The sequence below is a fragment of the Durio zibethinus genome, chromosome 20 (assembly GCF_047325235.1).
Source record: "Durio zibethinus cultivar Kanyao isolate XHJ-2024 chromosome 20, ASM4732523v1, whole genome shotgun sequence".
Classification (NCBI taxonomy): Eukaryota; Viridiplantae; Streptophyta; class Magnoliopsida; order Malvales; family Malvaceae; genus Durio; species Durio zibethinus.
Genome location: NC_143181.1, coordinates 1,777,776 through 1,883,781, shown reverse-complemented (window position 1 = coordinate 1,883,781; position 106,006 = coordinate 1,777,776). Strand labels below are relative to the sequence as shown.

Here is a 106,006-nt window from a genome sequence, read left to right as displayed (position 1 = left end):
GAGGTCAAGTGGGCACCAAACTCTAATCATTTTCTTCTATACTCGATGGAAATGGCCCAGGAGGAAAGGGTTGAAACATCTTTTTCTCGAGAAAATAAAGTGAGCAGTCAGAGTTGATTTTTTTTGTTTTTGGGCTTCCAAAATAAGCAGTGGTAGAGATCTTGAAATCTATCGAGCTTGTGGATGTGAAATTTTGGTAAGAAAAGCAGAAGGAAATGATGGTCGTTAGGTGAAATGGTGCAGAGGACAGCACTCATTTGAAAGGAACATGAAAAACGTCTTGCATTGTTGAAGAGTTGCCATTAAGCAGGCCATCACCCTCTTGGACCTCGATTTGTTTGTATTAGCCCATGTCTCTTTTGTCAGATTGAAGCCCATTTCTCTTTAACCCTGAAAGTCGGTAAAGTGCATGGCATATGGTCCATGACCATATAGAGAACAAAGTCCAAAACCCAACATGTGAATCACAGATTACATATTCTAACATATAAAGAATCATTTTTTTTAGTTGGCAAACAATGATTCTTTTTATGTCAATTGCTTATTCTGACATATAAATAAGTTTTTTTTATTTGGCAAACAATGATTTGTAATTTCGAAATTATTTTTATTTTATGTTTTAAAAATAATCATCATATAAATCAATTAAATTAAATTTAGAATTATTTATTAAATCAATATCCTTATCCTTATCATTGAAAAATGTGAAGTAAGAAATTGAATTTGAAATTACAAAAAATTCCATTGTTCGTAGAAATTTTAGTAATTTTTCACAACCTCCCTTTTCACAAGAAAAGAGTGGACCAGTTTACAGGATCGTTTGAGAAGGACCTAACCCAAGGCCTGGCCTAAAAAACTGGGATTTCAGGTCTTCAACCCCACCTACACATGGGCCTCATAGAAAGCCAGTTAGCTCATCTCACTCTATATATATATATACACAACAACTTAAGGCTTCTATTAAATAGATCGTTGGGCCATACAGCCATAGCCTTTTCTTTGCTGTACAACTAAAGTAATGTTAAAACTTTAAACTACCATGCATGTGGATCTTGCTTCTTGCATTCGATAACGTTTGAAAATAACTGGTCTGGTCATTCGATACTTGAAAGGAAATTCTCATTCAAATATCAAAGCCCCCGGCAATCCACATTATTATGTAATCAAAATTTTCTTCCGTGTTGTATAATTTTATTAGTACTAGAAAAACTCCACTAGTTGCTTTGCACGGGCGTTAAAGGAACGCCTCCTCTTCATGCTTGAAGGTGGAGAAACGATCCAAGTTCGGCAAGCCATTGGGATAAAATGCCTGGCGGAGTTTACTATATTTTTCCATATCAAAGCTGTGGGACTTCATGAGTTTCTTTTGTTTAGCTTTGAAACGGCGTTGAAAGTAGCCTTCAAAGGAGGGTTCTATGGAGGTCCTGAGGAAAAACCCGTAGGCCAAGGCGAAGTGAAGGGAGGTGACAAAGAAGCATATGGGCTCCATCACATCCCAACTCAGTTCCCAAAACGTAAGCCTCATGAATCCGAGTGTTTGGACCACAAGGAACCCCAGCCCACAATAAAGCTCACCACGAACCAGAGCCTTGGCCTTTTTGTCTATTCGAGCCTTTTGTTCCTCCATTTCTTCCAGCTCTCTTCTTCTTGGGTCATTTGGGAGTGCCATCGATTCAGAAATTATGGTCTCCATTGATTTAGCCATCTGTCGGAATATAAAAATCAATCAATACCCTTATCATGTCTTAATCATTCATGAACATTACGGCGATGGCCGGTGAGAAATTTTATACCTGTTCCGGGCGAAGGAAAACGACGTTCCCTAAAACGATGACGTTTCCTGACTGATCCAGCATTTTGGCGAAATCTAAAGCTTGAGCTTCATTTCCACATCCTTCAAGGCAGACTTGAGCAAACTCGTAATAAGAAATCGAACTCTTTGGAATCTCTCTTATCTTTGCTTTAAGCTTCTCGAATTGAGAAACCATCAACAGCTTCCTCGCATCTTCAACCGAAATCTTAGCCAAAGATTCGCCGGTAGTGAAATCCGTCGGCGGAGGTGGAGTAATTCCTCCCAACCGAAGGCGATCTCCGGAAACGTTAATGCCTCGGAGCTTTTCTCTCAGTTTTTCCCCGACAGGCACGGAGAAAATCTCCGAGAATCTCGGATACGTCTGTTCGGAAGCCCTCCGGTGGAAGAACCGTCGAAAGAATTCTCTCTCCCCGGAATCGGGCGAGGTCGCGTACTCTCGCCGGGGTATGTTGTGGAGTAAGATCGGAGAGTTTCCAGCCGTGATCAGCGGCAGTGTAACTGATCTGTAACCGCTCAACGGACAGCTCGTGAGCGTTTTCCGAAGCGCCATTTGACGAGGGAACAGAGAGTTCTAAACAACAGAGGATTCTGGGATTGTTGCGTTGAATGGGGCTGGTGGGGGAGGATCTATATTTATAGGAGGGTCTAGATGATACAACAATGTTCCCGAGCTACTCATTTGATAAAATTTGAATATAATTTAATTATTGCTGAGTCTAAATTTTGTTTGAGTAGTTTGATTTATTACTCCAGCTAAATTTAAATATTTGAATAATTTTTAAAGTTAATTAAATTTTTTAAACTTAATATATTTTTATTATTTTAGTTAAAAATTAATATTTTACTTATATATATATTTACATATATAAATTTGAATTGAAACTTAAATTTAAATATATAATCGAATTTAAAATTAAATATAAAAATTAAATTTATTTTTATTAAACAAATTTAATTAAATAAATTAAAAAAAATTAATTTTTATATCGAATTAAATTTGATAAATTCGAGTCAAATTTTAATAATAAATTTCAAATCAAGATTTCAAAATTTTTACTGTATTAACTTGATTAGACGAGATTATTATGTTAATTTATAATGTCCACAGTTTGAGGGGTGTTAACGACGGAATCAAGACCAAATTTGCTGTTATTTCTCAATTAGTACTGCTATAATTTTTTTTTCCAATTTTATTTACTTTCTTTAATAATAATATGTAATTTATGTTTTAGGGTCACTGTTTAAGATTCAATCAATATAATTTCATTTTAATGTATTCGAACATTTGATTAAATGATAAATTTACATAATTTCTGCTTCAAGAACGAGCTGTAATTAGATTTATCCCCCCCCCCCCCAAAAAAAAAAATTACTTTGATATCAATCACTATGGTGTATTTAAACATTTGGTTAACAGAAAATATATGGAATTTCTGAGTTTGAATAAAAATAAAATAAAATGTTACTTTGATTGTTAATAAAAATTAATACTTCATTTCTTTCTCTAATTATTTGGGTGTCTATTTGTGGTGAATGGAAAAAAAAAAAAAAAAGGAATAATAATTCATATTAACCTGGGCCTCATTCCTTCGCATGCCCTGCTGTTAGAGAGCTTGTGTTTTTCTCAATCCAACTTGTTGCTTAATGCCAAAGAGCATGTCTCTGGCAAAGAACATCGACAGTTTGGCTTTGGGTTTTCAACAATTACAGCTACCAAACGCAAATTTAATTGGTTTATATTGTGATGCACGTGCATATCTCCTTTAAAGACCGTTCACACCCATATTTGGATGATTTTCCCGGCTATTTTTCTGTCCCTTATGCTTGCGTGATTACTTCACATTTTCTTTGAGCAAAACTTTTTTTTTTTAATTATAAACATATTAAATATCATTTTTTAAAAATAATTATATTAATAAATTAAAATTTTAATTTGATGAATTTAATAAATTAATTCAATGAATGCTTATTTTTTTTCCTTTACGCAACTCTCTTTTTCTTAGCAACGGCTAATCAAGGCTATATTATTTGTGGCTTATGCATTGCATGCTCAAGGTTCAATTGCAAAGATATATGCTTTTCAAAAAGTTTTTTTTTTTTTTTCTTTTTCAAAAGCCTCTTAAAGGTAAAGCGGAAATACTTGTCTAAGATCTAAACTATTACTACTATGAATTAAGGATAAATGGTTTCAACCAAAAAAAATGAAAGATTATGGTAAAAAATAATAATAAATTAATACACAATTATTTTCAATATTTTACCGACATATTACATAAGTTTGGATCCCAAGATTTCAAATCAACTTAATATGTTAGTTCAAACGAAATAATCATAATGTCTTTCCATATTATATTTTGAAAGAAAAAATTTATTTTACTTTTTGGACACTAAAATATCGCTAACAAATACTAAAATAAACTAGAACTGGATTGCTTTTACATAAAAATTGACATGGGGGGCGGGTAGGGATGTGGAGATTCTTAATTCAAGTGGGTTAAAGATTCCTAGCCATGCCAGGGAGGTAGGGACGATTTCTAGCTACAGGAGATGATAGGCAAAACATCAGAAAGAATCCATGAAAGAATGAAAGAAATTCACCCTAGCTACGATCCTTTTTTAAGTCACTGAATAAGAATTAAAGAATTGATCAAATTGCGGTTGGAATCACAAATGCAGTCATGCTGTTGGATTTCCATCTGAGATATTCTTGGACACTAGTGGCGGTGGGAAGTCTACTATCCCATTTTCACACATGCAATGCGCATATCACCCTCACCTTTTTCCCTTTTTTTTTTTTTTTTCCTGGGCAAAATTTAACAGTATAAATAAACTCTTTTTCTTTGCAGTAAGTCAATTTTGGGTTTGAAACACTATCACGTTTTGTCTACGTATCTTGGCTGCCTTTGTGCCCTACACTAAAACAGACAGCATCCCATGTTAGAATTGTGGGCTAAATATCGGCTTGCAATCCGCAGCAACCATTGTGGGAACTTCCCAAAGTTGGGGGGTCTCTGTTACCTAGTGGAAATCCGCCACGGTACTGCACCATTTCCTCCATCGGCCACCATTAATGCTTACCATTTAATCATGCAACTAATTAATTTCCTTACTTGCTAAGAGTTAAATATATTAAAAAAGTGATCTGATTTGAACAAGCTATCCATTTTACAAGCTAAAATGATACTACCTCAAAGATACAATTCATCCGTCAAAAGCAAAAAAAAAAACACAAAAATTTTAAATTTAAATTCCTATGCAGAGTGATGTGGTAAATCTTTCTTTGGTCCAGGTAAGGTTATGTTATGTTTTGTTTGATGGAAAGTGACCTTAGACTAATCAATGACGGCATTTTTTGTGACAAAACAAACCCCTTCTTTTTTTTTTGCTACAAGAGCCACTCACTCAACCCCTAGTCCTTGAATTACGGTGTATTGGAACAATGACGCAATAACAAGAGGGAAGGCACTTGTCCAATCAATCATGCATTTCTTTCCAGATAAGAATTGCACCGTCCTTTGCTACTTGAGCATGTCTTTGTCAAATCAGAGATCCCATGGAATGTGGTTAGGCAAGAGGATCACCTGCAATTATTCATTATATTTATGAAAGCAGGTGGAGAGAAAGAGAAGATGCCCCTACCCGAAATTAAGAGTGGATTCCACTGAATTGGACGATGACATCATCTTGAGTGCCAATTGCTACATGTAGAAATAAACTCATCTGAATTGCTAGATGCCATCATATCATCTACTTCTTTGCATAATGCAGACCGCCTTCCTGAGTTATTAGTCAATTCAGCTTGTTGTATGATGGATTAGAACATTTTGATGTCTCAGGCACCGAAATTACCATTGAATATTATGTGCTTTCAAGCCACACTATCCCCTTTCGAGGCATAAAGAGGAAAGCATTGCTTTTAAGAAAAATTTGTTAATTAGAAAGCAATTGCATTATGAGCTTTTGTTTTGCTAGGCTTAGAAAGCATAGTAATCAGACTTTAATCACTGTCACATTGCGGGCAATGGGATCCCAACTTGATTGTAAATTGACAGGACTGAACAAAGCGGTATATGACATAGATTTAGGTCAATTGTCGCACTCAAAGAACCAGCTTCTGATTCTGAAGGAAGGCTCGCATGCTTCTTAGTAGAAATAAATGATATTTACGCATGAATTGGGATAATCTTTTGATTCTTCCAACAATGGGTTGATAAAGGGAACCGGCGTATCAGTAAAGATGGCCTCAAATCTGCCCCATAATTACCTACTATAGTTGAATTTATAGCAATGGATTCTCTCTCTCTCATTTTGATTTTGGGTGTCATTTCTTTGATAACAGAAAGTGACTTGAGTGAGATCACATATTCCTACATGTAGCTTTGACATTTTTTGTAGGCCGGTCGAATCCTTTCTTTAATCCAACTGGTAGCTTAAATATGCAGCTCCCATTGGCATATCGGATTTGGCGAATTAAGCCACCAAGGCTTTTCTTTTTCCCGTTATATTGTGCATACTTAAACTTACATATTAATATGATCAAACAAACCTCAATTAAAGATATTAACAAATTAATCAACATATAAGTGTAGAAAAGTTAACATGAAGTAGGTGAATTCTACCAAATAAAGACAGTGATTTCAATATAATTAAATTTGTTAACAATCACGTAATTTGTTAATAAAATGTTATACTCTTATTTATTTTGTTCAATCAGTTCAATATCTGACAATTTCATATACCAGAAAAATATAATCAAAGCATTTGTCTTAACACAAGGTTATATAATTCACCTCATTTCGCTCATGTTGTTTTAATTTGTAAAGGAATGTGCACAATTCGCTCATTACAGTTGTGTGAATGCTGTTGGGGATACGTTTACCTTTTGCATCTGAACCAGTCACCCGCTTATTCTTGTGCTGGTGTTTGAGGACAGCTTCCATTTGTCTGATTGATGAATCTTTATTTCTTGTAAAATTCCTTTCAACTTTTTAGGCGAATACAATGCTTAATATATATATCATCATTTGTTTCATATTTTCAGGAAGAGGAAGATATACTTGACCTATCTGATGACTTGAAAAGGGAATTGATTCATGTATCCTTTTCGTGTGGATATGCTTACATCATGAAGAATTTCCAACCAAAATGTTATAGGATAATCTTGGTTGCCATGTGGGAATGAAAGCTTTTTCAATTACTGTATAATTAGATTCTAAAAACTGCCTACTTTCCAGCTGAAATACAATAGTTAATTACCTTGCACAATTGGGTTGGTCCTTTCCTTTGTTTTTTTTTTTCCATGTAAATCAATTTCAGGTCCATAACCAACATATATTACTTTTCTTCTGTTTTCCTTCTCAAGGACTGAAAAAAAATCTATGGAGCAAACTATGGTTTATTCCGTTACTTGACTTCGAGATGAATATCGATACAAATACATATCTAACATAGGTATATTCAATTTTTTTTAAATTTGTTCATATGTTTGGAGAATCATACTTTCAGATTCATATGCGTTGAATATCTGTTAAGCATGAGTATTTAAAAAAAAAAGAAATCATAACAACATTAGTTCATTCATTATTGGCTAGGCAAAAACTATGAAAATTCGTAGAAGCAAGGAAATCGTAGATGTTGATGGAACTTGCAATGATCAACATAAATCATATTACTCGTAATGGACAACTTTCTTATTCAAAAAGCCTTCTAAATTGCTTCATGACGTGAGGGAAAGCATTAGCCAACACAGCAAAATTGCAAAAACGGAGTAGTTTTTAAATAGGACTCTAATGTTCATTCGCTGATTGATGCCATTTTTAGATAATGCAACACTTTCTAATATATAATTGACTTTTATTTCCATCTACCAGCATTAAAGAAAAGCTCACTTTATTAAAAAAAAATCGTTGCCTGAATGTAATACTCACGTAATTTCTGTTGATTGCAACCTGACCTTGAACTCTTTTGCTTTATACTCCTTGAAATTATTAACCAATGCTGTTGTTGTTGAATATAATAAGGGAAAATGGATACAGATCTTTTGACCAAATGACCTTCTGCCATTAATCTGAAAACAACAGTTTTTAATTTAAGATTACTGGGTGATTTGTTAATAGAGTGTCAAATTCTTAATTTCGGGTTCAAATTCTCACAATTTAAAGTAAAAAAAAAAAATTCCTACAATTGTGGGATCTGAGAATGAATCTTTGATTAAAAGAGGCTGAATCTTCTCTCTGTCTTTGAAGGAAATTGCATCACAAATTCAATAATGGGAAAACTTTTCCAAAATACGGACAATGAAGACGAAAATGGCAAGTGAGGGTGGCACAAGACAAGACCTTCCCAGTGCTAGCTGATTGTCGAGATGTTGTTGAGATGAAAATGATGATTATGGGTTTGAAATTATTGTCGAGATGGAAGCTAAAGAAAATGCAACGTTTCGTTTGTGGGGGCTTTTGATTCATGGTTCAAAAGAAAAAAAAAGGGAAAAGAGCCTGAAACGATCATAAAAAACTATAATATAATAAATTAGATCTAATAATTCGTACTGTCATATCTTATAAAATATTATATTTATATTAAGTTTTATAAGTAAATAATGTGTCATATCAACACAAAATATAAAATATAATTTTTTTGATTTTATTAAATTTATTTATAATTTTTTAAAAATTTTAAATCATATTATTTTTATATCATTTATTTGTATTATTTTTATATCATATTATCGTATCGTGTTTCAAACTTATGACAAACAATAAAAAAACTTTTTTTTTTTTTTGTTTGATGATGCTTTAAGGCTTCTAGCTTTTGCTTTGCCATCCATGTGTAATGCAAAGTAATCAGGCATATGATTTGATCCATGAAAATTTTGAAATATTTTAGAGTTTAATATGCGTCCATATAAATTATAAGGGGAACCTATTTAAATTGAAGCATGATATTTTATACAAAGTTCATTGTATTTAATTAGACCCGACTTACTTTTTTGTTTTACAAAAGTCATCTATCTTGTGAAAAGAGAAAAAATTATAAATCATGAAATTTGAATTTCAAATTTATTTTGTATCACATTGATTGTTCCATATATGACTTGCTTTTCCTTATCATGCTAGTTAGTCCATTTTGTGTCTTTCTTGGGCATATTGATTCACACTTGGGCTGCTCAATCCACTGAAATATTGCTTGTCGATAAAAAAATAATAATAATAAAAAAATCTTCATTTACATTTCAGTCTGTGAAGATAAACAACGAAAGCAGGTAAAAGAAAAGAGACCATTTGTGTAAAATGGGTACTAACTTCAAGTGTGAGAAATGAGCCTAGCGGTGGTTGAGTGGGCACATTATAAATTTTTGGTGAAGGGCGGTGTTTCAAGTACAAAAATTTAAGCTGATGCGATAAAAATAGCAGGGCACATGGGGCCATTTCATGACTTTGAATCTAGCTAGCAGTAGTAGTTTTCTTTAGAACTTAAAAAACAGTAAAAATGGTTTAAATTGCTAACAATGCACAAATTCACCAACCAACTTAGTTCCAATGACTGAATTTCTTTCCCATCAATTGCTGGTGGGGCACTCAAATTCACCTGCATGATTACCCTTTTATTGGGCTTGTTTTGGTTAAGAATCAACAGCGAAAACCTTTGCCTTTTTTAGCAACATTGGGTTTGGAGTGTTGTTGGATTGGAGATAGTTAACTAGGGAAAACAAGGGTCCATTTGAGTGCCTTATTTGGCCTAATAAAGCCTATTAAATTTATTGTATTCCTAGCTGCAATGAACCATAAAAAGAAGCATATAATTGAGGACTATGAAGAGTCTAGAGCAAACCTTTCATTTCTTAGCTAAATGATAGAAGATAAATTGGGTTGATTTATATAATTATTTTTAAGTAAACACCGTTTATATAATATTTTTTAATATTATTATTTAATAATTTTAAATTTAATATTTGTAATTTTTTATTTTATTGGTTTTAAAAATAATAATAATAAAATAATTGAAACTTGAATGGTTCAAGTGGTTTCTTTGACAAGTGGCTAATGCGAAATTTCTATGAAAGTTTCGTCGAAGAACATAACTTGGTTTTTGTTTGCTTAATCGTCTTTTCTGGTTTTTTTTTTTTTGAGAGTCGAGGACGGTTAAAATAAAATGGACAGAAGATGGGTCCCAAATTGATACTGATATCTTACCTATTAGGACATCCTAGGACTGTATGGAACAACGAATGTGACGGATCTTTGCAAAGCTTAAATGGAAACAAAACAAAACATGGTGCATGGTGAAAGGAGGGAACTGATATCTTCTTCACCCACCTCTTAGGAGTTGGATAGCAACCTCTCTGTAAAGTAATGGAAATTTTACGAAACATTAAATCAGACTTTCTTCTATGTCTGGCCACTTTGTATTAAGCATGTGACTTCAATAATTCCATGAAAAATGTAGATACAATTAAAATCTTGCATCTTTTCTTCCTTTTTTTACTACATAAAAAAAAAAACTAATCGAATTAAGCTCCAAGTTCCTGTTCTTTCCGTTTCTAGTTTCTGCAATCAAGGTCCTGTTTTTCTTCCATTTTACACTATTTTCTCTCATATCTACTCAATTTTGGCAGATATTGATCAGCTTAATTCCCAACTCGAGATTTATATACAATAAAAAATAAGGGGTAGACAGGAAGAAATAAGGATATATATACATTTTAAGGAATCCACTTCCCACAAGTCAGCAATACATTCAAGCAAAGCTTAGAAAGGAAGCCACAAGGACTTCATACAGGTCTTGGAACCAAGTTTTGGATTATATCTACATAACTGCTCTAGCAAAAAGGAAGAACCTCTATAGCTTGGAAGTAAATATTAACCTACTTAACAGGGGGACCAGAACGATAAACAAGCCACGAATACATATGTTACAGATATCACTACCGAGGGAAGAGGACATTAGGATAACCAGTATCTGTTAGCGTTGCGAACCAAACACGAAAGCCTTCTGATAATTCTTCTCCAGGTCATTTGCAAACGGTCTTCAATCTCTTTGCAGCCTGAACAAATCCCACAATGACCTGCAGCTCATCCATTTGCTGTACCAACAGAAGGCATTTTTATCATGGAATCAGAACTTGTACAGAAACCATCAAATCTCATTCTTATTCAAAAGGATGAGAAAACCTATATCGCAATTGACTTAAGAACTAGAAACTTCTTATCATATCTAAGCTACAATTTATTTCCTTTTGAACTTTCAACAGAAAGTTCTTTTTACCAGTTAAAATAAAGTTGGTACTCAACCTTCAGTTAAAGGTGTTAGTTTCACAGCTCAAGGAGAGAATGCAATCAGGTGCACAGTTGAATGGAAGAAGAAGAAGAAGAAAGAAAAAATCAAGCAGAAGCTGTGAGCAATTGAATAAGTTACCTGTGACATGAAATGCCTCTGAACAACATCAACTAGTTGCTCTTTCGATGGATTGGGGAAGGCATCCACCTAGCAACAGCAAAAGCAATTACATTTAAACTTTCTTTTCTTTTGTTATAAATGTGCTACAGGTGATGCCGATAATTCAATTTAATGTTTCTCCATGAAAGACTTACGAGATTGAAGTGTCGCCAATATCTCCATAAAGCAGCCATCTCTAGTTTGCTGAGGTCAACTTTCTACAAGGGAGATATTATGCAAAAACAAAACCCTAATTAGGCAAAGAATAGATAGCTGACATAATTTTCCAATACCTTATTATTATGGCAACAGATCAAAAAGTAATTATATATAAAACCAAATATATCATAAAAATTAATTTACCATGGACCCACGGGGTGTGGAAATAGACCCCTTAGATTGTGAGTCACAAGAAAGAGACTTGCTCATAGTCTTGTGAGAAGACCCGGTCGATTTATGTGTTCTATGCCTCGATCTCTGGGACTTTTGAGTGTCATCAGATGCTGGAAATTGAGAGATAAAACAAACAGGATTAGAAAAAAAAGTGTGGTGGGACCAATAAAAAGATAAAGAAATTGAGACATTGGAGCTTTTAGAAATAGTGAAAGTTAAAGGTGAAGACACAATGGATCCTATGTACCAACTTCAACTACTTTTCATTAAAAGAAAAAATTATCATCCAAAATCATAATATCAAAAGCATTAAGTATGAGTAATAGTTAATAACAACACTAAGTGTTATTAGAGATGAAAAGCCATTAAGGATTATACCACTCCCCTTCCCAGACATAAAGGTCATACACACGACAAAGCATATGAGCAGCACAACATTTGATAGTGCCCCAAAGTCAGCACAAGTAAAAGAAATATCTTTTTTAATAGTGAAAATTTGAAAAAAATTCACATATATGAATGAAATTATGAAAATAGCATACAAACAAAGACAATTTAGACTCAAATAATGAACCCATTCTTGAATATTGTTTTTGGCTTTAAACAGCTTTACAGTTCAACCTGGAAACTAAAATATGGGGGCAGATAAAATTTTTGGAAAAAAGAAATAAAAAAAAAAAACTCACCCATGTCTGAACCATTCCACTGCATGTTTTCGAATTCAAGATCATCTTCTTCTTCATTACCAGTAGGAGCTTCAATCACGCTGAGGGCATTTCTCTGTAGCTTTACTTCTATGCCATTGGTAAGAACCTGTGGTTTTATTAATTAGACAAACAAATATCGCTATCAGCTACAAGGTAAATGGCTAATCCACTAATACTCTCCAAGAAGTGGATCCAGATGGAGACAATTTTCCAAATTTTTGGCACGAAAGAATATGAGGGGAAGAAAGATGAAAACAAATTAAATTAAACCCAAGTTTTGGGAAAGTATCAAGCCAAAATATATTAGAAAATTACAGGATTCTGATAAAACAATCTGTTAGAATTAACATTGTCAATTTGTCCTTCAATCCACTAGCTCATATTAAATCGAGGACACACATGTCTACAACACATATAACTCAAGGGGAAATCAGAAATCTATGAATTTGTCAAAACAAGTCAGCAATAATAAGGAAAAAGCAGCAAACTGCAGGAAAAAAATCCAGCTCCTTCTTTTCAGCTAATCAACAGTTAAAGAGTCGCACTTGAATCCAAGCATGATAATCATTTATAGCAAGCCATGAATTAATCGCATATTAAATCATGCGATCCACTAATCAAAGTTACAAAAATTGGAAAAACAAAGAACAAAAAAGAAAGGGGGCGAGATTTTCTTAAAAACCAAGGAAGCAGCGTCAAGTGAAGAAATGATTGAAGTTTTGAATAGCTGATGAACAGCCAAAAATCTCCAGAGATTGATATCTAAGCAGAAACAACATCAAAATTCAGAAAATAAGATATGGGTTTGTTATTGAGAAACACTCCAAAATCAATTACAACAAGATCCCAAGAAAACCCAATCATGCAATGGAAAAAGTAATCTCAGTATAAACATAAAATCCCTCAGAAATCTTATTTTTTTAAAAATGAATATAGCAATGCTTTCAAACACTAAGGTCAAGTACAAATTAAAAAAAAAAACTAAATAAATCTCAAAAAATCAAAATTCAATGTAAAAATGCCAGGATAGCATCATACATTAGCTAAAACACTTCAAAGTGCCAGATCCATAGACAGACACTTACATGCAATCAAAACCCACATCCAAAACCTCAAATTTGCAAGTTGTGACGAATAAAAAACCAATTATTTTTATTAGATAGAATGATAAGTATCTAAATTCAAGCAAATTTAGACAAGAAAAAGCCAAATTTGCAGTTTTATTCAAAATAAATCTTAGAAAACATGACATGCAATTGTATTGCAGAGAAAAAGATTCAATGCAAAATCACCCAAAAAAAAAAAGGAATATAACGGAAAACATTTAATCTTAAAAAACCTCAAATTGAATCTACATTACCTTGAAAAATCAAATTTGAATTCACTAAAACTTTAAGAAAATACCCACATTATAAACCAAAAACTAAGAGCATCTAATTTCCAGACAAAATCCCAAAAACCCATTTCCACCAAAACTTAAAAAAAACATCCAAAGAAGTACCAGCCAATGCCACCCGCCAAGTCCAACAGCCTTCTTGACTACGCCTTGAAGACCAACGAGCACCGATTTAGTACGGTTATTCCCAGTGACAACCACCTTAGTATGACGTGGCAGCACCGAGAGCTCCTCTTCACTACTGTCTCCATAGCTCTGTAACTGCGAGAAACCACCGCCATTGACGGAACTCTCCATTGCCTCCAACATAGTTTCACCAACAAAAAGAATTTCCTACTCAGTCAGTCAATCAGGTAGGTCAAACTCGGTGGAAATTCAGAGCCTCAACAATCAAAATTGCATTGGATCGGAAGATCATGCATTGGTGAATGCGTATATGGGATTTTCGTAAGCAAAAGAGAGAGAAATTAAGAAGAAATATGGGAATTTTGTGGAGAGAAAAAACACAGTTTAGAGAGAGAAAGATAAAAAAAACAGAGAGAGAAAATAAAAACAGAGTGTTTTTTTCGTAGTGAGAGAAAGATGAGAGTGACTGGGTTTTCTTTATTGGCTGATGTCCCTGTGAATCCCGACGACCCGAAATGGACCAATTAGAGAATGCCACGTAGGCATATGAGAGTTTTCTCGTTAATCATGCGCTACAGCTTATAGAGAGGGGGAGAGAAAAATAAATAAATAAATAACGCTTGCTTTGCGGTATGATTCGAATACCACTAGCGGTTTTTTTCCCCTCTTTTTTGTGCACTAAGGAGCGGTTTTGTTTTCGGGGCTGACCGTTTGACTAGCGGAGAAATGGAGTATTTGGGTATATGAAATGACAATATTGCCCTTCCTTCACATTTAAAATATTAGCCATAAAAAACACGAAATTAAAAAAAAAATGGAATTATGTTGAATTTTATTTTTCTAATTTTTTGGGGTTTGGACAGAAATGCTAACACTTTTGGACTAATTGGACTTTAATGATATTTAAAGAATTTTAAGACGACTTAGGTAATAATTAAATAATAAAACATTAAAAAAAGACTCTGGGTTGGAAGTACGAGATAGCCGTAGAACATATCCATCGAGGTAAGAGGGCTAAAACTCTAGCTTTAAGTAATCGCCTTTTGTTTTTACCATTTTGTTTAATTATTATATATTATTATTGTGTGCAACTCAAGTAAACAACTATTGTTTTTAATATAATAAGAAGGAAATTTTTTAATAAAAAGTAACTAGAGTATTATTAAATTTAGTCTAAAAAAGAAATATATATTTTTCTTTCATTTTTTGTATAAAATATTTCTTTTTTTCTTTCCATTTCTATCTCATTTTTATCAACAAAAAAAAAAAATTTGTCCACCTTTTTTCTTTCATCCCTTTCCTTCATATATTTTTGTTACACAATGTAATAATATTAGTATTCTAACTATTGTTAAAAAAAAATTACTATTGTGAATATAAAGGCAAAAAATATATGAATATTTTTATATAATAGTGAATGATAAATTTTAAAAAAGTAGCAATCATGGTTTATTTATATTTTTTTACATAATACATAATATTTTAGATTTTTAAAATTTAATTCGAATTTGAATGATTATTTTTTAAATTAATTTAATTTCAATCGAAATTTATGGGTTTTATTCAATTCGATTCATCGATTTTTAAAATTTTTTATATTTTATTTTAATAAAATTTTAATATATTTAAATAAATTATTATATAATAATTATTTTATTTTATAAAAACTTAAAATATATATTCAATTCGATTCGATTTTTTTAATTTTTCATATCTCGATTTAAAATTTGATCTAAATTTAATATATATATTTAATATCTAAATTTGAACAAAATCGAATAAAAAAAATTAATTCAAACAAAATCAAATCCAACAATTTTAAATCGATTTTTTTTTCTCATCCTTACGAGTGATACTATTCTTAAGGTAATTAATAAAATATTATTTTTGTTAAGAAGAAACAACTCATATGTAATAATAATCATATGTTGAAATGTTATTTTATAAGTAAGAATCAATCATTTCCTATCGAGATAATTATTTTCAAAAATAAAATCATAATAATAAACTCTTGAACTTTTATGACTTAGAGCGAATAACATCTTATAACAATCTAATTCAGTCATCCTTACATCAATATTGTTGACACATTGTATAATTTTTTTTTAATCTAAAGATTTTAAACAGAATACCTAAAAAAAAAAAGCTTTTTGCATAATAATGTTTGTGTAGCAACATGAAATTCAGTTTAAGTAAACATAGAGTCGGTTAGTTTAGTAATTTCATAAGAAAAAAAAAATCCAAATACACGACGAGAGAAAAGTAACGGAGGCTGAAACGTAACGGAAAGAAGAAATTCATAAGCGGGACCCACTTGGCGGGGGTCGCGCTACCTGCCGTCGGTGTTGTCTTATCCAACATGGGATACCTCCTCTCCTTACTTCACTTCCGTAAGTGAAAAAATAAAAAATCTAAAAAAAGCCCCTTTTTCTTTATCCTATTCCCACCCGATTTTCCCGCCACAACGGATCCATCACATCCGTTGATTCAATACAAAAATTGCCACTCCCGTCGGATATTTTCGGCGTCAATCTAACCGTCCGATTAAAATTATTGTCAAAGAAAATAAATAAATAAAGAGGACAAGTCCACACTAACATGTGTAATGATCACAAAGTTGAAAGAAGAGTGGACCTTTTGGGACACCTCGCCAAACCCCAAAAAAAAAAGAAAAGCAAAAAATTGGGAACAAGACAAAGAAAAAAAAAAGACTGCAATTAAATAATTAATTAATCAAAGCCGTTGATTTTTTGATCAGGATAAGATGTATGGTTTGGTCAGATTGTGATCATCGTAGGCATTGGAGCACTGAATTAAGATTAAAAAGATATGAGTGCTCTAATAATGGATGTAATCAGACAATAATATTTTTCTTTTGACTCATGGCTCAGGGCTTTTGCCGAGGACTTTGTTTTCTTGCTAAACATAGATAAATGGTCTTTTGTCTTTATTTTCGGCGACGATATACTTTATATCCGAGAGTTAGGATATTAATCAGCTTTTCTCTTTTTTAAGTAAGAAGCTTCTATAAAAATAAAAATATTATTCAATAAAAATAATTACATAAATTAATTGAATTAAATTGATTGAAAATGGTTTGAAAATTTCATATACATTTATTTATTATAAAAAAGATGGTGTTACGGGTTGAATTTAAAATTTTTATTATAGTGTATCATTGATTTACATGGGATCCATTCTTTGAATTAGGGTGTCTAAAAATTAAAAAAAAAATTATATACTTCCAATTTTTTATATTTTTTTGTTAATAAAATTAATAAATTCATTGATAATTTTTTATATATGTTATAAGTTAATACAAAAAAATTATGACCTGCCACTATCAATTTATGATAATATTTGTAAAAATTTATGTGTAAACCTTATGCATCATACAAATTTACAAGTGAAAGTCTTAGATTTTTTTTATATATATATACTTTGGTTTATCAAGATTTGATTATTAAATTAAAATTTTAATATTTTATTAACAGATCATGTGATTATTAAAACAAACATAAATTATTATGATTAATCATGAGATAGAATATGTTATTTCACATTAACTACGATAAAAATTTAAATTAATACATGTTTTTTTCATAATGATTTTAAAATTATTTCAATAAAAGGAATAAAAAAAATTTTTCTTTCAAATTGGTGAATGTTCTTAACCCATGGTTTTTTTTTTTATTTGTTTAAACATTTCGTTTCTTAATAAAAATACCAAAATGAAAATTTGATTAAAGAGTAAAGACTAACCCAACCACATAGCATTTGAGATCAAAATAAGTGTATAAATGTAGTAGACAACAATGTATATGCAGCTAAAACAAAAAAAAGGATAGCTTGTACAATGTACGGGAAGCGAAACAGCTAGCGAAGGATCAAAATTTTGGAAAAGTAAGGGTTTGGGAGTTGGGACAAAGGCGAGGGGGGGGGGGGGGGGGGAGGCAAATGCAAATGGGAAATGGACGCGAGAGCACCTGATAAGGCATGATATCAAAAGCAGACGAGACATTGGGGCTCCACCCACGTAACTGCTTTCCTGCTCACTTCCTTCTTGGTAACATGTTTTGCCCAAGCTTTTCCCGTCTTGACTGCCATGTGAAACCCCCCATGAAGTTGTCAATCAATGTCATTCGTCACTATTCACCACTCTTTATTAATTTCACATTTTTCTTTTTTCTCAAACATCTCTTTTCTATCCATGCTACATTTTCCCTCAGTTCCAACGTTTATATTTGCCGACGTTTAATTTCTTACATGAAACTCCTAGGAAAAAGTTACTAAAATTTGGTGTTTTAATTTTTTTATATTACTAAATGTTAAAGTAGTATTATTTCATATTTTATGAATATTTAATTTTTTATAATTTTATATTTAAATTAAGTTATTTTATTTACTGTCAATTAATTTTAAATTTAATATTTAACATAATATCAAATACAATATTTTCTTCCATCCATCTATACATAATAGGAGTTTGTTAAAATTATTTTTTTTCGCACCTAATAAATATTTAATAATTAATTTGTTAATATTTTTTTAATCTCTACCTATAATCTTATAGTTAGTAAAGTTTTTTTATTTTTATCTACACATGATAAGAATCTATTAAAGTAATATTATCTCATATCTAATAAATATTTAATTTTTTATAATCTTATAATCTTATATTTAAGCCTGTATGTGATATGAGTTTGATAAAGTGATATTATCTTATAATTAATAAATATTTAATATTTAAATTTTTATAATTTTATAATCTCATATTCAAATTAAACCATTTTACTTATTATTGATTAATTTAGAATTAAATACTTAATACCAAATCTATGAATTTTGTCAAATATTAATATGTTTTTGTTTTTAGAAATAAAAGGATTGAGACTCAAAACTATTTAGCATATTTAGCCCATCGAGAAAAGATCTCAACAAAATTAGATAGACTAACAGACAGGGCAGAAGAAGGTGATGACATATGCTTTTATTGGTGATTTGTGTAGTATAACATATTAAAATTTATATGTTTATATTATATTTTATATAAAAATTATATGTTACGATTTATATTGATATAAAAAATAAAATATAAATTTTTTATTTTGTTAAATTTATATATAATTATTATTATAATTTTAAATTATATTATTTTTATATTATATTTTAATATCATATTTATATCATATTATCATATCATATTTTAAATGACCTTACTTAGCTTTCACTTTTCCACTAGTAAAAGGCAAATATGAAGGAAGGTAATTCATGCAATATCCATGTAGACGATGCTACATAGTTTACCGGTTACTACCACCAGGTTGTTTTCCAAGACTGAATAAAAAAACCCAAGCAAAATCCGCACTATCTAGCTAAGGCTTTTTCTGATTTCCCTTTCTTATTGTCATAATAAAATAGAAAAAATTCACAAGGATTGCTTTTTTTTTTTTTTTTGGCAAAAGATATTCTAAGCAGTGCGCAGGGGCCACTAATACGAAGAGAAATCATAAATCGTGCATATGGACCAGGGTATGCTCCTTATTATACATACAATCACCATTGCTAGCACCCTCGTTGAATTATTGCTTTTTTTCCCCTTTTTCATTAGTTATTTTCTTAAAAAAAGTTACTTAGAAAAAAAAATATCGCAACTGAATTAAATCCAGACTTAAAAAAAAAATATTTTTTATTAGTATAGGATTTCATAATTTGACTTATAAAGATTCCTACATCTCTTTTACTCCAAAATCCAAATGTAATCAACATATTTAGATTATGCTTAATTCATGGAATGGGAGAGATTAATGTTGGAAAAGGGACAAATATTTTTATGTTCTTAAGAATTCCGCAAATCTTTGCTAGAAAGGAATTTAAGTAGACATGTGGGTAGAGGGATAAATTAGGTGAATAGTCATGTCTAGTTTTCCAAGTTTTATAATTGATGGTAGGCTGAGGTTAGTTAGGGTTATTTAGGATATGCTTTAATGTAGTGATCCTTACTTTGTAGATAAAGATTTTAATGTGGTCGTTGGTTTACTTATCCAGCCCCATCAGTTTTGGTAGCTACCCGAAACCCATTTTAGCATTTGATTGAATTACGAGGATTCATTCGCTTAAATAAAAAAATAAAATAAAATATATCACTTACTAACTTAATATAAATAATTACAAAACATAAATTTAATATAATTTTATTAAGTGATCAATGACAAAACTCGAATCTAATATTTTTTTATCAAATAAAATAAATTTAATCGATTAAATTAATTACTTATTATCACATTAAAAAAATATATATTTTGCGTATCAGAGACACATATTTTAACGCATACAACACTTTGATTGGTTTAGGTTATTTCTCCAGGCTTGCCTGCTGGGCCTTTGGAAAAAAAAAGTAGTCCATAGATGACGGCTCCATTATTCTGTTTTGATTCTCTGCATCTCTTACCTAATAATATGAGGCACTCTGAGCAGGGCATTTTGGACTCCCTGCAGCCCTTTAACCTTGAACAATCTCTGTAGCTGAACCCAAATTTAAACTGCTCAACACCAGCTAACCCAATTGGGGAAGAAAGTGATCAAAATAACCTGCCCCGAACTTGGATCCACTCATTTGCATTTTGGCTTAGATTTATCATCTTTGAACAAAAATTTCATTCATTTGTATAAGCCCTGACCTTGTAGGTGCTGATACATAACAGTTAATCTACAACAACATATGATATAATTAATCTACCAAATATGATGACAGATGATACAATTTTACTATCTTACAAATGCCTTATGTGAGAACTATCTAAAATGGCAACTTCTTTAGAACTTTTTTCATTCCACCAAGTGCGCTCGCTTCCTTCCACCTGCTGCTGCCGTGTAGCTCTTGGATGATGTGGACTATTTATGAGCTGATGATGATGATGATGATGATAATGGACCTTCACCCATTTGATCCCCTTTGACATGCTATGCAACCTAGTGGTTAAGATCTCTACTCCCTGCTGAAAGAGTCACAGAGTCAGCAGTTTTGAGGAATGTATCACGACCAGAGTTGCTTCCCTCAACACTAACTACAGATCGTGATAATAAATCAAAGATCAAAACTTTTGCATATCCCATGGGAAAAATTCATCATAGCAATTGATTAAGGCTTAAGTCAAGGAGGAAATGGGAGAAATACTGGTTTGACCTTGATAAATTATGCACGCACACATGCATTAACTTTATACACAGCAGACAAGCAAGAGCTATTATCATGCATAGACATTCCCAGAAGTAAAAGACAAAACAATATCTAAAATGGCAAGCCACGATAGTAGCTATTGTCTATGGTTTCTTCTATTAAAATATGTGTATGGATTGGTCTTGGAGGGTTAAATTTCAATCACGCTAAAGAACTAGTAGACTAGGCTTTAGTTAACATTAGATGCATCATTCCTTAAAATGGCCTTACATCTTTCATGATTTTGCCACATATTCAGAAACTTCTCTTTTAATGATGTTTCATCCCATTGGGATATTGAGAAAAGTTTTCATTTATCTTATATTCAACTGTATGAGAAAACTTGATTGTGGGTCAGAAAATATGAAAGTTTTAAGCGGTTCAGTTATTCAGGCTGGTTCTAGAGAAATATATAAATTCACAAACAGTTTCAGATGCAAGAACAAGTAACTTCGATTTTTAGGAATCGGAACATATGATATGGTGCGGAAAGAAGATGGAAACCAAGGAGCCTCTACAAAGTAAGAAAGTTGACATACCTAAAGTGGTTGGAACCATAAACACCTAGTCTGATTTGTTGGATGCAGAGACATTAAGCTTTTTACATGCATCATTCTGTTCTGAAATTGGGTCCTCAAGGTCTTGCAAGAGAGCAATTGAATCAAAACATTCATTTGATGAAGTGCTCCCGGCGCTTGAATTTCTTGAACTTGAAGAAGATGCTGGGTTATCCAGATCCCGCAATTCCAGAAAGTCACCTCCTGAGAAAATATCGATTTCAGCGAGGTTCTCTCCCTGATGCTCCAGAACTGGAAGTCTCTCTGTCTCATCATGCCTGTTCACCTACAAATAATGGCTATACCTCAAATACACAAACAGAACAACACCCAAATTTAATGATTTAAAAAATGACAGATAACAAAAACTCACCCTCGTTAGATTCTCTCCTGATGCACCTTTTCTTATTGAATTGCCCATGGCTTTTCTAGATCTAGTTGCGTAGTGGATCTTAGCTATCTTACAAGAAATCCTGACACTCAAAACAAACTCATCTGTTTGATTTCCAAATTCTAATAGTCATAGAAAATAGCAATGATAAATGTAACCATGTTTTGTCCAAACAAGAGATTTAGTACTATAATTTTAAGCATGTAACTAAAGGCAAGAATTTGACTAATGGTATAATTTTAGTGAGAACCAGAATCTGATAGCACGTGTACCGGTCATCAAACAAAAATTACAGTTGCAAACTCGATTGGGAAATCCAAATCTTTAACATCAAGCATCATGATCCAATTTTACACTAAAAAATCAATAAAATTCCAGCATGTATGTAAGCCTATAAAATTTTGTTAGTCATTCCTGATGAGAAATTATGATTGTTTGCCGTATTTGGATAGACAAGCTTAATTACATCAACCAAGTAGTTACAAACTTACAGTAAAGCAAATGTGAGGAAAACTTTAACATAAGTGATGTCTTGTCAGCATGGAAACAAAACAACACCACTCCTAGAAGAACAAAGAAAGAAAGAAAGAAACGAAAACAGTAACATACTTCACCCATATAGAGCATGACGATTAACTTGTTTGACATCAAATTCATTTCCATCAAAGAGAAACATAGACAAAAAGTTAAAGACAATCCCGTTTCTTATCAACCAATCAGTCGTTTACATAAACAAAAAAAAAAAAAAAAACCCAAACAACAGAGACAGAAATACAAGATGTTATAAACCCACAGTTGCCATCAACGAAATAAAACAAATAGTTGAATGAAAAATGACGAACAAAAAGAGGAATTTTATAAGTTTCTAACCTTGAAACGATAGGAGGAACACAGTGACTCGGTGAGTCAGTTTGTTAATTTGCTCAATCCACAAAGTCGAAAGAGCAGGGGAGTTATATGTGAGAGGTTCACCTCCAACCACAAAAATAACCAGGGTTGCGCGCCCACAGTTAACAATGGAACTTTGAGTCCAAGATATGACGTGGCACTCTGTTATTGGCTGAGCTCATGTAATCGGGTGGTAGCAGAGGGACATTATTGTTAAAGATAGTTAATTTGGGCCGGCAAAGAAGCTTCCTTGTTCCGTTTAGACTCTCAAATCAAATTAAAAATATGGCCTTGACATTTGTTTTGAGTCTTTTGACTTCGTCAATTCCAAATTCATTAGGATTTGGCAACTTTGATTCGTGGTTTTACTAACATGCAATAAAAGCAACTTACATGATCACAGGATTGAGAAAAAAAAAATGACAAATAGAAAATTAATTTATAGTTATAGTGTTCGCTTTTCAAAATTTTTTTTGTTCAGTTCGAATTATATTTTAATATTAAATATATATTGTATTTAAATTGAATATTAAATAAAAAATAAAACTTTAAAATTTTGAATTAAATTAAATTATGTACTTTTTAAATTTTTATAAATTAAAATAATTATTTTATATTTAAATTTATTTAAATATATTTAAAAATATATATAAAAATATAAAAATAATAAAAATTACAAATTAAAAACTATTGAATTAAACAAATCTATAAAATTTAATTTGATTCAAATTAAATTGTATAAAAATTCAAATTGAATTTGAACCATAATTTAAAAATTAAAATTTTATGCATTATTTAAAAAAAATTTATTTGAATTCCATTCGATGTTATCATTTAAGCTTCAAAACTTTTTAAATGGTATACAATTTTATTTTTCAAAAAAATATTTTTTTAAATTCAAGAATAAAATACTAGTCCTAAATTATTTATCTTTATGGTTCTGTTTTAAAATATAAAATTTTACTTATTATATTTTACCTATTTCATACCATGGCAAATCTTTAATTTTTTTTATTATAAAAAAGACACTAATTTTAAAATTAAAAAATTTATATATGTTAAAATTTAAATCATGCAGAATATTTGAACATTTTATTTGACTCTACTATAAATGTTTATCCGCTGAATTACTCTTTAGCTAAATGCATTTGTGTTCAAATTTAGGAGATTACTTTTCAAAATACTTAATAAATTTATACAGTTTCTTTGATAAATCATACACATCATACTTATAATCTCCACCGTCCATCATATTGGAAAGCTCTGATCTTTAGTCAAAATGTTGACCGCGTAGTTCAACTATTATGTCTGGTGTTCTAGATGAACACACTGGATATTTTGAACCGTCGTCCTCTTAATTTCTTAAATTTTTAGTTAGAAATCCAGACCGAAACAAATATGTCATTGTTAAATATAACATTAAATAATTAATTAATTAAATTAAAATTTAATTAAATTCACGTACAACGAATTTTAAACTTAAGGTTTTAAGGTTGTAGATTTTTTTTATTAATAAATTAAGGTCTCGTTGATAATATTATTTAAAGTTTTAAAAATAATTATATAAGTAATATATACAAGTTTGAATTCAACAAATATTATATTATTTCATATCATATTTATTTATAAACAATATATATATTATTTTGATAAATTTTTTTATTACTTTTCATCTTTTAATTGATTTTATATTAAATTAAAAATTTGGTTTGTTTTGTATATATTTTAATTGTTTAATTAATTATAATATTGATATAAATTTTTTTATAGTGTGATCACGTTATTTTATTGTTATACTTTTTTTTCAATTCTTTATTTTTAAATATTAAAATAACATAATAACATGATAAAAATATTGTTTCTTCGTTCACATGTAACATCGATTAAAATCCATATAAACTCAAAAAATTAAAGTGAAAATGATTAAAATTAAATCAAATTTAATTTGATTTTTTTTAGATATTATATAAAATTATAAATTTTTAAAAATTGATTTAAATTCGAATAGATCATTCATATGATCCGATTAAAATTAAATTTTATTAATTCGATTTATTAATTTTAATTTATTAATTTTTATATATTATTTTAATATAAAATTTTAATATATTAAATATATTATAATATAAATTTATTATTTTATATTATAAAATTTTAAAAAATATATAAAAATTAATAAAAATATATAAATTTTATTTGATTAAATTTTGTTTTATTTTTTATATTTTAGATCTAAAATCTAATTTGATATACATTTAATATTTGAATTTAATTTGAATCAATTAAAAAATAGATTGAAATTAAATCAAATATTATAATTTTAAATTAATTTTTGACTTAAAAAATTTTTTTACCTCTACGAAAAAGGATGATTTTATTAGTTATTTTAGATAAATTTTACTAATAAATTTAATTATCACAATTTGTCGTCTAAAAAGAGGCTGTGAAAGTGAGGGAGCAACGAGTCCATGATGTTATAAACTGATCAGATGATCTGTCTGATACGCTCATATCCAAAGGGTACCACACCCTCCAACGGCGTGGTCCCACCATCTTCTTCTTTCATGTTAAGATCATTTGGTCATTACTCGTAACATACTTGGAACTTTCACGCGCCACCTCTTTTCTCCCGTCTCCCCACGTTTCCTCGTCATCACCCGTTCACAGCGCTAATCCAACGCTCTCAATTGCTCTATGACTTTTATTTGGAAAACGAGCTTTGGTGTACTCGTCTGCACTGTATAATTTCCATAAAACGAAAGCAGGGAGGGTGTTTCTTTTCTTTTCTTTTCTTTATCATCGTTTGGGTCTCAAAAAGAGAGCGACGGATTCTTTCGTTTCTAACATTTTCTTTTTCTAGCGAAGGAAACGCGTATTCCTCGTGAGCCTCATCTACACCACTGTTGGTAGAGTCGGAGAGATGACGTCAGATGGGGCGACATCGATACCGGCGCCAAGGAGGAAGCCGTCGTGGAGGGAGAGAGAGAATAACAGGAGGAGAGAGAGGAGGAGAAGAGCTATTGCTGCTAAGATATATACTGGGCTTAGAGCTCAAGGAAATTACAACTTGCCCAAGCACTGTGATAACAATGAGGTTCTCAAAGCTCTTTGTGCCGAGGCTGGTTGGGTCGTTGAAGAAGATGGCACCACTTATCGAAAGGTATCTGATTTACCCTTCTCTTCTTCTTTTCTGTTCTTACAGAATGGTAGATCTATATAAAAGAAGCTGTAATTTTTTTTACTTCTCTGCCCATTTTTGTGCCAATTTAGCTGGATCTAGTTCCCATCTTGATTTTAGTTTGGTTTTTCTCTCTGGGTTTTTTTTTTTTTTTTTTTATCTGTTCAATTTCTGTTTGATTTGGCTTTCGTTCACTTGCTTGAAATATTGGGTAAAAAAGCGAGTCATTGTTCTGGAACTAGCAGTTGCTAATTAGACAATTATTAGTTGATCTGTGTTGGAACTGAAACTTCAATTAAATGACTGAAGTGAAACATTGATGAATAATTTTTCTTGATTAGCTGGTATTTATGGTCTTTCTTTTTTCTCTATTTCCTGTATGATCCTATTGAGTCTTGACTAACAAAACATACCCTTTTGATAATTTTTGGTTTTTAATTGAATTTGTTGTTCAGGGATGTCAGCCACCTCCAATTGATATACCTGGCAGTTCAGCTAAAATTACCCCATTTTCTTCCCAAAATCCGAGTCCATTATCTTCTGCATTTCCAAGTCCAATTCCTTCCTGTCAAGTCAGTCCTTCCTCCTCTTCCTACCCTAGTCCCACTAGGCTGGATGCTAATAACCCGTCGAGTCTCCTTCCGTTCCTTCAAAGTGCCATTCCTTCATCTCTGCCGCCACTCAGAATCTCAAACAGTGCCCCTGTGACACCACCACTTTCATCTCCAACCTCAAGAAACCCTAAGCCAATTCCCAACTGGGAGGCCATTGCAAAAGAGTCCATGGCCTCTTTTAACTACCCATTTTATGCTGTTTCTGCCCCAGCTAGTCCAACGCACCGTCATTTTCATGCCCCTGCTACAATACCTGAGTGCGATGAATCTGATACGTCCACGGTGGAATCTGGTCAATTGATAAGCTTTCAAAAGTTTGCACCTTCTACATCTCAAATGCCGACTTCTCCAACATTTAATCTGGTGAAACCTTTGCCTCTTCAAAATTTGCCCAATGATTTGATCAAAGAGAAAGGGCGAGGTGCAGAGTTTCAGTTTGAGAGTGGACAGGTTAAGCCATGGGAAGGAGAGAAGATTCATGAAGTAGGATTGGATGATCTGGAGCTCACGCTTGGAAGTGGCAAGGCGCGGTGTTAAACTGAGGCTATTCATTGAATGATGTTGTGAAAGTATGCTAAAACAGAAGAAAAAGTTGCTTTGCCATTCCTGGTTCTCACAGCCAGGCATTGGATAGCATTCTCAGTTCTGTTGTTTCATCTACATGGTGAAAAGTGGACATCTTAAACTAAAGGTGGGAGGAGTTACATTTTTATCTGCAATTGTTCTTTTTCTTTTTCTTCTTTTTCCAGTTAGTTGATGCTCACATTCCCTGGTTGAATTGTTAGGGATTTGGGTTGTTTTTACAAGCATTACTTTGTAGATACTATGGGATATTTCTGGTTGTGATATGAGTTGTTTGATCTTTCCTTTAGGCTATGTAGGCTTGGGTAAAACCTCACAGAATTAAATTATTTTGAGTGGTTTGTACTGTTAATGGATGTATCATGTTGGGAAGCAAAAAAAAATTTTTTTTTAATATTCAGTGTTGAGGTTTCATTCACTTACGTTTGCAAATCACCCTACAATCAAAAGTTAATCCTAAATAATCCGATAATAATAATAATAATACACATTCTCATAAAACTTTCAACAAAAAATGGAAGAAAATGTGTACTGCAGAGCTGTACTGCATAACCAGTCTCCACTGTGTGACTGGAGTGGTCTGCTCTTATCCATATCTCTTTTGTTAATGGAGCCTCTAACTTTCCAATATGTTTCCATTCGGGGCTTGGGCCATCACCTATGTAACTTTCTGTCATCATAGCATCCTTTATCCAATTATCTTGTAAGTTATGATGATTGCAACCTTATCACTTCTCAGAATTTACATAACCAGATATAATTCGATTCAATCGTTCACAAGATAATGACACAAGATTAGTGGCACTGAAATAACTCAACCTCAATGCATATCTATAACGATCGAATTTTATTACAATAACCGATTGATGAGAACGGCATATTTAAGGTAATGTTACAAAAGCTACACAAAGACTTATCAAGATGACACAAAGCATGTTTAAGAACACACATAGGTTTTCACGGGGAGCATTAGCATTTAGTAAAGGCAGCATCCGAAAGAATACTTTAATTGTACAAAGACTTACTCTCTGTTTAGGTAGATGATACAGAGGAGGATGAAAAAAGATTCTACATTACCATACGGCGAGAGGAAATTTTGACCCAATATTTGGGAACAAATTGCCTTCATGCTCCTGCTACAATCTTCTCATTACAAATATCTATGTGATTAGTCAAGAAAATGGTGTGTGGCTGAGGCATTCACTAGTAAGATAAGCATGTGTTCTCCAAATCTTTAGTTAGCCTTTCTGTTTCCTCAATCTTTGGTTTTATATCCTTTTTGACATTGGCATTGCATTCTTGGTATCTGAAGCAAGTTACAAGATGATCATTAACAATCCCTGCCACTTGCATGAATGAATAAACGACAGTAGGTCCCACACAACGGAATCCTCTCTGCATCATATCTTTGCTCATGAGTTCAGCTTTTGGGGTCTTAACTGGTGCTTGACGGGCATATCGGAACCCATTTCTTAATGGTTTGTGGTTAACAAATCCCCAGCAATAGCTGCTGAAAGAACCAAATTCCCGCTGAACCTGCAAATTTCAACAAACCATAGGGCTTTATGCTTTAGCATACAACGATAACTTGTGTTTCCATCACAATTGATTAAGCTGCTATAGTCGACTTGATGCCTTTTTTAGTTTGTTTTGCGTGAGAAGGGAAGGAGGGGAGGAAAGTTTGCAGACTCAACAAATTAGCAGTATCACCAGTTAAAATTGTCAATGCTTTCTATTATATGAGACATGAAACTACCCTCTAAGAGTAACATGTTTTTTTATTTTGTGCATCTGTTACAGATGCAAGACTTATATCAAACAACTGTCTAGGAGGTATGAAGTCAAAACATTCAAATGCTTTGAATTGCTTTGTCGAGTCTACACTATTGGCTATGGCATGCACCTAAAAAAGGAAGGATGAAAGACTTGATGCTATGACCTAATAGATTGCTATTTCCCCTCGTTTTCCCTGGTCAGATAACCAGATAATTACCTTAAGCATCTGTTTAGCATTCTCCAGTATCGCACGGAGCTTCGGCTCAGAAAGCAATAGGCTACCATCAACTTTCAATGAAAGCATCTTCTTCTCAGTATATTGTGCAATTGATGATGGATCGAAATTGTCAAAAAGCTTCCTGCAAAAAATAATCCAACAATAAACAAAACACTGATCAAATGCATTCTTCTTCTCTACTATTTCTTGAAGCTTTGAAAATAAATGAATAAACAAAGAGAAGAAAAAAATAAAGAGAGGAAAATCAGAGAATCCAGGTAGTATCTTATTCATGTACTAGTTCAGACTGTTCAGTTCTCATGGAGACTAGAGACAAAGATACCTGAATATGCATCTCTTATTAAGAATTGTTGGCCAGCTGAGTTCAGCTAAGGCTTGTGAAAAGACCAGCAGCTCAAACAGCTTCCTGTCATCACGAACTGGAACACCCCACTCTTCGTCATGGAAAGAAGTATAAAGAGGGTCTGCACAGATAATGAATTAGTAAATTTCAATGTTATTACAAGACAAGATCAAAGACAGGCCAATGGTACAACGAAGTGAGAATGAAACACATATGCACCTCCTGTTATTTGTTGTAAGCTTCAAAAACCATAGAAAAGTTAATGGAATCACAATCTGTAGTATTACATAGAGCAAAAATTAATAGTATAATGGCATCAAACGTAATAGAAAATGCTACAACATAGTTCTGTTAAAACTCATTGATAATTTGAAACTCAGGAAGTCTAGGCATGTCAAATCAGATGGTTAAGATTCTTGTGTACATTTTTGGTATGTTGCTGTCAGCCTGTGATGAAAAATATTAATGGCATTAAAATGGTAAAAGCCTTACTAGTTACTAATAAATCATAGCATTTCAGATCAAAATCTAAGTAACCATGCCTTATTCAACCATATGGGTGGCACTGCTGACGCTACTGCACTATTCCAACACGCTTTAACCCACATTTGGTTCGGTAATCAATCAGTAGCATTATCCTATGACCATTCCAAGCCTTCAACTCTGTCTAAAAACAGACAAAGGCTTGCATCCCGTTTCTTAATCTAATTCATCCTTCTCGGAGATCTGTACATCATCACTAAACAAAGCTGGCCTTTCAAGGGTAAAAACAGACTAAGCCTCCATCCAACAATGTGACATTCATTTAATAACAAAAGCTCAACGTGGGGCAATTTTCCCAACACGGCAAGTTTGTTGGCACCGCCAACTAGAAACAACAAGATTAATATCACAAAAAATTAATGAAAACTATAGCAAAACAAAAAAATATCACTGAATTTCCAGACATTTACTTCACTTTGGTGTCATTGTCAAAGCACTACGTCATCACTCATGTCATAAAAGCGTTAAACTTTTCCAGCAGAGATGACTTGAATAAACCTTAAATGGTTAAACCCCCAACGCCATCATCATTTATTAGGCACCGCCAAGTTCCTATATCTAACAAGCTCGCAAATTGAGATATAAATGATATCTCGATACTTGTAAGTTATTCGAGTTAAACTTGAATAAAATTTAAATTCAATTTAATCATTTACAAGTTTTGTATCTTGATTTATGAAATGAGTTCGAGCATTTTAATATTCGATTTGATTAGTCAAATTTTTATATTTTAATATATTTTTATTATTTTAATTAAAAATTATTATTTTATCCTTTATATATATATATCTTCAAATTCAAATATATAATTAAATTTAAAATACGAGTTATTTTTATTAGATGAATTTAATTAAATAAATTTAAATAATTCAATTTTTATCTCAATTTAAATTTGAGATTAAAAATTAAAACTTATCGAACTCGAACTAAATTTCGAGCTTGAATTGAAACTTTTCATTATATCAACTTCAGCTCGATTACACTAACGCAATTATATTCAACAAAAAAATTTAACTGCCTCAGTAAAATCACATTTTTTATCTCAAAGACAACAAAAAAATAGTAATTTATAGTTTTTCTTTTTTTTTTTAAAATAATAACTTACCAGAAAATGGAGTGATCCAATCACATCGTTTTAACCGTTCCGATATTACCGGAGAAATTTCCGTGACAACCTTGTCAGCTGTTGGAGCCACCTTGGCTTTGACTGGCTTCACTCCGTTTCGCTTAACGGTTTTCCCAGAGCTTACCGTTTTGAGGGAGGCATTGCTTGAAGAAGAATCAGAGGAAAAGGAACTGTCGGCTGAGACATTGCTATGTACAACGGACTGTGGGCTCTGGGAGACTGGAATTTTCGGTCTTCGTGGATTTTTTAGAGCTTCAATTTTCCTCGTTGACTCGCCCGAAACCCTAACTCTGTTCCCTGTCGGACCGAGAATCGCTCGCTGTTCCATCACCGATTTTGGCGATGACTTATGCTTCGTAGCCACGGACATTGCTTCGAAAAGTGAGAAACCTTCAAATGTGCGCTGTTTTTGGGCCGGATTTAAGCTCCACAAACATTCAACTTAGAATTTATATAGCAAATAATGGAAACTTCACCATTTTTTAAATGGTAAGAGAGGTAATTACAGAGCTTTTGGAGGGTAAAAGGGTCAAGAGAGTGTGAACAGAGCTTAGGTTTTTGAGAGTAGAGGAGGAGCGGAGGAGGTGTTGGAGAAGAGCAGAGGAAACATTAAACGACTGAAAAAAAACAGAGCGGCTCTGGAAGGTTTTTAAAGACGGATACCTGTAAATGGGTAAGGTACCGGTTTTAACCGGCGATGTTGCCGCGTGTCGGTTAACTTTAACCGTTTTGGTTTTGAAAGCGATTGCATTTTATGTTGTAACTGCCAAATTTGCCCTGCCTTGCGTCGCTTAAGTTGACTGCCAAAGCTTTGTCTTTCTTCTATCAGTTTTTGGCAAAAGCATGCACACAATTTTTGTCTTCGAATATATATAACCACAGTAGAGTAAATCATTGCTTTTTTATATTTTTTTACGGCTAATCATGTAAATTATCTTGTAATCAGCTCGAATCATCACTATTAGATTATGAATAGTGTGAAATTATCATATTTGTCAAGTCCCATATTAATCTTCATTTGAATAAGAAAGAAGATTAATTTTGATAAAATTAAAAATAATAATAATAATTACTGTAACAGTAATTAAAAAATTTATTGTAGTTATAATTTAAAATAATTTTAATAAAAAATAAATTTTATTAAAGTTGATTTTTTATTTAACCACTGCATTATCTATGTGATGGAATCCAAAGCCAAACTACATGATTGAAACTTGAAAGATATGGCATACGGCATCCCAACATTTTTTTTTTTTTTGGGGATTATTAATAGGATTCAAATTCAAACCATTAATCGTGAATCGATTTCAACATTCTTATTTCACTGTTTAATAAAAGCCAAAAAGTTGAGTGAATTGATTAGCGAAAAGGGTCAAAATGATATTTGAAGATAAGCAAATTGGAGGAGACAACTGGGAGGCGGCGGTTGAAGAGAAAGAGCAAAAAAAAAAAAAAAAAAGGTTAGGCTAAGGGGTAGCATTCAGTTCGTAACGTAAAATGGGTGGTGGTGTTGGCAAGTAATATAGCTTTGCAGGGAAGTTCCTTTCCTTTCCTTACCGTTGAGAGAAAGAATCCAAAGTCTCCACCACCAGCAAAAGAAAAAAAAGGTGACTTTGGTGGGTAACTAACGGCTATATGACATGGTCCATCTGCGGCATTGCTTTTCTGGATTGGGCTTTAAAGCCCATATTTAAACCAGAGTCCAGACCCGACTCCATTTGGATCATGACCCAGATTGAAATATGACTCTGGTCTGATGTATGGCCCAAAACATTGTTCAGACTTGGGTCTTCGGGTTGCTCGTTGCGGGGGTTTGGCCGGCGCGCATAGTGATAATAGCTGTCAAGTAGCCGTTACGTTGCTGATATTGACAGTTGACTTTCTCCAACTCCAAAAGCATTTACACGATGTCGTTTTGATGCCGACGAAAGAAGAATTGTCTTTTTCCTCCATTGACGCTTGCCTTCCAGTTCCATGTTCTCCTTCTTCTTGCCTTCTCTCTCTGAACCGCAATGGCTGCGAAAGCTTCAACCGTCTCTCCATCGCAAACCCTAAACGCCCCAACGCAATGAAAGCCCAAATAAAAAGACTTCCTGAACCATCTCGAAGCTTACCTCGCTTAGCGAGACGGCGTCTACAAGCCCGCAAAATCTTTCGTTACGCTACCAAGTACCAAGATCATATTAGTCGAAAGGTTCAACTAAGTAGCCGTCTCAAGAGCTTCGAGTCAAGCGTCGGACTGAGTCGGAAAGCATTTCGACTCGGGAAATTCGTTCAGCACATCAACGCTTTGAGAAATTAACTCCAATTTGGATGTTTAAGCAAGAGATTTCACCACAATTATGGCCTAGGGTGGCGAGGGTTTGAACTATTTCATTGAACGGTTTATTTGGTTGGCTAAATCAGGATTAATCAACGCTAGACATTCCCGCAATTTACAAAAGATAAGTGCTTGGGCTGAGTTTCTTGGGTACATCGGAAGTATAAGCCATAAGTTTAGGTTTAAAGATGATATAATGAGGATGAGGCGTGTTTGGAATTGAGAGGAGTTGGTGTAAGGAAGAAGATGAAAGGAAGAGGAAATTGAGAGAAAAGAAATTGATGAAGCAAACTTTCAGTTGTTCAAGATTTGGCTGATGTGTTAATGGCATTGGCTGATAGTCAAGACGGTAAAGGAAACTTTGACATAAGTTAAATTCCATCTCGTTTGTTATCATGCATGAATGTTTGGAGTGACGCGAGTGTTAGAACCAGGGCTGTTTTTGAGGCATTCTATTTGTAGACTCAATTCTCCAGCCTGAGCCCAAGGTTTACTCAAGATTGGGCTTTGAGAAGATGACCACCACAATGGGCCACCGAAGCCCACCATTTTACAACACGTGTCGAAATTTCATCGGCTTTAGACTAGGATTATCCAATAGCTGCATAAGCCCAGAAGGCGGCTCCCATATATTCTCGAACCTAATTGTCGGAATAAAATCAAACGGTCAACATCATCGGCATTCATCAAACGCCTGTTGGCCGTTGCATCTTTGTCTCACCCAACTCGAATTCTCTTCTTAATAATAATATTATTATTTTCTTTTCATTTAGTTTATTTTTAAAATTTCCAGATTCCCTGTAGTAAACCTGGCATTCACAGGTTGGAACGTAGTAGAGAAGATGACGCTTTTACCAGATCTAGCAAAGGCCCTCCTTTCCATTCATAAACTATCCCTTCCTCCGCCAAACGTTTCTAAACAAATCCGAATTGCCTATCCAATCCAATAATCACCTTAGTGTTTTTTTTTTTTAACAAATCATTAGATTTCCAGAAGCAACAACATGGAGCCCGAGCTCAAGGACCTCAATACGAAACCACCCAAGACCCATCAACCCGACCCCACCCACGATGATGTCTCCACCAAAGACGACCGTCCCCTCCTCAAACCCGACTCCTCATCCGCCGACAACATCCAGGAGCTCGAGAAGAAATTAGCTGCCTTTGTTCGTAACGACGTGTACGGTTCCATGGGAAGAGGCAAGCTCCCACTGACGGAGAAACTCCAGCTGGGCATTGCCCTCGTCACGCTACTTCCTCTACGCATCGTTTTGGGGATGACTTTTGTGCTTGCATATTACCTGATTTGTAGAATTTGTACGCTATTCTCGGCCCCGAATCAGGAGGAGGAGGATCAGGAGGATTATGCACACTTGGGCGGGTGGAGGCGAGCCGTGATTGTCCAGTCCGGCCGGTTCCTCTCTAGGTCATTGCTTTTTCTTGTAGGGTTTTATTGGATTAAAGAAACTCATAAGCATTCAGCAAATACCCAAGAGAACTCAAAAACTGAGGTATGCCAAACCCCAACCTTTTTTTTCCCTTTAAACTTTACTTATTGAGCATTATTTCATCGTCCAAAGCTGGTAGCTTTAAAGAGAATTGATACGACTTTAATTAATGGACATTAATCTGAAAAGTAATTCTTGATCAGCATTTTTCTGAATTTTGTATTTTTGGACGTTTGGGTTTTCTACAGGCGATCAATCAATCAGAAGAGCATGAAAGACCTGGGGCAATCGTGTCTAATCACGTGTCATATTTAGATATCTTATATCATATGTCCTCTTCCTTTCCAAGCTTTGTTGCCAAGGTCTGTTAACTTAACCACTCTTCTAGTTTTGATTATGGTACAAAAGGTAAAACTTTTTCTGGTTTAAATGACATGTTTCTGGTTTGGTTTTGTCAATTGGAACCCTTGGATTTTATTGCTGAAGAGATCAGTGGCTAAAATTCCTTTAGTTGGTCTCATCAGGTTAGTTTATTTTAACCTCCTAAATTTCTCCCGTGGTTTGATGCAAAACAATGTTCAATTTGGTTGTCATTATTGAATTGTTGTTTCTTATCGAATTGATTACTTCTTTTCTTCTTGCCTTTCAAGCTTGATATATAGTTGTGGTAAAAGTTTCGTATTTTACTTAACATCTAAGATCTTAATCTACTAGCTTCGTAGCTATGTTGCTGCAATGTCTAGCGTGACCCGTTTATAGCTGAATACAAATCTTTATTCTTAGAAAATGTTTTGCATGCAGGCAGGTGTTTTTGATGCTTATATATTTATTTTGTTCTGTATCCTACCACTTCAATCTTTTCTCAATGTTGTATATTGTGTTCCTTGTATAAATAAAAAGGTTGAGTTGGAGTCATTAATGATAGTTGGCTTGTTTCTTACAGCAAATGCCTTGGTTGTGTCTATGTCCAGCGGGAGTCAAAATCATCAGACTTCAAAGGTGTTGCAGGTAGAAAAACTGTTGATGTCAAACATGTTCTTTTCCACTTACTACTATTGATCAAAAGTACAATACATAAATGGTCTCTCTTTCAGGTGTTGTGACTGACAGAGTTCGTGAAGCTCATCAAAATAAAGCTGCTCCAATGATGATGCTCTTTCCAGGTTAATCATCTTTTTGATATACTATATACATGTATCACATGGTTTAATTATGGTGCATGCTGCACCCAAATACTGTATGGGTGTGTATGTATCTCTATAGCTGATGTTTCATAGCACAGCCTAAGTTTCTGTTTTTCCTATGCCTATAAATTCCCAATTAGTAATAGTTGTTTGATTCATATTCATCTTGACAACAGAAGGCACAACAACAAATGGGGATTTTCTCCTCCCATTCAAGACTGGTGCATTTTTGGCAAGAGCACCTGTGGTGCCTGTTATATTAAGGTACCCATACCAAAGATTTAGTCCAGCCTGGGATTCAATATCCGGGGTGAGTAATTCTTAAGCAATTCAAGATGGATGTGCAAATTTTGATAACAAATCTTATTTATTTCTTAATTAATTAATTGTTTAATACCTGCAACTCATTACTGGATATAGAAAAGTTAACGCATATAAGAGGCTTTGGTTTGTTTCTGTTTGTTATGAGGTGGTGCTCACATTATTAGGTGTTTTTAGTTTGGATCATTTGTGCAATAAAGTTGATATTGGATCTGGGAATTCTTTGTTAGTTACACTGATATTCTAATGATGGTTTTGTTGTTTGCTTAGTACATTTATATTAAATCTGACAAAAATTAAAGTAAGCAGTGCTTGTGATTTTTCTTGGGTTTATTGGAGAGTTTTACAGAAGAACTGCTAATGAGTGAAGCTAATAACGTAGTTAGATAAATCATAATGAAAAAAATTGGAAAAATGTCAATAGGATGGATGATTATTTGGATAATATATATGATTTATTTGTCCCTGCAACAAAACTTTGAACTTGTTGTGAATAATTTTTTATGGTGAGTATATTAGTTGTATGACATTTTTTTTCCTGCTGCTGTTGATGTTCTGTATTATATTTTGTAGGTGCGTCATGTTGTTTTTCTTCTATGTCAATTTGTAAATTACATGGAGGTTAAATGGTTACCTGTCTACTACCCATCACAGCAAGAGAAGGATGATCCAAAACTATATGCTAATAATGTCCGAAGATTGATGGCCAGTGAGGTATGCATATACTATCAACTTGTCGTATTGAAAGATATGTCTCTTACCAATTCCCATCACTGCTAAACTACAGACTTTCAAGAAAATGTGCTATCCTAATCAGATACTATATTCTGATTGTTCTAGAATTCTGAAGCACTGGCTTAAAGCACCATCATATTTGTCTTGTGCCAAGTAGTCACCGATATGCAGAAGAAAAACAATCTAGTCTTATAGGAATGTGTCAGTATTACTTGAATCGTCATTCATGTTAATGCGAGTTTTACTTGCTGTTTGTGTTTTCGTCTGCAGGGTAATCTGATACAGTCGGATATTGGACTGCCTGAGAAGCGGATATATCATGCTGCTCTCAATGGTAATAATAGCCTGTCTAGTGTTTTGCATCAGAAAGACGATTGATAATTTCTTGGCCTTGCTCCCAAATGATATCTAGTCTCTGTTGAGTTTCTTAGTTTGCACCAGTATTTCATGAACGCACAGACAAACCAAAGGGGTGGTTTCTCTTTCCCCATTTAACTCAAAACAACGCCACGTGCAGTTATATTGTGAACTTCTTTATTCATGGAAAGTGTGGCCACTAGCTACAGATTTAAATCTGCTTATGGAACTGATTTAGTCAGATCATCTGCTATTAAGAGACTCCTGGGCTTGTTTGTCTTAAAATACATAACAATAAGTTGACTATTAAGTGCCCTTGAAAACTTGTATATAGAACCATGCATCTGTAAATCTGAAGTGTCTCTTTCGTGTTCCTGCAGGTTTGTTTTGCCAAAGCTAATTTGGATTCGCCTTCTGTATATTCATTGTATGATTCTATTAGTTATGGAAAAAAACTTTAAAATTATATATAAAAAAAATTCACAAGCAGAGCAAGAGATTTTATTGTCATCAGTTGAAAATATTTCACCCAAAAGCAGGCCTTGATGTCTATTCATTCGGTGGAGGAAGCATGGTATTTTACTATTTAAATGCCATTTGCCACATTAGTGTTAGAGACATGACAGCATACTCCACAAACAAGAAAACACCAAAAGAAATCTTCAATCATTAAGCTTTGTGGAAGCTTAGCTTGGCCGCTGAACGTTCATTGAAATGCCAACCGACCAGTCGTCTCACCTTTCCTTCCATAAAACATTGTTTGATTTTTTTGATTCCCATGGTGGCAGGCAACCTCTTAAGGGTGATTGTATAAGTAATGAAGACTTCTGCCGCATTGACACTGAAGATAGGCAACTGAAGGCGCACCTCAGCCTCCTCTTCTCACTATCATATGGTTGATAATTGGGATCATGCCGCACGACAGAAGTCTTAAGGGCTTCAGGAAGAATGCAGTTGCACATTGAACCTAACACAAAGAAAAGATGAGATAAGTTATTGTAATTATTGTAACCTAACACAAGCATGTGACATTGGAAAATGCTTGTGCAAGTGATATGGTAAACAACAACAACAACAACCATTACGATCTTGCTAGTGGTGGGATGTTTGTATAAATACCTATTCTAGCCAGCCGATTTACCCATTTAGGAATGCGTTTCCCAGTCAGCTTGTGACAAATATCCTCGCAGAAATGGTTGCAATTCTTGACGATCAAGTGATACGTGTCTCCACTATACCTTGCCGAATTCCGCTCCATGAATTCCCTTACTTGGATAGGGTCCAGTGATGTGGTCCCAATGAATGTCGATTTCCTGAACTTGAAGCCCGGGCACTGTCGTGGTTCAACCTCAAAAACACCACTGGTTGGGTAATCGTGAGCTCCAAATGCATATTCCACACCATGAACTGTAGAGTGGGTTCAGTTAGCAATAGCAGTATAACAAGCACAGAATTGTCAGGTCCATATTTTGCATATTCAGTGTAAACGCATTGCTTGATATTATGAATTCAGTAAAAGGTTATTCTCCCTTCCTCCTTAACAACTGCTGCTTATAATGAGGACTACTGCCTATCATTCCAACCATTATATTTCCAATTCGATTAATCAGTTCACACTGGACACAAACTAGACAAGGGACAAATGAGAATCAAAACCTTTTCTAGATGCAAATTAAAAACAAAGTGAACAAAAGGGCAAAAGCATACACTAAAAGTATGATCAAGCCTACCTTCCACCCCAGAATGAAAGATGCCAAGGCCTGCCCAGTAAAAATAGCCATTCATGGGTGTTAGGTCATATACATTGAGGTACACTGGTGCACAGCCTGGATTGAAACTAGTTGGCTTCACCTTTGGAAAAAAACAACGAGAGGCTGATTTGTTTTTCAAAAACCGTGGCACCACAGATTTCCTTTTCTTCTTTGATTCAAAATCCATATTTCTTCAGTAAGACCTGACTTCAATTAATGCTTACAGAACCTGGGATAAATTAGCAAACATTAGCTATCAATTTAAAGGAAGTAAATTATTTCATAACCATGATAGTGGGAAAACCAAGAGAACAATGGGCACTGAAAAAGTAGAAGAAGAAGGAGAGTAGTTAGTTAGACACCAAAAGTTTCTAAAAAACATAACTACAGATTATAGCAATTACAATCTTTCAGTTGGCATTTAAACTCTCATATTCAAAGATTGCAAAAGATAGTCTAGTTATAGCACATAACATCTTTAAAGGGTATTTTCACCTAAGACAACTCATTGGGTGGAGATATCATAATATATAATGGAGGTTTCAACTCTTAGCATATAAAAAGCAGCATATCTAGCGTTATGAACTAACATTTAAGATATCCCTTTCATCTATCGAAATTTGAAATCCCTCATTCAACAACAACTATCAAGGATCAGAGCTCGTCCAAAGTGTTGATGAAAGTTCAATGGTTCAAGGTTATCCTCTAAAAGTCCAGAGGAATGAATTTTGCTAGACAAAGAAGGAAGGCATAAAAGTCAAATACAAGGAGAAGCAACCTGCTTTAATCATACTTGTATACACGTTAGAAACTATCTTTATCATCAATGGTACTAAAATAATTAGTATACATTATACAAATTTAAAAGATAATAATGAAGATTGACAACCGAGAGAGAGAAAAAGGTAAGGGTCAACTCAAAGCTTCGACAATCCTTAATTCCAACCACGTGGAGTTGGACAAAACCAAACTGAAAAAAAAAAACAAAGTTAAACAATAACAAAATACAGAATATAAAACTCCAATCCTAGCTGATTAACCCTGCATTTTATAACAAACTACAGAAATATCAGAGTTTCCTTTCAAAATTCTCTTTTTATATTCATGGGGATAGAAATCATGATGAATAGTTAACTCACAAAGAAGAGAAAAATGAAGAAAAGATTAATAAGAAAAAAAAAAAAGAAACCCAAAACAGCATAATCCAAACTTACCATGGAAAAAAATTTAAGGTAAATTTTAATGAGAACAAAAATAGTAACTTTTGGAGTAAGTTCACCCATCAAGTCCTGCATTTTCCAAATTCATTTCCTGTTGGAACTAGAGAATTATAGTGGAAAAAAAAAAGCAATCGTTATTGGTATGGTACTCCATGAAAAAAGAAAAAAAAGCATGAGAATCACTTCAGATCTAGTAGAAATTGTCCATAGCCAGAAAAAAGAAAGAAAACAAAACAACGACAATGTAATAGATCAGACAGGATTAAAACCTTAATTTTAGCCAAGGATCCAACCAAAAAGAAACATTAGCAAAGAAAAATTGGAAAAGAGAGAGAGCCTACAGATTCAGGGAAGAAGGCCATTTATAAGCGCCCAAAGAAAAGCAAGCGCCATTACAACATCGAAGCCTAGCCAGCTGGCATTGACCGAAACTATTCGTGTTTTTATGGTGGCCAACGGAGGAAAACCAAAAGAAGAAGATGATACTTTATAAAAGAGATTAAAAATATGCTTAAGCCGCCATTCTTGAAAACTGGAAGCTCTAAGCATAAAGAAGAAGAAGAACAGGCAAAGCCATATTCTTTCTTTTTCTCTCTGCTTTTTTTTTATTCTTTTCTCGGTCACTCTTTTTATTCTCTCTCAATCTCCAAATTTATTTTTCACTTCACTGCGCAATCACGGCCACCCTTTCTTTCGGATATACCAATGTTTTTTTCACTTTTTTTTTCCTGATTCTACCAAAGAAAATAAATTTTTTTAATAATAAAAAATTAATAATTATTTAAGTTTATAATATTTTATTATAATTAATCAAATTTTGATATTTTTCTTATAAATTAGTTAAAATTTTAAATCTTTATTTTCGCTTAATTTAATTTTTATACATTTATTTGTACTTAATTAAGTCTTTAATTAGACAAAAATAATTAATTAATTTTTAATAAAAATTTAATTAATAAAAATAAATATTTAAAATTTTAATTAATTAAAAAAATAAAAATTTAAATAATTATTAAATTTTAATTCAAAATTTTCTTTTACCCTTTTATCTTTTTTATATTTTTATACATCTACTCTATCAAATAAAATACTTTTATTTCCCCTCATTATGGAAAACATTTTATCTACATTTTATCTTATCATTGTCAAATATAGGAGTGTAATCTAGTCGATATAATAAAAAGCTCGAACTTGAGTTTGACTTTTAATTCGTGGTTCAATACTTAATTCAAATTTGATTGAGTTTTATTTTTTTAATTTAAACTTGATTCGTGATCGAAATAAAATTACTCGAGCGCGCTCGATTAAGCTCAATTAATATATAAAAATAAATTTGATTCATATACTCGACAAGAGTTCGATTATTTATGTTTGAGCTCGAACTCGAATTTAAGATATTTTATTAATTAAAATAATAAAAATATATTTAAATATAAAAATTCGATTAGACTAATGAGCAACTTGAATCGGGTATAAAAATATTCGAATTTGACTCGATCAATAAGTTAAACTATTCGAACTCGAGTTCGACTTGATAATAATCGAATTGGATTTGAATTTTATTCAAATCAAATCAAAATAATTTATAAATATTAATGTATTATTTATATTCTTAATCAAATATATAATAATTTTTTTTATAAAAAATAATATTTTTTCTTATTAATTTTTTGAGCGCAAATATATGTTTTTAAGAGCTTAAGTACAAATAACTCAAATTCTAATAGATTGAAAAAAAAAATATATATATATATATATATATTTGGTTATTACAATAAGCACAAGATAATGAGGGAGGGAAAAGAGAGGTGTGGATGTGAAGGGGATGGCAGAGTCGTGCAAAAGAGGACAAACTTTTCATAAGAGACATAGGAAAACGACAAGTGTGTCATAGTCAAAAATCAAAGTTGCAGAGAGTGAGCGACTGAGATATGTCTGATCTCTTCACGCATCGTTGCAGCAGGCTTTGCTCACATAAAGCCAATATGAATCTTATCTGCTCGACCCTCTCCGTTTCATCTCATCAGACTGAATTTTTCCAAATTTCAAAATTCGATGGCCAATTACTATTACTATAGCAGTTGATAAAAGAGAACCCCTGCTGTCGAACTTTGTCATCATTGTAAAATGGTTGTAAAAACTACACTTTTTTGCCTGGCTATATGCCAGAAAGACAGGTAAATCAAAGATGAAGAATTGACTAACCTTGCTTGACCTTTATATTCTTTTTAGGCGACAACGTTCAAACAACAAAGGCCAATTTCACTTTTTTTCTGTGCTGAACTGCTAAACCAATATGTCCAAGGGAGGTAAAATGCGTTAAGCCTTATCCGTCAATCATGTGGCATGGCTCAAATGATTGCTGGATTTTGAATTCAAAAAGAAATTCCGACCAACAAACAAGTTGGTGAAAAGAAGTTCAGTCAAACCAGATTTTTCTCCCTCAATGAAAAAATAACTGATTATCTCCCTCTTTTTGCTTACTCTTTGAGTGCAACATTAAACAACTTGGTGGAAAATTTGGACTTTGTCAAACTCAATCTTCAGGGTATATTCCAAATATAGTCGTGAGAAAAGAGCAATGTTTCTATCTGTTACATTACATATTTACACAACATATAAAGAATCAAAATGGTGTCTGAAAACAGCATGAATTGATTATCCTGTGCATTCTCTTTATGCTGAGGATGCAATTTTGCATCCTTTTGTCGACCAATTAAACAAGCATTGCAGTCGAGCATACAGTAAATCACACCGAACCAAGTGAGTTAAAATGAGTCCATGCATCCTGAAATTGCAAGAGGGTAATTAGACATTGTATTGTCTCGCTACTCTAGGCGTAGCAGTATGAGCATGCTGAACCTAATTTGTCTTGCAACTGAAAAGTGTCAAAACAAAAGCACTTGGTAATAATATTAGACATGTCATGCTTTGATGAGTTGCAGCTATGGTTTCTTCGAGCTGAATAATAAGGCTGACAAATCAAGAGCCTAAAAAATTGACAATGCTATTGTCCTAATAAGAAGAAACGCTGGTAGGCTAAGCAGATTGTAGGCAAACAACAGGTCATCCCATGTGTATGAAATTTCAGCTTATGAAGTCCATTGGAATCTGTCTGGGAGTGTTTGTCTAGTTGTCTAAACTTGGTGATTGTTTGAAGTACAATAATTGATCATATCAAACAGATTTGGTAGGCCAGCACCAGCACTAGTTATTTCTAAGCTTTTAGGTTATTTCTACTTCTATTGTCAAAAAGAACTAGTTATCGATGAAAAATTTCATTGAGAATACACATATAAAAGACTATTCAATAAGAGTTATAGAAATAACTTCTCTATCGGATCAAAACAACACCATTGGAAGAAAAGATGTACTAATACATATCAATAAGAGAATAAATGTTTACACAAAATTATACATTACCTGCAGAATATCGAAGACTTTTTCTGCAATGTATTTTTGATCCGAGGCAGCACCCTTCTGCTTTAGCTTATCTGGATGTAGACACAGTAGAGCTTTTTGGTATGATCTTTTCACAGCTGGTCCTTCAATTATGTCAACAAGAGGCACTGGCTTCCAACCACTATCAGGCCAAAGAACCTGTGTACACAACCAATATGGGACTGACAAATTCAAAATAAAATGTATAGTTTTCGTCCAATGTGGCTGCCTAAAGCTTCCTTTAACATTATAGGGCATTGCCCTTTATGGGAAACCATGATCCTTGAAATGTTAAAATACAGATCCATGAAAAGAGGAATATTTTCTTTGGTGCCCCAGAGAGTTGGGGAGTAATTCAGTGAAAGTATATAATCACTGGCCTTGGAGATGGCTTTACTTAAGAAAGATAATGATTGAAGTTGAATCATTATATCTGCTTACATATTGTAAGGTTGACAACAGTGAGCGGATATTTCCTTGTTTTCCATTTGACCATTGCCGTATTTTAGCATCAATGGCCTGCATTAAATGAGGTAGCCAGCCGAAAAATGTGAAGCAACATGTGTGTTTGTGCATATGGTTATAGCTGTATTTATTGTACTCTTTGTTACCTGTATTTCTTCAGGATCAATGCCAAATTGTAGCAACATTTTCTCTTCTGGCGTTAGGTCTTCTATCTGTTCATAAGCCAAAGTGGACCAGCTCATTAGGGTTCAGCCAAAATTATATCTTCCCTACTAACAAGTAACAAAAAAATCAACATGCCTGTTACATTGATATATACAAATTTTCAATTTAAAATCTCAGATTCTTAATATCCCTGAAAGTATATGTAGACTCATTATTATGATACAAACAGATATCCATTCACTTTGCATATGTGAATCATTCTACAGGAAATGTATGACTTCAGTTTTCAAAATGGATAAATCACATACCAAAAAGTTGTCCTCAAATGAGTCTGCTGGATCTTCAAGAATAGTCTTGGAGCCATCAGAAACTGATACCAACAGAGTAAGCGGATAATTAGTATTGACCATTAGAAAAAATTACGGTGTACTAATTGTAAGAAAGATCAAATAATGTAAAAATAAAAAAATAAAGTATTTGTTATACATTTAATACTTCTATTTTTCGTTAATTATTTAGAAACAAATAGTAGAAGAACAGATAAACTAACCAGAATCCTTTACTGAGCTATTAGTATTCTTGTCAGATGCACCATTAGACATATGATTGGCAACAGGAACATCTGAAGATGATTTCTTTGTTTGCATTTCAGGCATGTGAATGTTCTTATCCCTTTCAGTCATACTAATAATACTTGGTTCATTCTCTGGCTTGACAGTCTGCCCTTCCTTCCGTCTAGAGCTATGTCTCTCAGTGACAGTGTCCGCTTTAGGCTTTGATGAAGCATCCTGGTTGAAAATTTTAATGAATTCTTTGACCTTTCCTTTAACTTTGCCTTTTCCATTTTCCCACGAGTTCCTAGGGGAACCTTTTACACTTGTTGTACTGGCTTCCACATTGTTCGATGTAGCCCTATTCTTCACATCATGTTTCTTAATGTTTTTACCATCTAGAATTTCATAAAACTTCTTGGCACGCTTTTCAGAAATGTCTTTTGTTCGTCCAGCATTTCTAGTCATCTTATCATTGGCTGCATATATACAATAGAAGAAAACAGTGTAAGAAACTGTACATCACCAAGCACCAAAACATATCAATTGTTCATAGGGTAATGGAAAAAGCACTTTTACCTTCTGCATCATCGCTGTCATCATTGAAAAGCAAATTCAAAAGTTTCGGCTTAGGCTTCTGAGTTTCTTTAGCAACTGTAGACACTTCTTTCTCTCGTTTATCACACAAATCTTTCTGAGAAAGGGTATAACGAGTTTTTTCTTCTCCTCCTGAACCGTGCGAGACAGTGTTATTAGGAACATTCTTTTCAGTACTTTTAAGCCTGCTTATGATTTCTGTCTCAGACTTGGGAATGCTGTCTTCGTCAATAATTTGACCTTTTACTCCATCTTCATTTATTGAATCAATAAGAGAGCCATGTTCATTCTTGTCATGTTCTGCTCTAAAAGATTTAGAATTTGATGACATTCTATCAGTAGAGATGAAACTATTCTGCAATTTTGATTTTGGTTCTGTTGCTATATTTTCACATGCTATCCATCCATTACCACTTGAGCACCTCTGCAGCTTATCCTTTTCTTTGAGTCTATCACTTCTCCTCAGAGGAATGGCTAACGGCACACCTCCTTTGTTTGCCCATTTGTATATTGAGAAGTGAAAGTGGCTGCCATTTTTCAAAGTTTCTGAACTACTTGAATCTTCTTCTGGATTGCCTTTTGTTTCAGTTTCATCATTCTTGGTCAAGTTTGTTGACTCCTCAGTACCCGTAGATAACTCCTGAGATAAAGCACTAATGCCATACGATGATTGAAAGTCATTTCTCACTTCCTCTTTATCTTGATTTGCTTGGCCTGAGACTCTAGATAGAGGAGAATGTGCATAATGACTTGAACCATTTGAAAAGCCATCCTTGCTTTTAGATGTGCTACAAGTAGGGGAGCCAAATGTGGGGAGGTCCATTCCTTTGTTCAATTTGGCAGGAAGGCTGGGAAAGTTAAAGGCAGCAAAAGTAAGCTATTGACAGAAACAGGGAATCAAATTCACCTCAAACTTAATAACTAAACAAATAAACTTAACAATCCTTCAATAAAGAACATGAATTACAATAATTCAGAGATAATATGAGCTACTAAATTTTCATTTGACATAGAACATGTGTCAGAATGCATAGATGCAACCGAAAACATGGAAGATGCTAAAGCATCAGAAACTAGAAGATTAAACATAACTAAGAAACAAGAAAAACAATGTACAAGAACCAACAAAAAGATTTCTTTTCTTGATCTCTAACTGGTATAAGTACAGCATGTGGGTGAGAAGTGATTATGGCATTTTCTGAACTGTAATTATCACCTTTTGGATGTATTGTCCAATAATATAACAAAATGAAGGCCAAAGAAAGTGAAAGCAGAACCTGAATTGAGCAGGAAATGAACTCCCAAAAGGTTCAGCCTTTGGTGGCAAAGGCCCAGCCGGACTTAATAACTGCGAATCTGCTGCAAAAGGGTCCCTCATCTCATACCTCCTTGGAGAAGATCTCAAAGACTCATTCCCTCCAAAAATATCGTCAAAGAAATCATTTCTAGAGTATCTTCTCCGGCTCATCCCCTCTTCACCGAATACGGGCTTTTCGCTTAAACCAGACCATGGATTTCGTGATGCAACAACCGTTTCATCACTTCTTCGGAAGGCGGATGATGAATCCGTGTTTTCGCCAAAACTGTATCGTGCCTCTTGAATTGATGACCTCCTTGGCGGACCCCCAAAGACATCGTTGAAGTCTATATCGGAGTTTCTATCTGGAGTTTTGGGAGCAGAACTTGAATCCATCGATGTCTTTTGGGGACTATAGCCTGAAAGCGTGCTTTCTCTCTGTGAAAATCTCTGCATCTTCAATGTTGAACAAAAAAAAAAAAGAAAAATTGGCGGGAAATATGATAAGGGTTTTAAACTGTCACTGGGTTACAATAATTAATTGAATCAAATTCCAGAGAGAACTGAACATGTTTTCTGTTGATGAAGCAGAGGAAGTTTCATGAGAAAGTACAAGAAAGGAGAACAAGACAAGGTGGGGTTAAATGCTAGAGAGGTTTATCAAAGATTTGAAGCCACAAAAAGGTCAAGTGATTGTCTATTTGTCAATGGATAAGACATAACAGTAGAGAAATGCCAGAAAACCAAGGGTGGGGTGTTAAGTCTATTTTGTCATTCAGTGAACAATTTTCAAAAATTCTCTTGGCGACCGTTATTCAAGATTTTTTTGTGATGCAAGATTAATTCTGAGTTCCTTTTCCGCAAAGACAAATCAGACCCACAGCCTGTTATCATGATTTTCCACTTCTAGCCCTCAGATCTGCCTGATTTTTCTTTCCCCTTCAAGAAGAAGGAAAATAATGGCGATTAAACAGGAAAGTTTCTCCAAGTTCCAATCCGAAATCATCTTAAAATGTTTGTTTCCAGTTTACGTCTGCATCAGAGTGGGAAAAAGGGACCATCCAGGTATGCTTTGGTGGATAATTGATGCCTGGATGGTAAAGGGATCGAAGGAAAGAAAATTGACCGGACAAGATCTATTTGCCACTAATTTTGGGGTTCTGCTTGTTGCATCATTCCAGGGCCTACCTCGAATGCAGCAAAATTGCCTCCAAATTCAGATTCAATTGGCAAGAATGCAATTACAGTATATTTAGAATTAAGATAACAGGTTCTAAGTAGCTTGACTGGTAGCTTCAGAAATTTATAATTACGATAACATCAGAAACGTGTTGCCCACGTTTCCTCCCACCATGTTTCATTTACAGAATTAAAGAGAGAAGTGCACGATAATATTGCAAGGAGATTCTGTTACTAAATGAAATTTGGTGGAAATAAAAACTTGAATGGTATTTACGAGATTTATCCATGCTACTTTGTTACAATTGGCAGCCCCATGGTGTCTTCTGTTGGTAATTGTGATGTTTCACTCCGGAATCTCATGCTCCCACGTCTCAAACCTTAAGATGGAATGGATGTCTTTAGCCATTGAGACAGATTCACTGGTGCTCCAAAACACCAGTTGATTATGTCTCTTTTTGAAATGACAGGCTGATAACAAACAAGCGACCTTATCAGGATCCCCTATTCATTTATACCCTTGTTACCTTTACCGTATCTTTGCAATTTCTCAGTAAATTTCCACGATAGAAAGCCAATTTATAGGAGGGATAGTCACACAAAGTAGGATGGAGACAGTGCTGCAAAGCTTTTATCATGAAAAACAACAAAAACCTTGATAAGATTTGTTATTATGCATAATACAGAACAAGCGTATTAAATGAAGTGCTTGTAAAATTTGACGAAATGTTACAGCAGAAATACAAAGCAAATATCAAAGGAAAGGAAGAGAAAAGAAAGAAATTCGGCACTTTTCTCAGAAGGAAATATCAGAATAACCTACCCGTATCAAGTGAATTTTGCAACAAGTGAACCAGTGAGCCCATCCATGGTTCAACGTGAGATCCTCAGCAGTGCTACTCCTACTAATCAGAACCATCTGGGAAAGGGTCCACTGCTTCGTACTTTCCATTAACATAGAAATCTTCAACTGCTTTCATTCTTCGAAGTTTATCTGGGTGGTAATTTATATGAATAATTACAGGCTTTAACTTCTTCAGTTTAACATCTTTGCTTACTGTTCATAAACATGTAGAAATCCATTGCTCTCTCGGCAGCATGGAGCCCATCATACCCAGGTTGTGAAGGGAAATAGAGTACCTCATTTAAAACAGCTTGGTCCCATGAGTTTGTTGCCGAGCCAACCGATCAGCCACACGGTCCAAAAGATCAATCGAAGGAATTGTAGGCCGTATATAAAAGAAACCAGAGTTGTGAAACCTTATTCTCATTATATAACGTGCCCAACCCATTGCAGGTTCATCAAAGCCATCGTTATATCCGTAAGCAGTCGTATTATTGTGACCGTCAGTCAGGGACTCTACATCAGAATCACGATGAAGATGGTTGAATGGGTCTCTGAGAGAACACTGTAACCCAGTTGCCAAAACTCCCTTAAAATACGGAACTTCAGTCCAAAGATCAGTCGGCTTCTGGTTTATAACATTCAGTAATTACTTGCAAGTTCAATGGCCATGGCTCTTTCCCACCCACAGAACACAACTGGAACAGAGAGAAACCCTTTTTTTTTTGGCGACAAGAACATTTCATTTCATGAACTAATGAAAATGCCAACAATAATATTGACAATGTTGAATGTGGTTTGAACGTTGAAAGCATCATCTCGCTCAAGAATTCTTTTGATAAAGGAATGTGACAAAAACAATTAGTTAAAAAATACATAGAAAACATAGAGGCAGTTCGTTGCTAATTATAGAACAAGGAATCCTCCTAAGGCCAACTGATCAACATAAAGGGATTGCTTCCTGATAACAAAATTGGATGGTGGCAACGGCAAATCAATAACTTCGCTACAAACACCTGTTCTCCTGCATAACTAAGAAGTAAGAGATATTAGCATCTTTCAAGTAAAGATGAATTCATTAGCCTAGGGGCCTATAAGATGAGCAAAGGATATCATGAAATGATCATGCAACAATGATCATGAGCAAAGACTATTTATCACATCTCAGTTTAATGGTTATGTATCAATGCAGTTTAGTACAAGTGGATTGGGAAGGGCATTTTTGTTTTCAGAAAGCAAAAGGCTAGGCAGAGTTAACATAGTAACTTTTTTACGAATACCAACCAAACGGAGTCACTCTCAATGTTCATTTTGATGTATGTCAAACGAGAAGGTAACTGCCCAAAATTCAACTCTTATTCCTTGAAACCCGAGATTACAGTTCAAAAAGTGAGTTTAGTTAGGTAAATAAAAGAAAATGAAATCCAGAAATTTGGTAGGAATGGTAAAGTCGTGTGTATTTGGAAAGAACAGCACGCAAACCAGGAGTTTTTCCAGCCAAAAGAAAGAAAACATGGCTTTTTAGAATTAACTCTCAGAGGTAATATAAATGAACCTCATTCATTCCTCTCTATTTACTTATTTTTAGTTCCTTGCATGGGGATAAAACAAATTAAGAGCAAATGCAATATATATATATATATATATATATATAGAGAGAGAGAGAGAGAGAGAGAGATACTTCCTCGGAGCTAGTTATATATGACACAACAACAGTGATGTCATCAAGCTTTCCACCATAATAACGGAGCCCAGCATTTTGAGCGGCAGTTGAGAAAGGTGTTTGTCGGTTTCTACCCTGTGCTCGTTGCTGTGCCAATGCTGCTATCTTCTGAGCAGTCACTAGAGGCCCCAAACCAGCCCTGACCGCGTGAACCACCACTGCAGTAATTTCATTATTGTACAAGTTATCAAACAGTCCATCTGTGCCAGCAATGACAACATCTCCCAGAGCAACAGGAACTGAAAAGACCGGATTTGGGCAGAAGATTTAGATCATTTAGATATCTCATAATCAATCAAGTAAACTAAAGCCTCACATATTATAAACAAGCAGGATATTTCTTGTTTAAGACAGCAAGGGGGTATGTGAAAGATGTGACAGGAATCAAAACATGTAAACCAATGCTTTGGTTGACCGATCAGTTATCAAGAAATATAAAAGGGTATCTTCTCCCATTTAAATATTTAAGTTATTGACAGAAGGAAATAATCACCAGAAACAACCATCTAACATGTCAGGGCCACCTAAGCAATAGACATCTTTTTCAAAAGATTACACAATCAAAATATTATTCATAAAATCAAAATAAGAGACCTTTTCCAGGAATAAGCACAAGAGGAACATGTGTAACTACCTGACCAGAGCTAGGTAAATCACCAGTACTTCCACTCTCAAGTTGGTATGGGAAGTTAAAATCATGCTGCTGAACAGGGGATCTAAATATAGAGCATCCATCTCGAACCACCATAAAACCACTGTCCCCCAAGTTTATAGCATCAAGACCCTGCAGCAAAAACCTGAAAAGTTAATATAATATCCAGCAAGTAACTTCATCCAGTCATCCCAGAAGAAGGTAATTTGTGCAATTTTGGTCCAAGAGAAATGTAGATTAATACACAAAAGCCTCAATTCTGAGCTCTGAACATTCATCATTTCAGGTTCTACCAAGCTACCACAGGTCACTGATGCATATTTTTACCCTTTATTAAGGTCATATGCTAGGAAAAACTTCTAGGCATTGCTCATTCAGGTCATCCTCCACATAAAGGATGAAAATCCCTTATAAATTCATTTGGACAAAGGCATCCAATTGCAAGTTGTTAATTCATCAGTTCATGTTATGAGCAGAAAGCAGTATTTTGGTTTAGATGAGAGGGCTTGTGTTCAAAATAATTATTTCAGGAAAAAGCTACTCGTGTTGGAATTATAACACCAAACATGATAGGCAAGCCTAGAACAGAAATGGCTTACTTGGTCTGTGAGTGCTATGATGCATGCTGTTGAGGAACCTTTAGCTTTTGTGCTAGAGTGAGCTTTCTCTAAGGCTCTTGCTGGGTCAATTGAACGCTTGGGCTCCTCACGGATAGCAGATACAGAGTTAGACATGAGTTCCGTAGAATACTGACCAGCATCAACACCCAGATCTACCCAACCACCAACTCCATCTGCTACACCTATTACTTGTTCATCCACACATAAGAAATGAGCATCCTCTCCTCCAGTATCTACTTTGTCAGGATGGGGAAGATAGCATAATCCTGAAAGCAGCTTCAGAGTTTTGCGAGCAGCAATCCTCCTGTCATGATTATTGAGCATGGCATAAATATAAATTGCATACAATATTGTAATGATTTAGTAAAATGAAAATTGAAACTGCACAGATAACATACTCCTCTGATGACACAGAAAAATTGGCAACCTGTTCCTCACATCCAGAATTATCGAAGGAAACATCAGAGGCAGTCCCAGCTGATAAACAAGAAGGCAACAAACTATGGAAAGCCCTTGCATCTGACGCCAACAAAGGGTTAAAGTTGCACCATCTTTTTCCAGCACTATACATGTAATATCCATAAATTGGAGAATTGCTAGGCTTCTCATGGTTTTTCAAACTCATTCTAGCTTTTATGCAGTTACTCAAACTTCTATTGCCATAAAAGATGTCAGCACTACACGTTGACGATGAAAGGTGCTCATGCTGTAACTTTATTGTATCAACAAGATATCCACCAATTACAACTCTAGAACCAGAAGCAGCCATGGGTTTACCCTGAAATTTGCTCACTGATGGAGATATTTGACTGGAGTCAGCTAGTGCACAATCAATATGATATCCACAAACCTGGAAAGCAGTGCCCGAAACAGATGGAACAGAAATAGTTCGATAAAATGCTCCAACAACAGAAATGTTCCTTCTTCGGTTGGCTAAGAGAGAATCTGATCTTGCAGCCAAAAAAGTCGCTGTTTGCAAAAGTCCTTGCAAATCCGCAAGCCTCGAAAATCTTAAAGAATGAAAAAACCTATAATTGCCAAACCCTAGCTTCCCTGTTCCAATCAGAACTTCTATCGAATCTTGAAGCCCACATTCTGTTCTCCGGATTCCATTTTGAACTGCACTCCTCAGTCTCCAAAAATAACTAGATGGCATCTTATCTTCTTAACCAAAGCAATTTTGCTTCGAACCGACTATTACAGAGAACACAAAAGTCACTACCATATGCAGAAGAAAATCTCATAACGTTTTAACACATCTAAACCTTAGATTACTGCTGTCCCTTCGAAAAATTGCAGGAATTAAGAAACCTGGAAAGAAAAAAAAAAGTTTGCAGATACCAATTTAACAAACCAACAAAATAAACAAAGAAACAAATAGACAAAAAACAATATCTCAAACGATAATAATACTATAAATATCAAGAATATTCAATTAAAGAAAACAGAGGGAAATACAACTAGTAAAGTTAACCTAAGTTTAATATCAATTAAAAATCAATTTGTAATCGAAATCCGCCAAATAAAGGAATCAAAATCTACCCAGCTACACTATAATTAATCTCAAATTCATTCAGAAAAAAAGAACGGCAAAATCAACAAGGCAGGAAACTTCACCTTTAGAGAGCCATCAAAACCAAAAATATCGAATCGAAAACCCTAATCGCCAAAGTTCTGGAAAAACTAGAAATGAACCAATCGGTTTAGAAAGAACCGCCAGAAACCGGTTCTTCTGTCTAGTTGTCTTTATGAAACCTTAAAGAGCTCAGTAAACGCAAATGAGACCCTAAAATAATTAAAGGGAGGGAAAGTAACAATTAAAGCCGCTAAAGCTCTCTCCTTTTACTTCAATGCATTCGATGAGTGTATAACTGTCTTTACGAATCTTTATGTTCTTGTAGTTGGAATCTTCCAAATTGATTGGAGAATCGGAAACGCAATTGCAAAGTACAGATATTAGATTTTAGGTTTTTGGCCCAAGGTTTTCTTGTTTTGCGAAATTACCCTTGTCCTTGCTTGGATTACTCTACTACAGTACTCCTAGTCTACTACTAGTATTTTAATTTTTAGACATTAATAGCCAAGTCCTTCGAGTTATTTTATTATATAATTAAGTCCTTTTGACTTTTCCATCTGCTTACTTTTTTTTTTTTATTAAATTTTTGCCAATCTATCGGTTTATTATAAAAAAATTAATGAATTATTTCTCAATTTAATATAACTAAAGAAAATCTTAATCAAAATTGCTTGTTCCATTATACATAGTAGAAACGTGTGGTGATAATTAAGTTATAATTTAATTTAATGAAAAAAATCTTGAATTCAAAATTTCACCCATTTTTTTAATTAAATTGTTAAAAAATTAGTTTTGTACGTAAAATTTTTGTTATACGAGAAATTTAAAATAAATTTATTATATACAATTTTTTTTATATATTTTTACAAAAAATTATTTTTATGATTCGAATTCGTAATCATCAAATCACATGAAAAAATAATTTTATCAATTACCGTAAGACTTCTCTCCTTAAAGGCGGAAAAATGCAAACACAAAGTTTTAACCAGCGCATTAATACTAGTATGATTATACTCTTTTGACTTAAATCATTATTAAAAAAAAAATTTATATCATCAAAGTGTTTAAAATCTTTTACTATATATATATATATATATATATCTAACCATTTGTTTCTTTTATATATCGGTAACAAAAAGTGTTTCTTCCTTGCTTTTAATGTTCTAAATGTGATGAAAACTACTAGAAATTTTATCTTTTACGCCATACATGATTAACAAGCAAAACTATTTTACATGGATGAAGAGCCCTTACAAGAGTTTTCATAACAAAAGCATCATATGGTTGTCCCTGTTAAAAGATTATTTTGCAGGTGTTTGCCCCGTACAAATGGTGTCAGTTCGAGTTATGATTGATTATCAAAATTAAAAACTTATGCATTAAAGAGGGCACAGATTAGAGAACCATTTAAGATTGAAAACTTGAGCCGAATAAAATCTTATGCAGACGGGCTTAGCTGCTGATAAATCACTGAGGCCCAATCAAAAGCTACAAAAATACGAGTGCCATACAGATGAAAAAAATTTATATGAAATTTGACAAGTGATATTTGTTAAGATTTTTACTAAAAATAAATAAATTAAAATATTAAATCACATAGATCAAACATATAAAATTTTAAAAAAATTTAATAAATTTTGATATATTTATTAAATAAATATTTTTTATAAAAATATTGATAAAATTTTAATCGTTGAATAAGTATCAATTAAATTTTAATTATAAATAATATTTTTAATAATTTTTTACATATTATTAATTTTCAGAATAAATTTTATCAATTTATCAATTCAGATTTTTTTTCAAAAACTTTTGTTTGCTTATTTTAATAAAAACTTTCATAAATTCTACGTAAATTTTATCCCCATAAAAAAAAAGGTGGGAATTTGACTTACCTTAAACCATTTCCATACTAAAGGCATAGTTTGTAATCCTGCTATGAAAGGCCCATTCTTCACCGTTCAACCCAACAAGTCCCTGTCCAAAGAGCATTCTGGACATGGGGTTAAACCCGATCTTATCAAAATGACCCGCCTGTGTTCGTGGCAACCTCCTTGATCATATACGAATCGGAAATTCCCAACCTCGGTTTTGACCCGAATCGGAAACTTTTTCGATAATGATCAACCGTTGCAGAGCTTGGAGCTTTGTTTTAGTTAGTATTTTGCTGGTAAAAATTACGTTCCTGTTGCATGAATAACTTGCAGCATGCAATTAATTGATCAGGTCAGGTGAGCTGATCCAACTTTTTAAAGTATTTTGGATAATTGAAAGAGGGAGGGATCGAATAAGGATTTTAGTTAAATTAATTTGTGCAATTATTTTTAAAAAATAATATCCAATAAATTGTTTATTCAATTTCAACATATACAATCCTTCTTTTATCTTAAAATTATCTTCTTCTTTTTTTAATTATTCAGCATTCATCTACAACAATGGTGGTTCCTGGTTTAAGGCAAAAAATGGGGTTTGCCACTGGAATTTCTACTTCACAATTGAGCTGCCAAGAAATGGGTCTGAAATGGGTACAAACTCATGAACCTGATGAAGTAAAGTACTTAATTTTTTTTTTTTAATGGAAGTGCATGATATTGAATAACGAAATGTGACATCAATCCCACGCAAGAACATCGAATCAGCGACCACACTGCTTGGCAAAAGCAAAACACATGACATGTCCGAAACGAAGCCGTATCATTTTCGATTGTCAAAGTGTAAATCAAGCATGAAGCTTGCGAAACATGAAACATCCATTTTTTTTTCTTTCATATTTAGAGTGGACCCGATCGAGTTCCTTCTCGCTGCACATTTGGCTTGAAAGCCAGGCAAAAACCCCACCATCCATAAAAACTCAAGGGCCCAGCCACTGTGTCTTGCCAACTCACCTTATTAAATCGGGTTCGACAGATCAGAAATCTGAACTCCAAGGGCTCCTTATCCTGTTTACAATTGACTCGCCGACCCCCCTTAGTTTGACCATCGGTTCACTTATAGTTTATCACAATGGCATATATGCACCGTCATCTTCCACTCAAAAAGTCATTTTCAAACTTAAATTGGGTTTTAACTGAAGTTGGCAAATTGTTTTAAGTGTTTTATGTTCAGTCAATTTTTGGTAAACTGAACCCTGTCTGGGCGGTCAGGTTGGAACTTGGAAGTGAAACAACAATCAAGGGAAACAAAAAAAAAGAAATAACTGTAAATAGTAGCATCATATTTTTTGCTACATATGCTATATGCTAACTACAGTAGTTCCTGTACAACCTTTTCCCTGAGTGATATCTCCGAGATTTTTAAATAATTAAACTTTACATCAAAGGGAAACTAACTTTAAAAGGCAGTACCAACAAAAGTAAAGCCAAAACTAATGTCTAACACTAATATCCTTCTCTCAGTTCTAAGCACTAGGGTCGAAAAATAGACGAAAATGATTGGAAAAACAAATGGGGTAACCTTTATTTTTTTGTCAATTCCTTTGCCTTTAAAGCATGGCTGGGCTGTTGGATTTTCTCTCAGGTGCACCTTCCGATGTTTCTCTAGGCGAACTCCCTTCCGCTCCAACATCGAAGGTACCTCCAAAGGAAGTGAGCAAAGTAGACAGTCCATTTGAGGAAGCTCCACCATCATCCATGCCAAGGCCAAGAAGATCGAGCGTAGTAGGCTTGTTTCCAAACATCGAGGATGAGCCAATCATGGGATTAGTCAAGCCGGAACTACCATTTGAGGGAAGGCCAAGGCCAAGACCAGCTGTCCCCCAATTGCTCTCTGATTTAACATTAGGTTCTTGATCAGCAGCGGAAGTTGATGATACTGCCAAGCCTAGACCACGGAGAAGGGAAGGGTTTGATGCCGCAACACCCATTTGGGCAGCCTTTTGTAGCAATGCAGTAGCAGACATGGCTGGTTGCGGAGACGGAGAATAATGGCAATGGTCATGTTCAGGTCCAGTGAAGATAAAGGAGCCATTGTTGGAGAGGTAGAGAGGAGAGGAAAGAGAGAGGGATGTGCGCTCTAAGGGTGCCGTTGATTGAAGGATAGAAGATGGTGCTGGTATTTTGGCTGGTTGGGAGTTTGGCGCAAATATGCTAGCGAAAACATTGCTGTTTGAAGTAGAGATACTAGTTGCTGCTAGAGTTGGTGATGAAAGTCCCCTTGGATTTTCTGTACGCATATATACAGTAAAAAAATAAAATGAGAAGCCATTGAAGAGAACTTGCAAAAAGGAGGATATAGAGAAAATACAATGATGATGAGGATATAGAGAAAGCTTTTCATTATGGCCTTCTCTTGAAAGCTTTGAAAAGTAAAAGACAAGGCAATTATGGCTTCCTTTCTTGCTCTCAGCTCAACTCTTTTCCCTTTTCGATCATTGAGCTTACTTATTGACACTGTAACCGTCTTGCTCGTGAACCCAAAACGAAACTGAACATCTCTCTCTCTCTCTCTCTCTCTCGTCACCTACCACACTTGTTAGGTTCTCTTAAGCCTAAATATCCAAACGAGAAAGGACATGAAGAAGAGACAAAACAGAGCCATTAAAAACCAGAACTTCATTTGAATGGAAGATCATCTTTCTTCACCCATAATAGAAAAACAAAAACAATTATTAAAGAAATAAGCTCAACTTTGACCTATCTAAATAAACAAAAACAAAAATAGTGACAAACCCTGTATAAAAGTACACAATATAAAAAGACACATAAAAATTTTACCTGTACTATGGATTGACAAACGCGGTGAAACTATACTAGTAGTAGACGGTGTTAAAGGCTGCGGTGGTGGCGACGTTGCAGCAGCTCCTCCTCCAACCACATTTTTCCCATTCCCTTTTGTATTAACAATCGCTAGCGTTTGAGCCCTCGCGCTTTCTGCGATGCGTCTTTCCTCAGCTAACGCATCGCAGAAAGCTCTATGCGTCCTAAAACTATCCCTCCTTCAAGAAGACATCATCATCGACAGTCAAAACCAGAACCACAAAAACGCAACGTAAAAGGTGAAAGGGAAACGGATGAGTTTGGCTTATACCTAGAAAAGATGGTGCCACAATCGCATTTATATTCCCGGGTGCCGCATATCTTAATGTGGGCCTTCCAATCGGACTGAACAGCGTATCTTTTAGAGCACCGCTCGCATTTCCATTTCTTTTCCCCGTGTTTTCTGCAAAAGTGTTTCTTGATACCGGTAAGATCACCGAGGGCTCGAGCTGGGTTGTGGTGAACGCAACTTGGCTCAGGGCACACGTAGACTCGCTTTCGAATTTCTTTGCTGGTTCTTTGCCGTAACTTCCATGGTAAGTTATGGCCCCGTCGGTGAAGTTGAAGGTTTTGATCGCGTTGAAAGCCTTTGTTGCAGATCTCACAAACGAACCGGTTGGTGGCTAATAGGGTTTTTGGAGATAAAGCTATTACCTCAGCATCTGGATCTGAATGAATCAAAAAGAAAATTAAAAAACAAAAAAAGATGATTCTTTTTTCAACATTGCGAGACAAAAAGAAAGACAACCTGGAGATTAAAATTATTGAGATTAAAAAATGGTGGACTTTGACTGTTCTTATAATTCACCTGGCATCCCAGGAAGATTTCTTTTCTTCTTCAGTGGTCCTCCTCCTGTTGGTTGAGTGCCTTGAATCTGATTACCCGAAGAAGACGCACTTGCTTCTCCAGAAGCTGTAGAAACCGTCATTGGTGACCAATTCTCAAGCTCCACCAGGCTTTATTTACTTTAAAACCCTATCAAAGACAAACAAAAAAGTTCTTGTTTTTGTTGCCAGTTCTTTTTCAGCTCAAAGAAACAAAAACCCAATTTTAGTTGGAAAATACCAAGCTTGGATACAAAAATTCACCGCAAATGATGGTTTGAAATTCAAAGGTTATGATTGTTTTCAGTTTTCAAGGAAAAATAATGGAAACTTGCAAGAAAAAGGCAACGTATTTTTATGCCTAAATGAAAGCCCCGATTCAACTAAGTCGTCGAGTCATGACCGTAAGAGCACGGTGAGGCCCCATATGGCGGCTTCATGTCCATAATACAGAGAGAGAAAACACTGAAATACAGAGACATTGAAGAGAGAATTGAATGAAGTGGAAAAAAAAAAATTAAAACTAACTAAAAACTAGTTCAAGCGGCGCCTGCTTTAACCATGGTTAAGCTTTTGGAAACTATGGAATATTTAACCATGGTTAGGACGTCAGCTCCCCTTCAACTCCACGTCTCAACTCTTCTGGTTGCGTTTCCAAATATGACCGTCCACGTGTTACCTTTCCCGCTTGCTGACATTTGTCGGGAGACGTCGGGTTTAGGCGGTGCTGTCGATTTGTCGTTTAGTTAAAAAAAAAAAAAACCCTATTCCTCACATTTTTTTGAAACCTTTTCAGACATCAAAAGTCAATTATACCCCTGCCAAATTTCACCTTCCTCAGAGACGACACTTTGCTCAACGTGTGTTTTGCCCAACTGACTAATAATGATTACGATAAGAGTATATTATATTATATTTTTTTTTCTTCGATTTTGAGAAAAGGAAAAAAAACCGAATATTTGTCTTTGTTAAGGAATCAAGCTAAAAGATCACGTGTTTTGTTTCTAGATGGACGAAGAGTGCAATTGATTATTATAAAATTAAAAATTATTATTATTATTATTTAAAAATTTTATAAGAATTTTATATTAAATAAATTTTATTAAAATTAATATTTAACTTAATTAGTAATATGATAAATTTAATTATTTCATATTAAAAATATGTTCTGTTAAAAAGTATAAAAGAGATATTTGATCGTAAAATTATAGATTTTCAAAGAAAATGTGATTTTTAAAGAAGTATGATATTTGAAAATTTTTTTAATTTTAAAATATTTTATATTTATATTCACTTATTTAATTGAGAAAATTCATGTATATTAATTATTAAATAATTATCATAATATCTTTTACATATATGATGATAATTTATTAATTTTTATTAATAATAAATACCCAAATGATAAATTATGTCTTCAATAACAAAAGAAAATAAATATTTTTATGATTATTATTTTTATTTATAAAATATCATCAATAAAAAAAATTAGAGATTATTATCTTCAATATTTTTAAAAAATAAAAAAATTTATTGAAGATGTTTTTAAATAAAAAATATTTTAAATAATCATTTTTATTTTTTAAAAGATATTAATTAAGATGATTTTATATAAAAAAAGTTTTAAATAATATCTTTTTAAAAAAATTATGATATTGTTTAAGATATTTTTTATTCAAAAATACTTTAAATAGTTCCATTTAAAAAATAAATAAATTATTTAATACATTTTTTATCCAAAAATATTTTAAATATTTTTTATTAAAAAATATCAAAAAATTATTTAAAGTGTTTTTTTTTTCAAAAATTCGATGAAATCTAAAACCCTGAAATGGCTATCAGGGTGGCAAGTTTGTTAAGTACGATTGAAATTTTTTTCACTTTCTATGGAACAAATAATAATAATAAAAAAAAAAAGAAGTCTTTGCTTGTCTCTATTGTAGCCCGTATGTTACAGGATTTTGGTGATGACAAATGTCCTTGAAGCCCTCATGTTCTTCCAAGGCAAAGTCCTTGAATTTTGATTCTTCTGCAAATTTTCAGGGCTTTGATTCCCTGTTTCATGAATTATCACGCTTCATGATGTTTCAGATTCAACATCAGCATACTACCTCATTCCTAAATGATTAGGCCCATTAGGCCAACGTTCTTCTTTTAATATCACAGTTAATGTATTTCCAGATTTTTTTCCAGTTATAATTTTCTTCTACTGCTTTTAAAATTATACATTCTTATATTATTTTGGTCTATTGAAGATTTAAATTGAAATAAATTTTGTATTTTCAATGCTAACGATTAAAATATATTAATAAATCACTATATTATAGTTTATCTGATAATATTTTTTAACAACATAAAAAATTGAAGAGAAATTTCATGTTTGGTGCCAAATGAAGAAACTTTGTTCAACATATTGATAAAGGCCAAGTAAAATTTGTCTTTACGTGGAAAAAGGCCACCGACTTCTGCAAAAGTTGAGATTCAATTGGAGCAGCAAGAATGGCAACATTCTTTTAAAGCGTTGAAATGAGTTGAGTTTGAGTGAGCCAGCGCTGGGCCGCTGGCTTCCACAGCCATTCATATCGCAGACACTTGGTCAAGGCTGGTCCCTCATATCATGGATATGGACGGCCTAGATTTAAACATCCATTTGTTAATTTCTTGTTTTATTTTGTTTTTTTTTATTATTATTATTGAAAATGTTATTTAATTCATTGTCTTCTAAAGTAGTAGGGCCATGTATTAGTAGCCATAATCCTCAAATTATTGAACCAAGGATAATGATTTCATAGGGCTTTGAAGTTGCACGTCCAACCAAAGCAAAGTATGAACACAAAAGTGGGGTTTGCCAATTATAATTTCTTTGAAAACATTAGTGCGTTACCTTTTTTAATATCAACTAAAAAATATGAAGCAAAGTATGAAGTTGCATGCAACTTTTTTTTTTTTTTTACGTACTTGACGAATAGGCATTTTAGGGTGTATGCTGGTTTGGATAGGCTAGAAAAAAAAGAGATTTGTAAGAGTTGAGACAAATTGAGCGTGTATTTGGATTTTATTATATTTTTGATGTAATATGATTAAATTTATCGTATTATCAATTGAATTAAAATATTAATTTCAATAAAATTCATTAATCATAAAATTTTTAATAATTTTAATAATTATTTTTAATTTCATCATTTATTCAATAGAGCTAAATATTTCAAATGTGGAGCCATGCTTTGCATTAATGGATAAGATTTTTTTTTTTCATTTTTGCCTTTTCTTTACTTTTAATTAATATGTTATGTATCAACACCATGTAGTCTGAAATCCTCTGTTATTCTTAATTTGATGAAAAACCCTGGTTGGCTGTTGGCTTTCCCTGTCTTTCAAATAAATTAAAATTAAATGAAATCCCATTGCATTCTTTTGATATTGTCCTCTCAATCTCTGCCCCTGTAAGCTATATCGAGCTTGGAATAGTAAATGAGGGGAAAGGTAAATGAAGACAAAGAAAAATCAAAAAGCTTTGGTTGCAAAAGAGGAAGGAGGGGGGGAATTCACACTCCAAAATTTATCATGAGGTAAAATTAAGCAATCTACTTTTAACAGGTTTCAGGTCGAAGAAAACCTGAGAATTGGGTTTTTATGATGATGATCATCTTCAACAACAGGAATGCTTTTCAAGTTACCTGCTGCAAATAAAGAAATGTGAGGTGATGAGCATTTGTCAAAAAGTAAAAGTTAAAAAAAAAAAAAAGAAAAGAAATACTAGTATTGAAAGACAGTTCGGGGAGTAATCATCATTTAAAAAAAAAAAATTCCAAGGATAGGTTGTTGAAATTTTTATAAAAGAATAAAATATATCATATTTAATAATTTAAAATAAAAAATTAATAATTATATATTTAAAATGATTCTTGCAAATAATTATCGATTAAATTTAAATTTAAATTTTTACATCAAAATGAACTATTCTTTATTAATCAAGTCAATTACTTATCGGTAATAAGTTTATCATCACCAATTTGATAAACCTTTTTCCTTTTCCCGATTCCATTGGCACTAAGATGCAAAAATGTCCACCTTGAGTCCAGACAGGCACATTCACCTTCTCCCTCCACCTCAACATTTTTTTTTCCTTTACAAAAGATTTGCCGACAACTACGAGCCAACTTTGTTTTTGTGACATTGCGGGTCAGATTCAGATGCTAGCTTAGCTTGGAGTGGATGAGTCAATAGCTTTGCCTTTTTGCATCAAGTTTTTAGTCTTTGGCCCTATTGCTTTGCCACCACCCTACAATATCCACAAATCTATTGCAGCAGTACCAGGTTTAGAGACCAAAGAGTTTATTACCCCACTTCAGATCTACATTGACCATTCGGCATTGGCCAGCAACCACTTTACCAGATCTCTGTTAACATAGGTCGAAATTGATTCCGATAAAATTAAAAAAAACTTTTGCTTCAAAGTTGGACACTGAGTTGCAACAAAGATACTTGCATCCAAGCCCACACTTTATTCTGTGGATTCAGATTCAAAAATTTTCCACAAAGTTGGGTTTGGGACCATTCTCTTTTTTAATTTTTGGAGGTGTGGAATGGGAAAAGGGGATCGAGAGAGTTGGGATGGGGAAGTGAAAAAGTACCTATTCGGAACTAATGCAAAAAGGAGAGAATCTTCACAAACAACGAACACGACTCTGACTACTATGAAACATGATGAGTGTTCTTCAACCTGGTGGAAAATTCATTTGGACCTAAGGAGCAAAGCCCATGGACGCCAAGACCAAGGGCTTATACAAGTATTGATGAAAACAACGAACACGATTCTGACTACTATAATACAACTTTTTATAAGTTGAGATTACAGAATATGGCTACAATAAGTGGAACACAAAAGCTTTTTTTTTTTTTTTTGTTGGTGTGTGTGTGTGCGTGTGTTAGAACAGTTTCAACAATAGCTACAACAGTGCAATGTTCTAAAATTTTTCCAAGGAATAGCTACGAAAACAGTGGACAATACTGATGAGACATGCATCGGTTCACCACATTATAACAAAGTTGTAAGTAAAGCCACATCAAAGTAAGATTTTCAACCAAATAATTCAAAAAAATTTTACACTGAGATCATCATTGCAATCCGTCAAGCCAATGCCACTCCCAACTTTAGGATAGATGCCTGAAATTTAGGGAAAAGAAAGAAGTATTAAATAAGAGTGCATCTGTTATAGTGGTCGACGCCAAACTACTGATAAGATTAACTGTTGCATTAGCTGTCGAGGAAACACATAAGTTTCATGTTTTTTCCAACAACATCCAAATAACAGAACAGTTTGGTTTCGGCAAGCCATACAACAACGTCACAAACACAGTTCTAATCTTCCATAGCATCACTAACTTAAAAAGCAGTCTTCAAATTTACGTTATATCATATGAAGGTAACAATATTCAGTACATAACCTCAAAGTATGTTTCAAAACATCATTTGCACTATCCAGATGTATAAGGCAATCAGCAAGTAAAGAACATTAATTTCCCAATCTGGATTTAAGCAAGTTTTCAAAGAGGAAGGAGTGAAAAACAGAAAATTTGGCCGTATCTGATTCTAATTCATCTACAGTCTTGATTCATCTACGGTCTTGATTTATAATCCTAATTTTTCAGGGAGATCAATCAGCTTCAACAATCTCTAAAAAGCTTATAGAACTACATTTTACGATCCCTCATTTCCTTATTTCATCTCTAAATTATTTCTAAAAGAGCAACACTAAAACAAAGTCAAATTCAGCCTTACATTCACTGGCAAATGCAAACAATAAACTGAACTAGAAGGAACTTAAATCCACATTTCTATGACAAACAAAGCACAAGGGGATCAAGACTTGTAACTACAAAAAATATTAGGATGAGGAACCAAGTTCTAGACAATAAAGATTCTGTCAATCTCACAAAATTATTTCTTCTATGAAATGGAACCAGAGGACAAGGCAAGGGATCCACCTCTTGCAGAACTCAGTTACATATTGCAAGCTGTTGTAGAAGATGAACCACATTAACACAATCACCAAAGTATCTACTATGGTTTAGGAACCGGCAATTGGGATATTATAATGGTACATAGACTTAAAAACTGGTGTGGTGAACAAAGAAGCTAATATGACCTCTGACTCCATTCTAAACTCACAGATAAGAAAGCCAAAAAAATTCCAAAATTTAAACATTACATAATAAGAAAGCCAACCAAAGACTTAAATTGGACACAGCCAATCGGAGAATACTAGAAAAGAAAAACAGCTCCTCATATAACAAAACAGCAAAATTCTGTCATAGGATGGCTTCCATAAAATGACCATGTTTCATCCTTTTGTTAGGTAAAGAAGAATACCGATAAAGTCATCCAAACAAATTATTATCAACCCTTACAGCTTGCAATCTTGAAAATTCTAAACCAGAACTTAAAACAGATTAAATCTCTTTAGGTAAAAAAAGAAGTGAAAAAGGATACTGAAAAGGTAACGCTCCCACCAATCCAACATGTAGAGTCCAAAAGTGACATTGTAGAGATAGATCTTGCGTTGAACCCAGTTCATATCTGTAACCCCTTAAACAAATAAATAAATGCCTGGAAAAACCATCAAAGACACAAAATATGATCGATTAAAAAAAAAAACAACAGAATTTTTAAAAAATACAAATTCATGGCCAAAGTCATTACAATGATGAAATGCTTTAAAATATATTGCCGAAATCATCTTAACTTATAATTCAATTTCCATCAGATGCAACTTCTGTTTTCTCAATACAATGGCCATGAAGCACATATTCATACATAATCATCATAAAGATGTGAGAAAACTCAATAACTCAACATCAAAACCTTATCGATATTGCTTAAATTACAGGTGCTTTGAACCAATCAAGAAAAAAAAGCAGTCTTTCAAGGAAACAAAGACAGAAACTATGCCAAAAACCACAACCAAGTAAAACCAATAACAGTAACAATGAAAATTGAAAAATATTTCAGATGTATCCACGGAGAAGAAGCTTAGGTTCTTTGTATCAAATGTAAATAAGAACTTAAATTCAAGGATTCAACAGCTAGAATTTGAAGGAAATTGAAGGAATTTTTACGCTAATTTCTTGAACAACATAGCAAGGTAAAACAAAATCTAGAGGAAAAAAGGAATCAAAAGCTTACCACACCGATGCAAGGGCCACCGAATGTTACGCTAATGGCGGTTCCGGTTATCGGATCGAGAGGGCAGAGCTTCTCTGAGATTTGGATAGCAAAGAGAGAAAAGATGAGTTTTTGGTCTTTAGCGTTACGGTCAATGAAGACAGCAAATAATTTTCCTTAAAAACTTAAATGACAGAAATGCCCTTATTGCTGACATGGCAGTTCTTCAAGAATTTTAGCCTCTTGGGCAGGATTACCGACTATGAAAGTAAAATTAGTAATAAAATTTATTATAATTGTGATTAAAAAAATTAATAAAAATTTTATATTAAATTGATCTTATTAAAATTGATATTTGAATTCATCTTGTAAGGCAACGAAGCCAATCGCAATGCACGGAAGATAGGGTAGAAACCAAACCTAAGCTTAGAAGAGGATTGACTTTAGCCTCCACCCATACGCATAAAAGACAAATGCTATAAGAACATACAGATTTGTGAAACTCTCCTTCAAAAAGGAAAATGTTTAAAGTTTTTGCATTTGTTCTTTGTTTATGTTACTAAAAATTAAAAATACAACAAGGCAGGTTCAAATGACTTGACAATATCTTATGAACAGCCAAAGCACAATCTAAAAGAACCCCCCTTTAAGTCGAAGTTAAGGAAAACCGGTTTTAAGAGTCAACTGTTGTCATGATCCACAACTCGGCTGTTCACAGAGAAACTCTCTTTTCTTTTAGAAAAGCCAGGAGATTCCAGGGTTGAACCCCTGAACTTTAGCTCTGGAGCAGCTCTATAATGGGGATCAACAGAAGCAGGTCTAGAGCTGGGATCAGCAGAGTTCGGCCTGAAAGAACCAGTTGTTCCACCTGGATATGCAGGAGATGCATACCTTCGACCTTCAAGACCACTGCTTCTCAAGTCCACAATATCAGCATCTCTTGAAGAAGAATCTATGAAAGACCTGTCCCCACTGCTAGATCCTAATGTGGCCCCATTTGTAGCTGATGTGGAGCTAAAGGGTTCATCTGGTCCCCATGAAGTAAGTGCCTCTTTCTTCTTTGCAAAGAATTGCCATGCCCCAAATAAGAAAAGTATGAAAAACAGCACAGGGCTGGTCGATAGCATTGTATTAGATTCCCCTTTCAAAACTGGAAGGTTAGAGCGATACATTCCCACATACTCTCCTCCGAGTCCAAGAACAACAAGCCTTTCACGATCACTGGCTATTAATGGCATTACCTGTCTTCTCTCTTTATTTGTATCCATCACTTGGTAGGTTAAGAAAGATGACCTGATCTCGTCCAAACTGGCAGAGAAAAGAGGCCGTGGCGCACCAGACCTAACATAATGCAGGGTAGAAACATTATACACAAAAACCTTTTCTGGATCAACAATAAGCAAATATCCCTTAATAGCCTGAAAAGCAAGAGGCTTATTCATTTCCAACTTTTTCTTGGACCTTACCCTGCACTTGAAGTTCATCATATCGCCCAACAGCAACACATGAATCAAATTACCATCTGATGTAAAACCATATGCTTTAGACCGCTCTGTTGCATCGAAGACATAATACTGAGCAAGAGAATGATTCAACCCTTCACATTCGGATTCCTTAATTTTCATGCTTCGCAAATCCATTGACCCAGCACCAGTCTCTGTCAAGAACAAAAGCCTTTGCTTCATGAACACAAGAGGCCTACTCATTGGCATGGCAGAACCATAAAGTGCTCCATTTTCTCTAAATACCCTAATTTTTCCACTTAGATCCGTAGACAAAATATACCTCATTCTTCCAACATGATGAACTTCCAATATGGTTATTGGCAACCCATCTTCCCCGCTTTCAGAAGCTACATATTTACCAACAGTTTCCATTACAGGCGAACCTGATTCTTCTCCATTCAATCCTTCATAAATTCTATGTACCAAGATCACACCATTTTGATGTCCTGTAACGACAACACTCTCATTCTTATAAACAAACATGTATGAAACCATTGCCATAATTGGCGACTCGCACTTGGTGTAAAACTCGGCCACAACATCCCCATTCCTTAAAAACACATAAACCTTTCCTCTTTCGTCCCCAACAGCAACATACTTACTAAGTCCCTCGTAATCACGAAACGGTAAAATGTTCATACATGTTGCATCAGAATCTAATTTAACAGCTGACATGAATTGAAACCTCTCAGACCAAAACGGACTGTATTTAGTAACCGAAAGAGCCCTTCCTCTCTCCCCACCATCTCCAACTTCAACTTCTTGAATATTCGCTTTAACATCATATTTTCGTTGACTAATTTCGTCTGTCTTTCCAAAACCTGACTCTGAGCTGTCAACACTACGCCTGTCATCAACTTTTGAAGACTCTGATAATTTGGATTCTAATCTAGAAACTACTTCACTAAGATTTCTTACTAACTCTTCAAGTTTATGTAATAAAACTTCCTGGGGATTAAAATCAAGTGAACTCCGAGGTTCAGGTTCATGATGAGGAATCTGATCGTGGCCATGCTCGTGTTGGATTGGGACAGAGTTAGAGTTTACAAAAGCTATTAGAAGTGGTGGTGATGTAAAAACGAAAAGAAAAAAGAAGAGAAAAAACCTGCCTTTGTGGGGATTTGCCATGTGAAGGAAAAGCTTGAAGACTTTTGATTCAATGCTTTGCCATTATTAATCAAACCCTGTCTGAATTGCAGATCTTACCAGTGTTTTTTGGACCTGGGTTTGGATAATTTGATGAATCTGAAGTGGGAAGATTGAAGAGATGGCTAGTAAAGACACTACTGTTATAACGTTTTGACTAGCGTTTGTTCTGTGTAGGACGAGTTAGGGCAAGCAATTCGGATTTCCAGGCAAAAGAAATATATATATATATAAAGAGTATGATTCAGTCAGCTTATCTACCTGTAATTTTGTCGAGACCCAATTGTAGCAGGACACGTTAGTTAAAAACAAAAACTTAGGACTTTTGAGTTTTGGACCATTTTCAGCCTCTTGAAATGTTTTTGTCCTGCATTTGATTTTCACCACTTGAATTTTACTTTAAATTTAAAATTCGAAATTAATCTTAAATTCGATCAAATTTTATTATTTTAATTTAAATTAGATTTAAAATAAAAATTAAATTTATTCAATTAAATTTAATTTTTACAATTAATTATTTATATTTGAATTTAAAATATTTTGTTAATTAAAATATATTAAAATATAAAATTTTAATTAAACTTAAAAATTATTTAAATCAAGTAAAAAAATATTAAAATTTAATTTTATCAACAAATTGAAATATTCAAATTCAAATTTGATTTGATAATAATTAAATCAAATTTTAATTTTAATCAAATTAAATTTAAATAATTTACGAATATAAATATATCATTTACATTCTTAATTTAATCCTAAAAAACAAATTATTTGATTACTCTTCTTGTTTGCTGAGAGAAGCCATCAAGCCAATGCAATATTAATTTTACGACCTCCGACATTGTATCCACAGGGTCAAATTTAGCAAAAGTTAACGCACAAATACATCCATCGCATTTGATATCAAATGTTCGGTGCCGAAATAATCTAGAGAGTCTTTACAGATACATTGGCTTTATGTCCCGTTGATTTCTTTTCCAACTTGAATGCAGCAAATATGGATTCAGTGTGGCCAACAATACTATTACGAGTGCAGTGAGTTGCATGCAGCGAGGAACGCCTTAATATTTCCAATAATTGAGCTCTTGAAGTCGTTTCTGTTTCATCTTTTCTAGGTGGAGCACTTGATTTGATTTGTGAGTTGCTAAACTTGGCTGATGCAGTTTTCGTTGGCCGATTCTCCTTTTGAATCTGGCATTTGGAAATGAATCCAATTAAAAACAAAGATATTTTTAGAAATGGCAGCACAGCTACAGCAATTGAATGTTTGCATTGAGATCAGATTGTAATTATTTAGGTCAGTTAACTAACAAAAAGCTTTCCTTTTTGTCCTTTTTTCATTGCATAGATAAACAAAATTTTGTTATTGCAGGAATCAAAACAATTTCCAGACTTCATACATTTATTCAAAAGTGAATTAAAAATGGCAAAAGCTACAAAATTTGCAGTAATTAAGCGTACCACATCTGAAGAATTTTCTGCCATTGAGACTGTGCTTTTGCTATTACTGTCTTCCCGTTCAAATACGAAAGAGCGTAAGACGCCTGATCCATTCTTGCAAGATGATGGTATAGAACAATTTGAACCCCTACCTATGAAAGATGACTACAATATTTACCAAAGATAAAGTAAAAGTTAGTTGTTTTAAAAATTGAAATCCAGTTCTACAATGTTCCACTCATCCACATATAGGCATATGATCACAAAAAAAAGGGATGACTAAGATCCTATTATGCTTATGGTGTAAAAGCGAGGATCCTATCATGCTTGAGATGAGAAGGAAACATCTTATCAGGGAGATAAAGGACAGCTTCAATAGCCCCCAAATGGAGTTGAAACTAGATGCTAAATTATATTAGAAGCCAAAGAAGCTTGCATCAAATAGAATGGGCATGAAGCACAGTTATACAGCAAAATCTGGGAGTGAAATCAACGAAAAATAATCTGTTAGATTATTGCACGCTGAACTATATCACCATTAGAAGCTACTTACATTAAAAGCCACTTTGTTCAAATCATCACAGTTTCTTATAAGAAATGCCAACCTACTCGATATCCAGAGGCTGCAAAATAACTCACCTTTGAGGACGCATTCCCATTTTTTCCCATGAACAGCATGTTAGAAAAGGCTGCCAAAATCAAGATCGGTAATGGCCATTAGAAAATGTTATTTATAGCAAGACAACCTCGGCAGGGAAAATGCAAATAGCTTTATCAAAGATAAATTTGTTGACAAGAAGCTTACATGACGTTTTGGCTTTTCTTCTGGTGTCAGGCATATCATTCACCTTCTTTATATAACCAAAGAGCTCTTTGGACTTTGCATCCTCTATTGGTGGCAAGAGCTCAACCTGCTGATTCTGTTGCATGCCACTTAATTTAGTTCCTATCTCGTGATCAGAGCAATAAAGAAACAAAAGATGCATACTTGTGGAACAGAAAAAGGTTATTCATGCTCAAATCGAAAATTGCTAACAACTCACAGCTTTCTCAGACAAGCACTGTTCAACGAGTTTTTTTTCTGCTTCCTCGTCATCAGATGATATGTACATGTCATCCTTATCTGTAAACATTTGTGGTATCATTTCCTTTATCTTGTTTATATGCATGCGTAAATTTACAGGAGGAAAATCTTCTGTAGTTTCAAGAAAATCCTCTTCTTCATCATATTCATCATCTTCCTCAAATCCTTCCTCATCAAGCAGGGTTGTTTCTCTCTGCTTCGGACCCCATTTCCGCAAAAAGTGCTCTGTTTTAGCAGCATCCTGCTGATCAAGCAACTTCTGATGGAGTTCCATTCGCCTTTCAATATCACTTTGCTTTTCTTCATATCCAGTTGCTATCATATCCCTAAGCTCTTCTAAATCTTCACAATCTTCATCTTCATTATCGTCACCTTGGAAGCGAAGTAAGTCATTGTCACTGTCATCTTCTTCTTCAGCTTCTTCATCAACAAATGCTTTAACTGGATCACCACTAGGTGTTGGAGACAAATCAACAGACTCTTGTGGCTGTGGATCAATGTTCTCTTTGTCATTATCCTCCTCTTCAGATGACCTACAAGAAACAAGGTGATAAATTGTACATATTAGAGCAAACAGAATTTATAATGGGCAATGATTGATTCTTTTTTCAAGATAACATGAAAATAATCAAAATAAGTTGCCTTCGCATATCACAATTTCATTCCAATTCCAAGCTAGTTCTCATGTATAAACGTAAAACTAACTTAGAAAAAAATTGCTAGGCTTGTTCCATTGGCTAAACAATAATAAGCAAAGATAATGAAAATGTGGCAAAACGCTGATAGATGGAGTTGTCACACATATTGGAAGAAAGCTTCCGTAGAGAAGCACTATTCTGAGAACTAATGGTGCTATGAATGTAGATCATAAGCCCACTGAAAGTAAATGACATCATTCTCAAAACAAATAAAAGAAAAATTGCAGGATTTACATGTCATCAGGAGGAGCAGAGTCAAGCTTTAAGTTCAAAGCAAGCAATGATGGTGCCAGAACTTCTTCTAAAGGGCTAGTAGGGGTCTCCTCCGCAAGCTCATGTTTAGTATCACTTGTTTGGGAATCAGAAAATAGATCCTAGAATATGCAAAGAGACAAGCAATTAGATTTCATAAGTGGCACTTCTTTAACCAATGAGATATGAGAGGGAGAAAAGAAACCTGAGTATCATTTACAGGAGCTCGAAATGTTTTTTTGGGTTCTTCCTCACCAACAGCCTGTAATTAACAGGTGGTACCATCAGAACACAAACAAGTCTACCTCAACATGATGCAAAAACTCATCTGACCTGAATTTATCAGACTGACAATCACATGCAATTTAAGCATCACTACAAGAAACATCATTCCCCAACATCAAAAGGATGCAAGCTCATACACTATGCAATTGAAACTTAACATATACCAAAATTTTGCTCATACACTATGCAATTGAAACTTAACATATACCAAAAATTTGATAGCAAAACGTTAAATCATAAAATCTATGTAATTTCAAACATGCAATAATCAGATTCATTGTTAACATACAAAATGAATAACTCACAATCTGTGGCAAAAGATTCTTATGACTTGAGACATTCACAGCATTCTTTATTTCATCAGCACACAAGGTATCTGAAATCCCATGATTTGAAGTTACCTTCTCACTTTCAACTTCGATAGGCCTTTCATTGCCTCTCTCCTCGTTAGCAACATCTTTTAGTTCAAGCTCCACCATATCGTTGCATGAATTACCATCATGATCATCAACAAAAAAATGTGTCCTGCCAAAAGTGGCAACTTATCATAACCATCTTGGCAAAACGTGTAAAATATCTATAAGACTTCAATAGGACCAAGCCTGAGTTACCATAAAGGCAAAAGATAAAGTTCATTACCCACTTTTTTGAAACCTCAAGCTTCCTTCGTCGAATCTTCTCCAAAATTGATGATATGGGTTTTTGAACCAATGGTGCTGGCTTAAATGCAGCATCTCTAGTGTCTAACCCAAAGTAATACATAAGTCAAGAGTTAAAATATTACTAATTCAAATCTGTTATGTAATTACAAACATAAGTTTACATAAACCAAGCTTGTTTATAATACCTCGTAGCAGTCTTTGAGATTCAGCACGAAGTTGGGCAAGATGTTCTCTTCTTTCCTGTAACAAAAAAAAAGATTGTGTTATATTGTTATTATTAACCTAAAAACAAGAGAAATATGTCTCCGTACCTTGGCTGTTCTTTCTGGTAACATGGGCATCTCCTCATCGCTGACACCTTTCACTCTCTTTTTCTTTTTCTTCTCTTTACTCTCCAGTTCATCAAAACTGTGTCGCTTCTTTTCCGGTTCCTTCCTTTCTGAATCCCTAATTTCCAACTCTTGGCTCGGATCTTCACCTTCTCCATCAACTTGCTCGTTCAGGGAATCAAAATCCAACGTCCGCTTAGCAACAGAACCTAACCCGTTTTCCTCAACCCGTAACTCATCAAAGCCGGAACTCAATTCATTTTCATCTTCAGAACCGTCGAACCCAGATCCCGATTTCGGATCCTCAAAAGCTTGGCCTTTGGATGTGTCGAAATCTAGGGCTTCAAATTGGGACGGATTCTCCACAACCGCTTTGACCTTCTTCAATCGTTTTAACTTTCTTTCTTGAACAGGAGAAGATGTCTCGTCGGAAGGCGAAAGTAGTTCTAGATCCTCGTCGCTGCCCATCTCGGCGGCTCTCATCTCTTCCCGGACGTAGGCGGCGGAGAGAATGTAATGATTTTGTTTGATTGATATGAAAGGCGTAGAGGTATGTGGATCTAAGACTGGTTCGTGAAAACTTATAAACTGGAGGCAAAAGTGGGATGTAATGGGATGAAGGCGGCAAATGCATTTAAAAGTATTTTTGGGGACAATTGGGAAGGGGCGCGATTTGTTTTGGATTGGCTACTGAATTTGAAGCACTTCGATTTTATTGAATTTTGGATCTCAAGTCAAAAGGCTCTTAATTTTCCTTAAAGGCCCTCAAAAGGCCTGCTTCATTTTCCGCTTCCAGGAAGCATTGCAAAGCCCAAATTCCAGAGCACGTTCCAACAAAGCAGCATAAGTTTGACCTGATAATTTCAGGCTTTATATAGGTACCAATTAGAATCCGAGAAGATAAAAAGTTTGCATTAGCTTGAAAATGAGCCGAACGTGAGAGTGATAAGGGTTTATATCGAAATGAATTCGGTACAATTTTTTAAAATATTTATTTAATATTATAAATTATAAAAATTTAATTTGATTTATTAATTTTTAAAAATTAATTTTTTAATATTATTGTAATATAAAATTCTAATATATTTAAATAAATTTTGATAAAAAAATTATTATTTTATAAAAATATAAACTATATATAAAAATTAATACAAATTTATAATTTGATTTAATTGGATTTTTTTAAATTTTCTCCTTTCCATCTAAAATTTGATTTAAACTTAATATATATTTAACATCCAAATTTAATATTAATCAAATTAAAAAAAAAAAAAAAAACTGATCAGAATCTAATAATACGCTTTTAAATTGGCTTTCAGTTTTTTTTTTTTTTTTTCTAACCTCTAGCCGATGGTATGCAACCTAAACTTCAACAAGCTTGTTCTCACATCTCAACACTCCTTGAGCAACTACTTGCGTGATTTCCTTCAATCTTCACTTCACAAGCCAAGTCTAAGAGAACTACAAAAAAGTCTTTCTGGTTTAATGACCGGCGTATTTTCATCATAAAAGGGGAAAACAAAGTCTAACAAATAACAACGTCTTGCAAGAATGAGGACCAGATATTCATAATTTGATAAATAAGTAATACAAGTCTGGTATAACCAACACAACAGAGCTGTCATTATCCAAGTAATGAGCCCACCAAAGACCGGAGCAAAACCATGTTTTGAAACTATTGAAGGCTTAAGTAAAGCTGTTTGTCCAAATGTATATAATTCAAACACGCAAATGGATAAGAATGGAGAACAAATCACATTTCCAAATCCCAGGTACTCTCAGCAATAATTTTGGGGATCTTAGATTCTTCAGCCAGGTTGACAGATGCTGAAATCTGGGAAAAAAAATAACCATGGTTAGAAATCATCTCAGGCAAGGATTAAAGTACCTTACATCAAGTTGTTAGATCAATAACTAAGAAGTTGTCATGTCAAAATATCGTATTAAGTCAGCAAACCTTAATTTCTCACCAACAGAGAATAATTCAACATACCATGTTTATAAAACTCTAAACAATTTTAACAAGTTTCAGTATTATTCGTACAATAGGAGTTTTTGCTCCATTTTTTTTCTTTTTCTGACACAAAATCACTAAAAGACTCTACAAGTTAATTTCTACAGAAAAGAGATCTATGAGATCCAATGGCATCCTTTATCCAAAAAAAAAAATCCGGAGCATCCTGGCTGTATTCAAATTCCTGCCAATAAGTAAACAGTGAAAAGCCAATTATCTAAGAGCTTTCAACATGGGTAATTCTTCCCCTCAATCAATCTTCCGTTTCTTTCTCTTCACAACAACCAAATGGAGGGACCGAATCTACAACTTTTCTCCCATTTATATAAGAAGGTACAACTTTCCAAGCCTCATCAGTTGAACCAAGCAATATCTAACATTGCATAATCAAACCTATCTGACAAAGCAAGTAAGAAGAGACTACAAATTGAGTCAGAAGCTTTCTTATATAGAACATTATTAAATTAGGCAGAATTTTCCCCTGTTTTGGATTGTTGCCAATGTCAAAATTCATTTCTAGGTTGCCTCCCAAGCAAAGAAAGCAACCTTAATTGGGACCTTGTCTCCCGTCACCACAAAGGATCCTCTTGTAAATCTCCATATAGGATGGTCCTCTCTACAATACATCCACTCCTTACCAAAGAACACATGCGACCATTAATCTCCTTAGGCCAAGAAAGTAATTGTTCACACTGATGCAGTATAAGGATTGCATCAGTATGAACAGCCTCCCAATAAACCACCAGTGTCACTGCCTTAAAGCAACATGACCTCACTTCAACTTTGATATCATTATTTGGTTAGTTGAAAGTAATGAGAAACACTGGCAGTTTATCTTATTCTACAAATGCCTGGATCACTCAATAAAAGCCTTGCCTTAAACAAAAAGAAATAACATGCACATCAAGACAGACATAAGCAAAATGATCAAGCAATCCGAAGCCTTGCTTGCTTCAAGCTCTCCTCAACATTTCAAGCAGCATTCCAGCTGTGAGTTGCAATGACTACATTCTACATCCTCTTCAAAAAACATAAGATTAAAGTCTCTAGTAATTGGAGAATGTAAGGAAACAACAATTATCTACTTATCTTCCTTAGAACCACAACAAAAAGCTGTCTTTTAAAAAACATCCTCTTGCAGAAAATGTCTTCTCAAATTCAAACTTCATAATCTTCATATTACTTCAGTTTTCATTCTTCCACTCAATTCCGTCCTCATATAACATAAATAGTTCATTCCCACCAAATTCTTTACTTAAAATGACCCGTAGCTTAATTCACCAAATGCATAATAAAACGGGAAAGAAATAGTATTTTGAAATGCAAGTGTTTAACCAGTTATCCTATGAAACCTTAATTCACCTCTGCCCTCTAAAATTATGATTTCGCTAACACATCAATCACTTCAGAAAAAACTTTTTTTTTAAGGCCCAGAGTTACATTAATTAGTTACATCAGTTTGAAAACCTGATTTCAGAATAAGAATGGCAGATTTCAAGACTACTACAATGAACCCAAACAGAACCCAAAGAGTACCTTGCAATGGAAACACTCAATTTCAATTAAAAAAAATCAAACAAAAGATAAAGGACGAAATGTCTAGGCAATTACCTTAAAAGTTCCATTAAACTTTGAATTTCTCGACCACTCCAACGCCAAATCCTTGCTCCATATCTGATACGTTGCCTTAAAAACATCGTCATATATTCTCCTCGAAATTGCAAAATCCCACGCGTTCTTTCCCAAATCATAACACGGCTCGAAAGTCGTAACCCCTCCGTGCACGTAACTATACTTGAGCTTACAGTTCCTCGTACCAAGCATGTAATTAGCCGACACCTTGTTAGCAGAATCGAATACGAGTGCACCGTCCACCACCGTCCGGTTATCCCCTCTGCCGTGAATATAAGTGAGCTTCAACGGCTTCTCCGCAACCCTAACTGAGTTCATAAACTGAAAGCGAAAATCCTACCCCCAAAAAAGTAATGCAAAAATTCAAATAATTAACAGATCAATTATTGCTTAAAGATGTAGTTTAAAGGAAATTTGATTTTTCAAGTTAAGCGTGCCTTTTTGGGGACATCATAGTCGATGATGAAGAAGCCAGGTTTTTCAACGGCTAAAGTCAAGCCGTTCAGGCTGGGACCGTTGACGACCGTGGCGTCAGTCATGGAGGCGCGTAGCTTGACATTGCCGGCGTTGACGGCAAGAGTTACAGCAGCGGTACTCTTGTCATCTGTGTATCTGCCTTTCAAAGACGCCTTCATTTCTTTCGGAAGATACAAGGAACCGAGATAAGAGAGAGAGAGAGGTTGGTGGAACTGTCGATGGCCTTCTTTTTTTTTTTCTTTTTGGCTTTTGTAATTTTGCGTGCGGGAAAATTTAGGAGTGTTTGGATAAAAAAACTGATAACAGAGTTTTTTTTTATTATTATATTTTTGAAAATAAAAAATATGATTGAAATCTGTTTAATAATTAAAAATGATTACAAAATTTGAAAAAAAAAAAAACTAAAAATGAGTTAAAATATATAAAAAAAATTTTATTTTTAATTATGAAAATAAGATATGTATATATTTTTTATTTTACAAATTATCATATTTAAATATTTTTAAATATTATTAATTAATATTTATTTATAATTAAATATCATTAATAATATTATTTTTTATTTTTGTATATTTTAAAAACAATTTTTATTTTCATTTATCAAATATATTTTTTATAAAAAATAAAATAAAAAATAATAACTATTTTAAAAAAATATAAATTAAATATAAAACATTTTTTTAAAAACCAATCATAGCCTTATTCTTTGGGCGCATCTTATTTCAGCTAGGCGGCTCGAGCCTTCAATCGAACCGGGCTTTTCCAGTGGCCTACCTCGAGGATTATGGAATTTTGAGTCTTGATAACAAGCTAAGGAGGCAGACTAATGGGCCGGAGCCCCGTTACTATAACTTTTTGGTTTCCTTGCTCGAATTTTAAAATCATTTATTTTTTGTATTAAAGTAAAAATTCTCTCATACATCGTGGAATTTCTCCAACAGAATTAAAGAAATTACTATCATGTATCTTGTTACAATATATTTAAATAATTAATAGTGTTTAAAAAATTAAGAAATTAATATAATCAATAAAAAGATATATAACTATATATTTTTTTAATATCATAATATAAAAATATAAAATAATTATAAATATTAAAATTTAAATTTATCAAACGATATTTTTTAAAAATAATTATATAAATTAATTTAAATTAAATTTACATTCGAATAAAAATTTTATCGATAATCATAATAATATTAATAATAATAATAATCTTAAAAACTTAAATAGTAATATTATTATCGATAACTTTACCAAATGATGCACATGGTTACTTCATTTCCTATATTTGTTTTACAAACCTTTTATTCTTTCATTCACACTTCTAGAAAAGTTCACACTTCTAGAAAAGTTCATAGTCATATGATTTTTCATCGTTTATGAACTTTTAGATATTCCATTATAAAACAACATCACAATACGATTAAAATAACCTCTCATCACACTGTAAAAAAAAAAAAAAAAAAAAAAAAACCTAACTTATCTCTTTCATTTATTAGGGAAAGAGATAAAGATAAAATTAAAATGTTATAGTAATATATTATTGGTTAAAATTTTTACAAAGATGGACATGGCCATGGGTTACATTGTATTTTACTTTGGTATTCGTTTACATCATGTAAAACAATGGATTTATATTTGATGCATTATATATTATCAGTAAATCGAATGATATAATTTTATTAATAAAATAAATTTGATGATAATATTTTATCAATGAATAAATTAAAAAATTTTAAATTTTTAAATATTATTTATTAATAAAATATTATCATTTAATTTATTAATAATATATAAAATCTATATGCCGATAATACATTAAATAACTCTAAAATATCATGGCATGTTTTGCAATATTAATTCGTTATAATTTCATTAGAGAACCTATAACCTTCCTGGCTAATGGGTAAACCATCTTAGCTCAACTTTTTTCAATAGCCTCACTGATGTAAGACTCCAAAGGACAAAGGACACTGGAGAAAATGATGATGCTTAATTTCTGGGCAATTAGTCACAAATGGAGGATAACAGAAAATTTGATGCCATCAACATAGCGCATTATGGCAAAACTTATGCAAGACATTATTAGTATGGAGAGAATGATAATGTAAGGTGGATGAATGAAGAAATTGATGGCATCAAAATATTCATGGCTTGTCCATGGAGAAGTTTCTGCCTCTTGCAACTGACCAATTACTATTATATAACAACTAGGCATGATGGAGAAATGATAAAAAATTTTGGATATACTATATTTGTCTCCTGAATTATTACATTTTTTTTTAATATAGTATTTAAACTAAAAAAATTTTAAATAAAAATACTTAAATTTTACTTTCATGTATCAAGTTGCCCGAACCCCTTAATACTGTTAGATAATATTAACATCGTACTTAAATGTTTATGTGAATGACACGTGATTGCCATATGATAATGATGTAGTTGTCACATGTCTTTCTAAAAAAAAAAAAAAAATTTCTTATAAATTTTAGTTTAAAAACTTTTTTTTTTATTTTTTTAAATGACACATGATAATCACATTTTAGATCACATGATAGCTATGTGTCATCCATATCAACATTTGAATACCTCATTAATGTCATTTAACTGTATTAAGATCATATTTGGTACACAATATTATGATAAGATGAGATAAGATAATATTAGATTAAATAATATCATATTTTTTGTGTTTATTGTGTACAATGATTATGATATGATAATTTATTTATTTATAAAAATTATTTTTTTTCAAAGTTTATAAAATTTAAGTTATTGATATAATTTTTAAGGATATAATTAAATATGTAAGTTTAATATTATAGATTAAAAATAATCCTCTATATTTAAAAATAATTGAATAATACTATACAAAGAGCATATTAATCTTCATTACAATTCATATCCATATTTTTATATACAAGTCAAATATGATATAGAATAATTATATCTTATCTTATTAATAATTTTATATATCAAACATGACTTAAGGGATTGAGATAACTTCGTATGTGAAAATGAAATTTAGATACTTGATTAAAATTTTTTTGTTAAGAATCATATTTAAAAAATTTCAATAATTTAGGGGTAAAATAAGATATTATCCCAAAAAATTAACTTCAAATCCTAGAGGTCCATGGGCAGCGAAGGATTTCAGGCCAGTTGGGACTTCAGCCCCAGCATCAAACAGAACTTCGTGAGCTCGAAGGCTCATATAAAAGGAGCCGCTGTTTCAAGACTTTCCAGTACATCACAAGTTTTGGACTTGTTCGAGCACAGGAAAAGCTTAAAATTGGGCTCCGTTGTCTAAGATATAACGGCCCCCATCAGCCCACATTGGCCCATCATTTGATCAAATCCCACGAGAGGCCCAAATAAGGCGCCGCTGAATCAAACAGTCGACACTTCCCAGTAAAATTATGTTCATCGACAAACCCTAATTCATGTAAACCCTATTTAAACTACGCAAGCAGTCAAGCCGTTTCTCCTTTCGTTTATCAATTTTCTCCGCTTCTTTGTATATGTTTCTTTTGTTTGCTTCTTCGATTCAATTGAGTTTATAAATCCAAGTAGAAGCCTTTTAATGATGGCAAGGAATGAATGTTTATCTTATCCTACACTCCGATGAACCGTGTAGATTCTAATTTCCGCCTATTGATATTCTGATGCCAATTTTTTTTATTTAATTTTCATTTTTTTTTCTGAATTTGTGGTTGGAATTTGAAAGTGAAGGCCGATGATGCAAGGTTTCTTATCCTACACACTGAAATATGAATGTAGACTAATAAACTCCGCTTATTATCTGATGCCTTGGCTTTTTATTTTAGCAAAATCAAGATCCTGTTTTTACCCTTTTTTGTTTATAAAGTTTTAAACTTTGAAAGAGTTTTTTTTTTTTTTTTAATTATGAATTGATTGGAATTTTCAATGATGAGAAGAAGCAGACGGGCGGTCTGAATCTGATGCCATGTTGTATGTCTGCAATTTTCCACTTGTGGAATTTCTCTGAGTTTTAATTATATCTCTGTTTTTTATTTTTTTTTCAGTTTATGATATGAAGCTGATACAATGATGTCGCTTTAATTATGTCCGGACTTATGAATTTTAGCCTATGATTAGCTATGCATCATCTGAGCAATGCTGTATTTCTATGATGAAATATAACTCCTGAAAATTATTCAAATTTGCAAAGGTTTTACTTAAGTGGGTGGTTCTTTCTTTTAGTTGGAATGTCTATTGAGGGTTTAGTAAATATTTTGTGTTTTCATGGAAGAAAAATATCACCTGATTTCTGGTCCTTAAAATGTTCTGTGACCTTGTTGTTCTGTACTTCTGTATGATGATTGATATGCATCTAGAGTCTTGTTATCAATTATGATGATTTTCATATAAAATGCCTCTGTTCACAATTGTTATGATGATTTTTCATGCATTGGATGTAGATATTTGCTTAAATGGTAATCTTAACAAGTGCTTTTATAGCAGTTGCTACCAATCTACTTTGTTTCTAAATGGATTAAGAGAGAACTTTTGCACTGATTTTCAAAGAAATTATGACCGTGTGGATGTTATGCAGAAGTTTTTTGAGACGGAGATTGTAAGATTGTGAAGACTTCGTTTCCAGTTGATCAACACCACTGGATTTTCAGCTGTGTAATCTTTATTAACATTTATGTTAGGCTGAGAGCTCTGAGCTCATGTTTGGTTTTAAGGCGATCATGAGACTTGTATTTTTCTGGTAACAGGAGATTGAAGTATTGGTTAGGTTAGAGAATAGTCAAGTACTCAAATGATTAGGGGTTCTGTTTGGGAGCACAAGGCAATGCCGTATTAAGGGCTCTTCACCACACCAGTCCTTTAATTCTTCACTGAAGTCTAATGAAAAATTGAAGGGCAGTGCGGCGATAGGGAGCCTCTCCCACGGCACTGCTGGTTCTGCCAAACGAGAAGTAATGCAATTGAAGATAAATTTAGTTGCTTTAAGTTTTACCATTTTGTTTACTTCAACAGATTGAATGTAATTCAATAGAGATCTATTAATGAAGTATTGATATTGGCTTCATTCTTTGTGTCCTTGCCCATAGCTTTGATTGATTGTCTATGTATAAACTAATCAGTACAAAATTCACGTTGTAGCTTGATATGCTAGGGTGGATGGACCGTTTTACTGATCATATTAATGAAAATACAAAAAATTATTGATGTTTGAAGTCTGTACTCTAAAAAACTGAACCGACAAACTCTCTAGTTGGGGAGCTAAGACGCAGAGCAAAATGTTTGATGTTTGTAATCTTTGATGTTGTAAAAGCCTAGCTTGTGGGCCTTTCCGCCCTAGTTGGAATCCTAATAGTGTGGCTGGTAAGCCCGTGCTTAGTGCTTGTCCTGAAGGATGGTGGAAGCCCCATAAGCCCACAATTGAAAGCTTCCACGATGCTGGATAAGCATTATGGAGCTTCCTGGGACTGGGATGGTCTTGCATATGGTGCTGGTCTTGCATATGGTGCTTTAAATCTTTTTGCAGAACCCGATGGCTCTTTATCTTAAAAATGTTGTACATCTGAGACAAAGCCTGACAATAGAGTGGCTGTAATCTTTGGTTGCAAGTCACGTCTCTGGTGGTTCCCACACCATGTTCACCCTCAAGGACAGGGGACAAAGATCCGTCCTTTGTTCTTGCAATATTCATTCCTATTTCAGGACTTCAATCTGACGCTTTTCCTTACTGGAAGGTTAGGAGTTTATGATAGGGTTTTGACTTTTCTGTCACTTTATTGTACTATATACCTGTAAAATATATGAAAATTTTCTTTAGATCCCCAAAACGATTAAATTAATTCAGAGTTTAATTTGTGATAGTATTTGACTTGTTGAACCAAACCTCGGGTGGATCAAATTTCTTGACTAAAAAAATGAGTGAGGAAACATATAGTAATTGTTTAAACAGTGGATGCTATTTTAAACAATCAAATCACACTCACCATTCTTTTTCATTCTTCAAAATTCTTAAACAGGTACAGCTGATCAAAGACAAATGGAAAAACATCCAAAAAAAAATTCTTATAATTAATCTGTTAGCACCGTCACGATGTAAAAGTCAACTTAAGGAAACGCGGTGGTCAAAGGGTGGTAAGACTTCAATGTCGGATCCACCAAAAAATCAAATCAGCATTGGTGGTGGTTGCCAAAAGCTAAACCGGTCTTCTCGTCCCATTGTTGTTATGACATTTCACCTACCCTCTGCTCTAATAATACAAACTACTAATTCCTCTCTCTACTCTCAGCTCTCCTTTAGCAAAACAGGGAACTTTCAAAGTTGTGGTTGAGATTTGAAAATGAAGGACCAAGATTCACCGACAGCTCTGTCAATTGCAATCCATTCACAGCAACAAGCAACAGTAAGTGTGAAGAAAGATAGCTCTGCAGTTGCTTTCTTTGGTAAAAGTGGATATAAATTCTGGGTCTTGGCTGCAATTCTCTTGCTTGCTTTCTGGTCCATGTTTACTGGCTCTGTTTCTCTCAAATGGTCTTCTGGTGATCTTACTAGATTCTCTGATGACTCTGACTTCTCTGTCCACGACGATCTCGACGTCCTCGTAAGCAATCAATCTCTCCACTTTTTTTTTCTCTTTGGATTTTGTTTGATTTTCTTGGTGATTTGAGTCGTTTTGTTAAATAGGAATTGGAGGAAAGAGAGAAGGTGGTGAGGAAGATGTGGAATATTTACAGGCATAGCGCTAGCGTTCGTTTGCCGAGGTTTTGGCTTGAAGCTTTTGAGGCTGCTTATGAATATTTATCAAGTGATGTTCCTGGAGTTCGAGATACCGCTATGTCTGAGATTGCCAAATTATCTATGCGCTCTGTAAATCTTGATTCCCCATTGCCTCAATCAAAGGTCAGTCTCATTTTCCTTTATGTTGTTCTTTTTATATGATTTTGATCTGCCCCATAGCCTTGAATGTGATCGAAAGAGCTTGGTTTTATGATTCTTTTTCTCCCTATTTGGGAAAAGAAAACAAAAGGAGGATTGTGTTGGATTTTTCTTCTGCGTTTTTTGGGTATTTTTTCTTGTCGAGTTTTATTTTAGACCTTTCAGTGAGGACTTGGAAGTTCTTACATGAGTTTCGATTGAAGTTTGAAATCCAAAGAGTAGGATCCATAATTCACTGACAATGGCTTCTCATACTTGTCATGCTGCTAGATTGTCCAGAGCAGCAATCAAGGGAGAAGGACTTCTAAACAAGCTGCTAAAAAGAAAGATATTGCTGCAACTGGGACCAACCTAAATGGGAATTTCCAGTCCTAGTTGCCATTGCACTGCAATCTCTCGTACTGCTTCAAGTTCGGAGGAAATGGCAATTATCAGAGATCAATTACAATAGCTGATGTCTGATTTTTCCTTTTCTATCGTTGAATAAGTGGGGTGGCAGCTTGAATCTTCAGATGAATTTTGTCTAGTATTAATCTCGTAACTGTTAAAAAAGATTAATGCTTCGTCAAATGTAATGTCCTAGTATTATGGACAGGAATTTTGCTTATGTTTCAACCTGCTGGAAAAATTGGAGGAGCAAAAGTGGCCTTCGTATTATTAGAAATACTTTATTTTATTCAAATCTGAAATTTCTAGATGCATGAGCGTCACCTTTTCTGTGATCAAAGTTAGACTTGCTATTGTAATAAACCTCTGATAAAAATACCACCCATTTTACGGCAATTGACATTACCTCACAAAATCGCTTGAGCAGGATTAAATTACTGCTGCTGCTGCTTGTTGCTCTATAAGGAGGTAATAAAAAAAATCCTACCTGAAAACATTTACCCAAAATTATTTACACCGATCTGCCAAAAATATTCTACTGCCTGAATCTCATCCAATGTGATCTCTCAAAAGGTCAAAATTATCAATCTTCTAATGTCTGAATCTCACCCATCATGATTCGGTTACTAACGACGTTAAATCCCAAAACAGCCTGGCTCACCTTCTTCCCTTTCTTTCCCTTCTTCTTGCCTCCCCCCTTTGAAGACCCATCCAGGCCGGCTGCAACATCCTGATCAAAGTCACCAGCACCTGTATTGCCAGAATTCACATTTCTGGCGCCTAACTCTGTGGACTTCCCGTCATTTTGACTTTGAAAGGCAATCTCAAGTACATCGGCTGGTAACAACTCCTTATAGTTGAGAAATTTTTCAATGAACTCATGATTAGGATCAAATGATCCAAGGTTCTCTACCAGAAGTATCTCAGCCTCGGATCTAGATTGCTTCAAACAGAATTCCAAGAAACTAGTATCTAGAAAAGAGGCACAAGTTGGTAAGATTAAAATGCCAAAATCAATGAGTATTCACAGAATTAGAAATAGGACAAGCAGTCATTAGAAGGGCGTCAACTTAGGCCGAAAAGAGAAGCTGAAATTGAAAATCGATGTGCTCCGTATTATAACAAAAGAAAACAGGATATACAAATATTAACTTCTACCTAAAATAGATATAATTTAAAACATCATCTAAAACAAGTAGCAGAATACCAATACCTTTCGTCCCAATAAGCCTAACACACTCACTTTCACACCAATCTCTGAAATCCATGGCCTCTGCATAAAAGGATAGATACATATGTGATGTCAAATTTTTATGATAAGTAGCTAAAAGCAACAAATTTTTGTACAAAGACCATTACTCATCTTAGGATGACTTACCAGAATGCTTGGTCAATGTAGCCTTTTTCCCTTTAAGGGAAGACTGAGCAGAGGCAGAAGAGGATGACAGAGTGTGCTCGATAGGTCTGCCACCCAATGACTTCTGTCGAATTAATGCCCCACTTGCAGTTCCTTTAATAGGAGTGCTTTTTGTTCCCCAACCGCCCACGTTTGCTAGATGAGGGAAATCATATCTATTTACAACAAAACACAACAAACGTTCTCCATTTAGTTATTGCTACTGAATCTCATTAAATATAAAGTAAGGCTAAACATTTACTTCTCTCTGTTTGCAAGGATGACTGATTTAGTAAAAAGTCTTGTTTTTTATAGGAATAAAAATTCCCATACCAATTCCAAAAGTTGCAGTACTTAGCTTATTAGTTTATTATCATTTTACAAAATAAAACCACCCTCTGACTGTAGTACCTATCTGCTCTTGATAAGGCAAAAGAGGATAGCTTATTAGTTGTACTATCTTTGTAGCCAGAATGCAGTTGAAAGAACAAGAGATAGACCCAACTTTCCAACTCACTCTGGCAAGTGCAGGACAACACTTCCACAAGAGTAAAATTTTTAGTGCATGAAGTGAGTGTGTTTTCTTTTTCTTTTCGCAAAGGGGAGTGGAAGGGTTAGGGAAGAGAACATACTGCTTTGTTTCTTGCTTTGTCTGATCAATTGGGCCCCAGAATAGGTCATCATCTCCTTTATATTTTGACTGAGAAGATACATGTGAATTAATCTGGACGGGAGAAGCAACCTTGGATGGTGAAGATGCAGTGATGGACAATGATGAACCACCACCTTGTGTTGACTGACTTGGTTGGGATTTCTGAGGAGTTGGTATTGGATTTGTGGGCTGGACTGAGGAATTCCTCTTCTGCTCCTTTTGGATATCTCTTAATGATGCAGGTTTAGGAAGATTCTTAGAATCAGTAGACCAAGCTGGAGCAGGGGAAGGGCTTACTTGCTCCCCTCTCCAAGGAACAAAATCTCCCAAAGAAGGACCTAATGGAATTGAAGGCAATACTTCCTTCTCCAGCTTTGCAGGGCGAGAACTTTTGCCTTTCTCAACAGGACTTGCACTAACAACAGGCACATCAGCAGTACTAAGAGGATCTGACACTTTTGCTACTGTGCCCTTTGCTTTTGCAGACTTTTTCCGACTTTTTTTAGTTTCTTTAGCCTCAAAAAAGTTGTCATCATCAATAGGGTCCACATTTGTGGTGGTAACATGAGCAGAAAAAGTAGAAATAGTGTCCGGGACATCTACATCCCTTTCATTGGATTTTGCCGAAACTTCTTCCGCCAACAGATCATGTAATGGGCTCTTTTTACTCTTTGAATTTGCAGAATTTTCAGGTTTGTCAACAGCTGACTCAGCAATATCTGCATCTCTTTGACTTTCTCTAGAAACTTTGGGTTCTAAACTAGCCACGACCCCAGCCCAAGGAGTCGACAGACTCATAGAGTTGACAGAAGAAGTAACCTCTAAGACTGCCATTTCAGTTTGTGCCTTCCTCTGTTCTTCCTGTTGGATTTCCAATAATGACTTAGCCTTGAAACCAGGAGAATGTTTCCAAGCACGTAGTGCAGGTTGTGTTGGTGTGTTTTGCGCTGGGAAAGAACCAGAAAGTCTGGAGTCACCCTTGTGTTCTGTGGTTTCATCATCAACCACACCAACATTAGCAACCGAAGAACTTCTAGCATAGTGAGAATCCATTATGGGGACAATGGAGGCAATTCTGGATTTGTTCTCTTCCCTCTTTACTGGATATCTTCCATTAAGGTTATCTCCAGAAGTGTTTGTGTCACCAACAACTGCCTCTTCAGTTTCAGATGGTTTCAATTGCACCGAAGAGGAAGCCTTCGCAACTCCCTTTGCCTGGTCAGAAGCATGTGATTTACTAGATTTTTGCTTTCTAGACTTCTTTTCCGAAGCTTTTCTTACCTCACGAGCTTCAACATTCTTAACTTCTCTTACCACAGACAGCTGATCACTGCTTCTTTCTCTTTCAACTTGCAGTTCATCACTGGCAGCAGTGGGTTGAACACCCTCATTAATAGGTGTATCAATTTTATAGGTTCTAGGAGTAGCAATTCCAAGGTGCTCCAAGGATACACAATTTGCATCATTCACTGGGGTTACAACTGGTACAATTTCATCAATCTTCTGAACACAGTCCAGTGGCTGCTCTGCTGTAAGAGCACGGGAGTCAGAAGCAAGGAGGGGCTCTTGCACAAGAGAAGCCAGCTGGGAGGATATGTTCACTTCCAATGAGTGTGAGCTTTCGACAATTGTTGTCACTGGCAAAGACTGTTGGACATCATTAACCAGTTCTGGGGCATTAGTTCCCCAGCTCTTCTGCCGATCAATACTATCAAACATCTGGTGTGGCAGATGCAAAGGAGGGGATTCAGAACTAACAGCATAACTGATATCCTTGGTAACTTGTGGAGGGAGATCCATGAAATTATTGGCATGTTCATCTTGGGTGCTTGGAAGTTGTATCTGTGAACCAATCTGAATAATATCTTGGGATGATGGCTGAAGTTGACTAGGATCCACAGATGTATTCCCTGTTGGCTTTGTAGCAGCCTGTAAATGTCCATAAGAGTGTTCACCAAAATGCTGCCGGGAATGATGTTCTTGCAAAACCTGTGAAAGCAATTGTTGTTGCAGTAACAACTGTTGCTGTTCCTCCTGTTTCTGTTGCTGCTTAAGCAACATGATCTTCTCAAGCAGTAACATCTGTTGTGTTGGTACTGGTGCCTGGGATTGTAGCTGCTGCATCAAATACTGCTGCTGCAATATATTTAGTAGTTGGGAGTCTTGAGATAAACTGAATGGGATTAACTTTTCAGGTGTTAAAATACCAGATGGGTTATCCATAGTTTGACAGAGTAAACTTGTCAAGGAAGGTGGGTTTGGAGTTTGCAGCCTCTGTTGCTGGATCCCAAAGGGAGCTTGGGTAGGAAAATTTTGAGAATGATGTAACTCAATCTTATCTTGAAGGTGATTCAAGGCACCTTGTGCAGGGAAATTTGACCAACCACCAACACTATTATTTACCCCAGGAGCAGACCTGTCAGGTATTCCTTGGAGGATGGACATCAAATCAGCACCTTGTGAACGAGGCAACTGAAGAGTGTTGTCAGTCAATGATGTGAGGTGCTTTGCGTGAGGTGTGGCTGATTCAGAGATGATCTCTGACTTTGAAACCATAGATACAGCATCTCTCCCTGGCCAATATGGGTAGGGTTTTGGTAATGACCTCTGCTGTTCAAGTGTCATTCTCTTGGCCAAGAGATAGAGATCACTTCCACTTTCTATTCCAGGCGCCGGAATGCTACTGGAATTATTTGCAAGATAGCCTAGCACACCTAAAGCAAAACCATACAAGACAAATTAAGCTGCATGTTTGAAAATACTATAAGAAAAATTGAATAAACTGAGGGGGAGAGTTTTACTGATTAAAACCCTCGAATACACTATTTTCAGAGTTCAGCAAACAAAACTATACTATAATTAAATAAAATATGTCTGTATGTCAAAACCCAACCTTGGGATGGATTGCTTATGCTACCAGACATGAGTGACTCCAAAAATCTATTCTCAGCTTCTGTTGTTGGCCTTGGCTCATTTTTTATCATATCAATCTCACTTGCACCAGTATGAACCTTCCCAAAGCTGCTAAAATTAGGCCTGTTTGACAAATCTGAGATTTCACCCTGTTTTGGCATACCAAATCCAGGTGGTGGTCGTGCTTTAGCTTGTAAGTGGGGCATTACATCACCAAGTAAGGAAAATGGTGAGTCCTTGGGTGCGTTTGCAAGGCGAACTTCTAAATCTATCCCAAAATATCCTGCCTCAAACCAGCCTATGATGTCAATCCCCGAAAAAGGGCCTTGAATTTCACCTAGAGGATCTTTATAATGAAGGAGAAGGTCCTCAGGAGCAGGCAACTTCCTAGGTTCACAATCCCTCTCTAAAACTCCAGATGGCTGTCTCTTAAGAATAGGATCCTCACTAGTTTGCCAATTTGCTTCATCTCTGGAATAGGATGAATTCATCACATTACTTTCTCGTTGGGTAATCATAGCTTTCTGTGGTTGCGACCGGCTCATATCAGGGGTTCTTGACCCAACATCACTCGGAACCTCCTTCCAATCATGTGTGACTGTATGTGACCTTTCTCCCAATGATGAGGCTCGCCACACGACGCCAGGATTAACAGAGTTAGTAACTTGTATACTTGGTTCCCTACTTAAGGGCATCTCTTCAGCTCTTCTGTAGGTACCAGTATCATCTGTAGCTGCATAAATGAATAAAAGATCAATTGTTGTTCTCAAATAGAGGCATATCGAAATACAGTGGGGGAGTTATATTTCAAATCTATAGAATCCCCACGATAAACTGATTCAAGTTGGCTCCATAATCCTCATTTTTATTCCAACCCAAGTTCTTTAAAAGATGTAGCAATAAACTAATTTCTCATATGGTTCAAAAACTTCAACTGAGAACACTTTTCACAGCCAATGAAATAATTTGCCAGATGGTTGCCAGTGCCATCACTAAATATGGGCCAAACAGTTTATGAATTTATACCTCCGGATGTGAATTTATTATCTGCATATCCCTTAGGATTTTCAAGTGACGAACCCTCTGAGTAATTTGAATAACCGCTCTTTGGAATGTCAGCACTTTCCTCTTTACGATCATCGACAGCAAGCGATAAATCTTCTCTACTACCTACATAAACCAATTCCAGCAGAAATTAGACACTACCTCAAACTAAACACAAACTTACAGCAGTAATATATCTTGAACTGGTTGAATACCAATCTTGTTTCGTCTTGAATGAGTAAACTCTGTAGAGTTCCGGCCCATGGGCCCATCTTTAGGCATCTGAGGAGCACCACTACTTGTTATCTCCCCTTTGTCAATTCCCTTCAGAACAACCTATCAAAAAGGCAATAAAAACAACAGCAGAGTCTAAATCAAAGTTCACTATAATAGTAAATAAAAAAAAATATTACCATTTCATCAGAATTAGGAGCACAAAGAGCTAGTGGTTCCAATGCTTCATCCTGTGTAAGAGAAGGTACTAATACAAGCTCTTCCAAGAGATTTTGATAAATTCTCATGTCAGTCGTCCTATATATGTCAAGCAATTTTGTCCTACTATATCTTAAAAGGGATGGTTCTCCATGGTCAATTTCACCCTTGTCAGATATGGGCCCCAGAGATTGACGATGAGTAGGTATGCTAGCCCCTGAATTTCCACCAGAACTTCCCCTTCCACGGCCAGCAGAAAATGTTGAAGGATGGTTTTCTCCACGTCCCTGGCCATAGGAAAATGTTAGAACCTGCTTGCTTGGAGTTAGTGTTTGGTGTTGAGGCTCTCCACTTCCTCGATTTTGAAAAGAGGCGGATCTCCATGGGCGGTAGTGATCCCCCTCCCTCTCATCCTTCCCATGACGGGAAAGATGAGACAACCCTTTGTCAAGAGGCATATCACCATCTCTGCCAGAGTCCGTCCACTTGTCATGCAAGCTTTCGGTGGTTTTATCATCAGGCCCCCAGCGTGTGTTCCATTTGCTCTCACGCCGTTGATCATAATTTGAGTCCCTGTTACCTGAATCAGTCCACCGCTCAGAGGGTGCACGCCGTGCTTCTCCATAGTGTCTTGAAGGCAAGTTATCTGTCCATCGATCCATCCTGCGGGTGTCACTGGGCTCTTTATCTCCATCCCTCCAGTGATCTTTGCGCACAGATGAATGGGTGTCTCGCTCTTCATCACGCCAGCGGTCTCGGCGACCAGTTTCCATATCAAGTAAGGATGGCCTGAAAACATCATTCTTCTTCAGGGTATCATGCATCTCCTCACCATTTCCGGATGGCTTCATGACATTGGAACGATTTCCATGAGCTGGATAAGGGGCAGGGTGACTTTCCTGTATAGATAATTAAAAATTGGGGGGGGGGGGGGGAAGAAGCGCCACTGAGACAGTAAGAATATTAAACAGAACACTAACTAAATCTTGAGATAAGAACAGTATGTTCATAGAAAGCTAGTCAAAGCATTCACAATACATAAAACCCAAGTCTATGAATAAACAAGAACACAATGAGTAAAATAACAGAACCATATAGCCAAAACAGACCAACATCATACCGCAGTTCCTATTCCAGGCTTACTCTCCCCAAGTTTTGGCAGAAGCCACTGTGGTGAAAGCGGAATAGGATTGTCAGATCCTTCAACATCTGCATAAATCAAACAGAAGCATGAAATAGAGACATGCATATATTCAAATCAAGTATTTGAAATTAAAATGCTTAAAAAGTCACATTCAATGATGATGCAAAACAGGGATATTAGTGATGAGAGACACTGAATTTTGTAAAAAACACGTTTTCTGAGAAATGACTGAATTGCATCTTGAAACTGCCACAACAACTTAACATCAAATGCAAATAATAAAAGCATTAATAGTGGAAAGACATTATTTATAAAGTTTCAATTGACTTTGAGGCAGCATTGCAAACAAATTAAACAAAAGAAATATCTTAGTAAAAGCCACTCACGAAGCAGCAACCAAGATGAAAATTAAACAATCAATTCAGTAAAAAGTTAAGCTTCCATTCATCAATGGAATAACAATTATGCAATTTTTATATGATTAATCACATAAATCTTAGCATAAAACAAGCAATTGAATGCAATGAGAGTGCAAGAAATGAAAGAGAAAAAGTTATCTCCAATAATCGCCTTTTCAAGTCGAATTAATTAAAAACAAATAGAATAACGTAAGTACATCACTATCACATCGCTCTTTTCAAATTAAAAATATTTTTTAAAAATATATTTAATTTTTCCAGTTCAGCAACTAAAGTGCGCCGCATTAATAACCAGTTTAAAGCTATCCTCATTTCTCTTCTTCACATTTCAATAGCCAAACGGCACTAAAAATGACATCAGAGAAACAAAAAACCCTAACGTCGAAGCAACAAAATCAATAAAACCCCCCCAGCAATCTCGCAAACTCACTGAATCTACAACAATTCTTCAATAACACAACGAAATAAGCAAAAAGGAGCGTGAAATGGTCTGAACTAGGGTTTAACAGAGACGAATGAAAGAAGCCACTAATCCTTAATGCGATACGAGGAAAGGAAAGCGGCGACGTAAAATACCTTTGGAGATCGGGTGGGGAGGGTTGACGGTGAGGTGGTGGCGGGAATTGGAGGCAGCGCTATGAGCCATGGATGATCAGTGAAAGTTGAAAGAGAGAACAAAGCCAAAGGAAACCCTTGCCTGCTGTTTTTTTCCCTTGAAGTGCTTTGTTTGGATGCGCTAAGCGACGTGCGAAAAACGCTGAATCTGAAGAGAAGGGGGAAATATAGGTTGGGTGAAAAAAAACAAATTATTAGAAAAAAAAGTGGTAACAAGGTAAAATTATGGAAAGATAGGTTACGGCTTACGTTACTGAGTAGATGGTAATTTGCTGTCCAAAAATAGTTACTGTCGGACGGATTCTTATAATTATCCGGTATACGCGCCAAACAAAATGCTTGAAAAGCACGATTTCTGCATGACTCTTACAGTGGATTGCACGCGAGGTTGTGACGAGGGCAGAAAAGAAGGCTTTATCTGTTTTTGATTCGATGGGTACGTAATACGCCACGACGGTCCAAGTTAGGGTGGAAATTATTGGACGACGTGAAGCAGTGTCGTTTTAAAAGTAAAGGTAAAGATTTAAATAGCGGTAAGATAGTGGTATAGCGACAATTATTTTATGATAGCGCTATTATCTATCATCGTTATTGAATAAAAAATATGATAGAATTTGAATTTTATTTATAGTGATCGTATCACAATCACGAATTATTACGTAATTGAATAATAGCAATAGTAAATTTTTATTATTTGTAATTTTTTTTTCATTCAAAAATTTAATAAAATTTTTTTCATTTGATTCTATTTAAAAACTTAAAATAATAATAATAAAAATAAAAAATAAACATCAATTTATAAATTCAAAAAAAAAACCCACAAAACTTAAAATTTCAAAAATATCGATTCTCTCAAATTCAACTTCAATCAATATCTAGTATATACAATTTAAAATAAATAATTAATTTAACACTCAAATTATTTTTTTTTATTTTTAAATTTATCATAATTTTGTGTGTTTAGAATTTGATTGGATTATAATGCATTTGTAGAAAGGGGTAAGAGTTGTTATGACTTAAAATGAAAAACAAGAGATAAAAGTAAGATTTGAGGTTGACGAAAATGAGTATATAGCAAAAAATTTTTTTTTTTGAGAGATGAGGATGGGGATGAAGGTTTGGAGAAAAAATTTATTTAATGTAAAGTAAAAGGATAAGAAATTTTGTTGATCTATGCAATTCAGTCAATAGGTAAAATAAGTAAACTTAAGGTTATTATTGTTGAAAATTACTCACAATATGAATGTTATTAAGTTTGAATTACTATAAACTCATAAAAAACAATTCTCTTTGCCCATGAATAGTAATATTTTTATTTAATTTATGAATATTTAATTACTTATTATTTAATTTATGCATAATATAATTCGATAATAATTTAATGAGTACGGTAGTTAAATAATTAAATATATCATTCATTATAATTATTTATTTTTTACATGTTTATTTATTTCTTATTATTTTATAATTATCATATAAATAAATTTTTAAATATAAATATTTTATTATAAATATTTATTCTTAAATAAATAAAACATATGATATGATATAAAATTTTTTAAAAATTATAAAATAAAATTTTTTATTATTAATAATTAAAATTATTATATTTTATAATAAATTAAATAAAATTTTAAAAAATTTATAATCGTAATGATCGTGAAAATTTATTAACTATAACAAACACAAAAACATGATTATTGTCGCAATTTAAATCCTTAAACCAGTGTCTACAGTTTTGGCCTTAGTTGGATGGCCCGCAGGCGATAGCCAGGAGCATTTAAGCATGGCCACAGGGGAATTAATGGACACAAAGGAAAATGGCGGGAACACTTGGCGCCATCAGTTCGTGGAGACCGAAAATCATGGCTTTATTTCTATATATAACAATATAATCGCTAGCCTTTAGAAATGTTAGTCTTCAAATCCATTTGTTGGAATCATTCGTCTGTTTTGTTTTCGTTCTCAAGGTCTCTCACGATGGTCCAAACAGAGCAGCTTAACAACGGCCCTGAAATCAAAGAGCCATCCCCCAAGGTCCCAAAACTTAGCCAAAATGGAGTACATGAAGTTGCTCAAGGTCCAATCTCACTTTTGAGAGTCAAAAAGCTCTCTGAAAAAGCTGTGTTGCCGTCAAGAGGCTCTCCTCTCGCTGCTGGGTACGATCTGTCAAGGTATATCCTCAAACCTTGTCCTTTATAGAAATCGCATTTGATTTACAGTAATTTTTGTCGTTTTTTTTTTTATTTATGGCACAGTGCAACCGATACCAAAGTGCCAGCCAGGGGAAAAGCTCTGATTCCTACTGATCTAAGCATTGCAATATCTGAAGGAACCTATGGTCGAGTTGGTATAAATCTCTTACCGTATTTATCTTAGCTTTATATTAATCCATTTTGATTGATTTCGTTGACTTAATAAAATTATGAGTTTTTTCTGTGATGTAGCGCCGAGGTCTGGTTTGGCTTGGAAGCATTCGATTGACGTGGGTGCTGGTGTAATCGATGCAGATTACAGGGGGCCTCTTGGGGTTATTTTGTTCAACCATTCGGATGTTGACTTTGAAGTGAAATCGGGTGACAGGATTGCGCAGTTGATTATTGAGAAGATACTGACACCTGATGTTTTGGAAGTTGAGGATTTGGATTCCACTACCAGAGGGGCTGGGGGATTTGGATCCACTGGGGTTTAAATTTCTGGGTTTTCCTTTTTCCTACTTTATGGGTTAGGATTTGGGGTTGCTTTAGAGGGTTTAAGTTGGGTAGTTTAGATGAGTAGAGGTCGAACAAAGCTGCTTTCTTTGGCTTATTGGCAATTTTTAGTTGTAAAGAACCTTTAATGGGTCAATGATATATTCAGCAATCAGCAGCAACTGAGCACTCTTGGATCTTTACATAATTAAACAGTTTGTGTTATTTTCTGATGTCTTGGTTCAAGAGAATTGTGAATTTCTAATGTGCATTTGTCGTATAAAATATTTGCTGTGCTATGAAAGTTGTACCCACAAACAAATCAGGGATTAGAAGGTTTTTAGAACCTATGAAAAGAATAAATATACACATGTTGGCATGGCCTGTATCAAGAAATTTGATTGACCCTAATTCATACAATATCTTCAGTTTCTTTCGGTTTGAAGGGGGAACGGCAATTTGGGCAGGTGGGTCTCCTTACCAACCAAAGATCAATACAATGTTTATGGAATATATGACTACAAACTGGATCGATCCTGCATCGTTCCCCAACCTGAAACCCATCCAGGCAGACGCCACAGATTGCCCTGGTATTTACATGATAATTAAACCAAGGGAGTTGCTGTATCTCTTCGATAGACAAACCTGAATAATTCTCTTCTTTGCCGGTACGGATGCTGCTTTCATCTTCATTTAGATCATCGTCCTGGCTAACTAGATAAAAGATTACAAGATAAAGCAGAACAAGGACGGTGATGCCCACAAAAGGAAAGGGAGGAGCTGGTGGGGAAGAAGGAAGCATTGCACGTAGGGAGCCATGGAGAGGATTAACGCCTGAATGGCATATATAAGCCTTTGTGTGCCCAGCTTGGGTTGACTTCTCTAATTCAAGTAATGTTTGATTAGAACTTAAAATATCACGTGTCTTTACCTTGAAATTTACTTAGAGTGAGAAGACGGTAATCACATATGACCTCCAAGGAACAATTAGGATACGGTATTTTAAATCAAAAGCAAGCCAGCAGGCAAACAGCGTTGCCAGTTTTTTCATAACAGGACTTCACATGAATTTTTATTTCACGCTATTCTTTTTTTTTTTGGCTTTCAATTAGCCTGTACACCATTGATGATCTATTTCAATAAACTGATCGTGAACAAGACTCAAAGGAGGTCCGTGCGGCATGCTCAAGCCTGAAGGTACTGATAGAGACTTGAACTTCAAGCTGTTCTATAGCACAACCTTCCATCTTTTATGCTCCCCCCCCCCAATCGCAGTTTCCCTATAGTTGCTTCTGTTATATAAACAATTGAAAAACCAAGCAATCATATACTGTCTAAAACAAGTTAATTTATTCTCTGCTACAGATAGCCTCAAGCAAATATTCCATGTCTAACGCTGTAGACTTATTAAATCCATTGTATAACCCAAAAGATTCAATGGATCTCCCTATACGCCAAAAAAACAAAGTCACAAAATCTTCTTACCACTGGGAAAATTTCAAGCATGACAAGTACAGATGAAGCTATGCAGTGCGAGGCATATTTCGAATAAAGCCAATGCATCAAGGCAGTTATATCCTTGGTAGAAGAGTAGGTGGGTCAGCTGGGATATCAGAGCTTGCCTGTCAAACAATTTATAACTTTTCAGTAACAGTGCAGTGTCATATTACCAAAAAAAACCTTAATCCAAATAAAAATTTTAAAAGAGCAAAGTGGGGAAACTTCTAAGTTCTAACTGCTAGCTCAAAACAGCGCACATATAGGAAAATGGTTCCCCGCAAAAGCAATGGGACCGTTAGAATTATTGCGACACCATAGGGACTATAATCATCATTGGTTAATAACTTGTTGACAGAAAGTGCCGGTACTATAATTACTGGCCACCATAAAAGTTAGATGTGATATTAAGAAATTTTCTTTTCCCAACATATATTGCAGTATTTCTTGTGATACTAAACCATATTGTTAAATTGAACAAGATGATTTACGTCAACATTCTATTTATAAATGGAGGGATATAGATTCTGGTCCTTACAGAAAGTTTTGAACCCTTAGCAATCTTAGAAAGGAAAATCAATGTTTACTACATTTCAGGGTAATGATGAATTTGTCTTACCTCTAGATATCTTGTTAACAATGTGGTAGTACTGAAATTAAAGCCCTCTACAGGTTCTTTTTTCGTACGTGATGCCTGAAGCTGTTTTCGGACTTGAGTAGCCAGTGACGGCATTTATACAAATGAAATAGATATTCTAAGTTAAAGAGGGAAAAAGCAAATTGCAAAGAAACATTCAGCAAAATGTGCATCTTGGAAGTTGGAACAATGTGATTATATGTACAGAACATGATGGAGTGTTCTTTGACGATACATACCTTCCCCAACTCAACTCCCCACTGATCAAAAGAATTAATGCCCCAAATAAAACCTTCCACAGCAATTCTATGTTCATAGCTTGCCAACAGCTGAGGCAGCCAAGAAGTCATTGTGTTAGACCAGGCAGATGAAGCACATTATGTGCATTAAGTGCTAGGTACTTGAAGATTAAAGCTAGAAAAATTATGAGGTAGAAATTGACTTATTGATGCAGGGCCATACCAATAATACCAGAGTCCTCAACAGTTATAACCGATCAGAAATGCTTCATTAATTAAAATTTAAAGAGAGAAACCACTCACCTGCCCAATATTGTAAGCATTCAGAGATGGAAGCAAAACACTGAGAGAAGGCCGATTCCCCGAGAATGTCTATGGAAGATAACAAAGCAAGTTAGGACATTGATTCTATTAGGAACTAAAGCTTGGTACAAAGCTGAAAGTAAATCACCTTATGAGGAATAAGATGCTGTGCAACATTCTCCTTCAACAACTGCTCTGCTGTCTGCAGTGAATCAATTTTTTTCAGCAGTGATACAGATTTTAGGCAACAATTCGTGAAAAATTAAAAAAAAAAAATGTTTTGAAACCTAATGACATTTGCCTTTGTAATAAAGAAAAATAATGGATACCTAAGAAAGCATAAAGCCTACCTTCCCATATGCGAGGGCATCCGGCTGTGCAAAAAAGTTGGACATGAGCTCATCATGGTTGCTCACCACTTCACCTGCCAATAATAATAATATAAATATCATGTTCAGTAACGCAATACAAACAACAAAATATGTTATCTTCAAGTTAGCAACGAATACAGAAATAAATTGTATTACACCTTTAAGGTACACAGGTTGCTGGCTCTTCACAATACCAATGAAATCACATGGAATTACACGTCCCTGAAGGTATCAAAATGAGAAGTTAAAATACTTATAGCTGCAGCACCTTGTCGTTTAGCATAGAGCTTGATTCTATAAATACCAAATGATGAACAACTGTCCCATCCCAACCCCACCCTATACCACTTGAGCGCAATAATTTGAGAGTACCAAAACTAGATCTCTTACGCAGATGATAAGCCATCAAGGTTAAGTGATAACAGAATCATCCCCTTCATCAAAGCCAAGGACACAGCTATATGAAATTAAGACTCACTGAAGTCTCAAGAGTTGGAACCTATATTATGGCGAATGACATTCAAATTCAACCAGTTAAAGTTCTCCAAGCACCTTTTAGTACTTCATTTTGTTATTTTCATGGTAAGTAATTAAGATAATGTGCCATATCTTGCACACTCTCTAAAAAACCTTTCTAGTCTCTTCATTTATGCTCAAGCTTCCAAATTAAGGTTGCCCCTGGGAAGATCCATAGCTCTCCTAGGAACAGGCCTGGACATATAACTCTAGTGCCTCAAAAATTTAAGGTGTTATAAGATGTTATATGCAGCAAGAATCACCTAATATTCTTCTATCATTTGCAAAACACAGCATAAAATTCACCTGGTGGATTAGTTGATAAAAGCTGTGCTGGCCATTTGTTCCAGGTTCACCAAAATCAATTTCACCAGCCTCATAAGGAAGTGGCACGCCATCAGTTGACACCCCCTTGCCATTACTCTCCATGCTGACCTGAATTGAAGTAGATTTAGCAATATATAAGATTTGAAAACACAAATCCAACCCCTCCCCCTGTGAAAAAAGGAGTTCCAGCAAACATGCCTGCTGAATATGCGGAGCAAATTTCTCGAGGGCCTGGGAGTAAGGTAAAATGGCCTGATATACACTTAAAGTGTTATATGATAAGTGGTAAGCATTTAAAAGAGAGAAGAAGAAAAGGGAGGAACAAGAAATGGCAAGTTTAATATAAGGTTCATGCAGAATACTCACTCTTGCAGGATATCCAAGAAATGAAACATTCCAAACGCTGAGTAAACCCAAAAGCACCTGACATCAAGTAACCACTAAGCACACCATTATACCAATTGGAAAAGAACTTGAACAATCAACCAAACTTATATTAGCAAAAACAGTCTAATGTGTGCTTGAATGAAAAACAGCATCTAGTAAATCCAACTTGGGAATACAAAGAAGTATTATACTAGATTAATCCATCCTCATTTAAAATAACCATAACCTTCATTCTAGTATTCTTAGCTTCTAGCCCAACTCATCTACCCCATCGTCATAATACCACTGGTAGATAATTCTATGCCAATCTAATGAGTAACAAAGAACCACAGCTGCAGTGGAAGATGTTACATTAAGACACTTACAGGTATATTCTTCTCAAAAGGAGCTGAATTGAAATGTTGATCAATACTTGAAGCCCCCTTTAAGAACCTTCAAGTAACAAACAAAAAAAAAACACTTATTCATGTATAAATCAAAATCAGCCAAAATATAAAATAAATAGATGAATGAATAAGTGTCAAAAGCACCAAGGCAAAGAACGGATTAAGAGCTAGGTTAAAACTTGAAACCTACCTTTTATAAATCACACACTCTTACTTGTCATACTTTTGTTAGTATTTGCAGATTCTCATGGCACTCAAAATAGTTTTTATGTTCTCATGCAATAATGATTAAAGTTAAAAATATGTCCATTAGCAACTAACATTTTTTGTCATCTTTATACTACAATTTGATTTCCTAAGAAACTGTTTAGAGCTACAACTTTTTGTCAAGAAAGGGGAAATAAACCCGTTCTCAGTGCATGTAAAACTGAACTTTTATGATACATGAACTCCATGGAGAAAAATGACAAAGAAAACCCCTTTTCTCCTAAGTTCTGCTTCAAGTGATGTATTGCCTTAGAACAGTGAAGGTGGTTTTAAAATTGCACAAATCAGTCTCACCTATCATATATGGACTCCTAATGGATATTATATAATTTATAAGTTGTTAAAATTAGAAAGGTGAGTGCAGTATAGTCGAAACAATAAGAAGTTACCGTACTTTTCTACTATTGGGAAACCATACTGCAGAGACAAAGGCAACACTCCAACAGCACTGCAAACTGCAAAGGCAGTTTACTTCATGGTTAATCATCTTCCACAATTCAACTAGAAAAGGTCTCATTCCTTGAAAGAAATCAAATGACCACTAATGATCCTTAGAAAAAAGCAAGAGGATAGGGAATAAAACTTACCACTGTAACGACCACCAACCCAATCCCAGAATGCAAATGCATTATTAGGATCAATGCCAAACTTTTCAACAAGCTGCATAGATTTATAAGCAGAGTAGGATCAATACCAGTGTATGATATGAAATATGAAGCCACATTTATTAGTGCTTCAGCAATTGAAGAGGAGAAAGGGAATAAATACGAAGCTATGAAGCACAGAAATTGAAAAAAAGAAAAGAGGAATTCATAATCAAGAGGCCATCTGTTTCAAGCAAAATGAGAATAAACATTTTCACTTTATCAAACTTAAGCTATGAATTGTACTCTAGAATGCTAGAAACACTTGATTTGCTGCACCAAACCCAAAATAAAAGATTCAATATGTACGTGGCAGTGCACTAAATGCTTAATCACTCAAATTCAATAGATGAAATAACAAACTGATACCATTAGATTGGTACTGACTTCCACCATGTGTTTTGCAACTGCAGAAGGCCTGAAAAGGTATTTTGAATCATAAGTGGCTTAATAATGAAGAATTGTTGTACCACATTTTACATTAAAAAAAAAAAAAGAGAGAGAAAAATCTAGAGGTATTCACAAAATATCCAGAAATGTTATAACAGGCAATAAAAAATCGAAACCCTCCAATCCAGGAAACTTTTATATTATACATTAATTCCTTAAATATTGAGAATGACTCCTAACAATATTGAGAAAATAAAGCACTTATTAAAATCATTCAAAGATAAGAATATCTCCTCCATTTTGCTCAATGCATTATCACTCTGAATTTTAATTGTTAAATTTTACTTAGAAATAGTTCCAAAAAATATTCATGCAGAATAGTACCAGAATCTCAAACTACCACAGCATGCACATTGATGAAAATAAGTAGTTTTATCATGGCACTAACCCAAGAGCAGATGAAATCCATTCCCTCATTGTTCGAGCATTCAACATAGTTTCAGCCGTTGTGAAAGTCTTCGAAACCACGACAACCGGATTAAATTAAAAGCAAATGAAATCAGAAGAATCAACACTGCAAAAAGGAGTTTAGAGAAGAGAAAAACAACATGCTTTGAGATGAATAAAAAGAAAGTAATTACCAAGAGTGGTTTCAGGGTTTAATCCCGTGATATTCCTAGCAACATCAATAGGATCCACATTTGCAAGGCTGTGGCAATGCAAACAGGAGATTATGTTGAATTTCTAGAATAACCAAATGAAACAACTACTTATTATGCATGCAGGATTTACAAATTACAATGAAAATGTCAGAGAAGAAGCTAGAATAACAGGAACTTCATGTTGAGAATCCACCACAAGCAAAACGCTTTTTTGACTTAATCTCTCTTATGCCAACGCCAGTCTTAGCAGGCCTATCACAATTGTACAGTTCTTGTTCTATTCAAGTTGCCCCAACCTGCATTTCTTCGACACCTTCCCCCTCCCCCTCCCCCTCCTTCACTCCCCCAAAACGAAAGAAGCAGTTCTATTGCCAATCTTATAATACAATGAAAGAAAGAAAGTAGACACAAAAAAATACCACTTGCAGTAACAAACAACTACTTACAAACGTAGCTGGCGTCCTTTTGCAAATTCAACCGCCTCAGGGTCTGTGAATGGTAAAGACTCAAGAGTAAACCAAATGCATCAGCTATGCTTTCTTCTTCATAGGTTACAAGTAAAAAGATCAAGTACCAGGATAACACAAATAATAGTAAAGTGCACCAGCATTACGTGTTTGAAGAGCAGTATGAACAAATAAAGGACCTAAGAAACTGCCACCAATACCAATTGCAATAATATCCTTCAGTGGTTTTCCAGTACATCCGATCTGCCAAGATTTACCTGTTTCTCAGCAATTGAGGAACAAAATATTCAACTTGGATGTATAAGAACAGAGTAATAAGTACCCATGAGCCACTGCGAACTTTCTCTGAAAAATCCTTGATCTTATCCAGAACATTCCAAACATCTAGCACCACATTCTTTCCATCACTGTATATAACCGCATCCCTTGGTGCACGGAGAGCTACATGAAGCACTGACCTATTTTCTGTGCTATTTATCTGAAATGTTCCAGCAAGAAACAATGCAAAGTCTAATGCATGAAATCCTATTCAACAATTATAGCCAGAAACCAATATATCATAACTAATGTTTAAATCAAAGCATCAAACCAAACAGTCTTATCTTTAAAAAACAAATGGTGCGAAGAGAAACTTATACTCACATGCTCGCCGCTGTACATTCGGTTAATTTGTTGTTTGAGAGAAGCAGCCTAAAAATATGAAAAAAGATTTTAATAAAATCGAAATTTATTATTATTTAAATCCATAATTTCAGAAACGATAATTAATCCAAATTCACCTCTGCTAATTTATAGAGCTTATCCATGGTGACAAGAGTGGCGCGTTGCCTTGAGTAATATCGAACTCACTGTAGAAACATGTACATATAAACTTAAAGCTTTTTGTAGATATCGAATCAGAGAAAGAATGAGAGTTCAACTGAGGATCTTACACCATCATCGATTGGCATCGCTCTTTGTCGTTCATCAAGTCACGAAGATGACTTTTCTTGATGTCCTCGACATGAGTCTGCAAAATTCCAAACGAATCTCGTGTTGAAAACAGAGACTTTCTTGCTATTTTAACTACAAACTTGGCTAGAAAGTGACCGCGAAGTTACCTTCAAGTCCTTCCATGGCTCCGTGTCGCAGATTAGAGTGGTCGAAGCCATCTCAGTTTATATTAAAATTTTAAAACGACACAAACAAACTCTGCAACAGATAAAAACTATATTAGCTTGAGATTTCAAACTAATGCGAATAATAGCTTGATATGTTACCTGAGAAAAGGAAGAAATCCAGATGACGATGAAGGGTTAAAAACTAATGGCCGCAAAAAAGATGAAGCTGGCAAAAGCTTCGGCGAGGTGAAGAGGGTCACTTGGCTAGAAAACGTAAATGGCTACGTGGCAGAGATGCGAGCGTCGAAAGGGCATCTGTCAATTGATTCCGGTCCCTGAAACTAGTGTCCGGTTCAACGGTTTTGGAAATTTGAAGTTTGTTTGATTGTGACTTTTCAGGGTTGAATTCCGTGGGCAACGATTTTCGATGGGCCCAAGAAGATGTTAGTGCTAAAACAACCGCGTGAGATATTGGACTCGTGCCAAAAGCCAAAAGCCCAAGCCCAAATCCAGTGTTTTTAGAAAAAAATAATTTTAAAAAATTTATAATAATAACCGCTGAACGACAACACGATGTTCGTGTGTAAAGTGTAATTTATAAAAATACAAATAGTTAAATTTGATTGTTTGGATTTTTTTTTTCTTTCCTTTATATTTTCTCATACACGCATAAAATAATTGACATCCCAAAAAATAAAAAACAACAATAATGTAAGATCATAGTCATTTCGTTTTTTCCAGTTTAAAAATTAATTTTTAAAATATTTAATCCTATCGTATTTTGTTTTACCGGTTGATTTGAAAGAGGATGACAAATTATAAAAGATTGGCAGCAATCTTTTAACTAATCAGTGCATCCTACCAATAGTATTATTGATTTGATGCTTTATACCACATAAAATATCTTATGGAAATCTTATTTTCATTTAACACCTCTTTGTTTTTTTTTTATTAAAATTAAAAAAAATTTATAATATTAAAATTTAAATTTAAATTTTAATAAATTTGATATTATTTTTAAATATTATTGTAAAATTCTACTCCCCTTAAATGTTAAAAAAATATATATATATTTAAAGAGCTCAAAGGTTCGTGATTTTGTGCTTCGAATTCAATTACAAAATTTTTATATAATAGTATTGTTCTTACAT

At 34.3% G+C, this 106,006-nt stretch overlaps 16 protein-coding genes, 1 non-coding gene and 4 pseudogenes across 38 annotated transcripts; 6 read left to right on the top strand and 15 right to left on the bottom strand.

Moving 5' to 3' along the window:
* Positions 1–717: 717 nt before the first annotated feature.
* LOC111314815 (calcium uniporter protein 5, mitochondrial-like) lies at positions 718–2,417 on the bottom strand. Its single transcript, XM_022916431.2, has 2 exons — positions 1,794–2,417; positions 718–1,705 (listed from the first exon to the last, which is right to left on the bottom strand). The coding sequence occupies exons 1-2, from the start codon at positions 2,361–2,363 to the stop codon at positions 1,235–1,237; spliced, it is 1,041 nt and encodes a 346-aa protein (XP_022772166.2). The 5' UTR covers positions 2,364–2,417; the 3' UTR covers positions 718–1,234.
* Positions 2,418–10,482: 8,065 nt separating this feature from the next.
* Positions 10,483–14,317, bottom strand: LOC111314814 (uncharacterized). The gene is made up of 6 exons (XM_022916430.2): positions 13,850–14,317; positions 12,328–12,454; positions 11,612–11,751; positions 11,404–11,466; positions 11,228–11,296; positions 10,483–10,895 (listed from the first exon to the last, which is right to left on the bottom strand). Exons 1-6 carry the CDS (start codon positions 14,051–14,053, stop codon positions 10,824–10,826), a joined length of 675 nt encoding a protein of 224 aa, XP_022772165.1. The 5' UTR covers positions 14,054–14,317; the 3' UTR covers positions 10,483–10,823.
* Positions 14,318–20,512: 6,195 nt separating this feature from the next.
* LOC111314813 (uncharacterized) lies at positions 20,513–23,074 on the bottom strand. 3 transcript variants are annotated; one of them, XM_089749659.1, is made up of 4 exons: positions 22,908–23,074; positions 22,020–22,119; positions 21,629–21,932; positions 20,513–20,937 (listed from the first exon to the last, which is right to left on the bottom strand). In XM_089749659.1, the coding sequence occupies exons 2-3, from the start codon at positions 22,065–22,067 to the stop codon at positions 21,654–21,656; spliced, it is 327 nt and encodes a 108-aa protein (XP_089605785.1). In that variant the 5' UTR covers positions 22,068–22,119; positions 22,908–23,074; the 3' UTR covers positions 20,513–20,937; positions 21,629–21,653. The 3 variants fall into 3 exon arrangements, with proteins under 3 accessions (XP_089605785.1, XP_022772163.1, XP_022772164.1); XM_022916428.2 differs by having other exon boundaries at positions 20,513–20,868; positions 22,908–23,064; XM_022916429.2 differs by having other exon boundaries at positions 20,513–20,865; positions 22,908–23,064.
* A 2,310-nt stretch (positions 23,075–25,384) lies between these two features.
* On the top strand, positions 25,385–27,693 carry LOC111315378 (protein BRASSINAZOLE-RESISTANT 1-like). The gene is made up of 2 exons (XM_022917056.2): positions 25,385–26,085; positions 26,559–27,693. The coding sequence occupies exons 1-2, from the start codon at positions 25,846–25,848 to the stop codon at positions 27,252–27,254; spliced, it is 936 nt and encodes a 311-aa protein (XP_022772791.1). The 5' UTR covers positions 25,385–25,845; the 3' UTR covers positions 27,255–27,693.
* A 564-nt stretch (positions 27,694–28,257) lies between these two features.
* On the bottom strand, positions 28,258–31,944 carry LOC111315377 (uncharacterized). The gene is made up of 4 exons (XM_022917055.2): positions 31,305–31,944; positions 29,636–29,777; positions 29,293–29,434; positions 28,258–28,835 (listed from the first exon to the last, which is right to left on the bottom strand). Exons 1-4 carry the CDS (start codon positions 31,693–31,695, stop codon positions 28,503–28,505), a joined length of 1,008 nt encoding a protein of 335 aa, XP_022772790.2. The 5' UTR covers positions 31,696–31,944; the 3' UTR covers positions 28,258–28,502.
* Positions 31,945–32,702: 758 nt separating this feature from the next.
* LOC111315376 (peroxisomal membrane protein 11A-like) lies at positions 32,703–34,138 on the top strand (annotated as a pseudogene).
* A 114-nt stretch (positions 34,139–34,252) lies between these two features.
* LOC111315374 (lysophospholipid acyltransferase LPEAT1-like) lies at positions 34,253–38,836 on the top strand. 3 transcript variants are annotated; one of them, XM_089749168.1, is made up of 9 exons: positions 34,253–35,156; positions 35,342–35,455; positions 35,580–35,617; positions 36,037–36,101; positions 36,188–36,256; positions 36,454–36,587; positions 37,172–37,312; positions 37,604–37,667; positions 38,071–38,836. In XM_089749168.1, the coding sequence occupies exons 1-9, from the start codon at positions 34,650–34,652 to the stop codon at positions 38,088–38,090; spliced, it is 1,152 nt and encodes a 383-aa protein (XP_089605294.1). In that variant the 5' UTR covers positions 34,253–34,649; the 3' UTR covers positions 38,091–38,836. The 3 variants fall into 3 exon arrangements, with proteins under 3 accessions (XP_089605294.1, XP_089605293.1, XP_089605292.1); XM_089749167.1 differs by having other exon boundaries at positions 34,303–35,156; positions 38,479–38,836; XM_089749166.1 differs by lacking the exon at positions 38,071–38,836 and having other exon boundaries at positions 34,303–35,156; positions 37,604–38,069.
* LOC111315375 (deSI-like protein At4g17486) lies at positions 38,170–41,330 on the bottom strand. Of its 4 annotated transcripts, none has more exons than XM_089749169.1 (5): positions 41,003–41,330; positions 40,656–40,730; positions 39,421–39,670; positions 38,810–39,097; positions 38,170–38,657 (listed from the first exon to the last, which is right to left on the bottom strand). In XM_089749169.1, exons 3-5 carry the CDS (start codon positions 39,626–39,628, stop codon positions 38,425–38,427), a joined length of 729 nt encoding a protein of 242 aa, XP_089605295.1. In that variant the 5' UTR covers positions 39,629–39,670; positions 40,656–40,730; positions 41,003–41,330; the 3' UTR covers positions 38,170–38,424. The 4 variants fall into 4 exon arrangements, with proteins under 4 accessions (XP_089605295.1, XP_022772786.2, XP_022772788.2 ...); XM_022917051.2 differs by having other exon boundaries at positions 40,656–40,761; positions 41,003–41,285; XM_022917053.2 differs by lacking the exon at positions 40,656–40,730.
* A 1,857-nt stretch (positions 41,331–43,187) lies between these two features.
* LOC111315371 (J domain-containing protein required for chloroplast accumulation response 1-like) lies at positions 43,188–48,452 on the bottom strand. Of its 3 annotated transcripts, XM_022917046.2 has the most exons (8): positions 47,158–47,978; positions 45,863–46,728; positions 45,283–45,762; positions 45,041–45,102; positions 44,714–44,779; positions 44,544–44,621; positions 44,085–44,261; positions 43,188–43,449 (listed from the first exon to the last, which is right to left on the bottom strand). In XM_022917046.2, the coding sequence occupies exons 1-8, from the start codon at positions 47,631–47,633 to the stop codon at positions 43,411–43,413; spliced, it is 2,244 nt and encodes a 747-aa protein (XP_022772781.1). In that variant the 5' UTR covers positions 47,634–47,978; the 3' UTR covers positions 43,188–43,410. The 3 variants fall into 3 exon arrangements, with proteins under 3 accessions (XP_022772781.1, XP_089605290.1, XP_089605291.1); XM_089749164.1 differs by lacking the exon at positions 44,544–44,621 and having other exon boundaries at positions 47,158–48,452; XM_089749165.1 differs by lacking the exons at positions 43,188–43,449; positions 44,085–44,261; positions 44,544–44,621 and having other exon boundaries at positions 44,754–44,839; positions 47,158–47,773.
* Positions 48,453–48,843: 391 nt separating this feature from the next.
* LOC149513015 (arabinosyltransferase RRA2 pseudogene) lies at positions 48,844–50,018 on the bottom strand (annotated as a pseudogene). The gene is made up of 3 exons (XR_016330688.1): positions 49,984–50,018; positions 49,180–49,828; positions 48,844–48,984 (listed from the first exon to the last, which is right to left on the bottom strand). The product of XR_016330688.1 is annotated as an arabinosyltransferase RRA2 pseudogene (transcript).
* LOC111315373 (putative protein phosphatase 2C 55) lies at positions 49,993–54,137 on the bottom strand. 3 transcript variants are annotated; one of them, XR_016330616.1, is made up of 6 exons: positions 53,813–54,137; positions 52,594–53,506; positions 52,175–52,499; positions 51,558–51,707; positions 50,882–51,162; positions 49,993–50,224 (listed from the first exon to the last, which is right to left on the bottom strand). XR_016330616.1 is itself a non-coding variant. In XM_022917047.2 (6 exons), the coding sequence occupies exons 2-6, from the start codon at positions 53,349–53,351 to the stop codon at positions 50,107–50,109; spliced, it is 1,650 nt and encodes a 549-aa protein (XP_022772782.1). In that variant the 5' UTR covers positions 53,352–53,506; positions 53,813–54,056; the 3' UTR covers positions 49,993–50,106. The 3 variants fall into 3 exon arrangements, 1 of the variants encoding a protein (XP_022772782.1); XR_016330615.1 differs by having other exon boundaries at positions 49,993–50,232; positions 53,813–54,113; XM_022917047.2 differs by having other exon boundaries at positions 49,993–50,232; positions 50,882–51,173; positions 51,559–51,707; positions 53,813–54,056.
* A 2,827-nt stretch (positions 54,138–56,964) lies between these two features.
* On the bottom strand, positions 56,965–59,839 carry LOC111315370 (zinc finger protein GAI-ASSOCIATED FACTOR 1-like). The gene is made up of 5 exons (XM_089749163.1): positions 59,592–59,839; positions 59,334–59,501; positions 58,797–59,193; positions 58,484–58,704; positions 56,965–57,932 (listed from the first exon to the last, which is right to left on the bottom strand). Exons 2-5 carry the CDS (start codon positions 59,452–59,454, stop codon positions 57,253–57,255), a joined length of 1,419 nt encoding a protein of 472 aa, XP_089605289.1. The 5' UTR covers positions 59,455–59,501; positions 59,592–59,839; the 3' UTR covers positions 56,965–57,252.
* Positions 59,840–64,306: 4,467 nt separating this feature from the next.
* LOC111315369 (uncharacterized) lies at positions 64,307–66,659 on the bottom strand. Of its 4 annotated transcripts, none has more exons than XM_089749161.1 (4): positions 66,537–66,659; positions 65,844–65,930; positions 65,288–65,411; positions 64,307–64,517 (listed from the first exon to the last, which is right to left on the bottom strand). In XM_089749161.1, the coding sequence occupies exons 2-4, from the start codon at positions 65,926–65,928 to the stop codon at positions 64,505–64,507; spliced, it is 222 nt and encodes a 73-aa protein (XP_089605287.1). In that variant the 5' UTR covers positions 65,929–65,930; positions 66,537–66,659; the 3' UTR covers positions 64,307–64,504. The 4 variants fall into 4 exon arrangements, with proteins under 4 accessions (XP_089605287.1, XP_022772779.1, XP_089605286.1 ...); XM_022917044.2 differs by having other exon boundaries at positions 65,339–65,411; XM_089749160.1 differs by lacking the exon at positions 66,537–66,659 and having other exon boundaries at positions 65,844–65,964.
* On the bottom strand, positions 64,307–69,380 carry LOC111315368 (putative membrane protein At1g75140 pseudogene; annotated as a pseudogene). 3 transcript variants are annotated; one of them, XR_016330612.1, is made up of 3 exons: positions 66,537–69,380; positions 65,864–65,960; positions 64,307–64,517 (listed from the first exon to the last, which is right to left on the bottom strand). The product of XR_016330612.1 is annotated as a putative membrane protein At1g75140 pseudogene, transcript variant X1 (transcript). The 3 variants fall into 3 exon arrangements; XR_016330613.1 differs by having other exon boundaries at positions 65,864–65,930; XR_016330614.1 differs by lacking the exon at positions 65,864–65,960.
* Positions 69,381–69,871: 491 nt separating this feature from the next.
* Positions 69,872–74,585, bottom strand: LOC111315366 (uncharacterized). 2 transcript variants are annotated; one of them, XM_022917034.2, is made up of 11 exons: positions 73,899–74,585; positions 73,773–73,827; positions 73,569–73,668; positions 73,231–73,450; positions 72,846–72,902; positions 72,623–72,762; positions 71,650–72,223; positions 71,412–71,526; positions 71,246–71,295; positions 70,628–70,771; positions 69,872–70,357 (listed from the first exon to the last, which is right to left on the bottom strand). In XM_022917034.2, exons 1-11 carry the CDS (start codon positions 74,397–74,399, stop codon positions 70,094–70,096), a joined length of 2,220 nt encoding a protein of 739 aa, XP_022772769.2. In that variant the 5' UTR covers positions 74,400–74,585; the 3' UTR covers positions 69,872–70,093. The 2 variants fall into 2 exon arrangements, with proteins under 2 accessions (XP_022772769.2, XP_022772772.2); XM_022917037.2 differs by having other exon boundaries at positions 73,327–73,450; positions 73,899–74,523.
* Positions 74,586–75,459: 874 nt separating this feature from the next.
* On the bottom strand, positions 75,460–78,299 carry LOC111315367 (outer envelope pore protein 24A, chloroplastic-like). Its single transcript, XM_022917041.2, has 3 exons — positions 78,000–78,299; positions 77,542–77,898; positions 75,460–75,750 (listed from the first exon to the last, which is right to left on the bottom strand). Exons 1-3 carry the CDS (start codon positions 78,195–78,197, stop codon positions 75,670–75,672), a joined length of 636 nt encoding a protein of 211 aa, XP_022772776.2. The 5' UTR covers positions 78,198–78,299; the 3' UTR covers positions 75,460–75,669.
* A 3,471-nt stretch (positions 78,300–81,770) lies between these two features.
* Positions 81,771–81,855, top strand: LOC149513014 (small nucleolar RNA R16). The gene has a single exon (XR_016330963.1). It is a non-coding gene; the product is annotated as a small nucleolar RNA R16 (small nucleolar RNA).
* A 2,369-nt stretch (positions 81,856–84,224) lies between these two features.
* Positions 84,225–85,667, top strand: LOC111315364 (uncharacterized). The gene is made up of 3 exons (XM_022917033.2): positions 84,225–84,635; positions 84,719–84,934; positions 85,241–85,667. The coding sequence occupies exons 1-3, from the start codon at positions 84,375–84,377 to the stop codon at positions 85,343–85,345; spliced, it is 582 nt and encodes a 193-aa protein (XP_022772768.2). The 5' UTR covers positions 84,225–84,374; the 3' UTR covers positions 85,346–85,667.
* Positions 85,625–94,113, bottom strand: LOC111315363 (protein ESSENTIAL FOR POTEXVIRUS ACCUMULATION 1-like). 2 transcript variants are annotated; one of them, XM_022917030.2, is made up of 10 exons: positions 93,934–94,113; positions 92,915–93,003; positions 91,776–92,693; positions 91,578–91,698; positions 91,345–91,488; positions 90,299–91,051; positions 87,386–90,119; positions 86,736–86,929; positions 86,571–86,630; positions 85,625–86,329 (listed from the first exon to the last, which is right to left on the bottom strand). In XM_022917030.2, the coding sequence occupies exons 1-10, from the start codon at positions 94,001–94,003 to the stop codon at positions 85,941–85,943; spliced, it is 5,472 nt and encodes a 1,823-aa protein (XP_022772765.2). In that variant the 5' UTR covers positions 94,004–94,113; the 3' UTR covers positions 85,625–85,940. The 2 variants fall into 2 exon arrangements, with proteins under 2 accessions (XP_022772765.2, XP_089605285.1); XM_089749159.1 differs by lacking the exon at positions 92,915–93,003.
* A 1,661-nt stretch (positions 94,114–95,774) lies between these two features.
* Positions 95,775–96,895, top strand: LOC111315362 (deoxyuridine 5'-triphosphate nucleotidohydrolase). Its single transcript, XM_022917029.2, has 3 exons — positions 95,775–96,146; positions 96,231–96,322; positions 96,420–96,895. The coding sequence occupies exons 1-3, from the start codon at positions 95,884–95,886 to the stop codon at positions 96,662–96,664; spliced, it is 600 nt and encodes a 199-aa protein (XP_022772764.2). The 5' UTR covers positions 95,775–95,883; the 3' UTR covers positions 96,665–96,895.
* A 25-nt stretch (positions 96,896–96,920) lies between these two features.
* On the bottom strand, positions 96,921–105,223 carry LOC111315361 (glucose-6-phosphate isomerase, cytosolic 2B-like; annotated as a pseudogene). The gene is made up of 25 exons (XR_016330611.1): positions 105,015–105,223; positions 104,856–104,946; positions 104,688–104,764; positions 104,535–104,603; positions 104,398–104,445; positions 104,078–104,233; positions 103,902–103,998; positions 103,735–103,777; positions 103,270–103,335; positions 103,075–103,161; positions 102,606–102,654; positions 102,180–102,252; positions 101,987–102,047; positions 101,305–101,371; positions 100,919–100,975; positions 100,751–100,804; positions 100,532–100,660; positions 99,868–99,931; positions 99,689–99,762; positions 99,487–99,540; positions 99,339–99,407; positions 99,037–99,125; positions 98,779–98,887; positions 98,148–98,284; positions 96,921–97,954 (listed from the first exon to the last, which is right to left on the bottom strand). The product of XR_016330611.1 is annotated as a glucose-6-phosphate isomerase, cytosolic 2B-like (transcript).
* Between the last annotated feature and the right edge of the window lie 783 nt (positions 105,224–106,006).

Excerpts from the sequence above, each read along its gene's own strand:
- LOC111314815 (XM_022916431.2), bottom strand. The coding sequence starts at position 2,363 with ATGGCGCTTCGGAAAACGCTCACGAGCTGTCCGTTGAGCGGTTACAGA. Across the intron at positions 1,706-1,793 it reads TTTTCCTTCGCCCGGAACAG|ATGGCTAAATCAATGGAGAC; the intron begins GTATAAAATTTC and ends ATATTCCGACAG.
- LOC111314814 (XM_022916430.2), bottom strand. The coding sequence starts at position 14,053 with ATGTTGGAGGCAATGGAGAGTTCCGTCAATGGCGGTGGTTTCTCGCAG. Across the intron at positions 12,455-13,849 it reads TTGGCGGGTGGCATTGGCTG|GTTCTTACCAATGGCATAGA; the intron begins GTACTTCTTTGG and ends ATAAAACCACAG. Across the intron at positions 11,752-12,327 it reads GTGGAATGGTTCAGACATGG|CATCTGATGACACTCAAAAG; the intron begins GTGAGTTTTTTT and ends CTCAATTTCCAG.
- LOC111314813 (XM_089749659.1), bottom strand. The coding sequence starts at position 22,067 with ATGGGCAATTCAATAAGAAAAGGTGCATCAGGAGAGAATCTAACGAGG. Across the intron at positions 21,933-22,019 it reads CAGGAGAGAATCTAACGAGG|GTGAACAGGCATGATGAGAC; the intron begins GTGAGTTTTTGT and ends CATTATTTGTAG.
- LOC111315378 (XM_022917056.2), top strand. The coding sequence starts at position 25,846 with ATGACGTCAGATGGGGCGACATCGATACCGGCGCCAAGGAGGAAGCCG. Across the intron at positions 26,086-26,558 it reads ATGGCACCACTTATCGAAAG|GGATGTCAGCCACCTCCAAT; the intron begins GTATCTGATTTA and ends TTTGTTGTTCAG.
- LOC111315377 (XM_022917055.2), bottom strand. The coding sequence starts at position 31,695 with ATGTCCGTGGCTACGAAGCATAAGTCATCGCCAAAATCGGTGATGGAA. Across the intron at positions 29,435-29,635 it reads AATAAGAGATGCATATTCAG|GAAGCTTTTTGACAATTTCG; the intron begins GTATCTTTGTCT and ends TATTTTTTGCAG. Across the intron at positions 28,836-29,292 it reads ATGCTAAACAGATGCTTAAG|GTTCAGCGGGAATTTGGTTC; the intron begins GTAATTATCTGG and ends TGAAATTTGCAG.
- LOC111315374 (XM_089749166.1), top strand. The coding sequence starts at position 34,650 with ATGGAGCCCGAGCTCAAGGACCTCAATACGAAACCACCCAAGACCCAT. Across the intron at positions 36,102-36,187 it reads AGACTTCAAAGGTGTTGCAG|GTGTTGTGACTGACAGAGTT; the intron begins GTAGAAAAACTG and ends TCTCTCTTTCAG. Across the intron at positions 36,257-36,453 it reads AATGATGATGCTCTTTCCAG|AAGGCACAACAACAAATGGG; the intron begins GTTAATCATCTT and ends TCTTGACAACAG.
- LOC111315375 (XM_089749169.1), bottom strand. The coding sequence starts at position 39,628 with ATGGATTTTGAATCAAAGAAGAAAAGGAAATCTGTGGTGCCACGGTTT. Across the intron at positions 39,098-39,420 it reads CTTTCATTCTGGGGTGGAAG|TTCATGGTGTGGAATATGCA; the intron begins GTAGGCTTGATC and ends CCCACTCTACAG. Across the intron at positions 38,658-38,809 it reads AAATCGGCTGGCTAGAATAG|GTTCAATGTGCAACTGCATT; the intron begins GTATTTATACAA and ends TCTTTGTGTTAG.
- LOC111315371 (XM_022917046.2), bottom strand. The coding sequence starts at position 47,633 with ATGCAGAGATTTTCACAGAGAGAAAGCACGCTTTCAGGCTATAGTCCC. Across the intron at positions 45,763-45,862 it reads TGACAGCGATGATGCAGAAG|CCAATGATAAGATGACTAGA; the intron begins GTAAAAGTGCTT and ends GTATATATGCAG. Across the intron at positions 45,103-45,282 it reads TAGCTCAGTAAAGGATTCTG|TTTCTGATGGCTCCAAGACT; the intron begins GTTAGTTTATCT and ends TGTTGGTATCAG.
- LOC111315373 (XM_022917047.2), bottom strand. The coding sequence starts at position 53,351 with ATGCCATCTAGTTATTTTTGGAGACTGAGGAGTGCAGTTCAAAATGGA. Across the intron at positions 51,708-52,174 it reads TCATAGCACTCACAGACCAA|GGTCTTGATGCTATAAACTT; the intron begins GTAAGCCATTTC and ends TTTTTGCTGCAG. Across the intron at positions 50,233-50,881 it reads ATATAACTAGCTCCGAGGAA|TTATGCAGGAGAACAGGTGT; the intron begins GTATCTCTCTCT and ends CTTACTTCTTAG.
- LOC111315370 (XM_089749163.1), bottom strand. The coding sequence starts at position 59,454 with ATGACGGTTTCTACAGCTTCTGGAGAAGCAAGTGCGTCTTCTTCGGGT. Across the intron at positions 59,194-59,333 it reads AAATCTTCCTGGGATGCCAG|ATCCAGATGCTGAGGTAATA; the intron begins GTGAATTATAAG and ends TGATTCATTCAG. Across the intron at positions 58,705-58,796 it reads TGTGGCACCATCTTTTCTAG|GAGGGATAGTTTTAGGACGC; the intron begins GTATAAGCCAAA and ends GTCTTCTTGAAG.
- LOC111315369 (XM_089749161.1), bottom strand. The coding sequence starts at position 65,928 with ATGAACTGGGTTCAACGCAAGATCTATCTCTACAATGTCACTTTTGGA. Across the intron at positions 65,412-65,843 it reads GTGGGAGCGTTACCTTTTCA|ATACTTTGGTGATTGTGTTA; the intron begins GTATCCTTTTTC and ends AAACCATAGTAG.
- LOC111315366 (XM_022917034.2), bottom strand. The coding sequence starts at position 74,399 with ATGAGAGCCGCCGAGATGGGCAGCGACGAGGATCTAGAACTACTTTCG. Across the intron at positions 72,903-73,230 it reads AGAATCTTTTGCCACAGATT|GCTGTTGGTGAGGAAGAACC; the intron begins GTGAGTTATTCA and ends TGTTAATTACAG. Across the intron at positions 72,224-72,622 it reads TCTGCTCCTCCTGATGACAT|GTCATCTGAAGAGGAGGATA; the intron begins GTAAATCCTGCA and ends TGTTTCTTGTAG.
- LOC111315367 (XM_022917041.2), bottom strand. The coding sequence starts at position 78,197 with ATGAAGGCGTCTTTGAAAGGCAGATACACAGATGACAAGAGTACCGCT. Across the intron at positions 77,899-77,999 it reads ACTATGATGTCCCCAAAAAG|GATTTTCGCTTTCAGTTTAT; the intron begins GCACGCTTAACT and ends TTTTGGGGGTAG. Across the intron at positions 75,751-77,541 it reads AGTTTAATGGAACTTTTAAG|ATTTCAGCATCTGTCAACCT; the intron begins GTAATTGCCTAG and ends TTTTTTTCCCAG.
- LOC111315364 (XM_022917033.2), top strand. The coding sequence starts at position 84,375 with ATGAAGGACCAAGATTCACCGACAGCTCTGTCAATTGCAATCCATTCA. Across the intron at positions 84,636-84,718 it reads ACGACGATCTCGACGTCCTC|GAATTGGAGGAAAGAGAGAA; the intron begins GTAAGCAATCAA and ends TTTGTTAAATAG. Across the intron at positions 84,935-85,240 it reads CCCCATTGCCTCAATCAAAG|ATTGTCCAGAGCAGCAATCA; the intron begins GTCAGTCTCATT and ends TCATGCTGCTAG.
- LOC111315363 (XM_022917030.2), bottom strand. The coding sequence starts at position 94,003 with ATGGCTCATAGCGCTGCCTCCAATTCCCGCCACCACCTCACCGTCAAC. Across the intron at positions 90,120-90,298 it reads CATAAGCAATCCATCCCAAG|GTGTGCTAGGCTATCTTGCA; the intron begins GTTGGGTTTTGA and ends GTTTTGCTTTAG. Across the intron at positions 86,330-86,570 it reads TAGGCTTATTGGGACGAAAG|ATACTAGTTTCTTGGAATTC; the intron begins GTATTGGTATTC and ends CCTCTTTTCTAG.
- LOC111315362 (XM_022917029.2), top strand. The coding sequence starts at position 95,884 with ATGTTAGTCTTCAAATCCATTTGTTGGAATCATTCGTCTGTTTTGTTT. Across the intron at positions 96,147-96,230 it reads GCTGGGTACGATCTGTCAAG|TGCAACCGATACCAAAGTGC; the intron begins GTATATCCTCAA and ends TTTATGGCACAG. Across the intron at positions 96,323-96,419 it reads AGGAACCTATGGTCGAGTTG|CGCCGAGGTCTGGTTTGGCT; the intron begins GTATAAATCTCT and ends TCTGTGATGTAG.